At 44.5% G+C, this 107,605-nt stretch overlaps 1 protein-coding gene across 1 annotated transcript; it reads left to right on the top strand.

Annotated features, from left to right (window-relative positions):
- Window positions 1-3,692: 3,692 nt before the first annotated feature.
- Window positions 3,693-81,468, top strand: NFATC4 (nuclear factor of activated T cells 4). The gene is made up of 10 exons (XM_072149823.1): window positions 3,693-4,178; window positions 17,279-18,368; window positions 18,532-18,694; window positions 48,736-48,935; window positions 49,696-49,868; window positions 70,361-70,501; window positions 71,740-71,795; window positions 75,217-75,343; window positions 75,543-76,694; window positions 77,938-81,468. Exons 1-10 carry the CDS (start codon window positions 4,076-4,078, stop codon window positions 77,991-77,993), a joined length of 3,261 nt encoding a protein of 1,086 aa, XP_072005924.1. The 5' UTR covers window positions 3,693-4,075; the 3' UTR covers window positions 77,994-81,468.
- The last annotated feature ends 26,137 nt before the right edge of the window (window positions 81,469-107,605 follow it).

The raw sequence follows: 107,605 nt of genomic DNA, 5'->3' as shown, positions 1-107,605 counted from the left end.
CTGTGTTTATTGTGTTTATATTGCCTACTGTTGAAGCATTGTGATTATATTGGCTACTGTAGAGAATGGGTAGAAGCATGTTCACACTATACAGAGCAAACACCCACGATGTGCACCACCAAAGGATTAAAGTGTATATGAAGGGGGGGTTTTGGGGAAGAGGGAAAAGTTGTGAGTGTATCACTTTAAAATGTAACTTTTATTTTTTCTTATATTAAAATAACCAAGACTCGTTTGCGTCTACATACACCATGAGGTTCTGTGTGGCAATACAAACCACACTTAATCAATGTCACCGTGGCTATATACTGTAAGCCTGGGACAGTAATACAGGAGGAGGTCCCCTTAGTTTGAACAGTCCTCCTGTAGTCCAATGTCACATCCTCTTAATAATTTTTATAAGAGGACAAGAGGAGACAGTGGTATATCGTTTGCATCATCCAGCGGCAGGTGCTAATATTCTGCAGGCCGCCTGAGAGCACAATGCTTCTATGTGTGAATAGAGACACAGTGCCGCGCTGTGTCAGATTCCTTGCTGGTATCGATGCGCTGCGCCGCATGTGTCTAGACACAGGGCGCCAGCAACTTGCTGTAGCTAGTCTCCGTGCACACACACGGTATGAATTGTATCAGGCGCACGAACCCAGGGCTGCACTGGCTCACTATTGGTATGTATGCTAGCACTGTCCCTCAGTTAATTGTCCCTATTCTGTGAGCATTGATTAGTGAAGAGTGTCCCGACACGTGTTTCGCCAGGTCACCCTGGCTTCTTCTATTGGCTACTGTAGGTGGCCACTTTTACTATATTGACTACTGTGGGGTTATGTTACTAATTTAGCTATTCAGGGAGACACTTCAACTATACTACTGTGGGGGCAGTGTGAATGTTGACTATTCTGGAGGCATTATGACTATATTGGCTGTTGTTGGAACACTCTTAATATATTGGGTGCTGTGGGGCACTCTTACTATATTGTTTTTTGGGTACTGTTAGTACATTTGCTACTGTGGGGGCATTGTAACAATACTGGTTACTGAGAGGGACACTTATTTTTTTTTTTTTTGCCTACTGTGCGTGGACCGAAGTGCAAATACTGTTTTGCAGTGTCCCATTGTGCCAAATAAATATAGTACAATGCAAAGTCAATCTACATAGACCCTGCTTTCATCATATTCATTATTTGCATACAAAAGTTTTCACAATAGGACTGAATTCATGAATTGTGACTTGCCATTTAGGCGCAAGTTTTAGTGCAAATTGACTCATAATTCAAAGATATTAAGTCTTGTCTATGAATCTATTATCAGCATCTTCCAAGTCAGGAACTGCATTAAAACAACCTTATTTACAATGATAGACAAAAAACAATGATACATTACCCACATTGGGGCTTATTTACTAAGGGTCCGAACGCCACACTTTCATCGGGTTTCTAGAATATTTCTCTTTTGCCCTGAATTGACGCAGGTTTTTGGCCGGAATGTGGTGCATCGGCGCTGGCTTGCATGCGACAGGAATCGGGGGACGGGCCGTCGGACAAACCGATGGATTTAGACAAACCGCAGAATTTAAAAAAGGTGTCACAAGATCAAGCACTCACATGCACCAGGAAGAAGTAGGTGAACTCCGACGGACCTCGGCACAGAAGCGACACATGCAGGAACTCGGACGCATGATCTTAGCGAATCACACTGGACCTGAATCCTCGTCAGACAACGCACCGCAGGATCACGATGGGACCGGGATAAGTAAATCTGCCCCATTGTGTTTATGCTATCGATTTGATTGTGCTGTAAGGAATCAGGGTGTAGAGACTAGGTGTGACTTGAAGCAAAGTTGTTATAATACCGGTCTAACTGAATTTTTGGTTTGATCATTGAATCATCCAATAAATTTCCATTTACCATTATAATTAGTATTCAAAAAGTCCTCATAAAGAGACCAAGATGACACATAACAATTGATTAACAGTACCTTGCCATTGCACTTACTCAGTAGCCACTTAGATTTAACTGTCTTCCGCAGGCTGCAACTTTTTTGCCATTTTGCAACTAGTTGTGCAGTCCCCAGCAATAAAAACGCATCCCACAAAAAACGACACATCACACTTGCCATAGAACAAAAAAGTTATTGGTGACAGAATAGAGTCTCAGGATTGACACAATATTTAACTTTTTTTTAATCTATTTATACCTAATAAAATCTATGTAAATTTGACATTCCTGTGATCAATCCGACCCAAACAATAAAGAAGAGATGAATTTGAAACACACAGTAAAAGCCATAAAAACAGCCATCACAAGAAAGTTATGGATTTTTGAAGTTGGGGAGTGAAAAATGGAAACACACAAAAAAAAAGGCCATGTCATCATGATGTAATCCTCATAAATCTCCCTGCCATCTTTCTCCTCTACCCTTCCCTTCTGATATAAATTAGACTCTGCACCACGAGTTGTGCACCGGATATGAATATGGTGCCAGCTGCAGCCCATATGCCCCTAATACAGTATGTACTGCTACTTCTGGTGCCTCCTCCCCTGTGATTTCTGCTTTTCACAGCAACACATTCTTATCCCTGCACATATACACTTCACCTATCAATAAAGTATGTGCCATAATTACAGTATCTGTGATATTAGTTAGACATAAACCGTATTATTCACAGGATGAAGATACAGATTTTGAGTTGAAATTCTGTGCATTGACTGTGGACATTTATCATAATAGCAGCTCAGGATCATTATGAAAATAGTATGTGTGAATAGGTCTTTGAGCCAAGGTCTGATTGTAAGGTTCTCATGAGCTGCTGTAGAATTCTGTAAGAAGCACTGCTTGTGAAAACGATAAATCTTACACAATATGCAGTTTTACCATTTTGACAGTTTTTTCTATATTATCTACATATTTTAGGATATCAGACATAGGTTAGTTGAAGCTGTTGAACTTAGCAGATGTCTCTTGCTCCTTTCCTTGTTTACATCTACAGGAACCAATCAGATGTGATAGGAGTAAGCCAAAGATTCATTACAGTAATAACATCCAGGCCTCGCTGCTTCCAGTGACTGGACACATCAGCATGTAGACTACAGGCAAGAGACAGAGGCAGGAGGAGGACATGAGCAGAGGGAGGAAAACAAAAGAGGAGGAACTCAGCGCTCTGCAGGGTGAAAACATAGTAAACGACAAGTTTAGGGAACTTTTTATCAGGAATAGACATTACTTATACTGGAACTGCTGTTAGACTATGACATATGAGAAGCTGGTTAGTAGATCACACACTTATGGTGCTATCTACAACCGCACTCTTGTCTTTCTACAATTTGGACACAAAGAGGCATGCTCTGTCCTCAGCATCCCATCAGCCAACTGACAGCCTGCCTATCCAATCATAGAGGAAGGTGGGAGCCTTCCAGGCCAACCAAGTTACATCCTGTCAAAAGCCTGGATCTTTTTAAACAAACATCCCTTCCAGTGACATACTGTATTTTTAGAGGGAGAGAGAGCAGAGGCCAGGACTAGGAAAAAAAAATATTGGAATGATGTCAGTACAAGCTCCAGCCAATTGCAAATGTCAAGAGGCGGTGCTGGAAAAGTTTCTTTCTTCTTTTTGGGTTTTCCCTGCCTTGGAACAAAAAAAAATCTATAATAAGTTTCCCATTAAAAAAACTGAGGGAAAAATCTGGGAGTGAGGAATGCTAAAGGCTTAGCAGTGGGGAGGACAAGAGCAGGAGGGGAGCTGGGGATACTGGGATCTGCAGGAGGAATCCCCCCTCTGTCTGACTTTCTGTATTTATATATTCCTCCTGTATATACAGTAACGTGCTTCATTCCTCTCCTTTTGTATCTGCACACTCACGTGTTCCCTGCTTTCCACTCTTAGCTCTTGTCTGCAGCTTCTTCTGGACTGCACACAACTTTTGCACACTTTGGTCCTCGATTTCTCCTCTCCTGAACATTACTGCTTTTTGCACTTTACTCATTTTATCATTTCCTATAAATCCTCATCATAACCAATCTCACTTTAGCCGTCTGGTCCTATTTATTCTTATCTCCTGGATCTCTACACCCTTCCAAATGGGGACAGCTATTTGTCAGGATGGGGAGCTCGATTTTCGCCTTATTTTTGGCGAGGAAGATTCAGACTCTCCATCGCCTAGGAATCCTTTACACACCACTGGTGAGTAAGTCAATGGTATCAATCAGAGCTTTGCATCATTTATACTTTCATCACTTTCTATCATTTTTCTGGCTCTATACAATTTCTCTATACGGAAGTATGATTATCTGCTTGGGTGATAGACTGAAGTTTACCTCATCTTTGAAATTTTTCTTATGGCGGCTAGTATTTTGTGCATGACTCTGACATTACCAGAGATGATCTGTAGAACAATAGGGGAAATCGTATGAACATCTGGGCTGATGTTATGCAGATGTTTGGAAAGAAAATGATCCAATGGATATTATAGCTTTTGTCTGTAGATATAAGACACTTTACTTATCTGGCAGTTAAGTTTTAGGTTTAATAATGCAGTTTACGGAATATGGGAATAACAGCGAAGAGTCTAGAGGCAGCATATATTACATTATATAATCAGATTTCAGGTTAAATGCAGCAAGAAGTCAGATTTTTAGGCCTGTGATAAATGACCTTGAGTCTATAAAAAAAAGGGCTGCCCACTGAACGAGTACAGGAACAATTCGGATTCAGTGAGTAAAGCAGTTTTTGAGACTTATTTTCAAAACAGATAAAACCATGTGAAACAAAAATTGCATTCGCTGTATATTTTTAATACATTAAATCAATCTTATGTATTTATCTTTAGGGAAAATCTCTCAAAACCCATGTTTATCATTCTGATCTTGCTTTTCATAAGAATATAATGCCATGAACGTGACAAGGAAGTCACACCGATAACTAGAGATCTAGGTCAAGTAACCAACCAATAGCTTCTTTCATGGGTTTTATAAACTGATGTGGTTTGTTAGATAACAAATTCGGTAAAAATGTAGTGTACAGGCGAGAGAGTATGAGGTGTGCTATGCAGATCAGAACCTGATAGTGATTTGTCCTAGTTAGATTCCAGCCTGAGCGTGCAAAGGGTAGGTGATTGCAGATAGTTATTCACAGTACAGTACTAAAATGCTTTTTCACGGAACCCATCCTTGTCTTTGAAGCACACAGTTTGGTTAAAATGTGGATTTTTTTTAGTATCAGCAAAATCTGGTTATCATATGACCGACATTATGAATCCTCACGTAGTTGTCACTAATTTTTCCCATTATCTTTAAAGTGCTTCCATATTTGCTTTGTGCTGAAATAATCTATCCCATTATTGGGTGCTTTCCCATAATTAATTAACTATTTTTTTCACGGAACACTTCAGATTGTAATGAAAGTGGTATCATGTACATAGAAGGAGATACGTTTATATACGTGCTGTATACATGATCATTTTGGTCAGATGGTATGGCCTTATACGAGTGTAGGACTCAGAAACAGGTGTTTCCATCCATGATCTAGTAACATAACATGACCTCTGCTCCAGTCTCCGTCTGTTTGTGTAGTCTAGTGTCTGACACAATGGAGTACCACACATAGTAGATAAAGGTGTCATTATACATTACGGAGTAATATAATAATATAGGAGCCGCATCAGTATTGCTGGAGCAACTTTTATGGTGCCATGTATCAATATGCCACTATGATACCAACTATTATGCTGGATTATTAGTTCTGTTGAGGAACATGGAGATAAGACAATGATATTCACTTACAATGTCAACTACGTGTACTTGGAGACTCTGAATGACTCCATTGATACACATGTTTTACTTTTGCTCCAATAATTTCAAGGTATTCCAAGTAGGACTTCTGAAGATAGCCAATGCTACTGCTACCTGGAAAATGTGAGTGATCACAAAAGGGACCTGTGTTACCATAAAAAATGAAGGATCAAGCCATTGGAAACTGACCAATCCGCAAGCTCCTTTAAAATACCCAAAAGTCCACTTTAAACATCAAAAATTAACAATGAATAAGATAGTTAAGGCCTGTGTCTGTGGCAAACAGAACAGAATATATTTCCTTAAACTCAATATCAATGGAACTGGACTGGTTCTGGATTATGTGTTATTCTGTATTATTAAACAGCCAAATAAACCTATTCAAAAATTAATTAATAATAATCTCTGCAAGTGCAGTTTGCCTCACTAACGATAAATCTGTGCCATTATGTCAGCACATCACAAGCATCTCCTGCACAGCACTGCAATTCTGTCCACTCTTCTATCAAAACCATACATAGCTGCCTGAACCTAGCCATCGTACTATATGCCACTCATTGTAGAAAATTAACAGAGCTGGAGAGGACTAGTCAGCGGTTTGTTATAAGAGCCACATAAAAGAGGACTGCTGATTGTCTCAATGGATCTACTGTTTGTGTATATACATGTAATGAGCCGTAATATAAATCTAATTTGAAAATGTAAAGGGAACCTGTCATGACCATTTAGTCCCACAAATCTGTTATCTAAAACAGATTCAGCATCAGGGCACATTCACACAAATGTAATGGGGGTCCATATCGGTCCCCATTGAAGTCTATGGTTTGAGGTCACTGTGCGGAGAGTACTCACTGGGGCTTATTTAGTAAGGGTCCGCAGATTGCATTTCGTCGGACTTCCCGGCATTTTTTAGGATTTGCACCGCTTTGACAGGTGTTTAGAAAGGGATTTTGTCGCACGCGATCGGATTTTGGTGCAGCAGAAATCTGGGGGGGGGGGCGTCGGACGATCCTTCTGATTCGGACTGAGCGCGGGATTTAAGATTTAAATTGCGTTGCATCCAATGCACTTACATACACTGGGAAGAAGATGGTGAACTCCGTCAGACCTGAGCGGGGAAGCAACACAGCAGGAAATCGGTAGCACGATATTAGTGAATAGCGGCACAGTGCATTGTTATCGGATTATGCATATTGGGAAACGCGCCAGGGACAGGTAAGTAAATGTGCCCTATTGTCTCACCACAATATAGGACATGTCCTATATTTTCCGTGTTACGCGGGCTGGCCCTGCGCTGTAGTAATGGGTCGGTCGAGAACCAGCCGCCACAAAGAGCTCACTAAACCCACACCCCTAAATGGCTCACCAAGCCCCCTTTAACCCAATAAAATTGGGTTAAAAGTGGTGTGGGGTGACTGACTGGCGTGCGGCTTTCTATTATATATTTAATAGGGAACTGATCAGGAGCCAGAAGAGCTAGCTCTTCTTAGTGAGAGGAGCCTAATGAGCCAGCCCACTAAGAAGAGCCGGAATTGCCATCACTACTGCGCTGCTCTATGGAAAGGGGAGGAGTGAGGAACGCTTACCGCTCCTCCTCTCCAGTGCGCGTCTGTATGTTCGCCCGGGCTACGGCCGTGGAAAACATACATCATATGAAAATACCTTACTTAGAGTTACTGGGGGAGATAAATCGGAAGTGTCTGAGGTAAAACTGTTCTAGTTGGCCATGGAAACCATTCAGAGCTCAGCTTAAATTTTATGTTTAGCTGTGGGAAAATGAAAGCTGAGCCATGAATGGTTGCCATGAGTAACTAGAACAGTTCTCACTTCTAATGAATCTCCCAATTCAGAAGTGAATGGTATAAGTAAATCAGTTACCGGTATACCAATTCTTATGTATGACCATATGTTTGAATAAGCTTAGATTAAAATGAAAGAACATTACTCCATTTAGTCATTTCATTAAAACTACCCACCTAACATGTGTCAGTGGACATGGGTCAGTATGGGTATGCTATTTAGTCCCATATGCACCAAGCTGTATTATGTGTTCCCATACCTTTCTTATATGATATAGTAGCTCTTCTGTGACATCAAATGTTGTAGGCAAATTGCACTCTGCAAAGTGAGGGGACACATTCTCAAAATATTTAGAAAGATCTTCATTGTAGCTATGCATTTAAGGATTGGACTCAACATTTGGTCACTGATGTGGATGTGTCATGAATAAAATGAGTTAATGCAAACAGTGATATCACAGAACAGTTTTAACACATTAATGTCACAATATTGGGATAATAGTGATGTCACAGTACGGGGGTAATACACACAGTGATGCTAAAGAAGGGGCATAACTACAGCAGTAGCAGCCATAGCAGCTGCTATGGGTCCTGCAGTGTCATTATGGAGGATGTGCACCACTATATACATATTAGGGCACATTTACTTAGAAAGTTAGAAAATTCACTAAAAGTGCTATATCCGTGTGTAATGCTGCATTTGGCGATTCACTAAGATCTTGCGCCAGAAATCATAAATCTGTCGCTTCCAAGCACTGGTCCGACAGAGTTCACCATCTTATTTGTGGTGCACCTTTAACATAGGGAGTGTGACACAATTTGCAAGTTAAATACGGCATTAGGTCTGAATCAGTCGGACCGTCTGACGGCACACCCCGTAATTTGTGTCATTTGGAAGCCACAAAAGGGTCGCGTGCGACACAATAGTGGTGCAGACACTTCTTAAATACCAGTGCAAGCCTTTTTAGCCTAGAAGAACGTGCACAGTCCAACAAAATAAGGGCGCAAAAAGGGGTGGGGGCCCCATTCAGAAATCTGCTATGGGCCCTGTTCATCCTAGTTAAGCCCCTGTGCCACAGTACAGGAATAATACACACAGTGATGACACAGTACAACGATAATGAACACAATAATATCACAGTACAGGTATAATACACACAGTGATGTTACAGTACAAGGATAATGAACACAATGATATCACAGTACAGGGAAAATACACACAGTGATGTCACAGTGCAGATATATTACGCACAGTGATGTTATAGTACAGTGATAATAATCACAGTGAGGTCACAGTACAGACACAGAAGATGACGTGGAGAGGTGAGTATTTGTCAGAGTATCTGCCCACTGGGCAACGGGTGCAGTCCACAAACTAAAGCTCTACAGATTGCATGCATCTTTGAATGATCAAAAGTGTTGTGAAAGTACAGGATTAATGTACCTAATGATGTCACAGGATGATACTGCAACGGGATCACCCCAGATGTCACACAAGAGGGATAATGTATGTTATGATATCATACCACAGGAATACCGCAAAATAAATAAAATTTGTAAAGTTAATGCTACAGTGGAGAACTAATGATGTACACAGCTCTATAGTAAGAATTAGGGCTAAGTAAATATTTTTATGCCAACTTTCACTGGAATTATTAAGGGTGCATTCACACATTGCAGTTTTAACTGCAACGTATGAACACACCCTTAGTGCTGCCTACTAGTTCAAATAGGCCCTCCAGCAGCTACTATGCCTGCTGCCCTGCTATTTACACCTATGCTAAGGAGTACATAATGCTTCAACTTCTAGTGAAACCCAATATTTAAAAGGAACCTGTCACCAGATTTTACTGCAAATGTCTAGAATTCCCTCTTTTATGCAGATTCTTGATTGTTTACCTATAAAAAAGAAACACCAAAAAGTCGAATGCAAAGAGGTGAGAAGCGTCATTTTTTCTTCTAAAGTCACTTTTAGAGGCTGAATGGGGAGTGTAACTTCAGATGTCCATACCTATGTAGTACCTTGAACCTAGGTGTAATATTAAAGATAAGGATCTCATCTTTTAAATCACATCTGACTTGTAGGCTGGTATCTACAGAACCAGAGATAATACAGTAAGGCCCCTTTCACACTTGCGTTTTTCACATGCGTTTTCTGCGCATGCTTTTGACGCGCAGAACTTGCATTGCACTCTGACCCATTGTAATCAATGGGTCTTTTCAGACTCGCATTTTTTTCAGGCACACACGCGCGTTTTTTTAAACGCGCGTTTAAATCTCAGCATGCTCTACTTTTGCAAGTCAAGCGCGTGAAAAACACACCATACAAGTCTATGGAGATGCATCAAAAACGCACGTCCTCTCATGCACATTATCTGCGCGTGAAAAACGCATTGAAATTACATTGAAAATGCGAGTGAAAAACTGAGACACTGAACACACTCTGACTGAAAACTGATTGCACTCTGATGCAAAATGTGTGTTTTTCACTGACCAAACCCTGATCACACCCTGATCAGACGCTGACGTGATCTGCAACGCAAGTGTGGAAGGGGCCTAAAAGTGAAAGACAGACATTATATTTTTACACTCAAAAAAACTCTAGAACTGGATAGATGCAATCAGTAAGAGGACATACTCTTCTATGTACTATAGAGCCCAAGATGTTGGTTGTCATCTAAACTGATGTTCCACCTTCAACCTCTAAAAATGACTCATCTCAGTCAAAAGTGACTCTTCTCTGCTTTTTCACAAATTACTTTGGAGGAGATTTATTTATAGATAAATTGGAGAGCCCAAAAGGAATTCAACCAGGAACACTGTGGTAATCCCAGAGCCCTTCCATGCTGCAGATTCAAGTTGATATTAGAAGGAAGGAGGCCATAGATAAGAAATATAAGAAGATTAAAAGAGTCACAGTGCCTGGATCTATGAGTAAGGGTAGTTTCGCATTGGCGTTTTTTTTTTTTCACATCAGTGTTTTTTCACTGAAGCCATTTTGGCTTATGGACACATACAGATTGCTTTTCTCTTCCTGTCTTCAGTGATTTTTCACTGATACCTTACTGACCCATTCTTTTCAATGGGCTTTTTTTACACTTCTTTTCACTGACCAGTTGTTGTCAGTACACAGGTTCTTTACTGAGCCAATTGAAAAGGATGGTTCAGTAAGGCATCAATGAAAAATCACTGAAACCTGGTCCATCATGCTTAATTTTGATGGTAGATGTCCTTTTCTTGTAAATTAGGGAATTCTACAAAAGATTTTTGTTCTGGGTGGTCCCGCAACCCATATCGCAGGTCGCGGGCTCACCCCTGCACCTCTGCCCCCGCCAGCACATCGCCCGCACTCTTTACCCGTCCCGGCTCTTGTCACGATCCCGGACGCCGTGCGCGCTTGTCCCCGACTCCTAGGGCGCGTGCGCTGGCTTCTCTAAATTTAAAGGGCCTGTGCGCCATTAATTGGCACTGGTCAATTTCACTAATTCTATTTAAGTCTGCCCCTTCCTCCAAACCCTGCTGGATCTTTGTGCCTCACAGCCTTAGAGAAAGCTCCCTAGCGATTATCCTGCGTTCCTGTGTCTCCTACGTTCCTGTGTCTTCTGCGTTCCTGTGTCTCCTGTGCCTCCAGCATTCCTGTGTGTTCCTCTGTATTCCTGCGTTCCAGTGTGTTCCTGCTCCTGAGTCCTGTGTTGCCATGTTACCAGAGTCCCTCCATGTTCCTGTGTTTCCAGTGTTCCTCCGTGTTCCTGTGTCCCATGTGCCTGTGTTCCCGTTCCCATCTGCCTGGACCTCACGTTGCTGCCCCTATATTGGACTTGACCCTGCATCTCTGCCGCCTGGCCTGACCCTGTGCCTGAAGCCAACCACGAGACTCTCTTCCGTTAAGATACCTCGACGTCGGCTCCCACCGCAGGCTAGTCGCACCTGTGGAACAACCTGGTGGTACCCTGCCGCAGCAAGACCAGGTGCCACTTAGACTCTGGTCCCAGGTGTTGGCTAGTATCACCTCCCGCGGTGGTCCAGAGGAATCAAACATCTCAAATCCTGACAATATTTTCTAACTTACCTGAGGGCACTGGTAGTTTAGTGGTGTAAAAGCTGATGACTGAGTCCGTTGAGTGTTAATGGTAATCTGATGGTAATCATAAAGAAATGGAATATATATTTTATGAAGATTATTACGTATACACTGTACTATATTGTTGCTATATTACACTATATTACACTTCACTCCCTTTATCAGGTCAGGTGGATTTTTAACTCTCTTCTTTTTTACCGTACCTATAATTATATGTTTTTTCTTCGCATCCCTCCCTTTCCTATTCTCTGTAACAGGTTTAGAGAGTCCTGAGTTCCCCGTCTTAGGATACTAGGACTTTTGTCCCATCTGCAAAATATAAGACTTAGAAAATGGAAGCCTAGGAGTTAATGTCCTCTTCCCGTTCTGTAAACAGTGTGCCATGGCTGAGTCTGCTTTTCCTTAGTCCCTATTCCACCTCACTTTATGTTACTTTGTTGTTACTTATTTCGCTCGTAAAGATACAAGTAAAACGTTCTGTGTTCAGAGCTGTGAAAGATGTCAGTGCTATGTAAAAGTAGGTATGATATACATATATTACATATAATATATGAGGCTTCTATCATTCTGTACCTCCATCTTCTATGATATTGCTAGATGTGTTTCTAGACAGTACATTGTTGTGCCCAGTCATTATTGATGTGGCTGGTGGAGGCTCCAACCCTCTGTTTTCCTCTTTTTCCTCCATCCCTTTATTACTCTGTCTATTCCACTTCCCGCCCTCCCTCTCTTACTTGTTTAGAATATCGTTCTTATTTAGATATTCCAACATGTGGTACAAGTTAGTCCCTCAGAGGTTTGGCAGGCGAGCGTTTCCGTGGTGACGGTGATTTCGCCTGGCGTAGTTTGGGTTAGGGGGGGTGTAATTAGGTACACATGTCCCTGAACTTCTGGATAACTTTATGGAGCTGAGGGGGAGGGATCCCATGAGCCACAGAGTGTCTGTGAGGAAAGATTTCTGCATGCTATAAAGGTCAATGAACATTCAACGTCAGCTTAAAAGAAACCAACCCCTTCCCTTCCTCTACAGTTCTTTTCCACAGCTCGCCCCTCATTTATAATAAACTGCAAACCCAATCACACTTGTAAACTTAAGTATTTGCCTCTTACATACAGGCCTTAAGATTCATTTTCAGACATAGCTGCTTAGAATTTGTTACTATAGTATATTTATTTTTTTATGTATAGATACTTACCTCAAGATATAGGAAAACTTCATTATCTGCTCTCAACATCCTTCAAAGTAAGGGTGTCCTTCTGGGTGTGTCCTTACTGGTCTGCCTATTAACCAAACTCATGTCACATGCCATGATCTATATACATTGGAAATCAAAATTATAGCACAACATATGATATGACCAACGTATGGAGTATGGTGGAATTTCTTTGAAATGTGAGCATTACAATGGAGTATGAGGACATAACATTGGAGTGTGGGGACATTACAATGAATTGTGGGGACATTATGATAAACTGTGGGGGCTTCATGATGGAGTGTAGGCCAGAACTTTGAAGTATGGGTGTTACTGTGGAATGTGGGGGCATTACTATGGAGTCCAGGGGCATTTCTATGGAGTGTGGGCATGCTTAGGATCCTTTCAGTTATCATTATTAGGAAGGATGCCACAATTGAGGGCATTAAGGGTAGAGCCATTGAGGGGCAATATTTAGTGTTAAGGCCACAGGAGAGGTATATAATATAGATTTTGGGGTGTGTGTGGGGAGGGGGATTGGCGGGTTCATTCGAAAAAGTGGGATGACAATGGGTATAACGTACTTTGTGTAAACCTGTATGGGGAGCATAATGCTGGGTCATTAAAGTTTGGGGGGGGGCAAAATCATTATAAAGTGTGGGGCCTACATTAGGGGGAATTATATGTGGCATTTTACAGTGGGAGGCCTTGAATGGGGAGTTTACTTGTCATAAAATGTGCAAAAGTTGGACGGCCTAAGTTGGTGGAGTGTCTACACCAGCAGATGGATTTGACTGATTCAACCCACACCAAAGATTTTTAGGCAGTGGGCATTTTTATTGAGTATAAACTACAAGTACAATTAAAAAGTGACTATCCAAATAACAGCCAACTTGTCATAAAAGGAAGCATAATTTGTGTTGTTCTAGCATTTGTGAGGTTTCTCTGTCTAGCATCATTACAGTCTATTGGGGGACAGTGTTAGAGGCAGTAGCAGGATGACTAAGATATCACATTGGAGTGGAAGTTATTGGGAATTCAGCACATATGCAGTAGGACCTGTGCCCCAGATCTTTTACAACCCTAGCAATGCTCCTAGTATGATCATTTTTTTTTTCAGAAACGATGCAATCTCCGTTGATCAATATTTGATGGAGGTACACTATGCCACTAGAACAGTGTTTTACAAAATTCCCAAAGTATATCAACATAAAACCTAAATTTCGCAAAAAATGTGATAATCTTAATTAGAAAGTAGGAATGATTATAGCAAAGAGAAAGATTATAATTACATTTGATTACAGCAGTAACCAATCAGTAGGAAGTGTAAAGGTCTTTGCTTTTAATGATTTCTGTACATCTGAGGCCACAGGACATTAACTAGACCCTCACACTGCTCTGGTGGGATTTTGGTCCACTCTTCTTCTAGTCTCTTCCATTGTTCTGTTACTATTGTGGGTTTATTGACCATAACTTTTTTACCAAGGATTTTCCAGATGTTTTCTATTGGGTTTATATCAGGACTCTTGGCTGGACATTTCATTGTTTCAATGCTTACTGATTCGAGGAAATGCTTTACCTGTTTTCCTGTGTGACAGGGGCATTGTCCTACATGAAAGTTTATGGCTTGACTGATGAACGCAAGGAAGGAACCACATGTTGTTGAAAAGGGTTCTGATACACACTTGCACTCACTCTGCCATGTATCTGTATGAGAGGTCCAACTCCTGCAGCAGAAAACATAACTTAAACCATGACACTTCCTCCACAACCTCTCACCGACCTCTTTACACACATGAGATCCAAATAAATTAAACTTGTTTTTATCACTAAAATGAAATGTGGACCACTTCTCTGTCCAGACAACATGAACCTAAGCAAAGAGGAGTCTAGCCTTTTGATTCATTCTACCAATGAGAGGTTTGGTCACTGCAAAGTGGGATTTCAGTACAAATGCATTTAAACATTTTCACACTGTATGATAAAACAGATCCTTACCCAACACCAATACCTTAAAGGAATCTGAAAGTGTTCTCTAATATGATCAACGTTCTTTTACAATTATCTTTAGAATATATACAATTTATGAAATAAGCTTAGAAATACTTATATATAAAATACTTATATTTTACTCATGTTAGGATATACTCACATAGGACTACACAATTACCTAGACATTTAAGAAATGGTCTACTGTTCCCTAATTTTGATCTCCAGTACATATGGAAACATAGGGTGAGATTTATCATAAGCTGGCACCAGGCAACACTACACCAGGTCCAATCTGGCGTAGTTTATGTAGGCATGGGGCAGGAACATCTCATGCCTGCCCACTCTGCTGGCTGCCTTGCCTCTCTACACCCCCTCCTCTCCTACATGTGTGGAGGTAGCGTAGTCGCCGTTTAAATTGCTAATTCTTGTGAAGTAGAGAAAACTGGTGTAGACGCAGTGATAAATCTCCCATTCTATCTAAGAAAATTTTGCATATAGCCCCTCAAACTAACATATACAGATGAAGCTTGAGTTTAATGAAAAAATCACCACTGAAATTTTCACTGTTTTTCAGAGTGTTTAATTAAACCTTAGATGTCTACTGTTGAAAAAAATCTCTGTCTCTAAAGAACCGTAGATTTTTCCTGCAAAATAAAGGCAGAGACAGAAATAACACAGGCAGGTACGAGAACATAAATCACACTGCTCTAAATATGGAGGGTGAATACTTATTTTTCATGATAGCATCAGTTACACAGAATCTGTAGTATTGATCAACCACATAGGAAATGTAATAAGGATCCATAGATATTTATACCATTCATGTACTTTCCTGTTACTTTAACTGTGGTAATTCTGCAGAAAGTGACACATACCGTAGTATCATGTACACTTTGGTCTTCAACCTATTGAGAAAGTTTTTTGTTTATGAGACCATAAGCATATCTGAGTTATATTTTGTCACATGTATAGCTGACTATAGTTGTGACTTATTTAACAGCTGTTTGTAATGGGTGAGAAACATTTTTTTTTTCTGACGAACCTCTACTCCCATGAGCTAGGTTGAATGCACAGAACAGATTTTACTCCTGGTTTGGGCTACATCATAGTTTCAAAAAATGGCACATGTTAAACCCCTTACTAAATACACTTGAAAGAAAAGTATTGTCTATTTTAAAAAAAACATCTTCTTCTGGGCTTTACCACTTGCCCAAACTGGGCAACCCTTTTGTATATTAAGGTAAATCTACATGGGACAACATGGCTATGGGCTTATCCTCAAATTTCATCTCATCTTGCATTTTTACCATGTGTAGAATGTGGGAGACATCATTGTGGCCAGTAGAGACAAAACCTGAAAATAATAGTGAACAAAAGTCATATAATAGCCAGAAATTGTGTTACTCCTCTTATACATGTACTGTAATAATGATGTATACAGCAAGTTTTCTCCATTTCCAGTGTTGAAATCTATTTGCATACTTTAATCCCATTTTTAATATAAAAGTAATGGGGGCTGAAATGAGACAGATGATTGAAAATTATTAATAGCATCCACAAAAAGTACCCTACAAAGACATCTTTTCTAAAATGTTTGCCATATTTTGCTCTGGTGATAATCCAGGTCCGGTATTGTTTGCATACCAGAAGCTGCGCTGGTCACTTATTGTACTTTTATAACAGCTACTTTAGGTACTGCTGCAGTGTTCCTTAGACTTAAATAGGAAAATGCTGCAGTACCCAAAACCACCACTACAAATATTATGGCTAGTGAGTAGTGTCACTTCCAGTATGTTAACAATATTACTTTTGGGTAACTGTTGATCTGCATTGGCTGTGACATTTGAATCTGTCCTAAGGATTTTAAAAGATAAAAGATTTTGTATCATTTAAAGCTTTGCCCTTCTTCGCCAGCATGCTGTATGATTTGTCTGTTACCTCCTTTTCCTCAAGGAAGCTGTTCAAGCATTCTCTTTCCTGTCTCTTGATTCTTTCTATTTTCTTTGTCACTCGGGAATTATCATAAAAGGTTTAGTTTTTTTACACTGTCTCACAATGAAGGGACAGAATAAGAGTCGAAATGTTGAGGGATGTTAGAGTCTCCCTTTAATGAGAAGTATGGATAGCATGAGACATGTCAAAATGTTATGCTCCCATGAAACAGAGCTCAGTTTACTATTTTTGGTTTCTTAGGCTATCACGTGCAGATAAATTGTTGATCATAGTTTTTACATATTAGAACACAGAGCTCTTTGTCCTAAAATGAACGTAACTATGATTCGTAGCTCAGTCTTCCTAGATTTAAAGAGACAACGTTAATGTGCTTGTATGCTAACAGAAAGTAATATTAAAAGGAAAAAGCCTTATTGGATACTGGAAGGGCAAGTATTTATTTTTAACATTTGATGTCTTTATCATTCTTCTGCAGATCTGGAATCAGATGACCCTTCATTATGCAATGATGTGACCACAGACACCCTGACCCTTAATACATCTAATACTTGTGTTGCTGGAGGAGCAAGTGGTGGAATGGGATGTGTTAGTAGGGCAGGCATGCACTCACCACCTCCCAGACGTTCATCAGATCATGATATAAATGGAACATTCCTAAGTCAGCCATCTCGGTTCATTCCACTTGGGGGATCACGCTTTCTGGAGTGTCCTAGTATACGAATAACTAGTGATTCACCTTCAAACAGTGATGGAGAGCAGGAAGAGCAAAGCAGAGGAGATATTTGGGATGAAAGACCACATCGAGATCAACTTTTCTTGCCTCCAGATCCATTTGTGTATCGGGACTCTTTCCTCAGCCCCAGTCCAGCGAGTAGCCATTCTTCATGGAGCATTCTTTCTTCTGAAGCATCCTCTTGTGATTCTCTAGGACAAATGTGTGAAGAGGTAGAAAGAGAGCTTAATGAAGCTGCCTCTCGGTTCACACTAGCTTCCCCCCTAGGGTCACCAAGAGGTTCACCAAAACCCTGGAGTGTCCATAATGATGAATTCTGGCCAAGTGGTCCTTCAGGTGCTCCAACTCCCTCACGAGAAGAACTGCTATCACCATATCCTCAGGGGCAAATTTCAAGGCCTACTTCACCATGCGGCAAAAGAAGATACTCGAATTCAAACGAAGATAGTGTCCACCGTACCAGCTCACCTTCCCCTTCTGCTTCACGCAGGGGAAGCCTCGGAGATGAAAATTTATCTTCTGAAACAGAGGCTTCCCCTAAGCCGTCTGAGCACAACCAACAAACAATATCAACCTCACAAGAAAGAGGAGATAACATTCCACAAAAAGCCAGAAGAACTTCAGCAGAACAAACAGTTGCCCCTGTTAGACCTGAGGAACCTTCTAGTCCTGCAAAGATATTTCCCTCAGGAACATCTGTATGTGTAACTGAGGAGAGCAATGTCATGTTCCCTCAAACCAGGAAAGAAAATGTAGGGATGGATTATTTGGCTGTGCCTTCAGCATTGGCATGGTCTAAAGCAAGAGTTGGAGGACAAAGTCCAGTTTTTAGGTAAAGCTTGAAATGAATACATTTTCCTCTGTATAAAGATTATTCTCTGTTTATAATCCATGCATATATATAGTGTTTATTTTTTTTAGTTTTTATTATTTTGTTGTTGTTATATCAGTACTGCATGTACTATATTAAAACATTCTCAAATATTTCTGTTCAGGTCATCCTCCTTACCACCTTTAGACTGGCCACTGCCCTGCCAGTATGAGGGTTTAGAACTGAGAATAGAGGTACAACCCAGAACTCATCATCGAGCTCATTATGAAACAGAAGGGAGCCGGGGTGCAGTGAAAGCCTCACCTGGAGGACATCCTGTTGTCAAGGTAAAATTAGAGTACCCATGCTGTTTTTCTATTATAATAGGCAAGAAAATGTATAAATATTCAGCTGAGAGTGTCTGTTTTCCTAGCCGAACCTTTTTATCTTCATTGACAGAGTTCAGAATCTGTTTATATACGTACAACTAAATCCACATGTATATATGTACATGTTTGTTAAGTCATATGGCCTTTGGAAAACTCTATAGGTATGTGTTTACTATGCATTGTGCAATAATGCAGTGTCATGCTTGAAGGCTCGTGAAATATTTCCTTCCATCTTCTTGTTTGGAGAAGAAACTGTAATAAAGTAGCAGACCAAAAGTACTGTCCAGATGGAAAAGACATATTTTAAATCAAAATATATACATATACATCATATACAGTGGGTACAGAAAGTACTCAGACCCATTCAAATTTTTCACTCTATTTCATTGTAGGCAATTGGTAAGATCGAAAAAATTATTGTTTTAGTTAATTAACCCCTTAGCGCTCCAGGCCGTAGCTGTACTGTACTGCAATTAGCGATCGGGGCCGTGCGGCTATGGTGCTGAGACGATGCCGGTTCGGCTCTGCACTGGAGCCGAGTCAGAATCAGGGGTCGCGGGGTGTCAGCGGTAATCTACGATTTTTTTTTCTATGATTTTTACCTATTGAATCACACATAAAATGCAATAAAAAGTGATCAACAAAACATATACAACATGTCCTGCAAAAAACAAGCCATCAACCAGCTCCGTAGCCAAAAAAGTAAAAATGTAAAAATTTTCCCCATATTAGAGTTTAATTTGGCAAATTTAGTAAAAGATAAGGAAAAATATTCAAGTCTAGTATCCCTGTAATCGTATCGACCCATAGAATGAAGATAACATGATTATTAGGCTATACGGTAAACACGAGAAGAAAAAAAGTTAAAAATCCAGTCCCACATAAAATGCAATAAAAAGGGATCAAAAAACATATGTACTCCAGAATGATACTGTTGCAAAGTACAACATGTCCCACAAAAAACAAGTCATCAACCAGCTCCATAGCCAAAAAAGTAAAATGTTATGCCACTCAGAAATGAATGATAAAAAGTACAAAATCTGCTCACCGAGTGTTGCATGTAGATGTCTTTTCCGTGCTGAAAATCCCCTCCTGGACCAGGAGGATTTGCTGCATGCTTTTTAGTAGACTTGGATCCAGCTACAGGATTTGGACATCAATGCTTGAAAGTTTAAAACTTCATGCTTTTATTAACGGACCTTGGTCACGAATACAAAAAGAATCTCTTTCAGCGTAACAGTTTAAAAGGTATATACATCAGCTGATGTATATACCTTTTAAACTGTTACGCTGAAAGAGATTCTTTTTGTATTCGTGACCAAGGTCCGTTAATAAAAGCATGAAGTTTTAAACTTTCAAGCATTGATGTCCAAATCCTGTAGCTGGATCCAAGTCTACTAAAAAGCATGCCACTCAGAAGACAGCAATACAAAATGAAGGAAAAAATCCAGTACAGAATTTATGCTTTTCTACTCCTGCCCTCAAAAAAAGTTAATAAATTTTTAACAATAGGGGATACCAACCCCAAAATGGTAACACTGGAAAAAGCATTTCATCCCGCAAAAGAAAAATGGCATCACATGGCCCCAATAACGAAAAAGCTAAAATTGTATTTCCTACAAAAGGGGCCAATGAGAAAACTAAAATCCTGGCAGCTGCAGGGCGCTCCTTCCCTTCTGCGCCTCACTGTGCGCCCATAAAACAAGTAACGGCCACGCTGTAGGGCTAAATGAACATGTAACCGACAAAATTTGACCATTCTAAATTTCACCTTCATTTTGATGACCCTAAGCACACAGCTAAAATAACAAAGCACTGGCTTCAGAATAACTATGTGACCTCAACCTAATTGAGATCTGGAGTGGCTGTCTACCAACATTCACCATCTAACCTGAGGGAACTGGCAGAGAATCCCCAAATCCAGGTGTGAAAAACTTGTTCCCAAGAAGACTCATGGCTGTATTAGCTAAAAAGGTGCTTCTACTTAATACCGAGCAAAGAGTCTGAATACTTATAACCATGTGTTATTTCAGTTTTTCATGTTTAATAAATTAGTAAAAATATCTACATCACCTCATCCGGTGCTATGGTTTAGTCCATCACTGATATATACTTTACGTAATTTATATATTGCCTGACAACCCATTTAAGGACATAACCTTCTAAATTCAAAAATATTAATGTGTAGGCCATCCCTGACTGCTGTGTTCAGTGGAACAGTGCAGTCAGGCAGGTAACATTTTCCTGGCATTCACCAGCCTTCTCCATTAGACGGTAGAGAAGCGTGATGTCTTACTCCTCAGAACATGTGTGGTCGATATGCAGCTGCCCTGCCATAGAAGCCCATACCATGAACCTCCCAGCATGAATTTTGAGGGATTATGTTGATGCCAAAGAAGGTTTAGAACTCCAGGTATTGTATCAGCAGAGCATTAATAGCTTTTACAATATGCACTGTGCTCTTAATGTGAACCTTTGACTCTTTATGGCTCAATTGCTACAGTTCTTAAACACTTTAACTTCTCAAAATCTCTTATCTAGTAAATCACTTATCTAGTAGGGAAGAAATTTCACACACCGACTTGCAGTTGTAGCATCCTGTCACAGTACTATGCCGGAGTGATATCTTTACAATAAACAATTCTTTCACAAATGTTTGTAAATGTAGGCTGCAGGTCTAGAGGTTGGATTTCATATATATATATATTGTGGGAGATTTGGCCCAGTAGAGACCGTGGTAGCGGGGTGCTGTGATGCAGTTCAAGACAGTGACACCAAAGTACAGTCCAAAACAGGTCTCGCCTGCGTTTATTGCAGCAGCAAAATAAAACAGCCTTTACATTCAGGCATTAAATAAACAAAAATCCTACCCGTCAGGGTGCTAACTATACAGGTGTTCACTAACTCACCACTATACAAAATCACTTGGCTGCTCCAGGCACAGAGGTCAGGGCTGTGTGCTCTCCAGCCTCCTTCCAGAGAGAGACAACATTCTGAGCTCTGCTGAGCGGTTTAAAAAAAAAGACTGATTGGGCTGCTCCCATCACCTGTGTCCAAGGTGCTGGACACCCAACCTCAGCACTAAGGCCTTGCATAATAGCAAAACCTAGGGGAAACATACCGCCCATCCACAGTTAACCCCTTCAGTGTCTCACATACCCTCCCCCTCTGTTTGACCCTGTGGGGGCGAACACTTTTGGCCATCAGACAGTGGGTACGAGACAGGGCATCGGCATTCCCATGCAGCTTTCCTGCTCGATGTTCTACCGTGAATTTGAAATTCTGCAACATTAGGAACCACCTTGTGACCCTGGCGTTCCTCTCTTTGGCCTGACTCATCCAGGTGAGGGGAGAGCGATCGGTCACTAGTGTAAACTGCCGCCCTATCAAGTAATACCTCAGGGATTCCAGAGCCCATTTTATCGCCAAGCACTCCCTCTCAACTATACTGTAGTTCTTCTCAGGAGGTGTGAGCTTGCGGCTCAGGAATGTCACAGGATGTTCCTCACCCTCCACTACTTGGGACAGGACAGCCCCTAAGCCCACGTCAGAAGCGTCAGTCTGCACAATAAAGGTCTTGGTGAAGTCAGGGGTGATCAGTACTGGTCCCTCGCACAAAACCGTCTTAAGTCGCTGAAACGCCCCCTCAGCCTCTTCACTCCACTTTACCATCACCGTCCTGCTACCCTTGGTTAGGTCAGTCAGGGGTGCCGCTATGGTAGCAAAATCGGGGATAAATCGGCGATAATAGCCCACTATGCCTAGGAAAGCCCTCACTTGCTTCTTGCTCATAGGTCGTGGCCACTGCTGGATCGCCTCCACTTTATTTACTTGGGGTTTGATGACACCTCGCCCAATACGGTACCCCAGGTAACGGGCCTCTTCCAGACCCAGAGCACATTTTTGGGGGTTCGCTGTCAACCCTGCTGCCCTCAGGGAGTCTACCACTGCTTGCACCTTGGCCAGGTGACTCTCCCAATCGTTACTATAAACTATGATGTCATCCAGATAGGCCGAGGCATATCTCCGGTGAGGTTTTAGCACGAGAACCATTAACCTCTGGAATGTGGCGGGAGCCCCATGTAGCCCAAAAGGGAGTACCACGTACTGAAAAAGCCCATCAGGAGTAACAAAAGCGGTCTTCTCTTTGGCCCTGTCAGTAAGGGGTACCTGCCAATACCCTTTCGTCAGGTCAAGGGTGGAGTAGCCTGTCCAAGTCGTTCTATCAACTCGTCAACCCTGGGCATGGGATAAGAATCAAATTTGGACACCTCGTTCAACTTCCTAAAGTCATTGCAGAACCGTAGGGAACCATCAGGTTTGGGAATCAACACAATAGGACTCGACCATTCACTTTTAGACTCCTCGATAACCCCCAGGTCTAACATCTGCCTGACTTCTTCGGATATGGCAAGCCGGCGCGCTTCAGGGACCTGGTCGGGTTTTTGGTGTACCCGGATGTGGGGTTCGGTTATGATATCATGCTTGATGACTGAAGTACGTCCCGGTAACTTAGAGAACACATCCACATTTCGGAGCACAAACTCCTTCGCTTCCTGAATCTGGGCCCTGGAGAGGGACTCCGAGATCCGTACTTCAGGCACCTTGGCATCGGGTACACCTACCTCCGGTGTCCCCTTCTTGGGGACAGACGCTTTTTCTACTCCCACGGCCATCAGGGACTCCCTTTCCCTCCATGGCTTTAGGAGGTTCACGTGGTATATCTGTTCGGGTTTCCTCCTCCCCGGCTGAGATACCTTGTAGGTTACCTCCCCTACTTTCTCCATGACCTCATATGGTCCTTGCCATTTTGCCAAGAACTTGCTCTCAATGGTGGGCACCAGAACTAGCACTCTGTCTCCTGGGTTAAAGGTCCTGAGTCTGGCTGACCTATTGTAGACCCTAGACTGGGCCTCTTGTGCCCTTGTCATGTGCTCCTTTACAAGGGGCATTACCGCCGCTATGCGGTCCTGCATAAGGGAGACGTGTTCTATCACACTAAGGTGGGGGGTCCTCTCCTGTTCCCAGGTCTCCTTGGCTATATCCAAAAGCCCACGTGGGGAACGGCCATATAACAGCTCAAAGGGTGAGAAACCCGTGGAGGACTGGGGAACTTCACGTATGGCAAACATCAAATAGGGCAACAAACAATCCCAGTCCTTCCCATCCTTGCTGACCACCCTCTTTAGCATCCCCTTCAAGGTCTTATTAAACCTCTCGACTAGGCCATCTGTCTGAGGATGATACACAGAGGTGCGGAGCTGTTTAACCTGCAGTAACTTACACATCTCCTTCATTACCCTAGACATGAATGGGGTACCCTGGTCAGTCAAGATTTCCTTGGGGAGGCCCGTGCGTGAGAATACCTGGAACAGCTCCCTAGCAATATTTTTGGAGGAGGTGTTCCTTAATGGAATCGCCTCGGGATACCGCATAGCGTAGTCCAGGATAACCAGGATGTATTGGTGCCCCCTTGAGGATTTGACTATGGGGCCAACCAGATCCATTGCAATTAGAGATGAGCGAACATGCTCGTCCGAGCTTGATGCTCGGTCGAGCATTAGGGTACTCGAAACTGCTCGTTACTCGGACGAATACTTCGCCCGCTCGAGAAAATGGCAGCTCCCGCCGTTTTGCTTTTTGGCGGCCAGAAACAGAGCCAATCACAAGCCAGGAGACTCTGCACTCCACCCAGCATGACGTGGTACCCTTACACGTCGATAGCAGTGGTTGGCTGGCCAGATCAGGTGACCCTGGGATAGACTAGCCGCTGGCCGCGCTGCTCGGATCATTCTGTCTCTGGATGCCGCTAGGGAGAGAGCTGCTGCTGGTCAGGGAAAGCGTTAGGGTGTTCTATTAGCTTACTGTTAGGCAGGAGTGATTCTCAAAGAACCCAACAGCCCTTCTTAGGGCTACAATAACGTTCTACTTTTTTTATTTTAATTTGCATCTTTTACCATTTTGTGAGGAATTAGCAGGGGGACTTGCTACCTTTGTGTTTAGCTCTTAGTGGCACACATATCCATAGCAAAGACCGAAGTGGGAAAATTCAGTAGGGGTTGGATTTCTATTAGGCAATAACTCAGTGTCATCTCATCTGGCATAGTAGTGTGCTTCCTTTGATACTTGGCTAGAAAATAGCCATAGGAGAATACAAACAGCTTCTTGAAGCCTACAGTAGCGTTCTATATATTTGATTTCTGGTTGATCTGCTGGTGGCTGTAGTTTCTGCAGTGCATGTACTTGCCAATTCTGAGCAATTTGTAGTGAGACTTGCGACCGCTGTGTTCTGCGCTTAGTGGCGCACATATCCATAGCAAAGGCCGAAGTGGCAAAATTCAGTAGGGGTTGGATTTCTATTAGGCAATAACTCAGTGTCATCTCATCTGGCATAGTACTGTGCTTCCTTTGATACTTGGCTAGAAAATAGCCATAGGAGAATACAAACAGCTTCTTGAAGCCTACAGTAGCGTTCTATATATTTGATTTCTGGTTGATCTGCTGGTGGCTGTAGTTTCTGCAGTGCATGTACTTGCCAATTCTGAGCAATTTGTAGTGAGACTTGCGACCGCTGTGTTCTGCGCTTAGTGGCGCACATATCCATAGCAAAGGCCGAAGTGGCAAAATTCAGTAGGGGTTGGATTTCTATTAGGCAATAACTCAGTGTCATCTCATCTGGCATAGTACTGTGCTTCCTTTGATACTTGGCTAGAAAATAGCCATAGGAGAATACAAACAGCTTCTTGAAGCCTACAGTAGCGTTCTATATATTTGATTTCTGGTTGATCTGCTGGTGGCTGTAGTTTCTGCAGTGCATGTACTTGCCAATTCTGAGCAATTTGTAGTGAGACTTGCGACCGCTGTGTTCTGCGCTTAGTGGCGCACATATCCATAGCAAAGGCCGAAGTGGCAAAATTCAGTAGGGGTTGGATTTCTATTAGCCAATAACTCAGTGTCATCTCATCTGGCATAGTACTGTGCTTCCTTTGATACTTGGCTAGAAAATAGCCATAGGAGAATACAAACAGCTTCTTGAAGCCTACAGTAGCGTTCTATATATTTGATTTCTGGTTGATCTGCTGGTGGCTGTAGTTTCTGCAGTGCATGTACTTGCCAATTCTGAGCAATTTGTAGTGAGACTTGCGACCGCTGTGTTCTGCGCTTAGTGGCGCACATATCCATAGCAAAGGCCGAAGTGGCAAAATTCAGTAGGGGTTGGATTTCTATTAGGCAATAACTCAGTGTCATCTCATCTGGCATAGTACTGTGCTTCCTTTGATACTTGGCTAGAAAATAGCCATAGGAGAATACAAACAGCTTCTTGAAGCCTACAGTAGCGTTCTATATATTTGATTTCTGGTTGATCTGCTGGTGGCTGTAGTTTCTGCAGTGCATGTACTTGCCAATTCTGAGCAATTTGTAGTGAGACTTGCGACCGCTGTGTTCTGCGCTTAGTGGCGCACATATCCATAGCAAAGGCCGAAGTGGCAAAATTCAGTAGGGGTTGGATTTCTATTAGGCAATAACTCAGTGTAATCTCATCTGGCATAGTACTGTGCTTCCTTTGATACTTGGCTAGAAAATAGCCATAGGAGAATACAAACAGCTTCTTGAAGCCTACAGTAGCGTTCTATATATTTGATTTCTGGTTGATCTGCTGGTGGCTGTAGTTTCTGCAGTGCATGTACTTGCCAATTCTGAGCAATTTGTAGTGAGACTTGCGACCGCTGTGTTCTGCGCTTAGTGGCGCACATATCCATAGCAAAGGCCGAAGTGGCAAAATTCAGTAGGGGTTGGATTTCTATTAGCCAATAACTCAGTGTCATCTCATCTGGCATAGTACTGTGCTTCCTTTGATACTTGGCTAGAAAATAGCCATAGGAGAATACAAACAGCTTCTTGAAGCCTACAGTAGCGTTCTATATATTTGATTTCTGGTTGATCTGCTGGTGGCTGTAGTTTCTGCAGTGCATGTACTTGCCAATTCTGAGCAATTTGTAGTGAGACTTGCGACCGCTGTGTTCTGCGCTTAGTGGCGCACATATCCATAGCAAAGGCCGAAGTGGCAAAATTCAGTAGGGGTTGGATTTCTATTAGCCAATAACTCAGTGTCATCTCATCTGGCATAGTACTGTGCTTCCTTTGATACTTGGCTAGAAAATAGCCATAGGAGAATACAAACAGCTTCTTGAAGCCTACAGTAGCGTTCTATATATTTGATTTCTGGTTGATCTGCTGGTGGCTGTAGTTTCTGCAGTGCATGTACTTGCCAATTCTGAGCAATTTGTAGTGAGACTTGCGACCGCTGTGTTCTGCGCTTAGTGGCGCACATATCCATAGCAAAGGCCGAAGTGGCAAAATTCAGTAGGGGTTGGATTTCTATTAGGCAATAACTCAGTGTCATCTCATCTGGCATAGTACTGTGCTTCCTTTGATACTTGGCTAGAAAATAGCCATAGGAGAATACAAACAGCTTCTTGAAGCCTACAGTAGCGTTCTATATATTTGATTTCTGGTTGATCTGCTGGTGGCTGTAGTTTCTGCAGTGCATGTACTTGCCAATTCTGAGCAATTTGTAGTGAGACTTGCGACCGCTGTGTTCTGCGCTTAGTGGCGCACATATCCATAGCAAAGGCCGAAGTGGCAAAATTCAGTAGGGGTTGGATTTCTATTAGGCAATAACTCAGTGTCATCTCATCTGGCATAGTACTGTGCTTCCTTTGATACTTGGCTAGAAAATAGCCATAGGAGAATACAAACAGCTTCTTGAAGCCTACAGTAGCGTTCTATATATTTGATTTCTGGTTGATCTGCTGGTGGCTGTAGTTTCTGCAGTGCATGTACTTGCCAATTCTGAGCAATTTGTAGTGAGACTTGCGACCGCTGTGTTCTGCGCTTAGTGGCGCACATATCCATAGCAAAGGCCGAAGTGGCAAAATTCAGTAGGGGTTGGATTTCTATTAGCCAATAACTCAGTGTCATCTCATCTGGCATAGTACTGTGCTTCCTTTGATACTTGGCTAGAAAATAGCCATAGGAGAATACAAACAGCTTCTTGAAGCCTACAGTAGCGTTCTATATATTTGATTTCTGGTTGATCTGCTGGTGGCTGTAGTTTCTGCAGTGCATGTACTTGCCAATTCTGAGCAATTTGTAGTGAGACTTGCGACCGCTGTGTTCTGCGCTTAGTGGCGCACATATCCATAGCAAAGGCCGAAGTGGCAAAATTCAGTAGGGGTTGGATTTCTATTAGGCAATAACTCAGTGTCATCTCATCTGGCATAGTACTGTGCTTCCTTTGATACTTGGCTAGAAAATAGCCATAGGAGAATACAAACAGCTTCTTGAAGCCTACAGTAGCGTTCTATATATTTGATTTCTGGTTGATCTGCTGGTGGCTGTAGTTTCTGCAGTGCATGTACTTGCCAATTCTAAACAATTTGTAGTGAGACTTGCGACCGCTGTGTTCTGCGCTTAGTGGCGCACATATCCATAGCAAAGGCCGAAGTGGCAAAATTCAGTAGGGGTTGGATTTCTATTAGCCAATAACTCAGTGTCATCTCATCTGGCATAGTACTGTGCTTCCTTTGATACTTGGCTAGAAAATAGCCATAGGAGAATACAAACAGCTTCTTGAAGCCTACAGTAGCGTTCTATATATTTGATTTCTGGTTGATCTGCTGGTGGCTGTAGTTTCTGCAGTGCATGTACTTGCCAATTCTGAGCAATTTGTAGTGAGACTTGCGACCGCTGTGTTCTGCGCTTAGTGGCGCACATATCCATAGCAAAGGCCGAAGTGGCAAAATTCAGTAGGGGTTGGATTTCTATTAGCCAATAACTCAGTGTCATCTCATCTGGCATAGTACTGTGCTTCCTTTGATACTTGGCTAGAAAATAGCCATAGGAGAATACAAACAGCTTCTTGAAGCCTACAGTAGCGTTCTATATATTTGATTTCTGGTTGATCTGCTGGTGGCTGTAGTTTCTGCAGTGCATGTACTTGCCAATTCTGAGCAATTTGTAGTGAGACTTGCGACCGCTGTGTTCTGCGCTTAGTGGCGCACATATCCATAGCAAAGGCCAAAGTGGCAAAATTCAGTAGGGGTTGGATTTCTATTAGGCAATAACTCAGTGTCATCTCATCTGGCATAGTACTGTGCTTCCTTTGATACTTGGCTAGAAAATAGCCATAGGAGAATACAAACAGCTTCTTGAAGCCTACAGTAGCGTTCTATATATTTGATTTCTGGTTGATCTGCTGGTGGCTGTAGTTTCTGCAGTGCATGTACTTGCCAATTCTGAGCAATTTGTAGTGAGACTTGCGACCGCTGTGTTCTGCGCTTAGTGGCGCACATATCCATAGCAAAGGCCGAAGTGGCAAAATTCAGTAGGGGTTGGATTTCTATTAGCCAATAACTCAGTGTCATCTCATCTGGCATAGTAGTGTGCTTTGATACTTGGCTAGAAAATAGCCATAGCAATAGGATAGCATTGTTTGGTTTTAAAAACTCAAAAAAAAACAAAAAACACAAAAAAAAAAAAAAAACACAAAAAAAAACAAAAAAAAGTAAAAAAAAAAAAATAAAGTTATAACTCTCATTTTAAAAATGTTTAACCCGAGGGCTAGGGGTAGAGGACGAGGGCGGGGACGTGGGCGTCCAACTACTGCAGGGGTCAGAGGCCGTGGTCCTGGGCGGGGTGAGACACCACCTGCTGATGAGGGAGCAGGGGAACGCCGCAGAGCTACACTCCCTAGGTTCATGTCTGAAGTTACTGGGACTCGTGGTAGAGCACTGTTGAGGCCAGAACAGTGCGAACAGGTGATGTCGTGGATTGCTGACAATGCTTCGAGCAATTTGTCCACCACCAGTCAGTCTTCCACGCAGTCCACCCATGTCACCGAAATCGCCACTCCTCCAGCTCCTGCACCTCAGCCTCCTCCCCCCCAGTCTGCCCCCTCCCAGGAAAATTTGGCATTTGAACCGGCATACTCTGAGGAACTGTTTTCTGGACCCTTCCCACAGTCACAAACCACTTGTCCGGTTGCTGCTGAGCAATTTTCCGATGCCCAGGTTTTCCACCAGTCACAGTCTGTGGGTGATGATGACCTTCTTGACGTAGTGGAAGTGTGTAAAGAGGTGTCCGACGATGAGGAGACACGGTTGTCAGACAGTGGGGAAGTTGTTGTCAGGGCAGGAAGTCCGAGGGGGGAGCAGACTGAGGGATCGGAGGATGATGAGGTGACAGACCCAAGCTGGGTTGAGAGGCCGGGTGAACACAGTGCTTCTGAGACGGAGGAGAGTCCTCGACCTGAACAGGTTGGAAGAGGCAGTGGTGGGGCCAGACGGAGAGGCAGGGCCAGAGCTGGTGCATCAGCGCCACTGTCAACTAGTGAAGCTCCCGTGGTGAGGGCTCTTGCGGCGAGGGCTAGATCTTCAGAAGTGTGGAGGTTCTTTAAGGAAACACCGGATGACCGACGGACTGTGGTGTGCAACATTTGCCAAACCAGGCTCAGCAGGGGTTCCACCACTACTAGCTTAACTACCACCAGTATGCGCAGGCATATGAATGCTAAGCACCCCACTCAGTGGCAACAAGCCCGTTCACCTCCGGCCGTGCACACCACTGCTCCTTCCCCTGTGTCAGCTGCTAGTCAGCCCCCTGCCCAGGACCCTGGCACAAAAACCCCATCGTCGCCTCCACGATCCTCCACAGCATCCACCAGCGTTCAGCTCTCCATACCCCAGACGCTGGAGCGGAAACGCAAATATAGTGCAACCCACCCGCACGCCCAAGCCCTTAATGTGCACATCTCCAGATTGCTTAGCCTGGAGATGCTGCCCTATAGGCTAGTAGAGACCGAGGCCTTTCGCAACCTCATGGCGGCGGCCGCCCCTCGGTATTCGGTCCCCAGCCGCCACTACTTTTCCCGATGTGCCGTCCCAGCCCTGCACCAGCACGTGTCAGACAACATCATCCGTGCCCTGACCAACGCCGTTTCTGACAAGGTCCACCTGACCACGGACACGTGGACGAGTGCTGCCGGGCAGGGCCACTATATATCGCTGACGGCACATTGGGTTAACTTGGTGGAGGCTGGGACCGAGTCTGACCCTGGGGCTGCTCATATACTGCCGACGCCGAGGATTGCGGGGCCTACCTCGGTCCAGGTGTTTCAGGCCTACTATGCCTCCTCCTCCTCCCACCCCTCCTCCACCTCCTCCTCCGAACTACCATCCGTGGGCACGGCGCCATCAGTCGGTAGCTCTAGGCACAGCAGCAGTGCCGTCGCTAAGCGACAGCAGGCGGTGCTCAAACTGCTGAGCCTAGGCGACAAAAGGCACACCGCCCAAGAGCTATTACAGGGCATCACGGCGCAGACTGATCTGTGGCTGGCACCGCTGAACCTCAAGCCGGGAATGGTTGTGTGTGACAACGGCCGTAACCTGGTGGCGGCTCTGCAACTCGGCAGACTGACACATGTGCCATGCCTGGCCCATGTGTTAAATCTGATAGTGCAGCGTTTCCTCAAGACATACCCCAATCTGTCTGATTTGCTCACGAAGGTGCGCCGCATCTGTGCGCATTTCAGGAAGTCCAGCCCAGATGCTGCCACTCTCAGGGCAGCGCAGCGCCGCCTCCAACTGCCCGCTCACCGACTGTTGTGCGACGTGCCCACGAGGTGGAATTCAACACTGACCATGTTATCCAGAGTTTACCAGCAGCGCAGAGCGATTGTAGACTGCCAGATGTCAACTTCCACCAGAACTGGTAGTCAGGTCAGTCAGCTTCCTCAAGTCTACAATGAGGAGTGGACGTGGATGTCTGATATCTGTCAGGTGCTGAGTAACTTTGAGGATTCAACACAGATGGTCAGTGGCGATGCCGCCATCATCAGCCTCACCATCCCGCTGCTTGGCCTGTTGAAAAACTCTCTGGTCAGCATGAAGTCGGAAGCTTTGCGCTCGTCACAAGAGACGGGGGAAGAATATTCCCTTGTTGATAGCCAAAGCACCCTGAGGTCTGTTTCTCAGCGCATATCGGAGGAGGTGGAGGTGGAGGAGGATGAGGAGGAAGAGGAGGAGAATGTTGGCGAGACACAAGAGGGGACCATTGTTGAGTCCTTCACTGTTCAGCGTGTATGGGCAGAAGAAGAGGAGTTGGAGGAGTTGGAGGAGGAGGAAATGGACAGTCAGGCCAGTGAGGGGAGTGAATTCTTACGCGTTGGTACTCTGGCGCATATGGCAGATTTCATGCTAGGCTGCCTATCCCGTGACCCTCGCGTTCAAAGAATTTATTCCAGCACCGATTACTGGGTGTTCACTCTCCTGGACCCACGGTACAAGCAAAATCTTCCCACTCTCATCCCTGGAGAGGAAAGGAGTGTGAGAATGCATGAATACCAGCAGGCCCTGGTGCACAAGCTGAAACAGTATTTCCCTTCTGACAGCGCTAGCGGCAGAGTGCGTAGTTCTGCGGGACAAGTAGCGAGGGAGAGTAGGCGAGCAGGCAGCTTGTCCAGCACTGGCAAGGGTACGCTTTACAAGGCTTTTGCCAGCTTTATGTCACCCCAGCAAGACACTGTCACCTGTCCCCAGTCTCGGCAGAGTAGGGCTGATCTTTACAGAAAGATGGTGAGGGAGTACGTAGCTGACCATACCATCGTCCTAAATGATCACACAGCTCCCTACAACTACTGGGTTTCAAAGCTGGACATGTGGCACGAACTGGCGCTCTACGCCTTGGAGGTTCTTGCCTGCCCTGCCGCTAGCGTCTTGTCCGAGCGGGTTTTCAGTGCAGCTGGTGGCATCATCACCGATAAGCGTACACGCCTGTCGACTGACAGCGCTGACAGGCTGACGCTTATTAAAATGAATAAAGGCTGGATTTCTCAGAATTTCCAATCTCCACCAGGTGAAGGAAGCTCAACCTGAATAATTGATCCACTCCTCCTCCTCCTCCTCATTTTCCTCCTTCTCCTCCTCTTTGTACAGTAAAGCAGAGGAAACTGGCTATTTTTTGACAGGGCCCACTGGCTCTTGCTATAGTACTTCATGCATTTAATTTTTCTGGAGGGCCACCTACCCGGTCCTCTGTTTGAAACAATTTTTGTGAGTGCCACATACAGGCACTCAATCTATTCCATTTTACTGCAGGGCCACCTACCTGCTCCTCTGGTTTGAAACATTTTTGGGACTGCCACATACAGGCACTCAATCTATTCCATTTTACTGCAGGGCCGCCTACCTGCTCCTCTGGTTTGAACAATTTTTGGGACTGCCACATACAGGCACTCAATCTATTCCATTTTACTGCAGGGTCACCTACCTGCTCCTCTGGTTTGAACAATTTTTGGGACTGCCACATACAGGCACTCAATCTATTCCATTTTACTGCAGGGCCACCTACCTGCTCCTCTGGTTTGAACAATTTTTGGGACTGCCACATACAGGCACTCAATCTATTCCATTTTACTGGAGGGCCACCTACCTGCTCCTCTGGTTTGAAACATTTTTGGGACTGCCACATACAGGCACTCAATCTATCCCATTTTACTGGAGGGCCACCTACCTGCTCCTCTGGTTTGAAACATTTTTGGGACTGCCACATACAGGCACTCAATCTATTCCATTTTACTGCAGGGCCACCTACCTGCTCCTCTGGTTTGAACAATTTTTGGGACTGCCACATACAGGCACTCAATCTATTCCATTTTACTGCAGGGCCACCTACCTGCTCCTCTGGTTTGAACAATTTTTGGGACTGCCACATACAGGCACTCAATCTATTCCATTTTACTGGAGGGCCACCTACCTGCTCCTCTGGTTTGAAACATTTTTGGGACTGCCACATACAGGCACTCAATCTATCCCATTTTACTGGAGGGCCACCTACCTGCTCCTCTGGTTTGAAAAATGTTTGGGACTGCCACATACAGGCACTATCCAAATTAAATTGTCTCCATAGCAGCCTCCACACGTTGTCTCCATTGCTACCTCCAAAAGTCGTCCATATAGCTGCCTCCATACATCGTCCCTTTATCAAACGAGGTGTGTCAGGCAGAAATTTGGGTTGTTTTCATGGATTCCACATCAAAGTTGTTAACTTTGTCGCCACCCTGCTGTGTTATCCACAAAATATACTGGCAAACTTTTACCATTTAGGGATATTATTTCAGCGCTTCTTGCGCATCTGTTTACATTCCCCTCACCCGGCATATCCTAAACTTATAAGAACGCTACTACACTTGATCTTATACAAAAGGTTCTTAGAAGTGCTGTTTGGGGAGTAGCCTAGAGACAGGGGCTTGGATTGGCGAAAGCTCGCCTGGCAGCGGAACGCCAGCTCCATGCGCATCATGCGCTTCTTGCGCATCTGTTTACATTCCCCTCACCCGCCATATCCCAAACTTATGAGAACGCTACTACACTTAACTTGGTGCAGGCTGGGACCGAGTCTGACCCTGGGGCTGGTCATATACTGCCGACGCAGAGAATTGCGGGGCCTACCTCGGTCCAGGTCTCAAAGGCCTACTATACCTCCTCCCACCCCTCCTCCACCTCCTCCTCCTCCGAATTACCATCCGTGGGCATGGCGCCATCAGTCGGTAGCTCTAGGCACAGCAGCAGTGCCGTCGCTAAGCGACAGCAGGCGGTGCTGAAACTGCTGAGCCTAGGCGATAAAAGGCACACCGCCCAAGAGCTATTACAGGGCATTCCACATCAAAGTTGTTAACTTTGTCGCCACCCTGCTGTGTAATCCCCAAAATATACTTGCAAACTTTTACCATTTAGGGATATTATTTCAGCGCTTCTTGCGCATCTGTTTACATTCCCCTCACCCGCCATATCCTAAACTTATAAGAACGCTACTACACTTGATCTTATACAAAAGGTTCTTAGAAGTGCTGTTTGGGGAGTAGCCTATAGACAGGGGCTTGGATTGGCGAAAGCTCGCCTGGCAGCGGAGCGCCAGCTCCATGCCAAGATCCAACTAACATAGTTTTAACTGCAGCACCTTTAATCTACTACTAGTTCACTGCCTCCATACATCGTCCCCTTATCAAACGAGCTGTGTCAGGCAGAATTTTGGGTTGTTTTCATGGCTTCCATGTTAACTTTGTCGCCACCCTGCTGTGTAATCCACAAAATATACTGGCAAACTTTTATCATGTACCGATATTATTTGAGCGCTTCTTGCTCACCTCCTTTGGTTCCTCTCTGCCACCCATTGGTTTGAAGCCTGAGTCCATTTAGGGTATGTCGCCATGACACTCTCTAGCCTGCTGCCGCTGCCTCTGCATGCCGTCCCCTATAGTGTCAGGGTCAATTATTGGATGTTTTAGATGCTATCTAGCTTCATTCTGTCACTCTGTCATGGCCATGCTGTTGCCCATAATTTTGGCATAATGGTGCGATTATGCAGCCTCAGAGGCATCCATGCATGCTGCCCCTGCTGTTTCCTGTCCATTTCCGTGGTGTTTCCATCCTTTTCTGAGGTTCCCAGGTGTTTGGCCAAGCTTCCCTGTGCAGAGCCTTGGTCCCCTTGAAAAATGCTCGAGTCTCCCATTGACTTCAATGGGGTTCGTTATTCGAGACGAGCACTCGAGCATCGGGAAAAGTTCGTCTCGAATAACGAGTACCCGAGCATTTTAGTGTTCGCTCATCTCTAATTGCAATCGGTTCAAATGGCACCTCTATGATTGGTAGCGGGACCAAAGGACTCCTGAAGTGGGACACCGGGGCAGTAAGTTGACACTCAGGGCAGGAGCTACAATACCGGTTTACCTCCTCCCACACCCCAGGCCAGAAAAATCTCTGCAGGATCCTCTCCCGGGTCTTCTCAGCACCTAAGTGCCCTCCCAGCACATGTTTGTGTGCCAACTCTAGCACCAGCCTACAGTGAGATTGGGGTACTACAAGTTGCTCAACCTCCTCACCCCGTATCTGGTCGACCCTGTACAACAGCTCCCCAACAATCACCATTCGGGGGTATATTTTGTCAGCCCCTGATATTTGGAGTACCCCATTTATCACCTTAACATTCTCCCGTGCTTTAAACAAGGTAGGGTCCTGTAGCTGTGCAGCCCCAAAATTCTCACGGGAAAACTCAAGGTCCGGCATGTCGGCCACCTCCTCGTGGCCCTCGACCTCACCAGCTAGGACCTCTAGTGGAGAGAATTCATCACATGGGGTCACCCCTACTGCTGGTGTGGGTACATCGGCCTCAAAGGGTTCAGGGGCCAAGGCCGGACATACCTGACGTCCATTATCTGCAACAGCACCTGAGGTGGGTCTTCGTCTCCAGAGGTCCCAAAACACCGGTAAGTCTCTGCCGATAATAGCCTCATGAAACAGGGTCCCCACCACCCCCACTTCATGGGTAATAGTACCACAAGGTGTATGTAGGTTGATGACAGCAGTGGGATATTCGCGAGTGTCCCCATGTATACACAACACTCCCACTTTACGCCCACTGTACAGTCCAGGATCAACCAAAGTTCCCCGCACCAGGGTAACCAGACTCCCTGAGTCTAGCAAGGCTTCCACCGTGTGACCACCGATTGTGACCATACACACTTGGGGTTCTGCATCCGTGACTGACTCGGCAGCCAGAACCGGCCGGGCAAACAGTGACATTCGCCGGGTCTGGTTGCAGTCCATTGGCTCCACTGACAGGGGACAGTTGGCAGCAATATGGCCCATTTCATGGCATCGCCAGCACTGGATACGGCTATGACCTCTGTCACGAGCCTCACTGGGTTTCTGTGTATCCAAGCCCCCCAGTGTACCCCCTCCCAACCTGACCTGTTTCCCTTTTTCTGCAGTAGCAGTCCTACCAGATTGTTTAATGGCCTTGTCACTGGCACTGCTTCGTGTGGGAGGGATAAGTAGAAGATCTTCCGTAGCCCGATATCTCTATACTAGGGACACGAGTTCCTCAGCATTTGTGGGACCGGCCTGTCCAACCCATCGCTGGAGCCGAGAGGGTAGAGAACGGATGAACTTGTCAAGAACCACTCTCTCGACCATCTGTGCTGGGGTGCAGTCATCGGGTTGTAGCCACTTCCGGACAAGATGGATCAGGTCATGCATTTGGGAGCGCGGGGGTAGTTTTTCAGAGTATGCCCACTGGTGGACCCGGCTGGAACGAACTTAAACGGTGACCCCAAGACGAGCCAGAATCTCCGCCTTTAGCTGGGGGTACTCACGGGCCTCCGTTTCACTCAGGTCGTAGTAGGCCTTCTGCGATTCGCCTGTCAGGAACGGCGCCAGGACATCTGCCCACTGCTCAGCTGGTAACTCCTCTCGCTCAGCTACTCGCTCGAACACAGTGAGATAAGCCTCCACGTCGTCGGTCGCCGTCATCTTTTGTAAAGCCTTCTGCACTGCAGCCCGTGCGGAATGCTGGACAACCGGGTACCCTTGCAAACCAGTATGGGACCCCTCAGTAGTCGTCGCTTGCGGTGCTGCCATAACGCCAGAAAACTTTTCCATCATCAGCTGGAACATGGCTCGGGACTCTTCCTGCTGTTGCTGTAGCATGGCTCGGGACTCTGCCTGCTGTTGCTGGAGCATGGCTTGCTGCTGTCGGGACCTCTCCTCCTGCTGCTGGAGCATGGCTTGCTGCAGCTGTCGATTAGCCTGGGACTCTTCCTGCTGCTGCTGCCGATTAGCTCTGGCCTCCTCCTGCTGCTGGCGGGACCTCTCCTCCTGCTGCTGGAGCATGGCCTGCTGCTGCTGCCGATTAGCTCTGGCCTCCTCTTGCAGGTATTTAATAAAGTCCTCCATCTTGGCTTTATCCTGCAATTTGCCTGCTGCTTTCACCCAGGCCATGCAATGTTGCAGGATGTAGCGAGCCTTTCAGGTGTGTGTCTTTTTGAACTGCCCGCAATCCGAAGCACCATATGTGGGAGATTTGGCCCAGTAGAGACCGTGGTAGCGGGGTGCTGTGATGCAGTTCAAGACAGTGACACCAAAGTACAGTCCAAAACAGGTCTCGCCTGCGTTTATTGCAGCAGCAAAATAAAACAGCCTTTACATTCAGGCATTAAATAAACAAAAATCCTACCCGTCAGGGTGCTAACTATACAGGTGTTCACTAACTCACCACTATACAAAATCACTTGGCTGCTCCAGGCACAGAGGTCAGGGCTGCGTGCTCTCCAGCCTCCTTCCAGAGAGAGACAACATTCTGAGCTCTGCTGAGCGGTTTAAAAAAAAGACTGATTGGGCTGCTCCCATCACCTGTGTCCAAGGTGCTGGACACCCAACCTCAGCACTAAGGCCTTGCATAATAGCAAAACCTAGGGGAAACATACCGCCCATCCACAGTTAACCCCTTCAGTGTCTCACAATATATATATATATATATATATATATATATATATATATACACTCACCGGCCACTATATTAGGTACACCATGCGAGTAACGGGTTGGACCCCCTTTTGCCTTCAGAACTGCCTCAATTCTTCGTGGCATAGATTCAACAAGGTGCTGGAAGCATTCCTCAGAGATTTTGGTCCATATTGACATGATGGCATCACACAGTTCCCGCAGATTTGTTGGCTGCACATCCATGATGCGAATCTCCCGTTCCACCACATCCCAAAGATGCTCTATTGGATTGAGATCTGGTGACTGTGGAGGCCATTTGAGTACAGTGAACTCATTGTCATGTTCAAGAAACCAGTCTGAGATGATTCCAGCTTTATGACATGGCGCATTATCCTGCTGAAAGTAGCCATCAGATGTTGGGTACATTGTGGTCATAAAGGGATGGACATGGTCAGCAACAATACTCAGGTAGGCTGTGGCATTGCAACGATGCTCAATTGATACCAAGGGGCCCAAAGAGTGCCAAGAAAATATTCCCCACACCATGACACCACCACCACCAGCCTGAACCGTTGATACAAGGCAGGATAGATCCATGCTTTCATGTTGTTGACACCAAATTCTGACCCTACCATCCGAATGTCGCAGCAGAAATCGAGACTCATCAGACCAGGCAACGTTTTTCCAATCTTCTACTGTCCAATTTCGATGAGCTTGTGCAAATTGTAGCCTCAGTTTCCTGTTCTTAGCTGAAAGGAGTGGCACCCGGTGTGGTCTTCTGCTGCTGTAGCCCATCTGCCTCAAAGTACTTTGCATTTAGAGATGCTCTTCTACCTACCTTATTTGTAACAGGTGGCGATTTGAGTCAATGTTGCCTTTCTATCAGCTCGAACCAGTCTGCCATTCTCCTCTGACCTCTGGCATGAACAAGGCATTTCCGCCCACAGAACTGCCGCTCACTGGATGTTTTTTCTTTTTCGGACCATTCTCTGTAAACCCTAGAGATGGTTGTGCGTGAAAATCCCAGTAGATCAGCAGTTTCTGAAATACTCAGACCAGCCCTTCTGGCACCAACAACCATGCCACGTTCAAAGGCACTCAAATCACCTTTCTTCCCCATACTGATGCTCGGTTTGAACTGCAGGAGATTGTCTTGACCATATCTACATGCCTAAATGCACTGAGTTGCCGCCATGTGATTGGCTGATTAGAAATTAAGTGTTAACGAGCAGTTGGACAGGTGTACCTAATAAAGTGGCCGGTGAGTGTGTATATATATATATATATATATATATATATATATATATATATATATAATTTATATGAAAAAAATGAAATAAAATTGTGTAGTAAAACATAAATGTTGCTCTAGTTTATACTGAAGATAAAAAATGAATTTATTATCCCTGCACTGCAGACGTTTGGCTTCAAAAAGTTGCAAATTATTCTTTTTCTACATGTTTACACCACAAACTTCAGATTTGAAAAGTAGTGGATAACCTAGTTAATCTACTAATATTTTCTTTAATCTCAAGCAGTTGGGTGATGATGATATATTGTTTCCAGTGATGTCAGCATCTGTAGAGGAGGCAGTCATTTATATATACAATGTGTATATGTGTTTATGGACAATGGCCCAATAATCAATTGGACCAACATTAAAAAATATGCCACCAAAATGCAGATTTCCTTCATACAAAAATGGCTCCATATGACACAGTAATAATAAGTACATAAGGATGTGTCACAAGTAGCTTATCTATCCACTTAGTAACGGTAGAGCAAAAAGTGACAATTCAAAGCCATTGAAACACTACTGAGAGGGGCCTGGTGTAACAGATTGTTGCAATTCGAGGTTATTGCTGTTTTGAATTTGCACAAAAAGTTGTATATTTATTAAAAAGCAGCAATGGAAACGAAAGCAAAAATATAAATGTATGAATTCAGTTGTTGATATAAGATTTTGCCAATAATCATGTGTATATCTTGCAAAATGCTAAACAAAACTAAAGCAAAATAGTAGTAACCACTTCCTGATCAGAATCTGTACCCCCCACCCCACCTTCCTGACCATATACCTCTGCAGGATTTAGCAGGGTCAGGTTAATAACAAGGTGTTGCTTGTTAATCTGCCAACCTATATCTATTTGATCTAGTTTTCCTCACAACATATAGGGCTTTCCAGGTCACATTACAACATTTAAAAACATTAAACCAAACCCCTTTGGTTTCCTTCCATGATGCAGGTGAGATTCAAACCAGCATACAGTTTAATAACAAATTGATGCAGTTTTGTAATGTTTTACTGATAAAATAAATCACAGAACAGCCCCAAAAAATATAATGTAATGAATTTAGTCATCATCATCATATATATTCTGGCTTCATTTGCAGTATATGATGATCATCTTTTAAATCTAATGCTAGCTTTCATTTTAAAATTGCATGAAAACATGATGCTATACACATATGGTATGCTAAGTAAACCCTCTGTGAAAACTTTGATTTTCCATAGAAACAGCTCTAATAACATTCCTAGATTGGCTTATTTAAAGAACTAGTCATATGCTTTTAAATATAGTTTTGATGTGGTTTTAAATCCATTATAATGATGCTCCGTGACATATTAGTATTCCGTGTGCAGTGTGGGTAAACAACTTTAGTAGGGTTTCCCACAGTCTCCATCCCCACCCTTAAAATTAAGAGAGCCGGTGGTATTGTTGGCAATGTAGGTATATGCGATAACTGTAAAATAAAAACTTTTGTGCACAAAGCAGACTGACATGATGTTGAAATATTTTACTGTAAATTTCTTGAATAGTAATCCATGCCTGGAAGCAAAGTCTATCAACTAGGAGGCGGAGGCTAGTACTGTGGGTAAAGAACAGGCTCTAGCATTGTAAAGCTCATTGGGTGACAAGATGATTCCCAGCTGTTCTCGTCTCTTCTCATCTTTCCCACGCTTGCATACTTTCATTATAGTATTGGAGAGAACAGTAATGCATGCCTATGCTTCCTAAATCATATTTTTGCTGTAAAAAGTATATATATATATATATATATATATATATATATATATATACATATATATATATATAGCTGCAGTCGATAAAGTTAATAAGAGTAGTAAAAAAAACTAAAGAATATACAATAAAAAAAATAATTGGGGTAATCCATTTTAGAACAACATTCTATGTAAATAACAGCAATTACACTTGTAATATTACATCCTTAGCCTAGAAATCCTAGAAGTTCTAAATTAATAAACTATGGAGAAGGCTCACGGGCTGAGCCCTCTCTATATAAGCTGGGTGTTTGCTGCATATTGCGGGTGTTTGCTTCAACCTTTTGATTGCCACCGGCAAAGCCATCAGACGCAGATAGAAGCCGGCAGCGTGTTGGCGCCGCCAGCGTCGGCCAACCGGATTACCGGAGAAACCTCCGGTGGGCCCCGGGTCGTCACACTTGTTATATTTAGAAGAGCATAGACGGCCCATGCCAAATTTGACAATGATCGGGCGCTGATGGACACTGTTTCCGCCAGCGCCCGATCTCAGCCGGGACACTTGATAGCAGGGCCGGCACAGTTTCACTGCGCACTTCCTATGCGAGTCCGCAATCTGAATGCCGGCCGCGGCGACTCGCCCAATGACGTCATTTGTGCGAGCCGCCGCGGCCGGCATCAGAGCGCGGACCCGCAAAGGAAGTGCACGGTGCCTGACTGGGAAGGAGTAACTCTGCATGACATGCCGTGGGGGGGGGGGGCTGCTGTAATGGAAGCTGTGTGTGGAGGGGGGGCTTTAATGGTTATTATGGTGGGAGGGGGGCCTGGCCCTTTCTATTTTTTTTCATTTCCATTTTTCACTCCCCACCATCAAAAATCTTCAACTTTTTTATTTTTCCATGTACAGAGCTGTGTTATGGCTTATTTTCTGTGTAACAAATAGCACTTCATAGTGACGGTATTTAATATTCCATGCCGTGTACTGGGAAGCGGGAAAAAAATTCCAAATGCTGTGAAAATGGTGAAAAAACGCATTTGTGCCATTTTCTTGTGAGCTTGGATTTTACGTCTTTCACTGTGCACCCCAAATGACCTGTCTACTTTATTCTTTGGGTCGATGCGATCACGGGGATAACAAATTTGTATAGGTTTTATAATGTTTTCAAACATTTACAAAAATGAAAACCTCCTGTACAAAAAAATGTTTTTTATTTTACCATTTTCTGGTGCCAATAACTGTTTTGTATGGAGCTATGGGTAATGTCATTTTTTGCGACTTTCTGTGAGATTTTCAATGCTACCATTTTTAGGACTACGACCTTTTGGTCAATTTTTATTGAATTTTTAATATTTTTCAAAATGGCAATAAAAATGCCATTTTCTACTTTGGCCACTATTTTCTGTTATGGGGTTAAACGCAGTGAAAAAATGTTATTATATTTTAATAGATCAGACTTGGCGATACCTAATGTGTTTATGATTTTTACTGTTTATTTATATTTATATGACTTCTAGGGCTTCTAGGGGTGATTTGAATTTTTAGGCATTTTTTTTTACCGTATATACTCGAGTATAAGCCGACCCAAGTATAAGCCGAGGCCCATAATTTTACCACAAAATACTGGGAAAACCTATTGACTCGAGTATAAGCCGAGGGTGGGAAATGCATTGGTGACAGCCTCCCCAGTATATAGCCAGACAGGCTCTGGCCCAGTGTATATAGCATGCAAGCCCCTGCCCCAGTGTATATAGCCTGCCAGACCCTGCCCCAGTGTATATAGCCTGCCAGACCCTGCCCCAGTGTATATAGCCTGCCAGACCCTGCCCCAGTGTATATAGCCTGCCAGACCCTGCCCCAGTGTATATAGCCTGCCAGACCCTGCTCCAGTGTATATAGCCTGCCGCCGCTGCCAGACAGATCGCACAGAAGATATACGGGGGTCAACGGAAAGGTGAGTTTAGATATATTTATTTTTTTGACTCGAGTATAAGCCGAGTTTGGGTTTTTCAGCACATTTTTTGTGCTGAAAAACTAGGCTTATACTCGAGTATATAAGGTATATAATTTTTTTTTACTAACTTTTGGACCCCCTAGGGTACTTTAACCCTAGGTTGTCTGATTGATCCTACCATATACTGCCTTACTACAGTATGGCAGTATATAGGGATTTTCCACCTCATTTTCCTCCCCATTCATCACAATGGGGCAGATTTATCAAGCTGTCTGAAAGTCCGAATATTTCTAGTTGCCTATGGCAACCAATCACAGCTCAGCTTTCATTTTACCAGTGCTCATGAATATTTTAAAGAAGAGCTGTGATTGGTTGCCATGGGCAACTAGAAATATTCTGATATTCAGACAGCTTGATAAATCTGCCCCAATGTGTGAATCACACATTGTAATTAAAGGGTTAAAACGAGACAGCCTCAGGTCTTCCAAAGCCCTGAGGCTGTCATGGCAACCGATCGCTGCTCTCTGATGATGTCACGGGGAGTGTCGATTTTCACCAAGATGGTGGCGCCCACGTCCTGCCATCTTTTTGCAGCTGACGGCAGCTTTTCTGGTGGTGAGGGACTTGATAGCATCTGTGGTCAGTGCTAGCACCATTCACGGGTGCTCCTAGTAAGTGTTTGCTGCAATATGCAGCAAAGACCAGCTATGGAGAGGGCTCAGCCAGTGAACCCTCTCCATACACCCGCAGCAGACGTTAAAGGGTTAAGGGCATGTTTTAGGATTGTTTTAGAGTGGAGGGTGTTTTCAGGGTGATGAGCTGTGTTGATGTTACTAATGTACACAGATGCGTTTTTTTGCACAAGCAAATATAGCAGGTTTTACCATTTATTTACACATAGGGGCACATTTACTTACCCGTCCCATTGACGCCGCGATCCTTAACCCCTAGGTATAAGGGATGTATGAAGAGGGCTCACGGGCTGAGTCCTCTTCATACAAAGGTGGGGGTTTTTGCAAAATGCATAAAACCCCCACCGCTAATAACCGCGGTCGGTGCTAGCACCGATCGCGGCTATTAACCCCCCCGTTGCCGCCGGCAAAGTCGCCGGCGGCATTTAAAAGACGGCGGCGCGCGGGCGCCGCCATCTTTTTTTCGATCGCCACGCCCCCGAACGTCATCGGGGGGCCGCGATCGGTTGCCATGGTAGCCTCGTGTCTTCTTTTGACACGAGGCTATCTGGCAGCTGCAGATTCGTTACAATGAGCCAGTGGCTCATTGTAATGAATGTGCTGCAAAAATGCCATATATTGCAATACAGAAGTATTGCAGTATATGGTAGCAGCGATCTGACCATCTAGGGTTAATGTACCCTAGATGGTCTAAAAGATAGTGAAAAAAAAAATAAAAAAAAAAGTTTAAAAAATAAAAAAAATTAATAAAATATTAAAAGTTCAAATCACCCCCCTTTCCCTAGAACGGATATAAAACATAATAAACAGTAAAAATCACAAACATATTAGGTATCGCCGCGTCCCAAAATGCCCGATCTATCAAAATATAAAAACGGTTACGGCCGGCGGTGACCTCCGAGGCGGGAAATGGCGCCCAAATGTCCGAAATGCGACTTTTACACCTTTTTATATAACATAAAAAATGAAATAAAAAATGATCAAAATATCGCACAGACCTCAAAATGGAAGCAATGAAAACGTCGCCTCATTTCGCAAAAAATGACACCTCACACATCTCCGTGCGCCAAAGTATGAAAAAGTTATTAGCGTCAGAAGATGGCAAAAAAATTTTTTTCTTTTTTGTACACATTCGTTTAATTTTTGAAAATGTATTAAAACACAATAAAACCTATATAAATTTGGTATCACCGCGATCGCACCGAACCAAAGAATAAAGTAGGCATGTTATTTGGAGCGAAGAATGAAAGTCGTAAAAACTGAGCCCACAAGAACGTGACGCACGTGACGTTTTTTTTCAATTTTTCCACATTTGGAATTTTTTTTCAGCTACGCAGTACACGGCATGTTAAAATAAATAACATCACGGGAAAGTAAAATTTGTTATGCACAAAATAAGCCCTCACACAGCTCTGTACACGGAAAAATGAAAAAGTTATGGATTTTTGAAGTTGGAGAGCGAGAAATCGGCCGAAAAACCCTGCGTCCTTAAGGGGTTAATGTCCGACAAGGATTCGGGTCGGAAATGCATCTGACGGACCCTTAGTAAATGTGCCCCATAGTCTTGCATTCTTTATTTATAATGAGTGGGCCCCAAATGTAATTTTCTCTGGTGGGCCCCAGATACTCCAGTCCAACCCTGGGCACCGCTATCTTGGATTAGATTGTCACTCTATGTAAAGTTCAGGGAGTGACAATCGGTTGCCATGACGGTCTCTGGTCTTTATGTGTATTTTCAGTAGATCTGTCACAATGGGGGTCATTTACTAAGGGCCCGAATCGCTCTTTTTCGTCGGGTTTTCCGAAAATTACCGGTTTGCGCCGAATTGCCCTGGGTTTTTGGCGCACATGAGCGGATTGTGGCGCATCGGCGCCGGCATGCATGTGATGGAAATCGGGGGGCGTGGCTGTCGGAAAACCCAAAAGATTCGGTAAAACCGCGGTATTGACACGCACTTGACACGCACTTACCTGCACCCAGGATAGGACGGTGAACTCCGGGGAACTCCGGCGGACTTCATCGCAGAAGCGACACCTGGTGGACATCGGGTGCACTACCTTAGTGAATCGCCGGAAGACCTGATTCCTCGCTGGATCGCAACAGGACCGAGTAAGTAAATGTGCCCCAATGTGCAAGTGGCACTTTGTAACAAAATCCACATATACTGCCATAGTGTAGTATGGCAGCATATATTAGAAGCAGACAGACAACCTAGGGTTAGAGTACCTTAGGGGGTGTAAGAAATAGGGGAAGATATCTTTTAAAAAATTTAATTTTTTACAAAAAGCTTAAAAGTTCAAATCAACGCCCTTTTCCTAAAATTGATTTAAAAATAAACAAATCATAAACATTTTAGGTATCGTTGTGTCCTAAAATGTTCTATCTATCAAAATATATTCCCTTGGTTGAACCCAGTAAAGGAAAATAGTGCCCAAAAGTCCAAAACGCCTCTTTTTCACCATTTTGTTACAAATAAAATGGTCAGCTTATCCCGCAAAAAAGACACATCACCAAACTCTGAAAGAAAGAATTTTTTTTGTACAGAAGGTTTCTTTTTAAATGTATTAAAACAAAATAAGACCTGTATAAAGTTGGTATCCCTGTGATCATAATGATCCTAATAATTAAGGAGATGTGTCATTTGGGGCACACAGAGAAACCTATATAAACCAAAATGACGCAAATGCATTTTTTCACCAATTTCACCGCACTTGAAATTTATTGCCCACTTCCCAGCACATGGCATGGAATATATTTGTGAAGCACAATTTGTTACACAGGAAACAAGCCCACACACAGCTCTGTACATAGTAAAATAAAAAGGTTTTTTGAAGGTGGGTAGTGAAAAATGAAAACAAAAACAAAAGAGGATCATGTCGTTAAGGGGTTAATACATAACTAGACCCTGCTAACTTGAGAGATAGCTGATAGACATTTGAATACTGTTACTTAAAGGGGTTGTGCAGAATGGGCTATTTTATCGATTGTAGAAAAATATGTACAAGATCCGGCACACTAAACCATTTAAGGATAAGAGTACATTAAAGCTTCTTTATTCCATGTGATTCATGCTGACAGATCATGAGTAAGGCAGTTTTTGTTGAAACGCGTTGATCTGGATGTACCTGCACGTAGGTCCTAGGCTGTGTAAATATTATAGCCTCTACAAGTCTGGAATTCACTTTTTATGTGTGGTAGTAGAAACAAGCTTCTTGGGGAATGGAGGATGTGTCCCTGGTTTGAGGACCTTTGGAGGACCTTCTAATGTCCAACGATTCCAAGGATTTAATGGGTTAAGGTCCTTAAGTATAAAATTTGGTGTGCTCTTTGGATGGCCTTGGGCAGGGCTGGCTCCAGGTTTAAGTGGGCCCCTGGGCGACAGAGCCTTAGTGGGCCCCTCCGTGGGCCGCCCTCCAGTGGCCACACTGCCCCCCCTCCCCTGCGGACACACTGACTACCCCCCTTCCACCTGCGGACACATTAAACCCCCCCTCCCCCTGCGGACACACTGACCCCCACCTCCGGACACACTGAACCCGCCCTGCCGACACACAGACCCCCTCCCTCCCCCTGCGGACACACTGAACCCCCCCCCCCCTCCAGACACACTGAACCCCCCCCCCCTCTGGACACACTGAACCCCCCCTCCGGACACACTGAACCCCCCCCCTGCTGACACAATGACCCCCTCCCCCCTCTCCCTGATGACACAATGACCCCCTCCCTCCCCCCTCTCCCTGCTGACACAATGACCCCCTCCCTCCCCCCTCTCCCTGATGACACACTGACCCCCTCTCTCCCCCCCCTCCCTGCTGACACAATTACCCCCTCCCTCCCCCCTCTCCCTGCAGACACACTGACCCCTTCCCTCCCCCCTCTCCCTGCAGACACACTGAACCCCCCCACCCTCCGGGAAAGAAAAAATAATCTACCTTTCCTGGTTCCCCCGGAGCAGCGCCTGCAGCTGTCTTTGACCTGGGATTCCCGTAATCCGATGACGTGATCCGATGACGTCATCATGTGCGCCGGCTTCAGAGCTGTCGCATACCCTGCGGAGCGCTGCATCGTGGGAACCGGGACAGGTGAGTTTTAGATTCTGCCTCTATGCTGCGCTCCCGACCAGCGCAGCATAGAGGCATAAAAGTGATCGATCCGGATGTGTCTTATAGCGACACTGGTACAATTGATCCGGGGGCCCGAGTGGGCCCCTCCAGTACCCCGGGGCCCCGGCACTTGCCCGGGTTGGCCGGGTGCTGGCGCCGGGCCTGGCCTTGGGCCTCCTTTAATGCTTGAGCCCCGGGCTACCGCCCTAACCACCTTAATTATAACTTACTACTGCCACAGGTGCATAATCCCCACATTTCTGGCACCCGACTTTAGTAAAGTTTTTCATTGTGATTTTGTACGGTGGCCCACAGCATAATTAATTTGACATTAATTGATTGACATTAATTAATTTTTCCACCTCTAGAAAGGGTTGTGAAAGTTTATATACTTACTTTTGGTAGGTCCAGATGTATTCCAAAAAAGCACCGTCTCTAGAAATAAAAGTATAATTTAAACTCTGAAAAACTTCACTGAACAGTCTTTCTTCAAACAATTTTAAAGTAGACACTATATTCAGGAAGGTACTTATCACCGAACATCAAGGCCAAACCCAGTGGAATTGGTCAGATTGTGAACTGATTCATCCCTCAAAAGAAGAGTCCAATAGAAGAACGCTTTACACAATTACAGATTAAATTTGGCGTTACAAAGGGATGTTAAGTTTGTGTATAGCAGTTCAAATCGTTCCCAGCAAACAGCTCTTATTGTAAAGACAGTTCCAGTGGTAGTTTGGAACACTTGCCCCTGTACAATAGGTTTGCCTGGTCTTATGTTTTGTGACTCAACTGTTCTTTCTAATGGATAGATCATCTTAACAAGTATGAAGTTCTTAGACAACCTAAACTCTTATCCCCAGCAATACATTATTTTACTGGCACATAAATCTAATGCTATTCTTTGCAGCTTTTGGGATACAATGAAAAGCCACTGACCCTTCAGATGTTCATTGGCACTGCAGATGAACGCAACCTGAGACCTCATGCCTTTTACCAAGTTCATCGAATCACTGGGAAAATGGTAGCAACACCCAGTTATGAAGCTCTTGTGGGAAGCACAAAAGTTCTGGAAATGTCTCTTTTGCCTGAGAACAACATGTGTGCCAAGTAAGTTGCATGCCACAAACAAGATTGAATTAAAATTACATGACACCTTTTCTTCCACTGTGGCTTATTAAAGGGGACCTCTCACCAAATTTTTCACAAATACAGCTAGTGGCAGGTTCCCATAGATCCCTAATAACTGACTCCCTTATTTTAGCCAAATATTGTTTCCCTCACATCCCCATATAATCAACTTTATAATTTTTTCCTGGTATCGAGGGAAATCTAAAGCCAGTTGAGGTGGATGTGGCCTCCTCAGGCTGACATCATCACCGGTCATTTAGCCTCCTTGTGCTGAATCCAGCAGCTCATCCCTTCTTCGATATATATCTGATCAATGAAATCACAACATGCCTGCATGGACTTCTACTCCTTTCCATGCCTCCATGCCAGCATGATATGATTTCATTGATCAGATTTATATGCATAGGGAACTGTTTGCTAATGTTAAGAGACTAAAGGACCCGTGATGATGTCAGCCTGTCATGAGACCACACCCCTGTGACTTGCTATAAATATCCCAGGATACCAGGTAAAATTATGAAGTTGATTACATGGGGATCTGAGGGAAACAATTTTTACCTAAAATAAGGATGTCAGTTAATAGGGCTCTATGGGACCCTGCCACGAGCTGTATTTATGAAAAATGTGGTGACAGGTTCCCTTTAAGTATCTATTTCTGTAATTCTATATGCTTTTTGAAGGAATGTATGCAACTAATTTGATATTTTACTAATGGATGATGTATATATCCATGTTCCAGTATAGACTGCGCTGGAATCTTGAAGCTTCGGAATTCAGATATTGAGCTCAGAAAGGGTGAGACAGATATTGGCCGTAAAAACACTCGTGTCCGCCTTGTGTTCCGGGTGCACATTCCACAAGGTGGAGGAAAAGGAATCTCTCTGCAAGTGGCCTCTATACCTATAGAATGCTGTAAGTACAGATTATGGTTGGTTTTAGCTTATTTGTAGGGCAGTGAGTTATGTATGCATTAGAGGCAATATACACCTTTATGCGTGAGAAATACACATATTGGGACACATTAACTTACCCGGTCCTGTCGCGATCCCACGGTGTGTTGACCGACGAGGTCTGCCGTGATTCACTAAGGCAGTGCGCCCCTGTTCCTGCATCTGTCGCTTCTGTACCGAGTTCCACCGACGGTCAAACCCCCCCCCCCCCCCCCGATTTCAGTCACGTGCAAGCTGGCGCCGATGCGCAAAATTCCAATCGCGTGAGCCAAAATCCTGGGGCAATTCAGCGCAAAACAGAAATCGCCAGGAAACCCGATGAAAATGTGTCCGACGGACCCTTAGTAAATGAGCCTCATTGTGCTAAGATCCTGTAGGAAAATAAGAAGCACTTACCTGGGCAGTGAGTGAGTGTGACACTGGTGGGGGGACATTTGACTGAATTGTCTCCTGTGAGATTGCAAGGTAAGAGGGTGCAACTGAGCTGCAGGACCTGTTACAGTTTTTAGTTGATGCTTCTGAATAAGATGAGAGAGAGAATTTACCACCCAAATCTTAGTTAGCTTATAGCAATAAAATAACTGTGGAGCTATGCTCTATTTAGCTATCAATGCAAAGTGTCTTGCACTAAACATTTTCAATACATCCCTATTGCTAAAATTAGTTGAGTGTTTTTTATAAATACAATAGGCAGAAAAGAATAAAATAGTTAAAGATTATTGCACGTCAGTTGCTTGATCTATTATTAGCTATAGAGATTCTGACACACAGGGAGTAAGGGGAATTACTTTGTAAAATGCTGGTCTTAATCTAAACACTGCTGGGACCAAATGCACCACAATTATTAAGAACCACATGTATTTAAGGCCATCCATGTGTCATAAACTGAAATTTACTTTATGCCATGTGCTGGACATTTCAGATTTAATCAGTACCAAACTCTTTCCCATTTTTATAAAAAGTGGTGAGAGCAGCACAAAATCTACAAAAAGTCCTACTGCTACACCAACCCAGTATAATATACATCTTTTTTTGCTAAATCACATCACCATACCACCATTTTGATCAAGTATTCAAAATGGAGAGTAGTCACAAGAGTGTGACTATAGCCAAACAGGGGGAAGAAGTAAGATTTCTCTTTACGGAGAATTTACCAATTACGCCTGCCTTGTAAGTGTGTGGAGACTTATAGCTATTAATGCTCCACCAGGGTATTCTGGAAAATATGTTTATATATTTTCCAGGATGGGACAAGGAAAACAACGCCTCTATTTGCTACTTTGAGAGGCATTCCTTAACATGCTTGAGGCTTAACATCAAGCATTACTTTCAGGAAGCTGAATGATATGATGTAGGTTTAAAGCCAAACCAGTATATCTGATCCAAAAGGAACAGATTCTCAACTGTAGACAGCACTGTCTTATTGGGTCTCCTCAGAACAGCATAGGGAACTGGTGTACTTGAATGAGAGGCTATTGACGAGGGTCAGTAAGTAAGAGCTCTCCTTATGGAAACTTATTTGCAAATGGCCAAACAGAGAATACTAGGTGAATAATGATGACAGGGAATCTTATGAAGATTTGTAAATAGGGGACAAGATGTAAACTTTCTACCCTTAATTTAAATATAATTAAATTTTGCATACATAATTTGCTGTGAATTTGCTCTTGCAAAATAAGTACAACCTTTCAGGCTCCAGGGCTAGTGGACCCACTGGACCACCGCGGACGATGACGTAAGCCAACACCTGGGACTAGAGTCTAAGTGGCACCCGGTCTTCACCAGAACCACAAAGTTTTGATTTGGTGGGGCGTGGTACCACCAGGTCATTCCACAGGTGCGACTTTGTCCGCGGTGGCAGCCAAGGTGAGATACAGAGTCAGAAGGCAAGTTCGTGGTTGGGACAGGCAGTAGGTCAAGACAGGCAGCAAAGGTTCAGGGTCAGAGGCAAAGCAGAAGGTCAAGGCTGGCAGCGGAGGAGCATAAACGGGAACAGGTGCGGGATCACAACAGGAGATCAATACACAGATAAATGACAATGGAGCAAGCTTTCTCTTAGGCATATAGCACGAAGATCCCGCTGGAAATACTGAAAGAGGCTGGCTTTTATTGTAATCCAGGAAATGGCCAGTGCCAATCAGCGGGGCACTGGTCCTTTAAATCTAAGATCGCCAGCGAGGGGCAAGGGTTGGCCGTGACACAGCCTCATGTTGTTATGTACATACTAATCATTCGCATCATTAGACCGATGCTAGTCCTAAATTTAAAGTAAATCTACCATCAAAATCAAGCATGGTTAAATGAAGGACACTTAGGTTGCATTTACACGAACGTATTCTGGATGGGCATAAGTCCGGCGCCATGGAGAGGAGGAGGGGTGACCCCTTCCCTCTCCATAGGGATCCACGGCATGTCCTATCTTTTCCCTGTGTACGGAGCTGTACGGTGCCGCAAGCTTGCGGTCATACATGGAGCCTTACTCATAGATAATGGTACCGGGAGTGTAGTAATTTTTATAGTTGTTATCCATGGCCTCCTTTCTTCTAAAATCAACTTCTCAGGCTTTTACAATGAGCAAAACATGTCTCTCCCAACCCCCTGTTCTCTCCTTCTTCCCTTTACCTGTGTAATCTAGCAGCAGTAGGAAGGGGAGACCTGCTCTGCTCACTGTAACAGCCTGTAAATCTAAAGCACAGAGGGGCTCTAGAAACACCCCCCATAACCATTCAGGTTAATTAGTATAATTATAGGAGTTGCTATCAAAAGAAGTAGACCATGCATGACACATATAAGAAGATTATCACATAAACATGTGCAACACCCTCGCCGATGCAATGGCGAGGGAGGGTTTGCGAATACGTCCCACCTGCATGTAATCCCATTACACTACATGGTCCTTATAGGACATAGGGGATATTGCAGTGGTGCATCCTGCCTGGCAAGGCAGAGGTTAAGTATTTTGTATGATGCAAGATGCTATTGTCCAATGATATGTGTTACATCCTGTGCTCTGTAAGCTGAGATGTGATTGGAGGAGCAGCCACCACCTGACCAAAGGGAGGTAATAAAACCCCCTGGCCAGGAATGTTCTAGGTCTCAGATCTCAGAACACTCAGAGAGATTCAAGTGTAGGAGAATCCTAGAGATCAGTGTGTGCGTGAGTAATCTCTGTCTAGCCCATACCAGAGCAGGAAGAGCCTAGCCCCTGCCTCTGAAGAGTGGAGCTAATAGATTAGAGTTAGTGTAGTGAGGAAAAGGGGTATCATCTTACCTTTAAAGGTGATACCTGAAGCCCTACAGGACAAGCTGAAGCTTCCTACCAGGACACAGCTGCCTCCCAGCCTGCCCTCTACATCCAGGCTGGTGAACTATCTCCTGAGGCTCCCTCCAACTCACATCTCGGCACTCCATCTACCTGTTAAAGGCACGTTGCTGCTGTTCCTGCCGGTTCAAATAAAGAACTGTAAGTTGTTTTCTTCAACTTCTGTCTCCGTCTGGTCCCTGCTAATACGGCTGCCTTCATCACCGGCACCCTGTCCATCACCCAGAGACTCACACTCGGGACATTAAGGGGTTGCCCCAGGGAGATCCGCTATAGCAGCCTCTCCCTCATCTTTTCTTGCCAACACCACCCTGCTGGAGACCTGCCAGGCTGTAGGACAGCCCTCCGGTTCCCCCGTACCAAGCACCGTGACAATAGCGTGCTTAGGCCGCAACCGCCAGCCACTCCGGTACCGCGGGCCCCGGCTGTCTCCAGGCCTCACCTCAAGGGCTAGGCCCCGGTGGGGGATGTTGCAAGTGGCGTCACGAATCACAGGATATATACTTCTGTGCCTTATCCTGGCACTAAAGACTGTACTTTATTAAGAAACGATCGTACTGCCTAACCCTGCTGCCATTCGGGTATAGGCCCAAGTGACTTTGTGTGTTTCACATTGAACTGTTTTACTGCTGCCACGTGCTGTCGAGCTCCGCTCCAGCACTCAGGAGGTTAAGCCCTGCAAGAACTGTGTCAGCTCTGCTACATCCGGCGCTGCTGCGCCCGAAGCATTTACCTCAGAGGCGTGTGGCGCCGCAAGTATTTCCAGCCCGCCAAATCCTCACTGGCGGGAACTCCAGAGGCGTCACTAAGCTCCGCCCCCTGCGCGAGTGGCGCGAACTACCGTGGAGGAGGAGCTGGAGCGAGTGCGGCCGGCAACGAAGAGGGTTAATCGGCCATCTTGGATTTCGGCGCAGGCCGCGCCTGAAGCCTGTCAGCAGTGTGCGCCTCATCCGGAGTTCCAGCGCACGTGTCCTGCGACTGGAGAACACCGCTGAGCATCACCGAGCCCTGCTGCCTGCCGGACATCGGGAACGGAGACCTTCGTGTACCGGAGCTGCCCTGTCACCGCGGCTGATCCTGAGTGAGTACCGCTGGGGAAGTTAAAGGGGGGTAGAGATTGTTTCCGACGCTAGGTTATTGGCTCGCCTCCCAGGGAATAGTGACTGTGTCTTAAAGTGCCCACGTCCCATTCTAGCCATCGCCCATAGCAACGGACATTGTGTAACCCTACAGACTTCCCTCAGCTAGGCCAGTCATGTCCGCCCAGGACGAAGATACGGGACTGGAGCAAGTCCCATCCCCTGGTCCCTCCTCAGGGTACCGGAGCATGTTAAGTCCTCCAGAGAGTCCCTTCAGCCCTGCTACAGCTAGTGTCCCTGGGACTCCCACCATGATGCCTCTGACTATGCCCTACTATCTGGGGGCCCCCTGGTTACCCTACTATGAGGGAGAATCACATACTCTCCCTGAATTCAGGGACAAGTTGTTAGCCACCTTCGCCTTGCTCCCGTTCACAGAGGAACAGAAAGTGGGCATCCTCATCGGGCAGTTGAAAGGACCCGCTCTCCGGGAAGTCAAGTCTTGGCCCCGAGCACAGTGTCAGAATGTGGTCCAAATTCTTGATAGGCTACGCAACACCTTTGACAAGTGTACTGTCTCCGAGTTGAAGCAGAAATTCTTCGGGAAAAGACAGAAGCCCCAAGAGTCCCTCCGAGACTTTGCCCTCTCCCTACAGGAGACATGGAAGGCCATCACCTGCCTTGAGCCTAAAGACGCTGAAACCTCTGATCAAACCTTAAGGGAACAATTTATTAATGGACTTGTTGATAGAAATCAAAGGTGTCAACTAAAGATCATCTCTTCTCAACATGCCCAGGCCTCTTTCCTTGAGTTTAAGGAAATTGCCATTGACATATTAGGAGACCGACCACCTACTGGACCGCAGAAAGAGCCTGAATCCGTGGAAATGGAAGAATCTGCTCTCGCTTGCCATCCCACGCAGTCAGCATCACCTACTCCTGCGGCTATGGAAGCTACTGGCATATCAGGACCGGTCCCTAATCTGGCGGACACCCTGCATCAAATCCTCGATCGGTTGACCCAGTTGGAAGTAACTGTCTCCGCTATGAGGAGGAAACCTCCAGAGAACCCGGTATGGTCAGCTACTCCTCGTGACTCTCCGACTAAACAGCGCCCAAAAGAAGCGAAGTCGTTAAGCACCTGGAGTCAGAAGAAACCCCGCCAGCGGTGCAACTACTGCCATAAATATGGGCATGAAGAGAATGATTGTCGTCAGTTAAACGACAAACCCTTGGAGCTAAGGGACGACCTCCAAGGGAAGAACTTGTAAGTCCCCGAGATGCTAACTGGATGCCCAGGTTCGTGGGGACTCGCCCCATGGTTCATGTAACCATCAATGGAGTTACCCTACCGGCCTTAATTGATACCGGCTCTCAAGTGACCACCCTCCGGAGTGCTGCCTTCGAGAAATGCCGAGGAAAAGCATCCTTAGTCCAGCCTCCCAAGGCTTACTTGAACATTATTGCTACGAACGGAAAACCCGTTCCCATCCGCGGCTACTGGGAGCCCACACTAACCATTGGAGACACTGAGTTAACCAGACAGGGCGTAGTGGTGACACGAGTGCCCGAAAACGGTAACTTCTCCCTGGTACTGGGTACCAATGTCCTCCGCAACTGCTACCCTGAAGTGCTGAAGGCTCTCCACGACTCCCTGCCAACAGTGCCCAACGGTTCCCGGAAGGTAATTCAGGAGACTATGCAGGTTCTAGCGGCGCAACAGAAGTTTGCTGGCCCTAATGGTGAAATCTGCAGAGCCCGGATCAAGGATCCCCAACCTGTCCGCCTTCAACCTGGGACTGAGACGTTAGTATGGTGTCGAACCTGCATGGGCGTCCAAGGTCAAGACTACCAGGCGATAGTAGAACCTCTACCAGCTGATGAAGACCTGCCCATTCTAGCCGCCAGGAGCCTAGTCACTGTATCCCGAGGACAAGTACCCATTCGATTACTAAATGTGGGAGACTCCCCAGTGGATCTGAGAAAGTACCAAGCCGTAGCCACTCTCTTCAGCGTCCATCCTGAAGACTTGGTGGAAACCTCTCTGTCTGCCTCCCAACAGTTGGAAGTGAAGCAAGGTGCTGAAGGTGAGCCTGCCGAGCAATCCTGGTGGCTTGAGCTCAATATTGGAGACGACGATTTTACTCCTGCAGACCAAGTACAAGGTGTCCTGGATGTCGTTATGAAGCACCACCAGGCCTTCAGCAAACACCCACTGGATTTTGGGCAGACTACTCTGATCCAACACACCATCCCTACTGGCTCTCATCCTCCTATCAAGGAACGATATCGGCCCATACCTCCAGCCCGTTACCAAGAGGTGAAGAAGCTGGTACAAGAGATGAAGACAGCCAACGTTATCCGGGAGAGTCGCAGCCCATGGGCTGCCCCGCTGGTCCTTGTGAAGAAGAAGGATGGAACCCTTCGATTCTGTGTTGACTATAGGAAGATCAACAATATCACCCACAAGGACGCCTATCCTCTGCCTCGAATCGAGGAATCCCTCACAGCCCTAGGGTCAGCTGCCTACTTCTCTACCCTGGACCTGACCAGTGGCTACTGGCAAGTGGCCATGGCACCAGAAGACAGAGAGAAGACGGCTTTCACCACCCCAATGGGCCTGTTCGAGTTCAACAACATGCCGTTCGGGCTATGCAACGCCCCAGGCACATTTCAACGGCTGATGGAGAGATGTTTGGGTCATCGCAACTTTGAGACCGTCCTGCTATATTTGGACGACATCATCATCTACTCCAAGACTTATGAAGACCACCTCCACCATCTGGCGGAAGTCTTCCAAATCCTGACCCAACATGGGTTGAAGGTCAAGCCATCCAAGTGCCACCTGCTACAACCTAGTGTCAAGTACCTGGGACATGTGGTGAGCGCTCATGGAATTGGGCCAGATTCAGAGAAGATTGCAGCTGTCCACGACTGGCCTACCCCATCAACCGTACGGGACATCAAAAGCTTCCTGGGATTTGCCAGTTAATACAGGCGTTTCATCCCGAAGTTTGCCCAGCTGGCGGCTCCCCTGCAAGAGCTTCTAAGGGGCCTGCCAAAAGAGAGCCAACGTTCCCGAGTATCCATTGAGTGGACGGCCGAACGAGAAGCTGCCTTCCAGATGCTCAAGCAACGGCTGACTGAACCTCCGGTGTTGGGATATCCATACTACAGTCTGCCTTTCACCCTATACACTGATGCCAGCAAGCAAGGTCTAGGGGCGGTATTATCCCAGCTCCAAAACGGAACTGAAAGGGTCATAGCCTACGCCAGCCGTTCCCTCCGAGAACCGGAGCAAAACGACCAGAACTACAGTTCCTTCAAGTTGGAGTTTCTGGCGTTAGTCTGGACTGTGACCGAAAAGTTCAAGGACTACCTAGCTGCATCATCTTTCACTGTCTTCACAGACAATAATCCTTTGGCGCATCTGAACACCGCACGTCTTGGAGCACTGGAACAACGGTGGGCCTCCAGACTTGCCAATTTCAACTTTACCATCAAGTACCGGGCTGGTAAGACCAATGACAACGCCGACGCTCTGTCCCGTCTCCCTGGCCAGTGGGAGGGACCCTCCACGGATGCTCAGTGGGAAGATGTGGAGATGCCAGCGTTCTATGCCCGGTTTGTGCGTCAAGATGCCCAGAGAGTTTACTCCCTACCGACAGAGGCAGCGCCAGCTACTCCTCAAGAAGAGTCAGAGCCCCCTGCGGAAAAGGACCTCTGGATGAGTCTTCAGGCTGATAGCCGTGCCACAGGAGAAGTAATGGACTATCTCTCTAGTGGGCGAGTGCCTGAAAGAATCCGGCGCAGAAGAGCTGATGGAGAACTGTCTCAATTGTGGCGCCAGAGAAAGACTCTGAGCATGCACCAGGGTCTGCTAAAGAGAAGAACTCTGGACCCTATCACTTATGACCGGCTATACCAGATTGTGATTCCCAGGAGGGACGCCAAGATAGTACTGGAAATGTACCATGACCAGTCCGGGCACTTTGGCGCTCAGAAGACTGAAGCCACCCTCCGAAGACGATTCTTCTGGGTCAACATGAAGTCCGACATTGAAGCCTGGTGTCGAGAATGCCCAGCCTGCGCCATCGCTCGAGGAGAGCGACACAATCAAAGGGCCTCTCTACGTCCTATTGTGAGCCAACGGCCCTTGGAGATCCTGGCATTGGACCACGTGAAGTTGGAGCCCAGCAGATCCGGTCACAGTTATGCTCTTACGATCATCGACCACTATACCAAATTTGTGGTTGCAGTACCTGTCAGAGATCTGTCTGCAAGGACTACCACAGCGGCCCTGTGGAAAAGCTTCATCCTCCCCTATGGCTGTCTGGACCAGATCCTTACAGACCAAGGAACAGCATTTGAGTCCCAAGTCTTCCAGGAGCTGTGCACTCCATATGGCTGCAAGAAGCTGAGGACCACAGCCTATCATCCCCAAGGCAACGGGCTTTGTGAAAAGATGAACCAGACTCTAATCAATATGCTGAGGACTCTGACCCCTGCAAAGAGGGCTGACTGGCCAAAACTGTTGCCCGAATTAGTGTACCTGTACAACAATACCAATCATTGCTCTACCGGGTACACCCCGTACTATCTGATGTTCGGGAGACATGGCCATCTCCCTGCTGATATGACCTGGGACATGGAGTCCCCTGATTCCCAGTCTTTACTCCCCCAGACTGACTGGGTTCACGAACACCAGAGGCGCCTGGCGGATGCCAGAGAAGTTGTGGATCTGCGGTTGGAAGAGGCCCGAGAGAAACAAAAAAAGGACTTCGATCGTAATGCCTGTGCTGAGCCTTTTGCCCCAGGAGATCGAGTGTGGCTGCGCAACAACCATCCTACCAGTAAGCTAGATGGGCGTTGGGAGCGTGAGCCATACCTAGTTAGGGACAGTCTCTCCCCTGAAGTCTACGAGATTTCAAGAGGAGACCGTCCACCACTCCGGGTACATAGGAACCGGCTGAAGAGATGTCTTCGTCCTTTTGCCCCTATGTCCACACCTCTCACCTCGACCCCCAACTTACAGACCTCCTTGTGTTCGCCTACCCCCAGTTTCTTGGAACTTGTGACTGTGCCTCAATTCTGTTTTGTTTCCACTCCAGTAAGAGGTACCTCGCAGAGACCATCATCCCCACCGCAGTCTCCAATACTGCTGCCTGTGGAGGATGATCCGGCTCCACTGTCTGCAACCCCTGAAACATCAGAGCCAGCTGAGACTCCGACTCCAGCGCCTGAATCAGAGGAGGACGATGAGGAGATTGTTATCTTCTCCAGGCCGGAACTTCGAAGGTCTCAAAGGGAGACAAAAGGTAAAGCTCCTGCGTACCTGCAGGAGTATCAGCTGGTGTCACACAGAAGGAGGAGGCAGGTACATTTTTCTGACACCGAAGTACTTACCACCGAAGAAGATGCAGACTAACCCCTGAAGGGCTGTAGCCCTCTCCAGGTACTATGTACATATTGTGTATATTTCTGTCCTTACCCCAAAGAGCCAGAGACTTTCCTGAGACTCTTACCCTTATTTATCTCAGTAAAGAGACATACCTTGAACTGATCACTGTCATGTGCTATGATAGCACCCCTTCCTCTGCCACAGCAGAGATTTCTTCAAAGGACTCTGTCCCTCTCCAAATAGAGGAGACCCTATGCTTCTCAGTGCACTTTTCCCCACATCAAGGGCTGTACCCAGAAGATGGACTTTGTCATTAGAGACCTTCTGTGAGACTTTTGCCAGATACTACAAGGGAAAAGTGGCTATTGATTATTATTTTGCACTTAATGCCTTCCTTTTTAGGTATGGACATTCTGCTTGCACTTTTTATGCCTTTCCTTTGCAGGGAAAGAGACATTTTATCCTGCTACCCTGAGTAGCCTACCTCTGTAACGTTTGTAAAGTTTTAAGATGTGTACCCATTGGGCTCCTAAGCCAATGTGAATTAACCTGTTTGCACACTGTCAGAAGATATGCCAGTAGTCTGCATTAACCCTTTCATAGGCTTTTCAGGTTGTAGTGTGGCTGTGTCGGACCGTCTTTCTATGTAAAACACTGACCGCTACCTGATCCCTCAAACTGAGGTTTGCACGTGGGGGTAGTCCGTAAACTGCGGGTCCTAAGGGGACCGGGGGTGTTACAGAGTTAGCACCTGGATGCCACCCATACATGGGTAAGGATACCAGTCAGGAGGTACTCGTGTCGCATATGCTAACGCAATGCAGATATACACACTATATAATTGCCGCCAGGGAAGAAGTGTTGATATAACAAATATACAGGCCTTGGTGCAAGGAGTGGATTACAGGACATGACACCACACCTTTCCTACTGTACAGTTCGGTTTAATGGCGTCAGCGACCAACTGTCATACAGCTATATGTTTTGTCTTAGTCCGACACCAACCCAGGTGCCTGTCTCCAGGACCATGGGCGGTTTGTCCCTACACCTCACATAGCCTGCACTTCCCAGAAGTGCCCTTAGCCCCCTCTGTGCCCCAAACCATCTGTAGTCGAGCCGAGGGCGGCTCTTTCAATTGCCCCCGGGGTATGCAACACCCTCGCCGATGCAATGGCGAGGGAGGGTTTGCGAATACGTCCCACCTGCATGTAATCCCATTACACTACATGGTCCTTATAGGACATAGGGGATATTGAAGTGGTGCATCCTGCCTGGCAAGGCAGAGGTTAAGTATTTTGTATGATGCAAGATGCTATTGTCCAATGATATGTGTTACATCCTGTGCTCTGTAAGCTGAGATGTGATTGGAGGAGCAGCCACCACCTGACCAAAGGGAGGTAATAAAACCCCCTGGCCAGGAATGTTCTAGGTCTCAGATCTCAGAACACTCAGAGAGATTCAAGTGTAGGAGAATCCTAGAGATCAGTGTGTGCGTGAGTAATCTCTGTCTAGCCCATACCAGAGCAGGAAGAGCCTAGCCCCTGCCTCTGAAGAGTGGAGCTAATAGATTAGAGTTAGTGTAGTGAGGAAAAGGGGTATCATCTTACCTTTAAAGGTGATACCTGAAGCCCTACAGGACAAGCTGAAGCTTCCTACCAGGACACAGCTGCCTCCCAGCCTGCCCTCTACATCCAGGCTGGTGAACTATCTCCTGAGGCTCCCTCCAACTCACATCTCAGCACTCCATCTACCTGTTAAAGGCACGTTGCTGCGGTTCCTGCCGGTTCAAATAAAGAACTGTAAGTTGTTTTCTTCAACTTCTGTCTCCGTCTGGTCCCTGCTAATACGGCTGCCTTCATCACCGGCACCCTGTCCATCACCCAGAGACTCACACTCGGGACATTAAGGGGTTGCCCCAGGGAGATCCGCTATAGCAGCCTCTCCCTCATCTTTTCTTGCCAACACCACCCTGCTGGAGACCTGCCAGGCTGTAGGACAGCCCTCCGGTTCCCCCGTACCAAGCACCGTGACAATAGCGTGCTTAGGCTGCAACCGCCAGCCACTCCGGTACCGCGGGCCCCGGTGGGGGATGTTGCACATGCCTGGATTTATGGGTATGTACCTGGTTTATCATGATAGATTTTGATGGTAGATTTTCCCTGACATTGATGCTACTTCGATCCTTTAGGCTAGATGCAAAAAAACGAATATAGGTCATGAAAACAATATGGTAATATCCATTTTTCACCGCTGATTTGCATTAGTTTGGCATTTGTTTTTCCACGAATTCTCATAAAGTATAGTCCAGTGATCTACGAGAAACAGTTCAGACTAGAATATGCTCTTCTTGGAGGAGTTGTACTGTCTTTTAAAATAACAGGTGTGTGTATTCACCCGTTAGAAGGTATTATATTTAGTCAGCCACTTGCTGTCCATTTTGCGCAAATGTTAACAGTAATGGAAATAGGCAAATCACTTCTCCTCAGCTGCTGCACTGTCTTTCAAAACGCAAAGAAAACGCCGCCAAAACGCAACGTGTGACCTCACCCTCATATGTCGTCATCTCCCTGGGTTGTGACTACAGTGCTTAAAAATGCAGGACACAGCCTCAAATCCAAAATTTATAGTAGTGTCCACTCCTGTATATAACCCCCTCACGTGGCTTGTGTCCATGTGGATTTGAGACATTTGCAGCAAAAAGTCACAAAAAGAAGCCAAAATTTGCACCTGTCAGGATAGGAAAAATTGAACATGTATCACAAGATAAAAGACATGATCATACATAAGGCGCACAAAAGACCTTCCAAATGTCCCAAATGTCTCAATTATACACCAATGGATCACTGCTATGCCCCCTCTCCTCAGATCAAGACCTAATCTTGTCTGTAGAGTTTGTCATCTCTGCACACTGCTGCTGGACAAAAAGTGCTTATGTCCATCTCCCATCGCCCATCTCCCTGCAGTACAAGAGAAGTTAGAGGAATCTGCCCGATCATAGTCAGGAGTTTATGGTCGTATCCAGGGCCAACCAAAATATAAACACCAGGACTCATAGAGACAGGTTAGAATTATATCTGTGAAATCCTATATTTTTGTTAATTATATTAAATTAGAGAATGTGTTAGTTTGTTATCCTGAGTATATTTAAGAATTTTGTCTTTGTGTGAATACACTTTTAAGCAAGTTCTACAAAAAAAGAACTTTGCAGCTTACAGGTAGATAAAAATGTTTTAGAAGAAGTAGCAACAGAGTTGACAAGCCAGGCATGACGGGCATTAGCTGATTGCAAAGACCCAACATATTTAGGCAATACGTGTGTTTTGGTTTTATTGCTCAAACACTTCAGGATGTCTTTCCATAGTCCTACAAGTAAGCAGAAGCTGAAATATTGCATCTTAATATCCTTGCTGTATTCTGATACCTGCCTCTTAAGTTTATATGTTCACGTGTAAAAACGACATGGCCAATTATTGTATCACAAAACCACAGCAAATCAATGTAAAACTATAAGCAGGATTTTACAAGGGAACCTGGTCCAGCTCTTAACTTCACCTTAACCACAACACAGTAAAAGGCAGAAGAAAAAATGTTACCCAAGAAATAAAATGTGTTGACACATTTCCTTTAAATGTCCTAATGTATAAAAGAACAACTATAGCAACTAGAGATATTGCATAACAGTTACAACAGAAAACTGAAATGTTTTCACCATAGCAATTCACACAAGTTACAAACAAGACAGAACACACTAAGTAACACACTAAGATAAAAATAATCAAATAAAAAGTCACCCTCTCCTGATGCATACAGCCTTACATCTTACGTCATACATCTGCCCCTTACTACCTGTACATAGAGAGATATGTTTGTAATGTCTGACAGTAGATGTGTTACCAGGTAGGGGTCCCAACCTATAACCCTTCCTCCCAAGAACATTATCAATATGGCATTAAAAGTCTGCCATATTTTTCAGCAGTCACAAATTCTGCATTGTAAATTATTTTTACAGTGAGCCTGTAATGAATAATGTGTAAGAATACCATACAGTAATATTGCAGTATATGGTAGGAACAATCAGACCATTTAGGGTTAAATACCCTAGAGGGACCACAAAATATAAAAAAAAAAAAAAAAATTCAAATCACCCTACTTTATAATGATATGAAACATAATAAACACTAAAAATCACGAAAATTTTAGGTATCACCGGTTCTCAAAATGCCCAATCAAAATATAAAAATGGTTATTGCCAGTGTTGAACCCTATAACGGAAAAAAGCGCACATATGCCCAAAACACTACCTTTACATTACCATTTTACATCACATAAAAAATGTGATAAAAAGTGATCAAAAGGTCGCACAGTCAAAAATGGTAGCAATGAAAATGTCAGCTCATTTCACAAAAGATCACACAGCTCCATATACCAAAGTATGAAAAAGTTATTAGCGTCAGAAGATGGAGAAAAAATTTTTTTGCTGCACACATTCTTTTAATTTTTATAATGTATTAAAACACAATAAAACCTATATAAATTTGGTATCTCCTTGATCGTACTGCACCAAAGAAGAAAGCAGAGATGTCATTTGTAGCACACCGTTAAAATCGTAAAAACTGAGCCCACAAGAAAGTGACACAAATGTGGTTTTTTGCCAATTTCACCACATTTGGAATTATTTTCCAGCTTCCCAGTACACGGCATGGAATAATAAATAACCTCACTGAGAAGTAAAATTTGTTACACAGAAAATAAGCCCTCACACAGATTAAGCTTCCTTTTGAATTTTAGTAGCAGAGATCTAGAAAACCGTGAGTAATTAATACAGGAAGTAGAAGAGTATTCAGACCATTTGCTCAGTATTGAGTAGAAGCACCATTTGAGCTAGTACAACCATGAGTATTCTTGGGAATGATGCAACAAGTTTTTCACACCGGCATTTGGGGATCCTCTGTCGTTCTTCCTTGCAGATCCTCCCCCGTTCCCGCAGGTTGGATGGTGAACACTGGTGGAAGCGCTTTTTCCAAGTTTCTCCAGAGATGATCAATTGGGAGCTCTGGCTGGGCCAGTTAAGAATGGTCACAGAGTAAGGCTACATTCACACTAATGTATGGGGGACGTATATACGGCCGACGTATATACGGCCGATATACGTCCCCCATACACTTCTATGGGCGCACGGCACCCTACGGGAGCGGTACGGTGCAGCACACGTGCGGTACCGTACCGTTCCGTACCTGGGAAAAAGATAGGACCTGTCCTATCTTTTCCCGTAATATGGCGCCGTGCGCCATAGGTTGCTATGGAGAGGGGCGGGGGTGAGCTGCGCTCACCTCCTCCTCCTCTCCCCGTACACTGCCGTTGCCCCAGAAATTCTGACTCTGGCGCTCTCTGCACACTACACAGGCAAACTGCATATAGTGCAGTTTGCACTGTTCTTAGTAATTAAACCCCATTGTCTTGTTGGAAGGTGAACCTTCAGCCCAGTCTGAGGTCCAGAGCACTCTGGAAGAGGTTTTCTCTGTACTTGGCTGCATTCATCTTTCCTTCAATTGCAACCAGTCACCCTGTTCCTGCAGCTGAAAAACAAGCCATAACATGATGCTTCCACCACCATGTTTCACTGTTGGGATTGTATTTGGTATGTGATGAGCAATGTCTAGTTTTTTCCACACATACCGCTTAAAAGTAACACCACAAAGTTTAATCATTTAATCAGAGGATCTTATTTCTCATAGTCGGGGAGTCTTTCATGGGGTCTTTTGCAAACTGTTTCCAGGCTACCATATGTCTTGCACTGATCTTCCATAAAGCCCGACTGGTGGAGGGCTGCAGTGATAGTTGACTTTGTGGAACTTTCTCCCATCTCCCTTCTGCATCTCTGGAGCTCAGCCATGGTGAGCTTGGAGTTCTTCTTTACCTCTCTCACCAAGACTCTTCTCCCACGATAACAATTTTTGTGCTGAAAAAGCCCAACTCGGCTTATATTCGATTATATAAAACACATCAAAATCATCAAGTGGTACTAAATTAGGCTAAATAAAAGAAACCTTAATGATTCTCACATTAAAAGAGAGAGGTATTCCAAACCCCTATTCTAAACACCTACTGAGAACATGTGTTCTCAACCAGGCATACCGGTTCTCTAACCGGGTATAAAATCAATGCATCTGCATTCTCAGGCAGATTCATGGTCAACTTGTGTGTAGGCCGACATGCAAACCTCATACGAGCACACAAAGAATTACCTTACCGTGATTCAGGAGAGTCACCGCTTCCAACGGTATCTACATGTCCGCATGCTTAAGAAGTGTGGGGAATGCTATGGCTATCCTGCCCCTATGTGTCCCCACAAATAACTCCCACCCTTACAAAGGCTACAAAGACTGTCTCTAAATGAAGTGAACCCCAACCCAAATTTCACAAACCCCTCCTTCTCCCTATGCCATTGGACATAGATATTGTCTATAAATGTTAAAAATAGATCAATCTGTATAGTGCCAGGGTGGGGATCATAATCAAACACTCATGTCGTCTCCCACCAGCACAGGAACAAGTTAGCATATGTGAAAGCATAAGCTTTGTTGTGCCCCTGAGCTGGTGGCAGATGCGTCAAAAGGGAAAAAAAATCCTTTTCAAGGAAAACTTTAACTAGTTTAACACAAATTGGTTATGTGTTCTATACTGAACACCACTTGTGGATAGATACATTTGACTGCCTCCAGTCCCTTTTCATTACAGATGGTGGAGAATAGGGTCTCCACAATGATGCTTGCCACTACCTCCCCCGCCACTCCGATGTTCATATCCCTGGACAATATATATCCGTATTAACAATATCCTCATAGTGGCTATGAGTGTACTTAGTTGGTTAAATTCACCTTCTCCTTTGACTCTGTGAACCTCCATTTCTAATGCTGGAAATGGTGTGGCGCATGTCCGCGCATACATAAACAGACGTCTCCTAGGAGAATCGTCTTCGGGGCGGCCCCCTCATTATGCACATATGCACAGTGATGTCAGGACTAGGAATCCCAACCCTCTTAGAAGACACGCTGTATGAGGTGGGAAGGTGTCAGGACCGAGTGTGTGGGGAGGTACTGGAGGGTAGTGTACGCTTCACAAGCATGCACACAAGTAGATACTGTTGAATGCAGTGTAAGCGACTCTCCTGAATCACATTAATGTAAGTCTCCTCCTCCGAGGACACGTGTTTTCAGCAGGGGTTTAGAGTAGGGTTTGGAATACCTCTCTTTTAATGTGAGAATCATTTATGGCTATGTTTTACTTAGCCTATATTTGTACCACTTGATAATTTTGCTTCATGCAATATTGAATGTAACAAGTGAAGACAGCCAGGGTGTTTCTCTTGGAATAGCAATTGTTTAGAGTGTGTCGAGTATTCTGATAAGCCCCTACTCTCGAATTTCATAGGGTACACTTACATAAGGGAACCTCTTGGTTTACAACATCAATCCTGCCCTACTATCCAAAATGGCGTATTTCCACTGAACCTACTTGGTGGAAAACCCCATCACTTTTGAATGGAAGATGTCATAACCGTGCTATTGACTCCAATTATCTTGGTATCTCGTTACCTATCACCCCATACTAACCTTGGGGTGGCTAGGCTTAAAATCAGGGGGATTATTGGATTTGACCAGGTTCCTGCATAGCTAAATTCCTCCAATTTCAGAGATAGGAAATCGAAAATCATAACTGTGAATTATATTCAAGCTATTTGACAAATATGATTTTTTTTGGAGGGAACTAAGCCACAACCAGGCTCGTTCCTTTGATGAACTGACATGAGGTCTAGATAGGTTTGAAATTATCCGATACTGTTATCAGACCCCTCTTTGATGTGGCCATTGTTGGTCTCCTGTATATGCTTAAAGGGCATCTACCACCAGGATGAAAGACTTTATGCAAATTATCCTGAGGGGCTCCAGGCCCCATTAACACCTATGGAGCCTGGAGCTCCTCAGGTTTATATGCAGACAGTCTTTCATCCTGGTGGCAGATGCCCTTTAAGGTATAGACATTTCATTTCTGCTCATGTTCTAAATGTAGATAACATGTGAAAATGAATTGAAATTTGTAATTTAAAGGGTCCACAAGAGTGTGAAAGACTCTCATTAGAAATATAAATTAAACTAAAAGACTGGATGCGGCTTCACTCAATATTTCTTGACTAGTTTTCATACTTACATTACAAGTATATAAACAAATAACATTTACCTCCTGTGCTTCCCGCAGCTCATTACAGCAAAGTCACACCCATGTTGCACCAAAATGCTTTACTTTTGAATAAAAGTATTGGGACATTAATTTTCTCAAGAAAGTCATGCTTATGATGCAGGCAGATTCGCCTCAGGCCGAGTAAAAAGTTCAAGTTTGAGGTCAATTCAAAGATTGGAACAGACGATAGCAGTTGATTCACTCAAAATCCTTCCTTACCATTTCCATAGAAACCAGCTTTGTCATTCAATTGAAATATTGTCAATATACTATATATTAGTGGTGGCAAACCTATGGCATGGGTGCTCTCAGATCCCTCTCTGTGGGCAACTAGGTCATCACCAGAGAAGATTCAAGATAACTTCATGAAGTCCCAGACAGCCCAGGACTTGAATTGCTTATTGCTATTTTAAAGCGACATCTCTGTCTGGGACTAAAGTAGGAGTGGGAAGATGTGGACAGATCATGTGGATGATCATTGTAGCTCCTGCTTCAGGCCCGGCAATTCTTCCTTTTCAGGGGACCCAGCATTTGTCCTCCTTTCTACTATAATGGTGCCCTCAGGATGTTGATACAATTGAAAGCTATGACAGAGCAAGGAGCAATAAATTACTGCTTAACTGCCATGCTGGCACTTTGCTATAAATTAGTGGATTTTGGTTGTATTTTGCGCACTACGTCTCTTAAAGGTTTGCCATCAATGACATATACTATGCTATAGTTATTTCAGAAAAGTGAATAACTCTGATATCACAACATAATTGTCAGGATACAGGCGGTCCCCTACTTTAGGACACCCGATTTACAGACGACCCCTAGTTAACCCCTTCACGCTCTGTGACGGATATATCCGCCACGGAGCTGTGAAGGTTGTATGAAGAAGGCTCACGGGCTGAGCCTTCTTCATACAGAGATGGGCTTTGCTGCATATCGCAGCAAAGACCCATCGCTATCACCCGCGGTCGGTGCTTGCACCGATCGCGGGTGTTAACCTTTTCTTTGCCGCCGGCAAAGTCGCCGGCGGCACTTTAAATTTGGCGGCGCGTGGGCGCCGCCATCTTACCTCCGATCGCCGCTCCCCCGAACGTCATCGGGGGGCGGCGATCGGTTGCCATGGTAGCCTCGGGTCTTCGTTTGACCCAAGGATACATGGCTTCTGCATATGCCTGTGGCTCATTGTAATGTATAGTGAGCAGAAATGCCATATACTGCGATACAGCAGTATTGCAGTATATGGCAGGAGCGATCAGACCATCTAGGGTTAATGTACCCTAGAGGGTCTAAGAAATAGTGGGAAAAAAAAGAAAAAAAAAAGTTTAAAAAATGTAAAAAAATAATAAAATATTAAAAGTTCAAATCACCCCCCTTTCCCTAGAACTGATATAAAATATAATAAATAGTAAAAATCACAGACACATTAGGTATCGCCGCGTCCCAAAATGCCCGATCTATCAAAATATAAAAACGGTTATTGACGGCGGTGACCTCCGGAACGGCAAATGGCGCCCAAATGTCCAAAATGCAACTTTTACACCTTTTTAGATGACATAAAAAATGTAATTAAAAATGATCAAAATTTTGCACAGTCCTCAAAACGGTAGCAATGAGAATGTTGGCTCATTTCGCAAAAAATGACACCTCACACAGCTCCATGCGCCAAAGTATGAAAAAGTTATTCGCGTCAGAAGATGGCAAAATTTTTTTTTTCTTTTTTGTACACATTCGTTTAATTTTTGAAAATGTATTAAAACGCAATAAAACCTATATAAATTTGGTATCACCGCGATCGCACCGAACCAAAGAATAAAGTAGAGGTGTTATTTGGAGCGCAGAGTGAAAATCGTAAAAACTGAGCCCACAAGAACATGACGCACATGCAGTTTTTTTCAATTTTTCCACATTTGGAATTTTTTTGCGGCTTCCCACTACATGGCATGGAATAATAAATAACATCATGGGAAAGTAAAATTTGTTACGCACAAAATAAGCCCTCAGACAGCTCTGTACATGGAAAAATGAAAAAGTTATGGATTTTTGAAGATGGAGAGCGAGAAATTAGCGAAAATACCCTGCGTCCTTAAGGGGTTAAAGACGAACCCCTCTGCCCACTGTGACCTCTGGTGAAGCTCTCTGGATGTTTTACTATAGTCCCAGGCTGCAATGATCAGCTGTAAGGTGTCTGTAATGAAGCTTTATTGATAATCCTTGGTCCCATTAGAGCAAAAAATTTTGAAACTAGAACTACAATTATAAAATATACAGTTTCAACTTACATACAAATTCAACTTAAGAACAGACCTATGGACCCTATCTTGTATGTAACCCGGGGACTGCCTGTATACTAGTAAAACAGAACCATGGAAAATATCTAGATGATTTCAGCTTAACACTTCCATTTCCTCTTTTCCGTACAGCTCAACGTTCTGCCCAGGAGCTCCCTCAAGTGGAGAACTACAGTCTCAGCGCATGCTCTGTCAATGGCTGTGAAGAATTGTTACTCTGTGGCTCCAACTTTCTTTCCGATTCAAAAGTTGTCTTCATAGAGAAAGGTCCAGGTGAGCAAATTTCCAAAAGTGACCTAAAGTAATTGGTTAAATATTGTAGAGAAAGTTTGGTGAAAAAAGACATGAACAAAAAAGGGAATTAAGAGAAACAAAGAAAATATAAACATAATGAAATTACCCAAATATTTAATGTAAATACTGAATAAAATGCAGTTAATGTGATAAACACTAGTAGTGGTGTGCCTGTAAGGATATAAAAAACATCTAAGCCCATCTCCTATGGTCAGACTTTATTGTCTCAACAGTTCAACTGCTTTCTTCATAGTTTTACATTACAAATGCATGGGACTGTTCCTTTTACCTATCAAGTCCTGCTGTTGCATATTTATAAAGAGAAACGTTACATATTTTTTCATAATTTTAATGCATTTTCTATATGCATTGGGCATTGGGCTGCTGTAACTGCACAGCTGCTATACAGTGGACAGTGCCTTCTAGTTCCAGGCCTGCCTCCATGATAGCTGCTAGTTCTGGTATTAACATCAACCAGATAATCTGCGTCTTATCAACATAAGACATTAATATGAAAAATGTTCCTAGCCTAGAAAAACCCTTTTAATGTGCTCTGCCGTCTATAGCTGCTGTACTCCTAAGGCTACCTGCACACAGGACACGCAGTTTTGTGGGATGCAATGAACTGTCCTTTGCAGCCCGTGTGTCATTTGTGGGTGCCACTTACGCACTGATGCAGGAGCACATAGAAGTGATTGGAGAAAAGTGCTAGAAGTTCCTAGTGTGCATGAGCCCTAAGAAATACTGCTATTATTCAGTTATTTCTGGCAGTGTAAAAGTCTTACCTGGAAAATCAGCTCCAGGTGTATATGAGCCCTTTGCTGGCAGAGTTGTCCCCTCTCTAATCCACACTGCAGGGCAGCTTTCCCATATTAACAGGTTCCTGCAGACTTCAGCTGGACAGCTAGACAATCTGCTCATCTCAATCTGATAAACAATGAATGATTACATGGCTGTTGACTTTATGATTAAATGCTTTATGTAGTTCATAATGTAGCAATGAAAATTCCTTCAGGGTCACTTAGTTAAAGCGGTTCTGGATTTTTTTTTAATTCTCTCCAAATGTAGGATCTGACGTGGCCATTTCAGCCAATCATGTGATCACGCACAGCCCAAATTTTTTTAATGATATCAGAAGATTTTTCAAGATGTAGACATAGGGATACATGTGTGTTTACAAGTAGAGAAATGACCCTTTTCTTCATTCTTGCTAATAGATGGAAAACTTCAATGGGAAGAAGAAGCAAAAGTAAACAGACTAAAGAGCAATGAGGTAAAAGCTAATTTATGCCTCAGAAAAGATTGTTGTTTCTTAGAACCTCCTATGTTGAACTTACAACACGTTCAGACACTGTACTAGGCAATATATATATATATATATATATATATATATATATATATATATATACACACACAGTGGGGCACATTTACTTACCTGGTCCGGGGAATTCCCAGAAGGTACATTCTCCAACGATAATGCACTGTGCTGTGATTCATTAAGATCGTGCACCCGATATCCTGCATGTGTTGCTTCCGCGCTCAGGTCCGACAGAGTTCACCTTCTTCTTCCAGGTGCATGTAAGTGCATTGTCTTGCGACACAATTTGAAAGTTAAATCCTGCGCTCAGTCTGATCTAGTCGGAACGCCCGACAGCGCGTCCCCAATGTGTGTCAAACAGAAGCCAGCACAGCTGCGCCAAAAACCGATCGCGTGCGACACAATGCCAGCGCAGACCCCTGTTAAACACATGTCAAACCGTGCAATCCCACATGTATGTATATATATATATATATATATATATATATATATATATATATATATATATTACCAACGGTTGTACAGACTGCCAGAGGACCAACATCATGGTACCTCACTCTGAATATAAGTACTTGTCAAACATTGTCACGGACGTTTTGTTGTCTATTATTTATTATTTTTGTTTACATCACATTGGCCCTTTTCATATATGGGCTCTCGGCAGTTGCAGAACATTAATACGCATGCCCCATTTTTTGACGCGCGCAGACACACTCAGTAACACAATACTTACACTCTGCTTTAATTATGATGCACTTTATTATTGTATGTATAACATATGAGGATGTTTATACACATCTGTACTACTTTTGCACTTTATTGTATATGAATTTTATGATGAAATAATAATGTATGCTGACGATCTCAACTGATATTATTTATAGTGTTCCAATTTTTGAACACTCACGGTGTGCACCACCTATTAAATTTAACAACCACAAAAAAGGAAGGGAATAGGGAATATGGGGAGAAGAAAGGAATAGATAGGGTAAAGATGTGAGTGTATCTTTAAAAATTAACTTTTATTAATAACTTAAAATTTATTGAGTGCATACTCTTGCTATTGTAAAGCAAATTCCAGTATAGCAGTATATAGAACTGCTCTACTTTAATCCAAGTCACAAGGGTGATATGTAGACACCCCGGAAATGTACTCAGGTATGGATGCCCTTTTGATTTATTATATCCTCCCGAGTTTAATGTTTCTCCCACATTATGCTACTGTGGGAGTCAGAGAAACAGGGACAGGAGTTGGAATTAAAGCTGTCCCAGTGCTACCTAACAGCCTGATACACTGCTGTGATGTAGTCTAGTGTCACCAGCAGGAGAGCGATCGTGATAAATATTACAATTTGTCGCTCTCTGACTAGCGGCACTGTGTCGCATCAGCGAAGGAGTACAGTAGCAAGATCGCGGCTGTAACGAGCATATGCCGCGTCTTCCTCACTGCTAAAGCGCCGACACAGTCGTCTCGGCTTGCGTGCGTCCACGCCGTTGAGACTGGCGACTATTTATGCACTGGTAACTGATTAAAGTCACTAGATTTATTAATTGCTGCTGTCCCTGATAAATCTGTCCCTAGAGTGTGACTATGGATAATATTAATAACGTCCCGACACGTGTTTCGCCGGGTCTCCCCGGCTTCTTCTAAGGGACGATCTCAACTGCACTTGCACTTTAAGGACACACACCTTACTTATACCACGTTTCCTTTATATACCCTGTGTGGTTCACTTGTCAAATTCCTTGAAAAAGGTGTCCAACACTGAAACGTTGCCACTTGCCTCAATAAAGATCACCAACTTTTGAAATCTACCTCTGGAGTGCTACTAGCTTCTTCCAATATATATATATATATATATATATATATATATATATATATATATATATAAAGAAAATGGCAAATCTCATTCTAAATGGTGTACCATTCAGGTGTGATCCATGTAACATTTCGGCTCCTGTAGTCCTGGGACATTCTCAAGCCTCATTAATTGCCTTTTCATTTGTGAATGGTCTTTGTCAACGTCCTTGCCTTTGCACCTAAGCCTTAATTGATATTTTATATACACTTTAGGGTAAAGGCCCTAACTTACTGGGGATATAATAACCAAATATTTGCCATTAAAAAACATTTAGCATATACCTAGCGTATATACAGGATGTCAAACTAATTTCAGAGGTACACATATCCCTGCAGTATACATGTAAGAATGTTACTTACCTGTTAGATGTTAGTTATGCCCTCAGCTATTATCAATCCTAACAGAACATCTTTCCTATCTCACCCTCCATACCTCCCAACATTTGGACAAGAGAAAGAGGGACACAAAGTCCTTCCCCTTTATCTTTAAACCATGTCCACTGCTGAGCCCATTGCCCCACTTGCAAGCATAGTATAATATGGATGCCCTGTCCACCCTTCTCCCTCATATTGTGGCCTCCTGTCCTCCATTCTCCCTTATTTTGTGGTCTCATGTCTTCCATCCACCCTAATATTGTGGCCTCCTGTCCTCCATCCTTCATCATGTTGTGGCCCCATGTCTTCCATCCTCCCTTAATATTGTGGACCCCTCTCCTCCATCCTCCCTCACATTGTGGCATCCTATCATCCATCATATTGTGGCCCCTGTCTTCCATCTTCCCTCATAGTGACCAGATGGAACTATGCACAATCTACTGTGGCCATCCTTCCCCTCATTCTACTTCTACTCATTAGTGCCCCAATTACTCCAATGTCTCTTCCTTACAGGAACCATGCCTTTTCTTGTCAATGTTTTCAAGGAGGTATTTCCTAGTGTGGTGACTAGGAAATATACATATATAGACAGTCTGGATTGACAGGAATGTGGACACAGATAAAACTAGTATTAAAAAAAAGTACTTTTAAGAACTTGACATGTGTGAAAAAGTGTCCTGGCATTGCCTTTGTATGTTCCTTCCTAAGCAAAAGAACTCCACCAACAATTATTTCATCGAACTGTAAAAACTGCATTCAGATCTTTTGCTGCCATCTCCTGGCACTTAAGGGTTATAATCTTTTTTTTCATTATAAATTCTTTATTATTGAGGAGAGAATACTAAAAATGCAAGTGTAATTTTTTAATAATGATGTGGGGGGTCCTACTACTGATCCCTGGTGTAATAAGTAGTACTCTAGTGTATTGCTGATTGTAGAGCATTCTCTCCAGATGTAATTTAAAACAATGTATGATGGGGTTGTGCTGCATGCTCGCTAATGCAAAGGTATTGAATGCATATACTGGTAGTATACTGTTACTCATTGGCAGCACTACTGGTCTGTTATTAAATAGCTATATGATGATATTCGAAGGAGAAAAAAAAGGCTTATGTATACATGTGTATTTAATGGTTTCAGTCCTTGTTGTCTGTGCAAGTCCCGGAGTACTGTAATAAGGATATCACAAGACCCCTACAAGTCTATTTCTATATTTCTAATGGGCGTAGGAAGAGAAGTCCAATGCAGAGCTTTCGCTACCTACCAGGTAAGTAACAAATATTACACAGTAAATACAACTGTACTTATCACAACTGGTATGACTGTTGAAGTAATATAATCTTTTTGAACTTGACTAATGAATATTAATCTAGATTTGTTTGCTCTTTTTCTCATCTTCATCTACATTCACTATATCTGTCTGATGCTTTACTGTTTTCCTTCTAATCCATATCACTCATCTATAGTCATATTTAAAGAGGAGCCTCTTCCAGAAATGACCTTACATAGATTTTCTTCTACTTCACTTCCTTCTCCATCACACCTCACTTTAGACCCTGGCCACATGGAGCTTTCCACATCATTTGTGTCCCCACCAAATTTATCTGAAGCTCCAATGGAGGTGTCTCCCTATTACATTTCTCAACACCAGGAAAGAATGTTCTCAGGAGCTTCTGACTGCAGTGCGAGCAGTAGTTCCTTTTTAGGTTGCTATTTTAATCCAACAGTGCTTCCTGAACTGAAGTGTCCTCCATCCTACCCAGAGAATGGTGGTGACATGTCTATAGGTCTGCCATTTCACACAAGTAACTCTGCACTACCACCTAGTCCAGTTCCTTGGTCCCCACAGCCATGTTCCTCCAATCCCACAAGCACAACTACATTTGGTGGATCTTTGCTTCCTCATTTAAACACAAACAACAAACTGGAGGAGAGGGGAACAGGTACTCATACAAACTACCAATCATCTATTTTGCAAAGCTTAGAGTTTGAGAGACCTCCTCCACATTTTGTCCCAGGATACCAGTCTTATACAACTTGTGCTCCTCCAACATACACTACATTAGGTGAAATTGATAGCATAGCTACAATGCACTCTAAACAGTCTTCAACATCTCCAGAAATAAGTCGAATAGAGCAATGTTCAACCAATCAACAATTTACTCTAAGCAGAATCTCAAATCACCCTTCAAATCCTGCACAACCTTTACGATCAAAAATAGATGACATTGGATCACCAAGTCATACAGGGTTTTCCAATTCTAATTCAAGTTTGTCTATATCTTGTAAAGATGGAGATGTGACCCAAACATTTTCTTCAAACTATCACAACCTATCCTCATGTAGCACTACCCAACTCACCACCTTGTGTTCGGCAACACACCCTTCTCCATTTTCTTCTTCATCTTCCCCAATTGTCTGCAACACTCCAGATTCTAGTCAGAAGGGTACCTCTGATACTGCAACCTGCACACCCTCAAACCAAAATGAAAAGGATAGTTTGGAAGAGTACTCTAAGTCTGCCAACAATGAAGGTGGAGATGTCAGGAAGGAACATAATCAGGTTTTTGAGAATCCATTCCACCCCATACCAATCCAGGGGATCACACTGGAAGAAGGTAATATAATATGGTTATTCCACTCCGGGATTCAAAATGTGATTATATCCTCCATTTTAATACTGTTCTTACATGTTTTTTTCCAGCAAAAATGCCAGTTAATCCTATTTTTTTACTATTATTAAGATAATATCAGTATTTCCATAGAGTTGAATGATGATCTGCACATGTAGGTCCCGAAGCTGCTACATCTCTAATTTACCATTAGACTAAGTTCCCACATCCAACCACGGATGTATTTCCCAAATTTGTGTTCTAACTGATCACCAACAGAATCCCAAATACTCAGTTGACTGGCTTCTACTAAAATCTCCATCAATTTGTCCTGTGTTAAAGGGGTATTCCCATCTGGGCATTTACATTTAATTGAATTCATTTGCCTTATGTAAACATTTCTTCAATTGGATGTTACTAAAAAAAATATTCCTGTGTGAAGATAATTTCTCATTAATGTAGTCCCTTAGAAACGAGATAGCTTCCTCGGATACGGCCACCTCTGTAGGAGGTATTGCACAAAGAAACAAAAGGTTATTGTATATAAAATGTCCTGGAGTTACTACAGCCATCCTGTGGTAATGATCGCTGAATCCAGATGGTCAGGCAGGGTTCAACAGCACATGTCTGGCCACCGCTGCCAAAATGTGAGGTGGTCATATCCGAGGAAGCCATCTCGTTTCTAGGGGACCAGATGACTACATTTATGAGAAATTATCTTCACACAGGAACATTTTTTTAAATAACATCCAATTGAAGAAATGTTTACAAAATGGTAAATGAATTAAATTAAATGTAAATGCCCAGATGGGAATACCCCTTTAAAGATTTTTTCATTCAGCATTTCAAACAGAATCTGGATATAAGTTTAATACTTGTATGCCCACTGATCTATGACGCAGTTCATTTGACAAATCAGCTCTGATATTATTCTGAAATCTTTGGTGGCATCAAAAATATCCAAACAAGCAGGTATTTTTATCAATAACAAAAATTCTCACCAAGAACTATGATATACATATTAGCCATGCTGTTTTGCAGTACTTTAGCCTTAGTACTGGTACCAAATCAGAACAGACAAATGATGATTAAAACATATTTTAAGGAATGATAAACAGATCATTTTCCAACCATGCAAAAAGTTTCCACCACCCCCGCTAGTATTTTAAGTTACTTAATACTGTGTGTGCTGGTGAAAAAATTGCTTAGCTGTTTCACTGTTTATTATATTTCTTTCTTTCCATCACAGTAAGTGAATTTATCGGTCAAGACCTGCACAGTTTTCCAGAGAGGCATCAGAATTAAAATATGGCATCAAATCAAAAATAATTATTCCATGAGAAAAAAAATTCAGTCAAAGGATGTAAAGCCAACTGTCAATATCCATGGACCAACAGAAGAGATGTGATCTTCTGGATAAAATCTTGTGGAAAGAACTTCTTAACTTGCCTTCTACAACGTTTTACTATTAAATGGTTGAAATAAATCAAATGTATTTCATAGTAGTGTGACTGCAAGCTATGGTCTACAGAAAGTGTACAATTGGTTAATATTTTCTGATAAACAGAATGGTATATAGTGGTAGGGGGAATCAGGGGAACAAATCAAGGAAAAACAGGGAAAACCACTCCTTTAAAATTTGCCATTAGTGATGGGAATCAGAATATGTGAAATGTTTGGTCTCATGCTATGGCCAAATGCCCCATGTAGCATCTGCACCATATGTAAGGTAGGTGACCTCAAGTTACTATCTTGTACCATTTGGCTGCAAGAAAATTCTAATATTTGTAGCTTTTAGTAATAGGTCTGTAGGCCAGACCCATTCTGTACTAACATTCTGTGTGCATTACTTCCACTGTTTATAAGTCTTGTGTGATATGTACCCACCTACAGGTATAACAATGAGTACCTACATATGCTGTTCTTCTGTAATACGTGCCAAAGCCATTAGTACAGAGCTGTAAGACAATAATAAGACAATATCCACTATATTAGGATAGAACCACAAGAGGACAACACATGAACAAATTTTCATGTAGAGGTTTAGAAAATTACAAATGTGTAATTTTGCAAACAGAGAAAGACAAAAAAAGTTGACATGGTCCATATAATATGACTAGTCCTTTTAGCAGTGTTTCCCACCCATTCTTCAGCATAGGGTCAGGGGTTCACCAGAATATCATATCAAGACATTTAAGATATAAATGGATAAACTTTAAGAGAGAAGATTTTCCTTGGTAATTAGAGGGGAACTTTAGCCCTTCCATGGCATGGCTACAGCAAAAAAAAATAACAATTCCTGCCAGTACCAGGACAAGCTGAAATAGCTGTGGTTATATTTAAAAAATTTAAGACAATCCCACCAAATTTGGGAATGTTGGTGAATATGTAAACAGATCTGAGGCTGCTTTGCAAGGCAAACACAATTCAGCTAGACTGAATTACTGGGTGAGATTATCAGCACATGACCCAACACTAAGCTTGTTAGATGTACAAAGGGGATAAGGGTATCTTTGTGAGTGGAAAAACTCTATATATCTATGATATCTCCATATGTGCCTCAATGGAAATCTTTCCATTAAGTGAACAATTTCTTCCGTGACCTGCATCCATCGCCTCTCATCTAGTCAAACCAGTTCCCAACCCTATGCTGAAGAGATGCAAACACATCGGGGCACCTTTACTAAAAGCAGTACAAAAGTGCAGCTTGCCTGTGTAGTGCAGAGGGTGCCAGAATCAGCATTCCTGGCGCATGTTCTTCATGAATCTGGCGCTCCCTGCACTGCCCACACAGAGTGCACCACTTTTTCTTGGTGCACCTTTAGCATGGGGTGTGCTACACAATTCTGTCAGACTTTGCATGTTAAATGTGGCACACAGTCCGACTGGGGATCGGAATGCTCCCTTTAGTGCAGAAAGGAATATTGCAGCCGCGACACAAAAGGGTTGAGTGCGACACATATGTGGCACGGACACTTCTTGAATACGCATGCAAGCAATTTGCACTAGGTGGCGCAATCACCTTAGTAAATGTGCCCCATTGAAACAGTTCTGTCCACAGAACTGTATGGAATAGGTACACTTGTTTGACTACTATCCCATATCATGTCACAAGACTTCTTTGAAAAGTCTTGCTTCATGATAAAGGGGCTGCATTTACAGGAGCTTTGAGGCACAGTTTTCCCCATGCCACCCTGGAAAACAGATTTGCATATTTCATTCCCAGAATCACTTCATTTTAGCATCCATGATTTCTGCAGTATGCATTCTGCATTTTCAGTAAGATATTTGTACTCAAATAGTCAGGAAACAATACCACAGAGCCAGATATTATAAAGGGATTATATGTCTATTAAAAAAAATATGTTATAAAACATGCATATGTGATAAAACAAATACAGTCCTTCCGGTATTGGTTTACAAGTGACGGCATGCGACTGTTGCACCCAATGTTTGGTAATAGAGTCATAAACAATTCCACTGCCAAACTATTCAGGGATGGAAGCCATAATATCAGTGCGAGTGCATTATTGACAATGTGCAATGTTGACTGCTGTGGTCACATGCTCTCCGCTTGTAAAATAAAAAGGAAACCCAGGTAGGACCTTCAGAACCCCAGCATTGTATTTTTTTTAATAACATTTGCAGCAGTTAATTTTTTTTAGTTGGACCATCCTTATCCATGGGATAAGGCCTAACTTGCTGATCAGTGGAGGTCTTAGTGCTGAGACCCCCACAGGTTGCGAAAACCTCATTGCTGCGTCAGATTAATGGAGCAGATGGCCGCACATCACCGTTCTGCTCCATTAATCTCTATGGAGCTGATGGGAATTGCTGAACGCCGTGCTCACCAATCTCCGTCAGCTCCATAGAAATTAATGGAGCAGAACGGTCATGCACGGCCATCTGCTCCATTACTCTGATGGAGCGACAAGGGGTCAGACTGGCCCCTCGTTTTCGGGATCTGCGGGGATCTCAGCACTGAGACCCCGACTGATCAGCAAGTTAGGCCCCATAATGTGGATAGGGCCTATCTTTCCTTCTTGGGAAAACCCCTTTAAAGCCATTCCAACTGAATTTTTAAATATGGATTTATGTCCCATTCTATAGTAAGGTGTGAAATATTTTACATGTAAAACTGGAAGAAGAATCATCAACAACTAATAACAAAATGACAATTGCTATCGAACTCGGGGCAATATGCAAAGTCATTAAATGCTTCAATCTTAAACCCACCTTTGTACATGCAATATACATCAATATAAACTTCTCAGAAAACCTTAACAAATTTAACAGTCAATGTAAATTCTTTTTCTTACCCTTAAAGCATACAAAGATTTTTTTCCATCTGTACTTGGTGTTTAAGGGTTTTTACATGTTTCATTTTTACCCCTTTAAACCAAATGGTAATTTATTCTCCATGCAGACATTCACAGATGCATGTCACATAAATTAGATGCTAAATATGTGACCTATACACTTCCAGCATGTAAACCAGCTTGACAAGTGATATAGAGATATATATAGTGTTTTTTAGCTGAGAGAATGCGAGAAGCCTCAGAGAAGGAGGTCATCATATAGAGACATATTATAACACATTGCTCCTTCCATTGTCTGGTCTTATGCATAAAACCGACTACATATGTGCTTGTCTTACTCAATGTAGCACTAATTTATGCAGATCTACCCTCTGGATCTCTGCCTTAATAAATGGTTTATATATATTTATGTATCTATTATTTTTATATATGCCATTATGGCAAATTGGACGTTTGTGTTTTGCAGTCAATTAAAATGTGTTGAAAAAAAATTTGTTTTGTCCTATTAAATATAGTTTTCTTCAATGACATCTCTCCAATATTAACAAAATCTGCTGACAATGTAATATTTATGAGATCATCCTTAGGCTGACAGCTCATATAGTAAAACAAGAATTAACTCCGATATTATATGACCTCACATCTGGGTCAGCTCCAGGTTTCATTAGGCCCTTGGGCGACAGAACCTCAACCTTTGAGTGAGCTCATGTGGCGGCATTAAAAATTCTGAAGCCAAAACTCCTCCTGTCTCATGCTCCCTGAAATATTCCCTTTTTATTATACCAAACAGCCCCGTCATGGGAAGTTTTTTATTTTGCAGTCAATTAAAATATGTTGAAAAAAAATGTTTTGTCCTATTAAATATAGTTTTCTTCAATGGCATCTCTCCAATATTAACAAAATCTGCTGACATTGTAATATTTATGAGATCATCCTTAGGCTGACAGCTCATATAAGAAAAAATAGGTATTACCTGCAATATCATATGACCTCACATCAGGTTCAGCTCCAGATTTCCTGGGAGACAGAGTTTCAGTTTGCCCCTTTGCAGTGAACTCATATGGCAGCACAAAAAATTTGTCCTGTTCCCTAAAATATTCCCTATTTTATCATACCAAACAGCCCTATCATGGTTATTTTATATAAAGACCTCCTATGGATGCCTTATATAGAGCCTTATTTGGGCCCCCCAGCAGCCCTGGGCCCCAGCACTTGCCAGGGTATGCCCAGTGCTGGTGCTGGCCATGCCTCACATGAACTGGAGCAGTAAGAAGCAGAGGACGAACTGAATAGAATATTTATGAGGTTATATTCACATTTTCTTTTCCATTGGGGATTCCATCCCAGTTTAGGTCATGTGACTTTATTATTTCCTTAATCTCTCTGCTCATTATTCCTAGCTGTTCTCAGGCAAGAACAAACCAAACCAAAGTTTGGGGAAAGTGCTCACAGAATGCTAATAATACAGAGGATGAAAAGAAGCATCTTTAACCTACCCAGACCTGGGGAAAATGTACTTTAAGATAATAATGTTTGTGTAAAGAAAAGGTATACAATTTCTCAATATATTTTCTGTATCAATTCCTCATGGTTTTCCACTGGAAGTAAACATAAAAGCTTCCTATAGCAGGGCAGCAAGCAGAGATCTAGAAAACCGTGATGAATTCATACAAAAAGTATATTGTAAAGTATAGAACTTTTCATTATACAAACAATATCAATTACCGTTTATACTCGAGTATAAGCCGAGGCCCCTAATTTTACCACAAAAACCTGGGAAAACCTAGGGAAATCCTGGGAAACCCGGAGTCATGGCGCGGGTGCACCCGCAATCCGCGACATGGATCGCGGGGGCACCCACGCCACGACTCCGGACCGGGGCCGGGCAGCGCACGGGTGCACCCACGATCCGAGACATGGATCGCGGGGCCACCCATGACAGGGAGGCTGTGACCAATGCATTTTCCACCCTCGGCTTATACTTGAGTGAATAGGTTTTCCCAGGTTTTTGTGGTAAAATTAGGGCTGCTGCCGCTGCCCCGCTCCCCCCAGGTCAGTACTTACCTGTCCCAGCTCCTGATGGCTCCATCGCAGTCCCGTCCAGGCCGCAGGTCTGTCTCCTGTCTAGGCCGCACGCTCCCGCTGCTAGGGCGCGCGTGCCTAATCTCTAAGAATTTAAAGGGCCAGCGTCCTCCTTATTGGCGCTGGCATTCCCGGCTCTGCTATATAGCCTGGCGATTCCCAGCATCCCCTGCCGGATCTTCAGGTCATTTTACTGAAGAGAAAGCCTCCCTGAGCGCTTCCAGACGCCTCCGTGATTCCTGAGCGTTTCCAGACGCCTCCATGTTCCCGTGTTCCTGTGGTATTCCCGTGTTCCTGTGGTGTTCCCGTGTTCCTGTGGCGGTCCTGTAATCCTGTGGCGGTCCTGTAGTCCTGTGGCGGTCCTGTGATCCTGTGGCAGTCCTGTAATCCTGTGGTGGTCCTGTAATCCTGTGGCAGTCCGGTTATCCTGTGGCGGTCCGGTTATCCTGTGGTGGTCCGGTATCCTAGTGGTCTTCCGAGGTCCTGCCAGCCGTCCATCCGAGGTCCTGCAAGCCGTCCATCCGAGGTCCTGCCATCCCGAGGTCCTGCTATCCCCAGGTCCTGCCTTCCTGAGGTCCCGCCTTCCCGAGGTCCTGCCTTCCCGAGGTTCTGCCTTCCCATGGTCCTGCCTTCCCGTGGTCCTGCCTGCCCTGTGTCCCTAGTCACCGCGGGCCTAGTCACACCCGTGGAACGACCTGGTGGCTCCTAACCGCAGCAAGACCCTCCCACTTTGCGGCGGGCTCTGGCGAAGACCAGGACTCCGCTCCCGGGTTGCGGCTGGCATCGCTATCTCCCGCGGTGGTCCAGGGAGTCCTCTGACTTTAGTCCCAAGGGACTATTCCCAGAGACTGTGACACTCCCCATTATATAGCCTGCCGGATCCTGCCCAATGGTATATAGCCAGCACCTGCCCCCCAGTATATACCCTGGCAGCCTGTATCCCCCAGTATATAGCCAGCCCCCTTCCCCAGTATATAGCCGGCAGCGTGGGAAGCTGGAAAGGTGAGTTTTGATTTTTTTTTTTTAAGCCGAGTTTGGGTTTTCAGCACATTTTTTTGTGCTGAAAAATTATACTCGAGTATATATAGCATTTGCTGAAAGTGGACAATCCCTTTAAGCTTGGAAGAGATGATGCTGCAGCCATTTTGCTGAATCTCAAGTGTTCTCACCTATGGTTTTCAGTCATTGTCCCTTCTCATTGTGCCACTTCTTTAAAACCCCAAATAGGTTGATGCTGTGTGTGAAATTTGAATCTGAATCTGCATCAAATTCTGAAATGTGCATACAAATAGGGATGAATCTGCGGTAAGGAGACGCAGGGCTGGATTAAGGTTGGTGGGGGCCCCTGGGCGCAAAGTCTGGTGGAGGCCCCCATTGAGTGTAGCATGCATACACCTCCTCCTGCTCACTTTCCACTATCCCAGCTGTAACACAGCTACATACAGCCGCCTCATTCCCAGTAACACAGCTACATACAGCCGCCTCGCCCCCAGTAACACAGCTACATACAGCCGCCTCATCCCCAGTAACACAGCTACATACAGCCGCCTCGCCCCCAGTAACACAGCTACATACAGCCGCCTCGCCCCCAGTAACACAGTTACATACAGCCGCCTCATCCCCAGTAAAACAGCTACATACAGCCGCCTCGCCCCCAGTAACACAGCTACATACAGCCGCCTCGCCCCCAGTAACACAGCTACATACAGCCGCCTCATCCCCAGTAACACAGCTACATACAGCCGCCTCATCCCCAGGAACACAGCTACATACAGCCGCCTCATCCCCAGGAACACAGCTACATACAGCCGCCTCGCCCGGAGTAACACAACTACATACAGCCGCCTCATCCCCAGTAACACAGCTACATACAGCCGCCTCGCCCCCAGTAACACAGCTACATACAGCCGCCTCGCCCCCAGTAACACAGCTACATACAGCCGCCTCGCACCCAGTAACACAGCTACATACAGCAGCCTCATCCCCAGGAACACAGCTACATACAGCCGCCTCATCCCCAGGAACACAGCTACATACAGCCGCCTCATCCCCAGGAACACAGCTACATACAGCCGCCTCGCCCGGAGTAACACAACTACATACAGCCGCCTCATCCCCAGTAACACAGCTACATACAGCCGCCTCGCCCCCAGTAACACAGCTACATACGGCCGCCTCATCCCCAGTAACACAGCTACATACAGCCGCCTCATCCCCAGTAACACAGCTACATACAGCCGCCTCATCCCCAGGAACACAGCTACATACAGCCGCCTCGCCCGGAGTAACACAACTACATACAGCCGCCTCGCCCCCAGTAACACAGCTACATACAGCCGCCTCATCCCCAGTAACACAGCTACATACAGCCGCCTCGCTCCCAGTAACACAGCTACATACAGCCGCCTCACCCCCAGTAACACAGCTACATACAGCCGCCTCATCCCCAGTAACACAGCTACATACAGCCGCCTCATCCCCAGGAACACAGCTACATACAGCCGCCTCATCCCCAGGAACACAGCTACATACAGCCGCCTCGCCCGGAGTAACACAACTACATACAGCCGCCTCATCCCCAGTAACACAGCTACATACAGCCGCCTCACCCCCAGTAACACAGCTACATACAGCCGCCTCGCCCCCAGTAACACAGCTACATACAGCCGCCTCGCCCCCAGTAACACAGCTACATACAGCCGGCTCATCCCCAGTAACACAGCTACATACGGCCGCCTCGCCCCCAGTAACACATCTTTATATCTACCTTCACCCCTACCAGATATGCAGTCCCATGTAACATGCACCTCAGCCCGCACAGCCACACACACACATTCACTGTATAGAGCATATACATACATACCATATACACAGCATATACAAAAACACACATCATATATATACATATATTTTAAGGTGTATATGCTGATATAAATTTATGCACGTATAAATACAGTATATGCATCTATGCATATATCCACAGCATATACATATATACACAGTAGATTCATATATACACATATATACACATATACACAGCATATACATATATACACAACAGATGCATATATACACATTTATACACAGCATATACACGGTAGATGCATATATACACATTTATACACAGTATATACATATTTAGGGCTCATTTACACGGCCGTCTGGGGGGACGTACATACGGCTGCAAATTTGCGGCCGCATATATGTCCCCATAGAGGGCAATGGTGGGCCGGCAGCGGTAGGGTGCTGATCCGTGCTGTACACCGCAAAAAGATAGAGCATGCTCTATCTTTTTAAGAGTGTGCGGCCGTGCGCCGCTGTTTTCTATGGAGGGAGAAGGGATCACCTCCTCCTCCTCTCCAGCACATGGCGGTATGCCCGCCATGTGAATGTACCCATACACAGTATATACACAGTAGATGCACATATACACAGTATATACACAGTAGATGCACATATACACAGTATATACGCAGTAGATGCACATATACACAGTATATACGCAGTAGATGCACATATACACAGTATATACGCAGTAGATGCACATATACACAGTATATACGCAGTAGATGCACATATACACAGTATATACGCAGTAGATGCACATATACACAGTATATACGCCGTAGATGCACATATACAGAGTATATACGCCGTAGATGCACATATACAGAGTATATACACAGTAGATGCACATATACAGAGTATATACACAGTAGATGCACATATACACAGTATATACACAGTAGATGCACATATACAGAGTATATACACAGTAGATGCACATATACAGAGTATATACACAGTAGATGCACATATACACAGTATATACACAGTAGATGCACATATAGAGTATATACGTCGTAGATGCACATATACACAGTTTATACACAGTAGATGCACATATATGCAGTATATACACTGTACATACACATATACACTGTATATACATATATATATACATATACACACACAAATACATATTTACACACAAATACATTTTTACACACAAATACATATTTATATACTTACATTTCCAGGTGACTGTTCGTGGTGTCAGACGGGTGTTCGAGTGGGGGTGGAGGGGGCGGAACGGACTGTTGCTTGTATGGGCGCGGGGGGGGCGCGGGCCGGACTGCTGCTTGAACGGGCGCGGGGGGGGGGGATAGGGGCGCGGACCGGACTGTTGCCTGTGTGGGGGGGGGTGGGGGGAGGCCGCACTGTCGCTTGTACTGGCGCGGGGGGGGCCGCACTGACCGTGTTCGGGTGGGTGGAGTGGCTGAGGGTGGGTGATTTTTCGGGCGGGGGGCGGCGGGAGTTGCGTATTCGGCCGGGGGAGGGGAGCGGTGTTCTTCAGCCAGGTGCTTTTTCCGGCGTGGGGGAGTTGCGGAGGGCGGGGGTGGCGCGAGTCCTAGCGGGGCTGCTTGGATGGCCATGCGTGTGGGCGGTCAACTTTTCCGGGGGGGCGTGTGGCTCAGCCTTGCAGGGGAATAGGCGGAGGGCTGGCGTGGGGCGGTAGGCTTGAATATGCAAGAAGATGGGAGGGTGGGGAGGCTGTGACCGGTGCAGAAAGGTGGCACTAGCAGTCTCCTGTGCCGGGGATGCGGCCGGGCTTCAGGGAGATGCGCAGGGGGTGGCATCTGGTGGGGGCCCCCTGGGGGGGGGGCAATATGGTGGGGGCCCCGGGGCTCTAGCCCCGGGAGCCCCGCCTATAATCCGGCCCTGAGGAGACGGCAGAGTGAGGGTCAATCACAGGTGAAAATAATACACAGTTTTCTTACTGGATACTGTGCAGATTACAGGCCTGGAATTATATATGCAATGTATAGTAAAAAGTCCTGTCATTTTACTGGATCTAAATCAAGTTCTACAGATCCTGATGATTAAAACCACATATTTTAGGGAAGAATATAAAACATGCCTCACAGGCTCCTGTCACACAGATACAATGAAAGTGATGGTAGTTTGGCTTCCCTAATTGTACAAGCAGACCCCGGGTTACATATAAGATAGGTTCCATAGGTTTGTTCTTAAGTTGAATTTTTATGTAAGTCGAAACTGTATATTTTATAATTGTAGTTAGGGGTCCGTCTTTAACTAGTGGTTGTCTGTAAGTAGGAGACCGCCAGTACACTTATGTTCTCCATTTATACAAATAAAGAGAAAAAGGTTAATGCCCATGTGATGCTCTACTGAAGCTAGAGGTTTGAAAGAGAGAGAGACACATCAGATAAGAATAGAGAATTCTGAATGGGAATATATGGGCACATTTGTTAAGCTCCGTGCACCAGTTTTCTGTCTGACTTTGCTCGTTCTTTTAGGTGCAAACTGCTTGCACATTTAAGAATTGTGTCTGTCAAATCTTGCTAAAAAGTGCCTGCGTCTTATAGTGCAAAGATCAGGAGGATCCAACAATGTCAGACCGTCCTGACCGCTGGCATAGCTCTTGTGTGTATAGTAGTGGCTAATCAGTGTGTGTTTGTGTGTGCACAGCAGAGCCCAGTGTATGTAGCAGGACCAAATGTGTATGGAAGTGGCCAGTGTGTCCCTATGTGTGTGTGTACAATAGTGCTGAGTGTGTTCTTATTTATGTACGTGTGTGTGTAGCAGAGCTGTGAGTGTGAACTAACAAATGGATGTAGCAAAGTTGTGTGTGTACCTGTATGGATGTTGCAGTGCTGTATGTGTGAACAAATGGATGTAGCAGGGCTCCTTGTGTAAATGTATGGATGTAGCAGAGCTGTGTGTGCTGTCCTGCTGTGCGACCAGCAGAGATATTTTAAATAATATAAAATATATATTTTCCTTTTTTGGGACATTAAATCTGGGGTGTGTTGTATAGTAAGGAGTGTCTTATAGTCCTAAAAATATGGTAGGTTAGCAGATTTAATGCTGGATTTAAAACATCCTTGTCAAAATGGATATGTGAAGGGACATCATAGAGTATACACACAGTATACACACAGTACTGGCAGTGCTGGATTTGGCCACAGCAAGGCCGCTATAGATGCAAAATGATGCCATTATTTCTTTTGATACAGAAAAAGCATTTGATAGTATGACATTGCCCTGGCTAAAAAACAGAGCCGGCGTCAGCACCCGGCTGAGCCGGGCAAGTGCCGGGGCCCCACAGCTCCACAGGGGCCCACCATGGCCATGGATCAAACCGCTCAGCGTATCTTTCAATTACATCAGCGACAAGGATGCCGTCGCTAATGTAATTGAAACATACGCTGCCCCAATCTTACTATGTGGGACGATCTGACACGGCTTGACAGGGGGCGGCGCCAGCGCAGATCATCGTGGAAGAAATAAGCTTCAGCGCGTATCTGAGCCTGAGCGCTCAGCGTGATGACTTCACAGCGCATGCGTCCCTGCCAGACGCTGCGCTGAAGTCAGTGAAGATCGTGGCAGAACAGTGGAGAACGGACAGATCGATCATCGCTGGACCTGCATTCTCAAGGTTAGTTTACAGTTTATTATTTTTTTACTGCCCGAGGACCGAGGAGGTTCTACATTAATACATGGGGGCTGCCCAGCTGCAAGATAATTAATGGAGGCTGCAGCCTCGGATGGGCCAATTAATTATTAGTAATAATTAATAGAGGCTGCAGATAGGGGTGGGCCTAATAATTATTAGTAATAATTAATAGAGGCTGCAGTCAGGGGTGGGCCTAATAATTATTAGTAATTATTAATAGAGGCTGCAGTCAGGGGTGGGCCTAATAATTATTAGTAATTATTAATAGAGGCTGCAGTCAGGGGTGGGCCTAATAATTATTAGTAATTATTAATAGAGGCTGCAGTCAGGGGTGGGCCTAATAATTATTAGTAATTATTAATAGAGGCTGCAGTCAGGGGTGGGCCTAATAATTATTAGTAATTATTAATAGAGGCTGCAGTCAGGGGTGGGCCTAATAATTATTAGTAATTATTAATAGAGGCTGCAGTCAGGGGTGGGCCTAATAATTATTAGTAATTATTAATAGAGGCTGCAGTCAGGGGTGGGCCTAATAATCATTAGTAATAATTAATAGAGGCTGCAGTCAGGGGTGGGCCTAATAATTATTAGTAATTATTAATAGAGGCTGCAGCTGCCGCCACATGAGTTCACTGTTAAGGGGCCCACTGAGGCTCTTTCGCCCAGGGGCCCACTGAAACCTGGAGCCGGCCCTGCTAAAAAATGTAATGAAACATATGTGAATTAGAGGTTCCTCTTTAGATCTATAGAAACAATGTATGAGGGCAGGTAATAACATAAGGTGACATATCACAAAGAATAATGGGATCAAAAAAGAGAGTAAATATGGTTAAAGGTGAGAGAATTCTCTAGACTTAACTACAGTATATAACATTGATAGAACTGATTAAAAGCGACTTAAATGTTGGCTGGATCTTCTGTTGTCTATATTTGGCAAAAAGAACCTTATTAAGATTGTTTTCAAGATTATAATATATAATGCAGAAGCTTCCTTTATTGTTAAGACACAGAGATTACTTACTCAATTTTTCAGAAGTTTCTATAGAGAACCAAAAGGGCAAGGGTTTCTATTAAGACCATCCAGAAACCAATAGAAGTAGCAGGATTGTGCTTTCCCGGTGTAAGATTATATAATGTAAAATGTATCGCTAGGTTTGTGGCAATATGGGTAAATAAGCGAGGCAAAAATGTTCATTTTGTTCAGAAAAACTGATTCAAACTATAAATTTAGGGGTTTTTTACATAACGAAAAAAAACTGTCAAAATACAAACATAGTCAGAAAAAATGTTAAGCTATGTACTGGGGTCCACTACTGAACTAGAAGAATAGATATTTTCATTTCATTATCAAGAAAGAGGAATTTAAATTCATGTTGTTGTTTTATAATGGTAGAATGGATTTCGATCCATGTTCCATCAATCCAGATCAGGAAAAAATGTAAATAGCTAATATGCATGCGAAGGATAGTTTAGAGCAAGATACCGTATAAGCTGAGGTACCTAATTTTAACACAATAAACTGTATGAATACCTACTGACTCAAGTATAAGCCTTAGGTGGGAAAAAGCATTGGTCACAGCATCTACCCAGTATATAGCCAGCCACCCTCCTGCCCTTCAACATATATAGAGCCAGCCAGCCCCCTGCCCCCCCATATAGCCAGCCTGCCCATGCCCTCTAGTATATAGCCAGCCAGCCCCCTGACCCCCAGTATATAGCCAGAAAGCCCCCTGACCCCCTGTATATAGCCAGCCAGAAGCCCATGTCTCCTAGTATATAGGCAGCCCGTGCCCACTAGCATATATGTAGCAGCCCATGCCCTCTAGTATATAGCCAGCAGCCCATGCCCCCTAATATATATACCAAAGCCCATGCCCCCTAGTATATAGCCAGCAGCCCCTACTCCCCACACACAGCCAGCAGCCCATGCCCCCAAGTATATAGCCAGCAGCCCATGCCTCCTAGTATATAGCCAGCAGCCCTGTCCCTTTGTATATAGCCAGCAGCCCCTACTCCCCACATATAGCCAGCAGCCCATGTCCCCAGGTATATAGCCAGCAGTCCACACCCCCTGGTATATAGCCAGCCTACCCATTCCCCAAGTATATAGCCAGACTCCCCCTGATCCCAGAATATAGCCAGCCTGCCCATGAACCTCAGTATATAAATCCCAGTATATAACCAGGCAATGCCCCCTAGTATATAGCCAGCAGCCCCTGTCATCCATAAATAGCCAGCAGCCCATGCTCCCTAGTTTATAGCCAGCAGCCCATGCCCCCTAGTATATAGCCAGAAGCCCATGACCTCTTGTATATAGCCAGCAGCCCCTGTCCTCCTTAAATAACCAACAGCCCATGCCCCCAAGTATATAGCCAAAAGCCCATGACCTCTTGTATATAGCCAGCAGCCCATGCCCCCTAGTATTTATCCAGCAGCCAATGGCCTTTTGTATACATCCAGCAGCCTATGCCCCAGTATACAGTAAACTGCCCCCTGCCCCAAGTATATAGCAAGCCTCAATTCCCAAGTATGCTCAGCCTATAAAAAAAAAATAAACAGACACCCCCCCCCCTTCCCCAATATTTGTATGTCCATTAAAGGAATCCGCATCATCACATTTAAAATCATAAAATTTTGCACAGACACCTCTCGTGACTTGAGGAATATCATATATTATGTATTAAGTGGAAATTTTCACCCCATGCTTTGAAAATACACTTAGTAACCGCCAAACTACAGGAGCCATTAGCCTGGATAGCAACCAATCACAGCTCAGCAGATGAGTGGGAGGGGGGGTACAATGGGCACCTATGGTTGTCAGAAATAGAGATGGCACTCCTCTGCATGGGGGTGTGTATAGTAGCACCCCTCCGCTGGGAAAGGGACACATTCCTGGTAAATCTCTGGGGGCACACATGGCTGAATAGACATCATGCCATTACCACATTTACTTACCTATCCGCGATTCACAAAGATCGTGCCACTCAGGTCCACCTTCTTCTTCCTGGTGTCTGTAAGTGTTTGATCTTGCTACACAATTTGAATGTTAAATCCCATGCTCAGTCCGAATCAGTTGGATCGTCCGATGGCCCGTCCCCCGATTTCTGTCGCATGAAAACCGGCGCAGCTGAGCCAAAATCCGATCGTGTGCGACACAATCCCTTCCTCGGGTAAATACCTGTTGCAGCTGTGCAATCCCCAAAAACACCGGTAAATCTGACAAAACAGCGTCTGCGACCCTTAGTAAATTAACCCCATTGTGTTTGCTAACTGTGTAAAAAGGCTAATGGATGTTTAGAAAACCCTTGAAAACCCTTGTTCAAGTATGCTAGCACAGCTGAAAACTGTTTGGTTGATTACAGAAGCTATAAAACTGACCTTCCTTTTGTGTACTACTCCCTTCAGTGGAGAGCAAACACAGGGTCTAACCAGAGTAAAAAGAGAAGTGGGAGGCTTGGCTGTGCAACTAAGCAACAAGACAAGTACATTAGAGTCTCTAATGAAAGGAAAAGATTAATATGGGCAAAAGAACACAGACATTGGACAGAGGAAGATTGAAAAAAAGTGTTATGGACATACGAATATAGGTCTGAGGTGTTTGGATCACACAGAAAAACATTTGTGAGATGTAGAACAACTGAAAAGATGCTGGAAGACGCCTGTCAAGCATGGTTGAGGTATGTGATGTTCTGGGGTAAAGTGGGATTTTGTATAAGGAAGGCTATCACTCCATTTTGCAGCGCCATGCCATACAATGTAGACAACGCTTAATTGGAGTCAATTTCATCCTACAACAGGACAATGACCCAAAGCGCACCTCCAAATTATGCATGGACTATTTAGGGAAGAAGCATGCAGCTGTATTCTGTCTGTAATGAAGTGGCCAGCCCAGTGACCAGATCTCAATCCCACTGAGCTGTTGTAGGAGCATTTTAAATGTAAGATACACAAAAAGTACCCATCAAGCCAATGCAACTTCTGGGAGGGGCTTCTGGAAGCATGGGGTAAAATATCTCCAAATTACCTGAGCAAATTAACAGCTAGAATACCAAAGGTGTGCAGTTCCTTGTACAGGCAATATTCGGGTTACAAAAATAAAAGGTTCTGTATGTTTGTTCTTAAGTTAAATTTGTAAGTAATTCAGAACTAGTATATTTTATAACTGAAACTCCAGACAAAATATTTTTATTGTCCCTGTGCCAATAGGATTTTCATAAATTTGGGCTGTCATGGGTACAAGAATTAACACTAAAGCTTCAGATACTTTTGATAACTTATGTTGATCAGTAAATTACCAGTATTCAGAAAGCTTCAAGAGAGATCACAGTGGGCAAAGAGGTCTGTTTGTAACTAGAGGTCGTCTATAAGTCGGATGTTCTTAAGTTGGGGACTGTCTGTGTCTGTATATATATGTATATACACCACTATCATTATACATATAAATATATTCCGGAATTATTGAATATATATATTCTGCTATCATCTAATATATAAAGCTGATTGTGTCAACAAGTTGTTACAGATAAAGTATTGCACATTGCTTGGGTAATCATTTAACCATTTTAATCTGTTGCGTATCTGTGGTAAATATGATGTTAAACAATTATTTTACTTTAATTTTTGATTTTTTGTTATAAAATTTGTTTTAGCTTTGTGATTTTAATGTGCACTATATATTTTTTGTTAATCCATTCTATTTTGTTATATCTAAGAGCAAATATTTACTATTCTGGGCAGCACTGTGTACCACAGATAGTATATAAAGTACATGTACTAGCTTTACTACAGGAAAATTTCCACTAGGAAATTTGCGGAAACCTCTCTCCACCTCCATCAAAGCAAAATGCATCAATTATTCTTTGTTTGGTTATACTGACCAACCCTCTGGGGACATGCTCCATGGCAGTTGGTCATTACTAGGGAATACATGTGAAGGTCCTTATGAATAAGAAATGCTAAAGTTCCTGAGGCATTCTTCCCAATAGCCCCTGGATTCCTTTATTTTTATCCCATCTCTGCTACGCTCCTTTTTTGTGACTACTGTATATACACAAGTACAAGCCGAGATTTTCAGCACAATCTTTGACGTCATCAGCCGGCGAAACTCCACTTCGTAGTGTCTATGCGGGCAGAGAACATAGTGGGTGAGCACTGGAGGGGAGTACTAGGTTAATTATTTTATCATAAAAAGGTTACTGCTGGACAATAGTTTTTTAAAGGGGGTACTGCTAAACAATTGTTTCTTGAGGGGGGCACAGCTGGACATTTATTTGTAAAGGGGGTCTCTGAAGGACATCTATACTCACCGGCCACTTTATTAGGTACACCTGTCCAACTGCTCGTTAACACTTAATTTCTAATCAGCCAATCACATGGCGGCAACTCAGTGCATTTAGGCATGTAGACATGGTCAAGACAATCTCCTGCAGTTCAAACCGAGCATCAGTATGGGGAAGAAAGGTGATTTGAGTGCCTTTGAACGTGGCATGGTTGTTGGTGCCAGAAGGGCTGGTCTGAGTATTTCAGAAACTGCTGATCTACTGGGATCTTGATGCACAACCATCTCTAGGGTTTACAGAAAATGGTCCGAAAAAGAAAAAACATCCAGTGAGCGGCAGTTCTGTGGGCGGAAATGCCTTGTTGATGCCAGAGGTCAGAGGAGAATGGGTAGACTGGTTCGAGCTGAAAGGCAACAGTGACTCAAATCGCCACCCGTTAAAACCAAGGTAGGCAGAAGAGCATCTCTGAACTCACAGTACGTTGAACTTTGAGGCAGATGGGCTACAGCAGCAGAAGACCACACAGGGTGCCACTCCTTTCAGCTAAGAACAGGAAACTGAGGCTACAATTTGCACAAGCTCATCGAAATTGGACAGTAGAAGATTGGAAAAACGTTGCCTGGTCTGATGAGTCTCGATTTCTGCTGCGACATTCGGATGGTAGGGTCAGAATTTGGCGTTAACAACATGAAAGCATGGATCCATCCTGCCTTGTATCAACGGTTCAGGCTGGTGGTGGTGGTGTCATGGTGTGGGGAATATTTTCTTGACACTCTTTGGGCCCCTTGGTATCAATTGAGCATCGTTGCAATGCCACAGCCTACCTGAGTATTGTTGCTGATCATGTCCATCCCTTTATGACCACAATGTACCCAACATCTGATGGCTACTTTCAGCAGGATAATGCGCCATGTCATAAGGCTGGAATCATCTCAGACTGATTTCTTGAACATGACACTGTACTCAAATGGCCTCCACAGTCACCAGATCTCAATCCAATAGAGCATCTTTGGGATGTGGTGGAACGGGAGATTCGCATCATGGATGTGTTGCCGACAAATCTGCGGCAACTGTGTGATACCATCATGTCAATATGGACCAAAATCTCTGAGGAGTGCTTCCAGCACCTTGTTGAATCTATGCCACGAAGAATTGAGGCAGTTCTGAAGGCAGAAGGGGGTCCAACCCGTTACTAGCATGGTGTACCAAATAAATAGGTAGAAGGAGCAGCACTGTGGATAACCGGATTAAATCCAATGTGGGTGCAGGCTTCAAGGAACTGACTCAGGATCCCATATGCATATGCAACACCCTCGCCGATGCAAGGCGAAGGAGTGCTTGCGAATACGTCCCACAGCATGTCATCACATCACACAGGGGACATTGCAGTGGTAGATCCTGCCTGGCAAGGCAGGAGTTAAGTGTTTTGTATGATTCAAGATCTGTCGTCCAATCACTTGTATTGCATTCTGTCTAATGTAAGCTGAGATGTAATTGGAGGAGCAGCCACCACCTGACCAGGGAAGTTACAAAACCCCTGGCCAGGAATGTTCTAGAGAGCAGTCTCTCCCTGGAGGGAGAAGAGCTCAGTTCTAGTCAGACCTGAGGGTTTGCAGGACACCAGAAGAGTTTAGTTTTAGCCTAGCTCAGATCAGAAGAAGCAGACTGGGTTATCCCAGTCCAGACTCTATTCAGCCAGCATACCATACCAGAGCAGGAAGAGCCTAGCCCGTGCCTCTGAAGAGTGGAGCTATTAGATAAGAGTTAGTGAGGAAAGGGGTATCATCCTACCTTCAAGGGTGATACCTGAAGCACTCCAGGACAAGCTGAAGCTTCCTATTAGGACACAGCTACCTCCCAGCCTGCCCTCTGCATCCAGGCTGGCGATCTACCTCCTGTGGCTTCCTCCAACTGCATCACTCGTGTACACAGCCATTTATTTTGGTTGTGAGCTAGTTGTATTGGTCTCCTATTCCCATAGCTCCCAACCGTCCCGATTTTGACGGGACTTTCCCGTTTTTCGTACCTCTGCCCCGCGTCACGGGCAGCTATGAGATTGTCACGGATTCTCCCCCCAGGTCCCGCTGCTGTGTCCGCATAGTAAATACTTTGAAAGCCTGAACTCACAGTACAGAATGGCTTGTACAGACATCGGGCAGGGAATCCTTTTCAGAGAAGTGTCGGGCTTAGCGGAGAGAGCAGGGACCACGTCATCAGGTTCAGATCAGCATCTGTCCATATATGGTCACTGCATCTCCTAGGGCAGTGATGGCGAACCTTTTAGAGACCGAGTGCCCAAACTACAACCAAAACCCACTTAATTTTCGCAAAGTGCCACCACAGAAATTTATACTCCCTGCTCTGTCACAACTTTCATTCATATCAGCACCTGAGGACACCAATAAAGCAGAAAATAGTCCCAGGTAGCGCTGTCACTTTAAAATAGCTCTGTGCACAGCAAGTCCTGGGTTGTCTGGGACTTCAGGAAGATGTCTAGAGTCCTCTCTGGTAATGGCCTAGGTGCCCACAGAGAGGGCTCCGAGTGCCACCTCTGGCACCCGTGCCATACTGTTCTAGGGTTCCCCAGAGCAGACATCGGGCAGGGAATCCTTTTCAGAGAAGTGTTGGCTTAGCTGAGAGAGCAGGGACCACGTCATCAGCTTCAGATCAGCATCTGTCCATATATGGTCACTGCATCTCCTAGGGTTCCCCAGAGCAGACATCGGGCAGGGAATCCTTTTCAGAGAAGTGTCGGCTTAGCTGAGAGAGCAGGGACCACGTCATCAGGTCAGATCAGTATCTGTCCATATTTGGTCTCCAGGGATTCCCCAGACACAAGCTCTTTATATAATTAAATTAAATAAAATTTTGCCCAGGCTGAGATTCAAACCTGGGACCCTCTGCACCATAGACAGAAGCTTAACTAACTGAGCTGGGGATTTCTGGTAACCAAGAAGTGTTATCTGCCATTTACACTGTGACACAGACTAATGCACTGATATATAGAGAGGGATCTTCTCAGAGATTATTATTGTAATTATCAGACTATTATTATTATTATTATTATACATTTTATTATTATTATGGAGATGATTATTAATAATGGTAAAAATAATAATAATCATCTCAATAATAATAATAATAATCTCCATAATAATAATAATAGTCGCAATAATTACAATAATCTGAGAAGATCCCTCCCTATATACCAAAGCAGTATATAGTTCTTAGTTACCAAAATTCTCCACCTTGTTAATTACAGGGGCTATAGCTCAGTGGGTTGAGGCGCTGTGTTGTTATTGCACATGGACACTGCAGGTTGTGGGTTCAAATCCCAATGAGGATATTTTTTTTTTTTTTATTGAGATGATTTTTATTATTTTAATATGGCTAAAATTTGGGGCGTGGCCAGGGAGTGATTGGGGGTGTGGCTACGCGTGCCGCCATTTTGTCCCTCTTTCGTTTTCACAAATGTTGGGAGGTATGCTATTCCTACTCATCCTTGCAGTGCTGGCAGACATTTTGACATTGGTGAGGTGAGTGGTGCTCACCTGCAGATGTTAGATGGGTCACAGGCTGAGGAGCAGGTTCCCCTGCTTGTGGCTTACTGAAAGCACATGTTGATGGGCATTAGGCCATACTCTGGAACTCTGCAACAAAACGTGTCAGACTGTCCCCCACCTCTCAAACCTTCAAACATAACCTGAAAATCTATCTGTTTATGATTGCCAACAACACACAATACCTGCACTGCTCTGCTCCCTCACCTTGTGTCTCCCTACCCTCTCGACAATGAGCCCTTACAGGCAGGGTTCTCTCTCCACTCGGCTTCATAATTACATGTATGTGAACAGGAGTGGATTAAAACTGCCATGGGCCTTGGGCTGCATGAATATTATAGCCTCTACAAGTCTGGAATCACTTTCTACATATGGTACTATAATCAAGCTTATTGGGGAATGGAGGATGAGACCCTTCTGTCTGCTTTGAATCTGTGGTTTCAGGACCCTTGAAGGACCTTCAAAGGTCCTGAAATGGCTTTTATGACAGGTGTATTGAGAGCATAGACATATGTATGAGGATTTTATGGGTGATGGTCCTTCTTAGTCTAAAATTTGGTGTGTGGTGTGGGTAGCCATGGACCCCTAGAATGCTTGGAGCCGGGGCTACTGCTGATATTATTATCCACTATACCAGTGATGGCTAACCTAAGGCACTGGTGCCAGAGGTGGCACTCAGAGCCCTTTCTGTGGGCACTCAGGCCATCACCAGAGATGACTCCAGGTATCTTCCTGCAGTCCCAGACAGCCCAGGACTTGCTGTGCATAGAGGTATTTTAAAGTGACAGCTGTACCTGGGACTATTTTCTGCTTTATCGGTGTTCTCAGGTGCTGGTATCAATGAAAACTGTGAAAGAGAAGGGAGTATAAATCACAAATTAAATTTCTGTGTTGGCACTTTGCGATAAATAAGCGGGTCTTTGTTGTAGTTTGGGCACTCGGACCCTAAAAGGTTTGCCATCACTGCACTATACCCTTTACTGAATGTACAGCAACATGGAATTAATGGTGCTCTATAAATAAATATCAATAATCCTGCACCTTTTTGCAGTCATAGCCGTTGGGATACTTTCCCTGTCAAATGTGTAGCTCTCGCCCAGGGACATTCCTTTACCTTGACCCATAGGAAGCACAGTTAGTGTCAGTTCAGAATAAAGGACCAATGCATTTCCAGGGTCAAACCAACCTCCTGCTGTCTCTGCTTATTATAGGCACCTTCCCGGACACTTCAGGAGGATGTGAACCAGTAACTTTTACGTTTTTTGAATTATCAATATCTTTTCTGAAACTAGCAGGCTTGTTATAACCTAAAGAAGACAAGCCATCATATTGTCAGTTCTGTGTTATGTAGCATATCAGGCACATAGCGTTCTTGTCTTATATGACACAGTGACCCCGAATATGACAGAGAAAATTCCTAATATTATCAAGGGAATGTAGCATTCTGGATTGTATCTTAAAGGCATCATCGTCTTTTGTTAGCTGTTGTATTGCTACAATTTTAGTAAATCAGCAGCTCTCTGTGTTTCTTTACCATAATATGATTTCTATGTAGCTCTTTGGTTTAGAAGTTATCCACAAAACATAATAAACCAAACGTCCTGATGTTGAAGAGATGTATAACCACCTTTTTGGGTAAGTATGAACTGTTTATTGAAACAAAAACAATAGAAGAGGTGTGTAACATGTTAGTAAAAAGACACTCCCATCTGGACATTAATTTAATTCATCTGCCATTTATATACGTTTCTTCAATTGGATGTTATTTAAAAAATGTAGCTGTGAGAAGATAATTTCCCATAAATGTAGCCATTTTGTCCCTTAGAAACAGGAAAGCTGTCCTTGGATACGACCCCCCCCCCCCCCCCTGGCAGCGACAGCCAGGCATACGATTGATCACCTGGATTCAGCATTTTTTACCACAGGATGGCTGTAGGATATGCTGTAACTTCCGGTCATTTCATACACAAAAATTTGTTTGTTTGCGCAATCACTCCAGCAGTGGTGGTCATATCCAAGGAAAACAAGCTTGTTTCTAAGGGACAACGTGGCTACATGGGAAATTACCTTTACAGAGCTTTTTTTTAATAACATCCAATTGAAGAAATGTATATTTATGGTAGATTCATTAAATTAAATGTCAATAACCAGATGAGAATATCTCTAACAATATCTTGTTATTTTCAGTGGGGGTAATATATCATTATGTCGGCTCCTAGGGAAGTTCTCTGTCTGTTTTTGGATCTCTGATTCCCTCAGATTCATTAGTGACTTTTGGTCCTTGATATTTCTCATTCTGTGGGTGTTTTTTTTGCGATATTTTGTCACATAAAAAATCGTAAAAAACATCAAAAGTCACAGAAAATAGAGCAAAGTGGGGACTGGAATTAATTTGCACCAAAAATTGTACGGAAAGTCGTAATAATTCAGTATATTCAATAATTCAGTCCTATTTTGAAAAAATGGCTCTGCAAATAATGAATTGGGTACAAATAGGGTCTATGTCAACATGACTTTACATTGTCCTATGTTAATTTGGCGCAATGAAAAGTTGCAAAACAGCAATTGCACCAAAATTGCACCAAAACAACAGCACGCATACACAAAAAAAGAAAATGATTCATCCACCCTCAGTGTTTTAGATGAGCATCTCTGAATAATGGAGTAACTGATTACTTTATAAACTCGAGTATCAGCCAACACGATTTTTGGTACCTCCCCTCATCAATAAATGTCCAGCAGAGCCACACTTTAAAATAAAATCTCCAGCAGAGCCCCCTTTAAAATAAAATGTCCAGTGGAACCCCCTTTTTAAAAGAAAATGTCCAGCAAAGCCCTCCTCTAAAAAGAAATGTCCAATAGAGCCCCCATTTAAAGTCAAGTCCAGTAGAGCCCCTCTTTAAATACACTCACCGGCCACTTTATTAGGTACACCTGTCCAAATGCTCGTTAACACTAAATTTCTAATCAGCCAATCACATGGCGGCAACTCAGTGCATTTAGGCATGTAGACATGGTCAAGACAATGTTCTGCAGTTCAAACCGAGCATCAGTATGGGGAAGAAAGGAGATTTGAGTGCCTTTGAACGTGGCATGGTTGTTGGTGCCAGAAGGGCTGGTCTGAGTATTTCAGAAACTGCTGATCTACTGGGATTTTCACGCACAACCATCTCTAGGGTTTACAGAGAATGGTCCAAAAAAGAAAAAACATCCAGTGAGCGGCATTTCTGTGGGCGGAAATGCCTTGTTGATGCCAGAGGTCAGAGGAGAATGGGCAGACTGGTTCAAGCTGATAGAAAGGCAACAGTGACTCAAATCGCCACCCGTTACAACCAAGGTAGGCAGAAGAGCATCTCTGAACGCACAGTACGTCGAACTTTGTGGCAGATGGGCTACAGCAGCAGAAGACCACACCGGGTGTCACTCCTTTCAGCTAAGAAAAGGAAACTGAGGCTACAATTTGCACAAGCTCATCGAAATTGCACGGTAGAAGATTGGAAAAACGTTGCCTGGTCTGATGGGTATCGATTTCTGCTGCGACATTCGGATGGTAGGGTCAGAATTTGGCGACAACAACATGAAAGCATGGATCCATCCTGCCTTTTATCAACGGTTCAGGCTGGTGGTGTCATGGTGTGGGGAATATTTTCTTGGCACTCTTTGGGCCCCTTGGTACCAATTGAGCATCGTTGCAACGCCACAGCCTACCTGAGTATTGTTGCTGACCATGTCCATCCCTTTATGACCACAATGTACCCAACATCTGATGGCTACTTTCAGCAGGATAATGCGCCATGTCATAAAGCTGGAATCATCTCAGACTGGTTTCTTGAACATGACAATGAGTTCACTGTACTCAAATGGCCTCCACAGTCACCAGATCTCAATCCAATAGAGCATCTTTGGGATGTGGTGAACCAGGAGATTCGCATCATGGATGTGCAGCCGACAAATCTGCGGCAACTGTGTGATGCCATCATGTCAATATGGACCAATATGGAATAGACTAGCCCCTGCCCGCGCTGCTCGCATCATTCTCTGTCTGGATGCCGTTAGGGAGAGAGCTGCTGCTGCTGCAGGGATAGCGTTAGGGTGTTATATTAGCTTACTGTTAGACAGGAGTGAGTCTACAAGAACCCAACAGCCCTTGTTAGGGCTAGAGTAGCGTTATATATATTTTTTTTTTGTTTGCTTGTGGCTGGGCTTGCTGGCACTAGTAGTGCAGCTAGTACCATATTGTGAGGAATTTGCAGGGAGACTTGGGAACGTTATATTTAGCTCTCAAACACCTCAAACACCTAAGTGGAACAATTGATTAGGGGTTTGATTGAATTAGGCACAGTCTGACGATTTTTTTTTTCAAAACTTAAAGTGACTTAAAATCCAGTTCTTGTGTGCTGTTAGAAACTAGGCCTACAATAGCGTTATATATATATATATATATATATATATATATATAGTTGATTTGCTTGTGGCTGGCCTTGCTGGCACTAGTAGTGCAGCTAGTACCATATTGTGAGAAATTTGAAGAGAGACTTGGGAACGTTCTATTTAGCTCTTAGTGACACACACATCTCAAACACCGAGGGGGGAGCAGACTGAGGGATCGGTGGATGATGAGGTGACAGACCCAAGCTGGGTTGATAGGTCGGGTGAACACAGTGCTTCTGAGACGGAGGCGAGTCCTCGACGAGAACAGGTTGGAAGAGGCAGTGGTGGGGCCAGACGGAGAGGCAGGGCCAGAGCAGGTGCATCAGCGCCAAATGTTTCACGTAGTGAAGCTCCCGTGGCGAGGGCTAGATTTTCGGAAGTCTGGAGGTTCTTTAAAGAAACACCGGATGACCGACGGACTGTGGTGTGCAACCTGTGCCACACCAAGATCAGCAGGGGTTCCACCACTACTAGCTTAACTACCACCAGTATGCGCAGGCATATGAATGCTAAACACCCCACTCAATGGCACCAAGCCCGTTCACCTCCGGCCGGGCACACCACTGCTCCTTCCCCTGTGTCATCTGCTGCCTCTGATAGTCAGCCCCCTGCCCAGGACCCCGGCCCAAACACTTCCCGTGTGAAAACCACATCTTCGCCTCCACGATCCTCCACAGCATCCACCAATGTCTCCATGCGCAGCGTTCAGCTCTCCATATCCCAGACGCTGGACCACAAAAGGAAGTTTAGTGCATCCCACCCACACGCCCAAGCCCTCAACGTCCACATCTCCAGATTACTTAGCCTGGAGATGCTGCCCTATAGGCTGGTAGAGACCGAGGCATTTCGCAACCTCATGGCGGCGGCCGCCCCTCGGTATTCGGTCCCCAGCTGCCACTACTTTTCCCGATGTGCCGTCCCAGCCCTGCACCAGCACGTGTCAGACAACATCATCCGTGCCCTGACCAATGCCGTTTCTGACAAGGTCCACCTGACCACGGACATGTGGACGAGTGCTGCCGGGCAGGGCCACTATATATTGCTGACGGCACATTGGGTTAACTTGGTGGAGGCTGGAACCGAGTCTGACCCAGGGGCTGGTCATATATTGCCGACGCCGAGGATTGCGGGGCCTACCTCGGTCCAGGTCTCTCAGGCCTACTATGCCTCCTCCCACCCCACCTCCTCCTCCGAATTACCATCCGTGGGCATGGCGCCATCAGTCGGTAGCTCTAGGCACAGCAGCAGTGCCGTCGCTAAGCGACAGCAGGCGGTGCTCAAACTGCTGAGCCTAGGCGATAAAAGGCACACCGCCCAAGAGCTATTACAGGGCATCACGGCGCAAACTGATCTGTGGCTGGCACCGCTGAACATGAAGCCAGGCATGGTTGTGTGTGACAACGGCCGTAACCTGGTGGCGGCTCTGCAACTCGGCAGACTGACACATGTGCCATGCCTGGCCCATGTGTTAAATTTCATAGTTCAGCGTTTCCTCAAGACATACCCCAATCTGTCTGATTTGCTCACGAAGGTGCGCCGCATCTGTGCGCATTTCAGGAAGTCCAGCACAGATGCTGCCACTCTCAGGGAAGCGCAGCGCCGCCTCCAACTGCCCGCTCACCGACTGTTGTGCGGCGTGCTCAAGAGGTGGAATTCAACATTAACCATGTTATCCAGAGTTTACCAGCAGCGCAGAGCGATTGTAGACTGCCAGATGTCAACTTCCACCAGAACTGGTAGTCAGGTCAGTCAGTGGATGTCTGATATCTGTCAGGTGCTGAGTAACTTTGAGGAGTCAACACAGATGGTCAGTGGCGATGCCGCCATCATCAGCCTCACCATCCCGCTGCTTGGCCTGTTGAAAAACTCTCTGGCCAGCATGAAGTCAGAAGCTTTGCGCTCGTCACAAGAGACGGGGGAAGAAGATTCCCTTGTTGATAGCCAAAGCACCCCCAGGTCTGTTTCTCAGCGCATATCGGAGGAGGTGGAGGAGGATGAGGAAGAAGAGGAGAAGAATGTTGGCGAGACAGAAGAGGGGAGCATTGCTCAGACCTTCACTGTTCAGCATGTATGGGCAGAAGAAGGGAGTTGGAGGAGTTGGAGGAGGAGGAGATGGAGAGTCAGGCCAGTGAGGGGAGTGAATTCTTGCGAGTTGGGACTCTGGCGCATATGGCAGATTTCATGCTAGGCTGCCTATCCCGTGACCCTCGCGTTCAAAGAATTTATTCCAGCACCGATTACTGGGTATTCACTCTCCTGGACCCACGGTACAAGCAAAATCTTTCCACTCTCATCCCTGGAGAGGAAAGGAGTGTGAGAATGCATGAATACCAGCAGGCCCTGGTGCACAAGCTGAAACAGTATTTCCCTTCTGACAGCGCTAGCGGCAGAGGGCGTACTTCTGCGGGACAAGTAGCGAGGGAGAGTAGGCGAGCAGGCAGCTTGTCCAGCACTGGCAGGGGTACGCTTTACAAGGCCTTTGCCAGTTTTATGTAACCCCAGCAAGACATTGTCACCTGTCCCCAGTCTCGGCAGAGTAGGGCTGATCTTTACAGAAAGATGGTGAGGGAGTACGTAGCTGACCATACCATCGTCCTAAATGATCACACAGCTCCCTACAACTACTGGGTTTCAAAGCTGGACATGTGGCACGAACTGGCCTTGGAGGTTCTTGCCTGCCCTGCCGCTAGCGTGTTGTCTGAGCGGGTTTTCAGTGCAGCTGGTGGCATCATCACTGATAAGCGTACACGTCTGTCGACTGACAGCGCTGACTGACTCTTATCAAGATGAATAAAGCCTGGATTTCTCAGGATTTCCATTCTCCACCAGGTGAAAGAAGCTCAACCTGAATAATGTATGCACTCCTCCTCCTCATTTTCCTCCTTCTCCTCTTCTTTGTACACTAAAGCAGAGGAAACTGGCTATTTTTTGCCAGGGCCAACTGGCTCTAGCTATAGTACTCTATGTATTTAATTTTTCTGGAGGGCCACCTACCCGGTCCTCTGTTTTAAACAATTTTTGGGAGTGCCACATACAGGCACTTAATCTATTAAATTTTTCTGGAGGACCACCTACCTGCTCCTCTGGTTTGAAAACTTTTTTGGACTGCCACATACAGGCACTATCCAAATTTAATTGTCTCCATAGCAGCCTCCACACGTCGTCTTTATAGCTGCCTCCACATGTTGTCTCCATTGCTACCTCCACACATAATCTCCATAGCTGCCTCCCAAAGTCGTCCATATAGCTGCCTCCATACATCGTCCCCTTAGCAAACGAGCTGTGTCAGGCAGAATTTTGGGTTGTTTTCATGGCTTCCACATCAAACTTGTTAACTTTTTCGCCACCCTGCTGTGTTATCCACAAAATTTACTGGCAAACTTTTATCATTTACCGATATTATTTCAGCGCTTCTTGCGCATCTGTTAACATTCCCCTCACCCGCCATAACCCAAACTTATAAGAACACTACTACACTTGATCTTTTACAAAATGTTCTTAGAAGTGCTGTTTGGGGAGGAGCCGAGAACCAGTTGCTTGGCAGTGGACCGCCAGCTCCCTCCCAAGATTACTCAGCCTTAGAGGCATCCATGCATACTGTTCCTGCTGTTTCCTGTCCATTTTGCCTCCACGATCCTCCACAGCGTCCACCAATGTCTCCATGCGCAACTTTCAACTCTCTATACCCCAGACGCTGGAGCACGAGAGGATATACAGCACATCATCCCCTTATCAAATGAGCTGTGTCAGGCAGAATTATCAGGTGTTTCACCAGATACATAATGGAACTCGGCCCATCTGTCGCCGCCATGCTGGAGACCTGAAGTTGCAATCATAGCAGCGCGATATGGATGCCCCATACTGACACTCTTAATCATGGAAGTCGTCTCCATGGCTGCCTCCACATGTCGTCCCCTTATCAAACGAGCTGTGTCGGGCTAATTTTTCGGGTGTTTCACCAGATACGTTATGGAACTTGGTCACTATGTTGCCACCATGCTGTGTTATCGACTAAATATACCGTCAACCTTTTGTTAACATAGGAAATCATTTTAGCGCTTCTTGCTCACCACCTTTGGTTCCTCTCTGCCACCCATTGGTTTGAAGCCTGAGTCCATTTAGGTATGTCGCCATGACACTCTCTAGCCTGCCGCTGCTGCCGCTGCCTCTGTATGTTTTAGATGCTATCTAGCCTCATTTGGTCACTCTGTCATGGCAATGCTGTTGCACATAATTTTGGCATAATGGTGCGATTAAGCAGCCTCAGAGGCATCCATGCATGCTGCCCCTGCTGTTTCCTGTCCATTTCCGTGGTGTTTACATCATTTTCTGAGGTTTCCAGGTGTTTGGCCAAGCTTCCCTGTGCAGACCCTTGGTCCCCTTGAAAAATGCTGGAGTCTCCCATTGACTTCAATGGGGTTCGTTATTCGAGACGAGCACTCGAGCATTGGGAAAAGTTTGTCTCGAATAACGAGCACCCGAGCATTTTAGTGCTCGCTCATCTCTAGGTCCAACCCGTTACTAGCATGGTGTACCTAATAAAGTGTCCGGTAAGTGTATATGGTGATGTGTGCTAGCCATTCAAAGAACAGCTAGCACACAGAAACGTTCAGGTGCATGAGGCCTAAGTCCATAAAAGTCCCAGGGTTACCATCAATCACAGAGTTAAATTGAATGGGTTATTTACAGCAAATTTTAAAAATTAATATTTGCTTTTTGTATAGGCGCCCATCAAAAACATCCATGGAAACTCGATGTCATCTTA

The sequence above is a fragment of the Engystomops pustulosus genome, chromosome 1 (assembly GCF_040894005.1).
Source record: "Engystomops pustulosus chromosome 1, aEngPut4.maternal, whole genome shotgun sequence".
NCBI lineage: Eukaryota > Metazoa > Chordata > Amphibia > Anura > Leptodactylidae > Engystomops > Engystomops pustulosus.
Note: the sequence above shows the minus strand (reverse complement) of the source record. Positions and strands in the feature narration are given on the sequence as shown.

Bases quoted from the DNA above. Each gene is read 5' to 3' on its own strand.
- NFATC4 (XM_072149823.1), top strand. From the start codon at position 4,076: ATGGGGACAGCTATTTGTCAGGATGGGGAGCTCGATTTTCGCCTTATT. The intron at 18,369-18,531 runs GTAAAGCTTGAA...ATTTCTGTTCAG, and splicing joins GGACAAAGTCCAGTTTTTAG to GTCATCCTCCTTACCACCTT. The intron at 70,502-71,739 runs GTGAGCAAATTT...TCTTGCTAATAG, and splicing joins CTTCATAGAGAAAGGTCCAG to ATGGAAAACTTCAATGGGAA.